General features: G+C 39.1%; 6 protein-coding genes across 13 annotated transcripts; 4 read left to right on the top strand and 2 right to left on the bottom strand.

The window, feature by feature from the left end:
• The first annotated feature begins 12,284 nt into the window (after positions 1 to 12,284).
• mepcea (methylphosphate capping enzyme a) lies at positions 12,285 to 23,362 on the top strand. 4 transcript variants are annotated; one of them, XM_028031752.1, is made up of 5 exons: positions 12,285 to 12,621; positions 14,534 to 16,332; positions 19,832 to 20,050; positions 20,729 to 20,852; positions 20,934 to 23,362. In XM_028031752.1, exons 2-5 carry the CDS (start codon positions 14,575 to 14,577, stop codon positions 20,966 to 20,968), a joined length of 2,136 nt encoding a protein of 711 aa, XP_027887553.1. In that variant the 5' UTR covers positions 12,285 to 12,621; positions 14,534 to 14,574; the 3' UTR covers positions 20,969 to 23,362. The 4 variants fall into 4 exon arrangements, with proteins under 4 accessions (XP_027887553.1, XP_027887555.1, XP_027887556.1 ...); XM_028031754.1 differs by having other exon boundaries at positions 14,526 to 16,332; XM_028031755.1 differs by having other exon boundaries at positions 12,285 to 12,657.
• A 3,520-nt stretch (positions 23,363 to 26,882) lies between these two features.
• Positions 26,883 to 32,033, top strand: spag7 (sperm associated antigen 7). Its single transcript, XM_028032326.1, has 7 exons — positions 26,883 to 27,031; positions 28,876 to 28,943; positions 29,041 to 29,129; positions 29,214 to 29,298; positions 29,400 to 29,489; positions 30,763 to 30,919; positions 31,017 to 32,033. Exons 1-7 carry the CDS (start codon positions 26,902 to 26,904, stop codon positions 31,130 to 31,132), a joined length of 735 nt encoding a protein of 244 aa, XP_027888127.1. The 5' UTR covers positions 26,883 to 26,901; the 3' UTR covers positions 31,133 to 32,033.
• Positions 32,034 to 35,271: 3,238 nt separating this feature from the next.
• On the top strand, positions 35,272 to 43,437 carry chrdl2 (chordin-like 2). Of its 2 annotated transcripts, none has more exons than XM_028031060.1 (11): positions 35,272 to 35,426; positions 35,706 to 35,818; positions 35,905 to 35,998; positions 36,089 to 36,234; positions 37,332 to 37,425; positions 37,772 to 37,845; positions 38,599 to 38,761; positions 38,880 to 39,074; positions 39,176 to 39,349; positions 39,778 to 39,870; positions 40,785 to 43,437. In XM_028031060.1, the coding sequence occupies exons 1-11, from the start codon at positions 35,360 to 35,362 to the stop codon at positions 40,916 to 40,918; spliced, it is 1,347 nt and encodes a 448-aa protein (XP_027886861.1). In that variant the 5' UTR covers positions 35,272 to 35,359; the 3' UTR covers positions 40,919 to 43,437. The 2 variants fall into 2 exon arrangements, with proteins under 2 accessions (XP_027886861.1, XP_027886862.1); XM_028031061.1 differs by having other exon boundaries at positions 35,276 to 35,426; positions 38,880 to 39,068.
• xrra1 (X-ray radiation resistance associated 1) lies at positions 43,163 to 59,866 on the bottom strand. 3 transcript variants are annotated; one of them, XM_028031056.1, is made up of 17 exons: positions 59,713 to 59,866; positions 59,533 to 59,633; positions 58,298 to 58,443; positions 58,150 to 58,221; positions 57,995 to 58,067; positions 57,814 to 57,911; positions 57,124 to 57,272; positions 55,099 to 55,203; positions 54,912 to 55,012; positions 54,030 to 54,151; positions 53,866 to 53,959; positions 53,664 to 53,782; positions 52,760 to 52,858; positions 52,530 to 52,659; positions 52,288 to 52,403; positions 52,057 to 52,162; positions 43,163 to 51,859 (listed from the first exon to the last, which is right to left on the bottom strand). In XM_028031056.1, exons 2-17 carry the CDS (start codon positions 59,552 to 59,554, stop codon positions 51,714 to 51,716), a joined length of 1,698 nt encoding a protein of 565 aa, XP_027886857.1. In that variant the 5' UTR covers positions 59,555 to 59,633; positions 59,713 to 59,866; the 3' UTR covers positions 43,163 to 51,713. The 3 variants fall into 3 exon arrangements, with proteins under 3 accessions (XP_027886857.1, XP_027886859.1, XP_027886858.1); XM_028031058.1 differs by having other exon boundaries at positions 53,688 to 53,782; positions 59,713 to 59,865; XM_028031057.1 differs by having other exon boundaries at positions 59,533 to 59,617; positions 59,713 to 59,848.
• A 240-nt stretch (positions 59,867 to 60,106) lies between these two features.
• Positions 60,107 to 65,583, top strand: LOC114152908 (sialidase-3-like). Its single transcript, XM_028031059.1, has 3 exons — positions 60,107 to 60,372; positions 60,531 to 60,770; positions 61,405 to 65,583. Exons 1-3 carry the CDS (start codon positions 60,262 to 60,264, stop codon positions 62,410 to 62,412), a joined length of 1,359 nt encoding a protein of 452 aa, XP_027886860.1. The 5' UTR covers positions 60,107 to 60,261; the 3' UTR covers positions 62,413 to 65,583.
• Positions 65,584 to 70,557: 4,974 nt separating this feature from the next.
• Positions 70,558 to 98,167, bottom strand: LOC114153449 (voltage-gated potassium channel subunit beta-2). Of its 2 annotated transcripts, none has more exons than XM_028032001.1 (14): positions 97,823 to 98,167; positions 77,171 to 77,214; positions 77,054 to 77,091; positions 76,816 to 76,895; positions 76,582 to 76,626; positions 76,120 to 76,164; positions 75,998 to 76,041; positions 74,945 to 75,031; positions 74,766 to 74,851; positions 74,552 to 74,672; positions 74,357 to 74,451; positions 74,105 to 74,225; positions 73,316 to 73,404; positions 70,558 to 71,795 (listed from the first exon to the last, which is right to left on the bottom strand). In XM_028032001.1, the coding sequence occupies exons 1-14, from the start codon at positions 98,116 to 98,118 to the stop codon at positions 71,706 to 71,708; spliced, it is 1,281 nt and encodes a 426-aa protein (XP_027887802.1). In that variant the 5' UTR covers positions 98,119 to 98,167; the 3' UTR covers positions 70,558 to 71,705. The 2 variants fall into 2 exon arrangements, with proteins under 2 accessions (XP_027887802.1, XP_027887801.1); XM_028032000.1 differs by lacking the exon at positions 97,823 to 98,167 and adding an exon at positions 92,312 to 93,894.
• Positions 98,168 to 114,307: the final 16,140 nt, after the last annotated feature.

The following is a 114,307-nucleotide window of genomic DNA, read 5'->3' as shown; positions in this document are numbered from 1 at the left end:
AGAAATATACAGTATATATATTCCATGTGTACACAATTTTGTCCAGATTTACAGGAATGGATATTTAAATACATCCTCGCTGCAAACCCAAGAAGTATGGAGATGATGGGGGGGAGGGCGGAATATAAAAGAAAAATGTAATACAGACACCTGATAACTGTGCACTTAAACTGACTGAGGCAAAGTGTCACGGCTTATTTTCATTGGCAAAGGAAGAAAAAAAAGGCATGACTTGACCGAAAATATCTGCTATTTATCTTTGCCATCATGACTGCAAGCCTTAGCTAATAAATTAATTTCCACACAAGTGACATTTATTGTCAATAATTAGAAGACTGAGCAAATCTGTTTTTTTGCTAATGGTCCACAAATACCCAAGAGAATAAAAACACCCTTCGAGCCTTCTAGGGTTTATGAAACCCTCTCCCCAAAACAAATAATGGTCATAGTATTTCCTACACAGTTATAAAGTTTTCTTGAAACATTTACGAGAGGCTGCCCTGAATCTAGACCTTCTGTTAACAAGGTAATAACCCACATGCATGTTGAAACACATTATCCCCAAAGAGACAATCCCTTACCTCTTTTCAAGTGAAGCAAATAAATTAAAGTTGACAGTTTTGATGCAAAAATATGACCATTTGTCCCCAGTGAGTCATGGAAATTTCTTTTAAATATGGAAAACTGACTAATATTCAATAGAGCTCTCTTTAAAGCTTGGCCATGTGAGCTCAGATCAGGCACTGACAGAAGAAGCTGGATTTCCAAGCAAGACATCCATGGACTGCTGTCAGTGATCAGATTTATATAATGAATCCTAAATATATCCTTGGAAGCAGAACAAATTGCTGCAGTGACATTTTGTAAGAAGCTGAGTCTGGAATTTACCACTTTGGTGGGCAAAGTTAAGGAAAAAAGGCTCTCAATGACATTTCTACAAAACCTACATCCATGGTGATGAATCCCGGTTAAAGGTATGTTTATTCGTTTTATTCTAACCAGCTCCTAAAACAACTGCTTAGCAATAAATATTACAGTAATTTGCAGTTCAGATGCACAGATTGCAATTTTTTGGCCAATCGCGCATCGCATCCAGCTCAGATTTGATGGCCAATGATTTCACTTTATCTGTCTTCTGTTCCAAGTCTAGTCTACCGTAACGAAATGTGACCATGTTACTAAAAGGAATAATATCTAACAGTAATGAGCACATTATAGTTATTTTGGTTTGATCAGGGATCACAATCTGTCATATTTTATTACTCACTATCCTATTGTGGAAAAATAAATACTACCTTCCGTAAAATCACAAATTAACTGTGATTTAGCACTTTTTTTTTTTTCTTTTTTGGAAAGCTAAGACCAGCTGTGAGTCTGCTGTGCTCATCGTGCAAACACCTCAGTACAACACTCCTAAGTAAGGTTGTAAGTGACATAATTGAAATGCGTTGTGTTAATGGCGGGCTCAATGCAAAATCCTGGAAAGAGCAGGAGCTTCTTAAAGAGCCAGAGGCCAATTTTAAGGCATCAAATTGCAAAGACAAATTTTTTAAGTTATGTTTGATATATACAGCATTTTCATAACAACTGAATTGTTGCTTGATTGTGCTATAAAACAAATGAAGCCTAGGCGCAAATTCAAACTGGAAGACTACTTTATCCCCACTGGGACCCGTTAATTGAAGCGACCTGCCCACAATCGTCGACCTATCAACGCCGGACCAAGCCACGTCACGTCCAATCATCGACCAAGTCCCAGCTGATAAGGACCTTCATTCATGGCGTCCTCCGCTCTCCAGCCGAGCTCAACCCACCACCACCCCTTCTCCTCCATTCGCCTGGTCCTGAGGCCCGCACCCTTCTTCAACCTCCACCACCAGTGCCGGGCCCTGGGGGATGACGTTCCTAACAGCATTGGGAATGCTCATCTGAAGCCTATTGCTAACGCTGTGATAACCGTTATCCCCAGCCGGGGCCCGAGCGCCAAAGACTTTAAATCCTGTTTGTCAATAAACTCTTCTAATTGTCTTCTTATCTCCGTCTGAGTCTCTCCAGATTGAAATAGTATCACCCATTTTCACATGCATAAACACCGTCCCAAATAGATTCTGTAATGGAAAGAGTATTCTAGTATATTCACGTTCATCTCATTTGATAGCACTGGGAATTAAAAGACAATTTCACTTGGAAGACTAACTACTAACCAGTGTTGGAAAATTTGGGTCAGCCCTCAAATTTCTGCCTTACTTAAGAGTTTTCTTTTTGTCATTTTAAGGCATAGAAGGTTGCAGTCCAATTCCATGTTTGCATTTGGTGGTGAATATCTGTTTACCAACCGGGAAGGTCCAGTCAAGACTTAAGTCAACACAAACACTGTTTAGTTAGCAAAATTAATGTTTGCCGTACATTGATGCTTCTGTGCTGCATTGTCCTTAACACCCTGAACAAGACGATCAGTCCAAGAAGAAAACTGTGGTTCTGTAAAAAGAATGTAGGAAACAGGAGATGATGGGTTCTTTGGCATAGAATCAAATAATCACAGCGCTGGTCAATCACCAGTGTATAAAACATATCGAATTATGGTCCAGATGATCACATTATGGCAGAGCTCTCTGCACCTTGGGAGTAGAGGTAAAAGGGAATAGTCAAGCCACACAGGAAATGACGATATATGAGAAGAGGTAAAGTATGTGGAGGTAAATCCCTCAAAACTTTGCTTTTTGCTTCTGGCTTTAATAAAATTTCTCATCATGTACGTAATCTTGTTAAAACAAGTTTGTGTTTTTAGCTAAAGAAAGGAAACTATAGACATAGCATAATGCTTATTTTTTATAAATGAAAGCATGAAAAAGTAGTTAGATAAGGATGTAGATGCAGGTGGAGATTTTTAAACAAAGTTATTCAATAAATGATTTGGTGGTAATAATGTTTACTTGATTGTATTTTTGTGTTTTTGGGCAACGTGGTGGTTTCAGATTGGTACTATTTTGTAAAAACACACAATTTGTAATAATATCATTAATCATAATGCTGAATATACCAATTATGATTTCATTTGTGGTCATTTTTTCCCTCATCAATATTTTCTCCAATATTTCATTTTAGCACCTGGGTCAATATTGCCAGGCAACCAAATTTGACTTAATAAAATTGTATCACAATACACTTTTGAATGTTTTTAAAGGAATATGTCAGGCTTTTCAAAATTAAGAAGGCGTTTTAAACAATTATAATCTCACTTGAAGCTGTTAAACCCCCATTACCTGCAAGCTAAAGCTAACAGCTAGTTAGAGAGGAAAACCACCGTTTTAAAAGAACTCTAATCTACAAAAAATAATCTTTTTTTAAATACAATATTATAAAATTTTATACTAGAGCAGATAAGGTTCACTTGTAGTTTAAGTGGAGATAAGAAATGGTGCACCAAGAATTATCTTCAAACATGAAACATGTACAAGATCTAAAGAGTTTTCTGGTCACAGTTACTCAGAGTTGTTTGTTGGGTCACCATCTAAATTCACAATCTTAAATACTTTTGTTGTAAAATAGCCACCAAATGCAAATGTGGTGGCTATTTGCATTTGGTTTAAATACTCATACTATAATAGCATAGCCAGCTATAATATGTTTTGATTAGAATTGTTAAAGATTAAAAAAGTCTATGGGATGATTAGCCCTTAGCTTCAGCTTCTGGGACCAACTAATCTGGGTTTATATTAAATGAATACACAAGGAGAGTTATCTAATGCAGGCAAGATTTGTCATCTTTGGAAATAAAACTGATGTCAAAAAACTTTTCTTTGAAGCTGTGCAAGCAATACCAATAGATATGAGCAGAGATTTCTTTCCTGTTTGCCCTCCACAGGTTGAATTATGTAAGCTAGATATGGAACAATTTATGGGTCACACATTTATCCAAACGGCTTAATGGGCTTAGATGATTTGTGTGATAAATTGCAAACTAACAATAAGTGAACTGTTGTTTTATTGTAGAATAATGGCCTCAAACTGAACATCTGAAGATCTTATTTGTACGATTTAATCCAAAAAGTGCATTTGTTGAAATCTAAACATTATAATTTTGAACTTGGTCAAAACCTATACTGTGAAAAGATGTCTACTACTTTCTATGACAGGATTCAGCATGGCATGTATTCCAGTCTGTAATATAATCTTTGCAATGTGCTCTTAAAATGGTTGGTAGAAATTTTTATTTGGCATTTGTGTAACAATAAAATCTACATCATCCAAATCCATCTCATACTGAAATCTTGGACTTAAAACAAAACTGGGGTTTGTGCTGATAATGTGGTGTGAAAAGTTGCTGCGTGATAACTGCATGATCCAAAACAATTTCCTTTGTCAGTAGGTGATAACGCTGAGTCTTTACTTCTTCAACATTAGTTTAGAGCAATTCACGTTTCTCATTAGCGCAGCAGTGCGGGCTGGCACATTAGTTATTTAAAACCCTCAGCAAGGACATAAGCTCAGATACTGCCAGGAAGACGCTCAGAGACACATCTCTGAATGTAAAACAGGTGTGGGGAGGCAAAGCAGAGGCCTCTGGGGATTAGAGAGAGGGGGTTTTGTGTGGCTGTGCATTTAGAAAGACAATGTAAGAGTTGGGTGTAACGTGGTGTTACAGACAAAGTATCTACGTGAAAGACCAGTCACTGAGCATAAAGGTGTAAGTGTAACCAAACATGTTTAATAATTCCACCTATGCCATCTGTGGGACATCTGGTTCATTATTATGAAATACAATAGTTTAACTGAAATCTCTGCTCATATGTATTCACAAACCACAGAAGATCCATATTTCCTTCACCTTTCCTGGCCTTTTTGTGTTGCGTAAAGCCCCCCGTGCCTCTGTTTCCGCTACACGCTCGCTAGATATCAAACGAGCCTTGAGTCAATATTAATCAGCGCACGGCAGACCCGAATAGGAGCCCCTATTAGCGCTCAACGGGCAACTAAAAAAAAATAAATAAATGAACACTACCCATGACAACACTGGTTTGGACAAGCCCCACCCACTGACAGCTGGCTCATTGTGTTGTGTGGCTCTGAGGCGGCCTTGTTTCCCTTTGCTTGGACTGTTCAATAACTAATCTCAATGCTGCCAGCAGCATGTAGCTTTGAAAATGAGGAGGGTGGACCCGGTAGAAAGTCATAATCGGCTCATCAGTGGTGTGGCGGTTAACTGGTGGATCAACTTGCCAATCCTTTCATGGCTTTTAAAGAGAGTAAACATGTCAAAAAGAACGTGGGAACAAATTATTTTTTCTAAAATCTAAATGATATTTCCTTATAATGTTAGGAAGGCAAATGCTAACTTTTGTTTGTCTACTAGTGTTTAATTTTTTACTAGTGAACAATGAATATCGGAAGAGAATTTGAACTCCTTTTTGCACTCATGCTTTCTGCAGAACGATTTGGTGTATATAAAATTCTATTTCTTTCAAAGAACAATATTCTGGTATCCTTTTCATTATACATCCACTTGGCACACTTAATTTTGACTCATTTCAAAACATAACTAGCTTTTGTTTCAATTTTATAGAATAAATTCCTATCAAAATGACTTGCGAAAGTTTATCATAACACTACAAGCCTCCATGTATTTTGTTGGTATTTTCTTTGATAAATCAACACAAAGTAGCACATAATTGTGAAGTCATAGGAAAAGTATGGTTTTCAGGAAATGTTTGAAAGGTCTATCTTTGTACATCTACAGAGTGACAATTTTTCCCAGTCAAGTGTCAGTCAGATTGGACTTGCCACTGATTCTCAGTCGGATTCAGTCTGGTAGTTGACAGGGCAATTTTAACACATGGACATGCTTTGCTCCAAACATTGTGTAGATCAGGCTGTGTTTTTAAGTTTCACTGTCTTGCTGGAATCTTTAGCTATAGTTTCAAGTGATATACATGTTAATAATTTTACCCAGAATTATTCAGCATTAATCTCCATCCATCTTCCCATCAACTCTGAATATTCCCCACAGAAGGTACACGAGTATCCGGCACCATAACGTCACCACTATCACTTTGACCCTGGTTTTTACCCTGCATTTTGTGTGCAGGGTTAAAGGTTTGGCCTCATCTAAGCAGAGCTCCTTCTTCCACATTTTGTTAAGTCTTTTGTGTGGGTTGTGGCAAACTGCTAACAAAATGTGAAGACAAAGTTCAATACTTTTCTCAGGCAGTATACAACACTATAATTCTTCTTTTGATTGTTCATGTGCTTGTACAGCTTGATACCCATGTGCCCATGCTCCACTTGCATGTTTACGTTGTGCAGATAATGGCATTGAGAAGTTAGAATCATTTTTCTCCTCGTTTGTTTCTCCATCTGTTCACTGCACAGTATGATTGGATACTGACAAAACTGGAACAAATTCTGCTTTAAGTTCAGCTTAAAAAGGGTCAGCCAAAAGGACATCGCTCACAATCACAATATCCCAGTTAAAGCCCAATTATTTAAAGGAGATTTTCAATAACATGTTGACCTGTCTAGTTGTCCCTCAGCCAACGGTCGCTCACAACGACATCCCACATAAAACGTGAACATCCACCACAAGAATGGATTGGCCTGAAGTTGCTGCGTACAGGGCACGCGAGCTGCCCCCTCCCTGCATCACATGCAGGCTAATGAACAGTAGGCTCGTGTTCTTGATGGAAGAGCCTATTCGGCCACACGAACCATGTGTACTCACCACTTTCTGCTTGGACACACACAAACAATCGGACACGTCTGGAGAGCTTGGGGCCCAAAACCCTAAAGAAGGGCAGATGGTGCCCAGGACTGAGGACCGCACCCACATTAACATGAGAAAAGAGCAAGACAGGCGGGGGGAACAGGTACCCTCACTCCTATTTTTTTTTTTTTTGTTTGCCTTTATAGAGATTAAAAGGGAAAGGGTGGGGGGACTCATTTATCCAGCAGAGTCTGTGGCACTGATCTGGAACCCAATTAGGAGCATGATGTCAACCCAGTAGTGGAGAATAATGGATTTGGAGGTATTGTTTTTGAAGGGCACCTCCCAAAAGGTTTTTTTCCCTACACATTCAAGCTTGTTTTGCATTTCTCACGTTGGTCTGTTAAACCAACATGAGACAAATGTGTCTGTCTTTTTAATTTCAGCACAAGGTTTGTGCAGAAAATATCTGTCCTGTAGAAAGTGTTACCTTGAACAATATACAGTGCTGTGAAAAAGTGTTTGTCTCCTTATAGAGTTCTTGTGTTTTTGCTTGTTCGTCACACTTGAATTTCAGGTCATCAAACTAATTTTAATATTTGATAAAGATAATCTGAGGAAATGCAATCAAAGAGGTTCTATTAACATTATTTTGCTTGTGAAACTCAGCTCAGCTTTTTTTTTTTTTTTTTTTAGAAATGTGGGTTAATCCCAGTTAATTCATGATTTAACAAAGGGGCATGTACTTAAACCAGAGTCAGGTTGGTTTGGATAACCTTTGTATTTGCTCAAGTTTCTTCATCAAAGTGTGTTTGATAATCTGAAACAGAAAAAGTAGAAGAAATATGTAAGTGGGTAAACACAGCAATATCAATTAACAATTTTAGATTTTAATTTTTTTGTTGTTGTTGACTGATAAAAATAGATTCTTCTTTTAAAAAAACAAATATCACTATCCATCCATCCATCCATCCATTGTCTGTTCACCCTTGTCCCTAATGGGGTCGGGAGGGTTGCTGGTGCCCATCTCCAGCTACGTTCCAGGCGGGAGGCGGGGTACGCCCTGGACAGGTCGCCAGTCTGTCGCAGGGCAACACAAAGACATACAGGACAAACAACCATTCACACACACACACACACCTAGGGAGAATTTAGATAGACCAATTAACCTAACAGTCATGTTTTCGGACTGTGGGAGGAAGCCGGAGTACCCGGAGAGAACCCACGCATACACAGGGAGAACATGCAAACTCCATGCAGAAAGACCCCGGCCGGGAATCGAACCCAGGACCTTCTTGCTGCAAGGCAACAGTGCTACCAACTGCGCCACTGTGCAGCCCCAAATATCACTATTGAGGGAAAATGTTTGTGAAGTACTAATTGTTGATTGAAATTAGGACAGCCTACAATAGTCTGTGTGTTTGGTGAAGAGGAAGGAATTCAAAAAGGTTTCAAAACAAATCTAACTAAACTATAGCACTGTTTAACAAATAGTCTACAAGCAGCAGAGAATTTAAACAATATGTCTATAATGTTCTTAAACCAATAAGTCTAAAATATAACCCTTTGGACACCAGAAGATACAAAACCGAACCCTGCTACATGACAATGACCAAAAACATACCAATTAATCCACCAAGGACTAGTTAAGAATTAAGAAACGGAAAGTCCTGGACCAAGTCAAAACCTAGACCTTGGTTTCATTGAGATGCTGTGGGGTGAATTTGAACAAGCCGTCCATGAAAGAAACACTCAAATATCTGACAGCTGAAGATGAGGAGTGGAAAACTTTACTCCAACACAGAGACTGCAAGAAGAGTCTAACTGATGGTATGTCAATGAAAGGACACGATCTACTGGAAAGTACGGTGTTAAGACTTTTTCCTGAATTAGAATATAGATTGTTGTTAATATATTTTGATTAATGGGTTACATTTAAATAAATCACCTACTTTTACAAAATAATAAAAGCATAGAATATACCATGCTTAGGGAGAGTTGCTTTAGACATCAAATATTTTATTTTCTAACTATAAGTTTAAAAGCAATTATCTGTTACGTAATAGTTGTGTTGATGTCTCTCAATTGGACATATTATCTGTAACATAAACTCTCCTGCTGCCACAGCTACAAAATATGGTGCTCACTTAGTGGAACGAGGCCGCTCTGTTGTTCAGCTTCATAAATCATTTGTACGATGCAGGTACCATCAAGTATTTTATGCTTAAGAAGCTCAATTTAGCTATCATTTGCAGAGGTTTATGATTTTGTTTCTGACCTGCAGCAATGCATCACGGCAGAGAAAAAGGTCTTTTTTTTTTTAGAATAAATGGACCTGCAAGAAATATGGAGAGGGAAAATAAAAGTGTCTTGTAGGCAAGTGCAGAGACACGGACATTTTTAAAAGCATATTTGAGCTCCCTCTCGTGGCTGTTGAGGGAATTGCTCCAGCTCCAGCATTTGGAAAACAATCTAGTGCTGCAGCACCACCTTCAGTTTATTATTGATATGGGTGTCCTTAACTGACATTTCAAAAGCACTGCATTTTTTTTTCAAAACAGGAATAAAAACTCAATTTTACTCAGGAGTGGACATATAATAAGATTGAAGTCAACGCCAGATTTATATTTCAAGTCAGAATATGTGGGTCACATTGGCACGATTTATTAAAGCAGATTTGTAAGTTTGAGAACAAGTTGTTATACGCTTTCATTTAGCTAATCAAACAGTGACTGCAAAAAGAGTGTTTTTCAGACGTTGTCATGTTACAACCTGAAATGTTATGCTTTCACCTAATTTTTTATGATTGACAAACAGACATTGCATAATGATGAAGTGGAAGAACAGTGGGTTCTTATGTGGGTTTTAAAATGTTGTGCAAATAAAAATTTGTATTCTGCCAGTCTTTGCAAATCCACTGCAGTTTTGTGTGGAACGTGTTTACTACCCTCACATGTCCACACACTAAATTTGCCTATTCCATTTTTGCAAAATAGCTCAGGCTCAGTAGAGTATTGGAGTAAAGGGGTCTGAATCTATAAACCACACTTCACATATTTTACCTGCAGGAAAATTTGAAAACCGTGTTACATTTTCCCAAAGGTTCCCACATTATGAGCTTTTTTGTGTTGGCTGATCTCAATACAACATGTTGAAATTTGTACATGTAACATGACAAAACATGAACATGTTCAAATACTTTAGCAGCACACTGTATATTCTCATAAAGAAATTTACTATGATATGAAAGAAACAAAAGCCTAATTTACTCAGACAAAAAAAAACAAGGTGTGTTGTTTAAGTCTGATTCTATACTCTTCCCATGTATAAATAATTATGCTTCATTTATTCTCTTCCTTTACACTAGTGAGCATAAAATGTCAAAGACATATTTATTTTATTACATACCATAATGTCAACAAAATTCAGAACTATGGAGGTTAAAACATATATAATTAGATAAAGGCATATTTGCATGCTAATGAGAAATTGCTTAAATCCTGTGCTAAGATATCCCCTTGCCTGCGTTCACACACGTATGAGTTTGAGTGACAGCAAATTCCTAATCCATAAGGTTTAATATGATGTGAGCCCACCCACTGCAGCCATAACAGCCTCAACTCTTCTGAAACTGCTTGCCACAAGGTTTAGGAGTTTGTTCATTTGTGACCATAGAAGGTATTAGATCACTGAATCTAATGATTTGGAGGGGTGAGTGAATACTTTTATTACTGTGCAGTTTTAAGACTTGAAACTATAACATGGCAAAGCACTGCGATAAAAAATAATTCTGTAATGCTCAAATTTTACCTTAAGAAATTTGTACTAAAGAAATTGTGCTATAAGGATTGTGTAAGGTATATTTGCATTATAATATTTTATTAAAGGGAGGGGGCCGAATTGATTTATAGATATTAAATATTAAAAATATTTACATTATAGTCAAGGCAATAACTTTGAGTGCACAGAAAAAAAGAAGTCTGTTTTCATATGATATTTTGGAACTTTTCCAGACATGACTTACATGGGCTAAGAGAAACTAGCGCCGTTTACAGCAGATGGTGGGACTGCTGGCATGTTATGGATTATCAGCAGACTCTTAAAGACTCTTGCTGATTACTTAATGGTTGCTTGATACATCGTCTCTCATGAGCAGTTAACACTAATGAATTTGTTCAATGCCCTTTGATTCTCTTTCTTTATTCAAACTGGCTACACATAAGGACTAAATTAAAGTTAATTAAAAAAACTGTAAATGTTTATATTGAAACTTTGTGAGATACTGAAATCTCAATTTACGGCAGATTAATAGGATTTCATAATAATCTTGTGTTACTCATTAAATTAAAAATATTAACAAAAGTTTATATTCTAACTGAGGAAAAGGTTTGGACACCCTATGCTAATAACTAGGTTATTTTCCTTGAAATGTTGTTTCAAGCTAAACATGTTTTCTATTGTGATAAAAAAAAACACTATTCCAGAAGTTCTTAGCTATGTTCTGCCTGCCAAACTTTAGTCTGACTTTCAACAATTTCCTCTTGCACACAAATAATAGCTAAACCTATTTTATTCTATCTGTTTCTCTCTTTTTCTAGTAGAATTCACTTCCACATCAACAGTGATGTTTGTGGTAAGTCCCATGATGGCATCTTAAGAGATTTTTGGACATTTTTTTAGCATCTTTTGGTCTTCTTTCAGGGTAAACCTACTTGCTTGTGACTTGGGTAATTTAGCAGTTGTTTTGAATGTCCTCTATTTTCCACACAGTGGATTTTTAAATGTTTGTGTCCCATTTAAATCCCTTACTGTTACAACCTTCTTTCTGAAGACCACGGACAGCTCTTTTGATCCTAGTGTTCACTCTCACTTAGGGTCAACGTAAGGTTTAAACATGGCATTCTTCAAAATACTGTGCACTTAGAACAATGTTCTAAGTGCACCTGAGTGTAATTTTAGCCATTTTTAGGTAGAACACATGAGGGAGTGTCATACATTTTAGATTTACTTCTTTATTAATCCATGTTATTTTAATTTGTCCTCATTATTAAAACTGACATAAACTATGTTTGTAGGCATACTGTGGGCCACTAATAACTTAGCAGCTAACCACAAATTTCACTGCTTCACATGCTCTGAATACACCACAAACAAAAGTAATATATATAAAAAGTACTATATAGTAAAAGTACTTTTACTATATAAAAGTAATTTTTGTCAAACGCTTGAATTCAGTCAGAAAATGGCGCTATATCCACTTTAAAGTTCTTATTCAATTAATCTATTGATGGTATTTCCTTACTTTATTTCATCACTAAAACTTTCCTGAAACTGAAATTGCTCTAGGGAGCTTATCTTTATATTTTTAGTCAACAATTAAATAAACACATAAATGTAGTTGTTTTCCTCCTAGCTATAGATGAACAAACATAGTATTCCTCCCATATATATATATATATATATATATATATATATGAAAAGTTTAATTATTGACATTTATAACTTGATAAAGAACAGTAGAAGGAAGCTGACACTAACAGCAACAGTGCTCACCACCTTGCGGGTTCTATAGTGTGACTGGGATCTCCGCCCCAGTCACAGTTGGCTACAGCTCGGAGCCCGGATGCGCCGCCATGCCGACTCTTTCTGCGAATGGAATCATTTATTCACCAACCTGCCTGTTACTGACCGACTAGAGTTAACTGAGAAGCTCCACAAGACCGTCTGAAGAGGCGGTGGAGCCAGTGTTGTGTTCAGACCAGCGCCGTGCGTGTCCGTGTAGCTTCCCACTCTAGTGTTGATACTGAGACAGTTGTGTGGTTAGCTATGCTAACGTTAGCCTGAGCGGAGGGAGTGCGGCGGCGGCGGCGGCGGCGGGGTAGTGACAGTCCGGCCGGAGGCGGGGAGAGCTCAACTGCGAGGTGAGACTGTTATTCTGATGGGGACTACACGCGCGGGTAGGTGGCCATCTGGGAGATAGTATCGCTTTCATAACAGCGAGTCTGGGTTTTAGCAGCGCCCAGGCAACAGCACGTCGAGGTAGGTCCTCCGGTGCTTCTCTATTACCGCTGTTTGACCGGAGCAGAGCCGAACGTTTACTCGACGTTTCGCTGCTGTGGCCCGCGATAGAGAAGCTAGGAGCTAGTAGTGAGCTAACACGACAACTGTCCAACACGGACTCTCAAACTTTCCAGGTCTATAACCCTTCAGCAGGCATGTCACGTCACAAACGTGATTGTGGTACACCCTTACACACTGGCAGCTTGTAAAAATAAGACAATTTATGCAATTGTGGTATTATATTGGGATAGTAAATATTATTTTTATACAGAATCCGCAGTAAATACAAACTCATTGATTATAACAGGGATCAAGCTGACTTGTTATGTACTAATTATAATCCTGCTAAGTTTGGAAAAAGTTACTATATATATATATATATATATATATATATTTGTATCTAGATTTCTTCCAAGTAATTTGTCCAGACATTCTCCTTTTGCATTAATGGTGAAGTGTATAGATCTGATGTTGACCATAAACTTGGCAACTGTGATGGATGACTGCAATTCGAGAAAGCCTGATGTCAGCAAACTTTTTAGAATTAATTTCCTGTATAATTGTATTAGTTATGTTTAAGCTGTAGTAAGTACAACAATAGTCTTCTTCACGAACAGTGGTTCCCAAAGTTTTCACCTCAACAAAGAGGTGAAAATATATATTCTTCAAGTATATTCTTCAAATATACTTGAAGAATATTTAATATATATTGATTTTACAATGATTATTTTTGTTATTTATTTATTGATTTGAGGCCCCCAGTTGCATAGGAACAACCCTAACATAGAAAATAACTGTTTTTGAAAACTTTAGGCCAAAAAATCTACATGGTAATTCCTGGATTTGTAAATTCTTTAAGAAATATTTACAGTATATGTTTGTTTAAAAATCAACATAGAAATCTAAAAGTCTTGAAAACTCTAAAATGTAAAATATAGTATTTGAAGGAAATGTTTTATAAAATAATTTGATAATGTATAATAACACATGTAAATATATTTATCATCTAAAAAAATAAACAGATGTAATTTAACCAAATTCGAGAGACATTGTAAAGCATCACATACTAATATCCTCAAGCGATGAGCTCATTAATTGGTCAAAAATTCTGATCTTTGACCAGTTTTCTTTTTCAGGATTTGTAATTGCCAGTTAATATGGTTACAGTATATAATATGTACATTTTTGAGTTAAAGTGGACATATGCTGTCTTACATAAACTCTTACATCTGTTTTGAAAGATTCAAAAACGACCTTTACTAAGAACATGCTGCATTTTCTTCTCTTCATAAATGAGATTTATGAAGAAAAAAATTCATAAAAATTCAGCCAGGAATAACTTATTCGGTGTATTGCTGTTATACTGTGTTGTGAAAAGGTATTTCTTCTGTTTTTGATTTCTTTAAACAATCAGTGTTTCAGATCATAAAACACATTATATTAGATTAGGATAACTTGAGTAAATACCTCAGGCAGTTTTTAAATGAGGAATTGATTTATTAAAAAGTGTAAAAGTGATTATTGCCAAACGTTATTGTTATTGGAGCATTTGCGATAACTGGTAATATATGTTTTAATTTGTTGTGGAGGATATTTGGCCCACACTTTTTTACAAATTACCTTTAATTCTGCCACATTTAGCCAGATTGAAGTCCAGACTTTTAATAGACTATTCCAAAATTTTGTGCCTTGACCCCAATATAGTAAAGACTTGCAAATTTTCTATGGTTTGCCTGTGCTTTTAATCTAACATATGTTTTCTGTGACTTCCAGTAAAACATCAGTGTCTTTCTAGCTGGGAAAACTAAAAGAAAATGTCTATTGAAGAGCAAAGTGCAAAAGCTGGGAGTCCAAAGGCCAGCTCGGCATCTCCTCTTCAGCTTTCAGACTGTACTGGAGGCTACAGCAGTGTTTCCGTGATGATGGAGGAAGCTGCGGCCACGCCTGACTTTGCAGCCGCTTGTCCCGTCCCTGACACCGCAGCCTCACCAAAACACACGAGCACGGACAGCGCGGGACAGAGAGCGAAAGGAAGCGAGAACAGCATCAACCGCAGGAACAGCTTCCATCACTCTAAACAGCAGCCACAGACGCAGTCGAGGCTAACGAAGCGGCGCTACACAGCGAGTTCGAGCTTCAAATATCCCACGTCAGGGAAGAGGAGACGAAGGGCCAACTCTGAGAGCGACTCCGTCCTGCCAACCAACTTCCTCCTGGGAGGTAACATTTTTGATCCGCTGAACCTCAACAGTCTGCTGGATGAAGAAGTCAACAGGGCACTCAACGCGGAGACGCCAAAATCCTCCCCGCTGCCATCGAAGAGCCGAGACCCAGTCGAGATCCTCATCCCCAGAGACATCACAGATCCGCTCAACTTGAATAGCGGGATAACAGACAGCAGCTTTTTGGCATCTCCCTATAAAAGCGGTGGACGGAAAAGACACCGCAACCGACACCACGGAGGAGGAACCGGAGGGGCGAGCGGGATCTCAACTACGCAGATAAATCCATTGGAAATGGAAAAAAGTGACGTGAAAGCCAACACTTCCACAGAGGCTGCAGGCATGCCAGGTTCGTCCTTTGCACAAGATACCTCCAAAGAGTTGAACAGTTTGTCGAGTGTGGCAGGGGATTCCAACAATCACAGCACTAATAGCTCATCCAGCTGCAAGGATGACGTGACATCTGCACCTGCGGAGGAGGCAACACCCATCTCGTCTGCAGGAACAAATCACCAAGCGAGCAGACGCAAGCGAAGGCGCAACTCTGGCAAAATGGAGCCCCCCGTCACCCACTCGACCCCTGTTTGCCAGGCAACATCTGGAGATAGAAGTTGCGGCACAACAGGGCAAAGAAATTCCTTCCACACGCCCAGGGGGGATGGCCCAGGACTTCGTCAGCACCAGCAGCTCCACAATCAGGTAAAGGAACATCAGAAGAAGTTCCAGTACGGGAACTACAACAAATATTACGGATATCGCAACCCGAACTGTAGTGAAGACCCTCGCATACATGTGCTCCGTCAAGAGTGGTTTAGAGGTAAAGATGTGCTGGACTTGGGGTGCAACTCCGGCCACCTGACCCTCTATATTGCCAAAATGTTCAGACCAGCGCGCATACTGGGTCTCGACATCGACAGCGGTCTCATACATGCAGCTCGTAAGAATATTAGACATTATCTGTCTGAGCTTCAAACCCAAGAAGCCAGGCGTGAGGTGCAGGAGAAGAAGCCTGCCAAACAGCAAGACTGTGAGGTAGGGACGGGGAAGAAGCACGATGAATCTGAGAGCAGGGGTCAAAACGGGGAAGAAGACAAAGGACAGAGCGGTCCTGCGAGCGCTGGAGCTGACAAAGATTCCTGTCACACAGATGAGGCCGTAACCCAGAGGCAGGACGGTAAAACGGAGGAAATGGAGCAAAAACATTGCGATGCGCCCTCTGCTGACTGCTCTGCGAGTTGCTCTTTCCCGGTGTCTCTGCGGATCTCCAGGGGACCCATCGCTGCGCCTCCAATAACAGAAACATGTACCTCTCAGCCCGGACAGTTCCCTGCCAATGTGTCCTTCATCAAGGTAAGACTTTGCTTTTTGGAAATGACTCCCTTATATGGTGACATCCAGTTAGACAAAGGCTGGTAAATCCTAGGGAAAAATAGAGACTTTTAGTAAAAGTGAAATAAATGTTATTGGCAAATTTAAAAAGTTTAATAATGTCTGATCTCTACTTTTGTAAAACTCTGAAGTTCTGTGAAACAGTTTTCACAGAACTGCTTTTCTAACTATAATAACTATAATCTAAATATTTCCTAACCTCTCATCACAGGCTAACATTAAGTAAATTATTTATATCAGGAACAGAGGTGATGTCACTTTGTGAGATCAGCTACTATAATATAATATGGTCATACGGCTGTAAAACAAATACAAAATAATATTTAGTATTATTCAGTTAGCATTAAAAAACAAAACTGCTGTTTCTGTGTGGATTTCACTAGAAAGACTTTGATTTTTAAAAAGCAGCATGTTGCATGACACCTTGACACTTCAAAAGCATAATCTCTTTCCTAGTTAAAGTAAAGCTCTGTATTAACAGAAAACTCACTGTAGAACAAAGTTTAAATTTAAAGTGCCCCTTTGAGCCCTCTGATATTATTTTAAACACGTCACCGATGATAAAAACAGCTAACTTCGAGTCACCAGCTAATAATTCATGCTTCTCTTAAAATTAAATTCTGTTGCGTTTAAGATGTCAGCTGCATCAAAGCTATGTGTTTTTTTTTTCTTTTACTTTGTCGGACATACATAAATATCCCTTCCCAAACATTATTAACACAGTGGATTATATTATATCTCAGCAGATAAAGGAAATATATCAGTTGGTTTTGAGCTTTCTAACAAAGAAGTGTCTTCACCCTGGACCTTATCTGATTTTCTCTATTTGCAGATGTTTGTACTTTTGAGCCCAACAGGAAAGATATTCATAAGTCATTGGGGGCTTACTAACTTGTCCCCTTACTCTTCTCTCTGCAAATTAGCACTAATTAAAAAAAAATAAAAATCAACATTAACCTGGAATACATTAGTTGGAAAACTGGCCACCTCATATTTACTAAATAGTTTTATTATTTGATGTTTTTATAGAATCAACCTTTTTTTTTTTTTTCATTAAAAATAGCAACCGGAATGTTGATGAAGACTGTTGGCTTTTTAAACCAAATTGACTCAGCAGTTTACAACGTTTTATTAATGTCATTAAAATTGTTCCTATCTTTTGCTACAGACATTTGTTTTAAAAAGCTAAGGAGCCGAAACTGAAGTGCTCGTTCTTCCCCTACGATGGAAAATGAAAAGAGAATGTCAGATAAAATCATTTAAGGTGGAAAAGTAATATTAGTCAGCTATTTTTGATGGAGTCATGTAAAATTTAAAAAAGAGGTGAGACTTTGCAGTTGGCTCGACTGAATACCTTATCACTATGATCAAGACAATTAGGAAGTACGTCTTATTTATGTTGGTGCCTTGCACTGACCAACATTCTTCAAAAAGACAAAGCGTAACAAATAAAGCATAATTAGAAACAGAATATTCGAAAGGATCATAATAAAAAGCTTATTTGAATTAGAATGTCTTCAGCTGTTTTTTAAATGAGTTCAGATTTTAAAAACAAAAAAGAAAGTCCACCGCAGTCGGTCCAACAGTTTGGAAGGAGTTTTATATCTCATCCTTGGGATTACGAGTCGACTGCTTACAGGACTTGAGTCCTCGAGTTTCAGGACGTTTTTCTAGTTAAGAGTCTGGCAGAGCTTTGGACCTGCTGCTCACAAGTAACTTTTTATTGTTGATTAGCATAAAAAGTGCAATAAATTAGTCCAGATGGGAGAAAACGAAGGCATTAATAATCATCCAAAGTCTTTTGTTTTGACACCAACCTTCTTAGTTTGGAAACTTCTCAAGTGAAAACCTTTGATCAAGGTGTTTTGAGTGACCTTAAAGAGACTGTTGTTGGTGAAGACACAACACAATCACTCTTCATGAGCTATATGAAGTTGGTCCCTTAAATAACGTGACTTCTGGGCCTAAAGGACAGTGATTGTATAATTGGGAAGTAGATTTTTACTGTATGGCACCTAAAATATTGTGACATACTAGGTCTCGCTTCCACACATTGATTTTTGGAATGACAAATATGCTCAAATTGTCAGCAACAAAATGATCTGTTACCTTCCCAAGACATTTTATGATGGTATTTTCCCCAGGTAATGTTTTCTCAGTATGTTTTTCACCAGTTTACCTCTTCCTACACAAACTGTGTGTAGATCACCAGATCTGATTCAGCCATAAATTCTTGCACCAAAGCGGTGATTTACCCGGGCCGGGGCAGAATCTGTTCATCTGCGCTACACCCAGTTCTTGTTGTGGCAATGAAGACAGAAAAACTGGTGCCAAGTAAGCATTAGAAACCAGCTGGAACCAGTTTGGTGGGGAAAACCCTCTCCATTATGACAAATTGAACAATGGAAGGAAGATCATTTCTATAATTAAAATTAAAAAAGTAATGGAAATTTATATATTTGGGTAGTGACAAATGCGTAGAGTTTGGTAATTGTTGTTTCTTTTTGTCACTAAATTCAAAAGGCTTTGTTTTTGTCCTCAACATGAATTGGTTAGATGGAGACAAAACTGTTTTACTGAATAGAATCAAAAAGCATCCTCCTCCACTTGTGTGTGTGTGTGAGTGTGTGTGTGTGTTACAAATAACAGCAGCAGCAGTCATTTGGTAAGTCTCCGAAGCGCCTGTGACACCCACTCAGTCTACAAAACTAAACGTTTGGCTAAGATAACAGAATGAAAAGTGTCTGTTTCGGAAAATAGACTGTCACTAAAACGTGGCAAAAATGGATCAGTTGCATAAATATAAATAAATCTAACGAACAGAGGAGGAAGAGGCTTTAATGCCAGAGGAACTATATTTTGCACACATAAAAAATGTGGATCAAAACATTAACTGCATCAAATTTTGCTTTTGCGCATATAATTAGGGTTCTTGTAAATGAATATTTTAGTAATCGAGTACTCTATAGATTATTTTTACGATTAATCTCAGTGCTGTAACGTCAAGACAAGACGTTACAGTACTGAGATTAATTTTGTTTTGAAAAAAAAATCTGAGAATTAAGCAGTGATTAAGGCAAATTTGTGTTGTGAATGACAAAAATAAGATTGACTTTGTATTTGCATAATCTTGCAAGTCACATTTCCTTCCCCCCCAAAAAACATCCTGCATCACTGATGTACTTGAGCATTCAGTTAGATTTTTTAGAAAGAAATGAAAAGCTCTGTATGGAAAATCGGTGTTGCTGTTGTCTGCTTTGCAGTAAACACCAAACGAAAAAATAATGCATTGTTATTTCTGCATTTTGTTTAATTTACATGTCAGCTTTCTTGCCTCCAGCCTCCCCATGTCAGCATCTTTTTACAAGCTGTAATCTTTTATGGAACACAGCTTCACAAAAATGTTTTATCCATTTACCAAAACAGTGTTTTTTTTTCTCCCGCCTTTGCTTTCCTTCAGGCTAACTATGTTCTGGAGAACGATAATCTCCTCATGACTCAGAGGGCAGAGTATGACGTGATCTTGTGCCTCAGTGTTACAAAATGGGTTCACCTAAACTGGGGCGACAGCGGTCTGAAGCGGCTCTTCAAGAGAGCCTACAGACACCTCCGCCCTGGAGGCTTGTTCATCCTGGAGCCGCAGCCCTGGGAGTCCTACGTCAGGAGGAAGAAGCTGACAGTAAGAGGATTTTCACTTTTCTTAATTATTTATTTTTTTGTTGTTTTAACAAGCATTCAGTTCCACCCACACTCATTGGAATCCTCTGAAAAAAACAGTTGCTCCTTTATTGTAGTAGCAAAATCTCACATTGTAAAATTAGCCTTTTAATTTGAGTACATTTATTCAACTTGATCATATCCCACTTTTTCTTTTCTACAAAACCACCGGTGGCACAATTGTTAGCATTGCATCATTTAAGGCCATTTTGTTGATAGAGCAGCATTCAGTTTTTTCCTCCAGGATTTGAAGAATAATTAAACAGGCCATCTGTGATGGTGCGTTCACACCAAGCATGTTTCGCGTGTCTGGTTTATATTCAAAGTTTATGTGGAGTCGCGGCATCAGACGTCTCAAGATCGCTCTAGCCGTTGTTTTCCATTGTCGGCCTATTTGTCAGACATGGTGGACGCTTCAAATGCGCCGCAATGGGTCCTCGATGCGCCTCCACATAGACTTTGAATGTAAACCAGACGCGTGAAACTTGTTTGGTGTGAACGCACCATGACAAGCCTGCCAGGCTGTAAAAAGGGCTGCTAAAATGTCCTCAGTCTGGTCTAAAATGAGTAATGAAATGTTTTCTTTATTGTCATTTTAGTTTATATGTAACCATTATTTTCTTCTTCCTTCCCCCATAAGGAAAACATTAACAGGAATTATCGCAGCATCAGACTCAAACCTGATCAGTTTTCTTCTTACCTCACAAATGAAGTGGGCTTCACAAGTTTTGAGCACCTGGGATCTCCTAAGTGTTCAGTAAGAGGTAATAGTTTGCCGAGTTTCCTTCTTGCATAACACATAGCTGTTTTTAAGATCTAGTAATTTATTATTTCTCATGATGCAGGTTTTCAGAGACCAGTCTATGTTTTTCACAAATGACCACCTCTGCCTTGAACAACAGCGAATGTGAGTAGCCGAAAGCCACCGCCTTTCATTCAGGCCAGCCAGCTTCACTGGACTGTGATGCATCATCCTTAGCAGATCGGGTTTGCGCTTGGTGCTGAAGATCAAAGTCTAAAGCAAACGTGCCACAGGGACCAAAAAGTGGAATTCATTGCTCCGTCAACAGGACGCCTCTTATCAAAAAGACGAGTAGCTGTCAGTTTGGAGACCTCAAAAGAAATGCTGAACCGATCTCTCCCTTTGAACTGTCCGAGCGGTAATGATCCCCCAGACTGATGCGTGGCCATAAACTGTGTTTGCTCAGATGTCATCACGTTCATAATGTTCTCTCTTGCCACATCAACTAGACTTAAATCGACGGAGGGTTTCTCAACTAGTTATTATCACTGTTTTAACAAGCCTTAGATGTTTTAGTCTTCAGATGTGGGTTGTGTCTACAGAACTGAGGTGTACCACGAAAACATGGTGGATACTGAACTGACTTCATGCTCAGATGAAGCCTGTTGAAATGCAGGGACTTTTCTTGTTAGTTTTGAAAGAGATGGCGTTGAAACAACAACCTCTCGGCCACGTTTTTACCCCCAAAAAACAACTATACGCACACGTGTTGCTGTTTTCAAACACTTAAAGCTCATCTATTTTCCCTATTGCCACACACTAATGTCTAAGTTGTCTTTGATTTTTTGGAGAATGTGGCAAACTTAAAAGTCCTGTATAGATCAAATATGACAATCGAGAAAGTAAATTTGTTTTCTTTAATTTCTAAATTTCTGCTCCAATAGAGGCTAATTCAGGAAGAGTAGCGATGCACATCCTTAACAGACTCTGTTGATTTTACCACCTTTCATTATCCCTACATAGGTGAATAGGACTCATAAATAGAGATGCACCGATCAGAATTTTGTGGCCAGTTTCCAATTTTCAACTTTTATACGGGTTTAATCTGCGCAATTTCTCTTGAGAACCCAGTAGATATAAGAACAGCTTTGAAAATCGTTCTACTGTTAGCAGTCGTTTGACAAAATGATCAGAGTTCACATCTTTAACCCTTCACTATCTTTTATCAGCGATTAGCACAGATAGCTTTACTTACCCAGCAGTTTCCATATGTATAATCTGAAGAACGTACATCCTTATCTCAAATTTAAGTTTATGAAAAGAGGCCAACACTTCCAAGGAATTGTCGCAAGCTCAAAAGGATGAAATGGCAACTTTGCCTTAATACATTCAGCCTTCCTGTTATCCGCTAAATGTCTCACCATCTCCCCTTTTGTTGCAACCTGAATGGGCTGCAAATAATTCTCAACATGTCAAAGTAAGTCACTTCATTTTAACCATCTCTATTATACACAGTAACAAATTATATACTGAAGAGTGTTGTCAACTTTAGCTGTTAGCATAAGGTAGGCTGTTTCTTGGAGGCAAAAGATCAAATTTTCTTGTGAAAAATGTGATTTTTTTCTCGGTGCATCTCAGTAATATACAATCAATAATCGTAATATTCTGATATTTAAAGAGAGCTGGAGAAGGTTTTAAAGCTGATATAAAATGGGCCTAAAAAGCACAGTTAAAGTTTTGCCTCGGCGCTAATATGCTGGGTAAACAAATCAGCTGTGTGATTATGAAGCATCGACCTCTGTTTTCACTCTCAGCTTTATTGATCATCTCCTTTAACCATCATCACTCTCCTGTAATATCTGTCCAACATTTGAGACTGAACAACTATTTTCATTTGTAGAACATAAAACCTTTTTTCGCAGGAAACATCCCATGGTTTTGTTTTTTTTTAATCCAGTTTTCAATATGATGTTTGATTTGATGTGCTGCCAAAACAATGTCTGATAGATTCATGAATCATGTCAACAATGTTTCGGTCTATGAGCAACACAAAGTCTAAACATTTATAGAGTTGTTGTAATTGTTCACTGAGCACCACTGATTTGTGCATCCAGGACGGAAAAATTTCAGTTTTTCAGCAGCTGCTTGTTGATCTCTTTTGGAATATGTTAGCCAGTGAATGACTGGGATGGATGAAATGTTTCTAATTCAGTAAAAGATCACTGTAAATAAGTCCCCATATTTTTTTTTTCCTGTTAATATTTAGTTCCCAAATACTGCGTTTTAAGTTTTCGGATTTTCCTGTTTTCAGATGTTTGCTGCCAATTCATGTGTGGAGCTGCAGGTCTTTTTGTCCTTAAAGATTTGATGATCCAGCATTGTATGTACAAATTAATCTGGATATTCTTACAATTGTTTTGCTTTGTTCTGCCCTGCAGGGCACGTGTATTGTTCAGTTTAGTGCTCTTTTTTTTGTTTTCTTAATGTCTTTTTTGATTTGTTTGTTTTTGATAAAATGTTTGAAAGGAGCAACGGCATGAGTGCACTCTTATTTTCTTTCAATATTTCGGTTGTGCCTTATTTGCTCTTCTACACATCTGGTACTCATCAGAATAAATGTAATGAATTTTTGGTTTTTAATGAGTTACTAAAAGAGAAAGTTAATTTTTAATTTGAATTAAAATTCAAATTAATACGGGATAATACATCCCACACGGTCAGTACTATTTCTTCAAGTGGAACAGAATTGCTACCAAAGCAATTCCTGTTAAGGAAGTGTTTCTGATTTGCATTCAGTTATGTAAAATAAATTAAAAGTACTATTAAAGTATACTATGGGGAAATACAATGTTTTTTTTGAAAATAGCTACCAAAATAAATTGGTGTATAGGTTTAAGTGACACCTTATGATTTTACATAGAAATATATAACTTACCTCCAGTTGTTATTGAACCTATTTTTTTTATTCTGAAAGTGTCTAACATTTCATTAAAATTGGTTGGAGATTTGGTGAGATGCTATTCACTTAAAATTTTAGTTTAGGTACAAACTCTAAATAATTTTGTAAATACCTGTAGCAGTAAACATGTTGCATTGGAAAAAGTAGGAATTGTTGCTTTTCTGTCATAAATAGAAGCAACTTGGTCACATTTTCAATATATGTGATACGCCGTCGGTACAGTCAACTCATTCTCAAACAAACCAGTTAGGGCACCTGTTATCTCCTGAGTAAGAGTTAAATATATATATATATATATATATATTAAAAAGAGAATAATAGTGAAAATACAAAACCCATCCTCAGAGACATTTGACCTTCCAATTCAACACAGCGCAGACAAAGCAACAATGAATCTGCATCGCAGTCCTGACTGGTGTATTGTAGTGCCGCCGTCTGTTTGCCAGCAGCGTTGTCCAGCCAGACAGACAGACCGAACGGTGAAACAACATAAACACAGATGAGACATAACACTTCATTCACAAAAGCTGCGCTCCATCCCAGCTATTTGGGTCAGTCACTTGACCGTTATTGTCTCCTGTCAGCACGGCAACCAGCGAAAGCATGCCAGACCCAACTCAGACTGCTTTCCACACTGTTATTTCAAAGAAGCCCACCAAAGTGGGGTATAATTCAGACAATGATGGTAAACAAAAACACCAGCATGTTTATTTTAATGCATTTATTGGCAGCAAAGCAAATAAGCTAGACAATTCCAGTCAGGGCAGCGTAAAAGTGTGGTGTACCTATTATTCTACCCACTACAGAAACTCTTATGTTGGATCCAACTTTATTGGATGGTGAAGCAGCAAGTCAGCCATCTCCGCTTAATATTCCAGAGGTTGTCTCCTAGCATCATGCAGGTATCTCTGGACCATCATCAGAGTACTAAGAACGCACGGCACAACACCTGGAACAAAATAAAAAGTCAAAACGTTAGCTCTTATTACACCTTCACATAGTGCTTTCTTCTGAGAGTAATCTTAGCCTTTACCTATATCTTCGAGGACAACCATGGTGTCCAACAATGTACTCTTGGGCATAGCAGAACCGTCTGCAGAGTCCTCTGTACCCACAGGTCCAATACTGCATCTCTGGATCTTCTCCTGATGACAAACATGAAAGAAAAATCATCCCTTCCATTAGAAATGAAATCATCTTTTTTTTTTCTTTTTATTGTCACACACTTTAAATGACTGATATCAGAGCAACACAAACAGGTGAGATTGTCAATATAAATTGCTTTATTTTGGCTTCACAATGTAGCAAAGCAGATTCATCCATTGCTCACCCTCCGCAGTCGCGAACATCAGGAGAAGAACGAGGAGAACCAAGCTCAGTCCCTTCATGGTTGGGCGCCAATTAACGTTCAGACTGCTGCTGACACACTGATGCTGCATTTATACAGCATTTCAAGCACAACGGGGGGAGGAGTCCGTCCTGTCTGTCCAAATCACAACAAGAGCATCTCACTGAAAGATGTCTGGGGCATGGAGGTCATGGCTGTCATGTTACCCAACACACAAAAATCATTGTGCTACGTTTTCAAAGTTCTGAGAACTTATTGAGCAGATTGTTTAGCTTTTGACAATGAAATAAAAAGGGGTTTGTTGTGTCAAATTATACTTACATGTAATACTTTGGTTGAACCGAAGAGTGGAGCACAGCAAAGCAAAAGTTGAATTTCCAGGAGATGTTTGTTTGGCAGTGCAGGTCGGGGCGCTGTCTGTGTTTTCACAGCCTGGCCTTCTGCTCATCCAGGCCTCTCTCCACATCTGAATATGGCTCCAGTTCTCAATTATTGCTGATGCTGTGAAACTACAATCACGCTTCACAAAACATGCCCCAGTGACGCAAGGGAGAATTGTTAACTTAACAATAAAAAGGTATGAACACATACACACACGATTGTAAAGCTTGCCCCCTGTTGCTTACGTAAAGGTGTTTATTTACATGTTTATCCTGTCTTCTGTCGGCCTCAGTAAAAGCCAAGAGATTATCCACACATTACCACATTTAAGACATTATAATCAACTTTTTCTTCATAATTTAAAACAATTGCAGCAACATATTCTCACACTGATTGTTTTCTTAAATCTAAGATTTATTTAATGAATGTTGTCATTTAAAAATGTATATCACTTCTGTCGACTTATCTATAGTGTCTATACCCTAAAATTAGCATTTAACAACTTTGTGTATCTCTTGGGTTTATATCTGACATAACACAATGGCCAAATTCTCTTATGCACTCTTCAAAATGGGAAATATGAGACAACATGATACAAGGCAAATGGCCACAGGAGGATAGCTACACAGCTAAATTTGTGTAAACTTGCACTGATATTTATAAAAATATTTATTTTCTGACAAACACAACACAACTTTACTTATGAAGAGTGGAAAGACATGATTGTTGTCTATACACACTTCTACTATGAATTATTCATTCCCCTTGCAGATTCAACATTCCAACACGCTCGTTCTGACAGGAAGAGGCCGAGCCAGAGCCACACTTAAATCTGATCAAAAGTCTATAATTGAAGTTAAACATTAGGCCAAGATGCTCTCCGACCTCAAAGATTTTGAGCTCGTCACAGAAGACAAACTGTTAAAATACCCATGGAACCACACCAAAAAGCAATTTATATATATTTTTTTTACAATTTATTATCTTTAAATTCCTGTCTTATTTTCTATCCAAAACTGACCTAAGTCTTTGCTTTAAATCTTCAACAACCTGAAAACTAAAAAAAAAAACAAGTGAGATTAACCGCAAAGATATTTTAAAATCTTTTTTTCTTTCTATTATTTGTTGAGTGTCTCGCCATCTTCAGCTTGTCTTGTACAACTTGCGTTCTCGTCACATTAATGTGTTTATTTGTGTGTGTATTTCTTCTATTCTCACACACAATATGGAAAGGAGGAGGGGGGAGGACCACGACCTTAACCCAATAAATATGATGTTCAGCTCGGCTTTCCCTGCAGCACTACAGCCCTTTGGGACGTGGTGGCAGCAGATTGTGTGAATGCAGACTTTCTCTACAGAGAAGAATACTAAGCCCTAACACGCATGCGCACCGTGTTCGGCTGGAGAAGAGGTTTATATCGTTGCAAGATGGCGGACCTCCTTGGTTCAATCTTAAACTCGATGGAGAAACCTCCTACAGTCGGCGACCAAGAAAGCCGACGAAAGGCTCGAGGTACGCAGCACGCTGTTTAGATAAGGACCCACTTCATCTGTGCGTGAAGTGGGGAAATAGCGCCAAAAAGCGGGCGCTAGTGAAGGTCTAAAACTAAAGGGCATGCTAAGGGAGCATTTGTTTTGCTATTAATGGACATTTGAGCTTCCAGTTTCACGTAAGCTGTGTTGACCCGAGCGTGGCACCGTCTCGGTGAGACACGCAGCTTATCATTTGAGAGTCTGTGGACCCAGGCTGCTGCGGCACTGTAAACAAACACCACACTGTTCATGTGGGTCCTTAAAAATAAATGACATCTTCCTCAAATTCATATCCGTTTATCTGCGCTTTAATTATGCCACATTTCCTCCCTGACAAGAGATTATCTATTAATAATTAAACTGCCGTCAATGCTATTAGAAATGGCTAAAGGCACTTTTACAAAGCCCGTGCACTAATGAAAGCCAGAAGCCTGATAAGCTTACAAATAATTTGGGAATAAATGTGTTAAAAGTACAATACAAATCTTGAACGGATACATTAAATAAAATAATTCAAATATTTTATTAAATCCCAGTTTATTTCAATTTGTTATAGAATAAAAACATATATGTTAATCTTTCCATTTTTAGTTAATTATTTTTACTTATCTATATTATTTTATTAATTTCACCTGTGATTATTTAATTATTTATGGGTTTATTTAATCTAATTAACATTATAATTTGAGATATGTTTTAGTAATTCACTAATTATGGATTTATTGGAATTTTTTTTTAAATGATCACATAATTAGTTTAATATTGATTAAAGTTCTAGGACTTAAAGTGCACATAAATATTTATTTTCATATAAAATTTCCTGTTCACTGTGACAGTTGTTGTAAAGAGGGAGAAGTCAACATTTATTTGATCAGGTACAGTGCTGCAAGCCATTCACATGAAAGTATTTTTTTATTTTTTATTTTTAAACGAGACAGTCAAACAGTACATAAATAATAAGGCGTTAACACCAGCAAGGGGATTTCTAACACACATCTTTTCTGGGGGAAGAAAATGATCCTGGATCAGGCCTTTGCTGAATTTATTTTATTTTACTTTGTAGGCTGGACACTTACTGTTGTCCTCCACTTGTTCACTTTTTTCAACGTTGAAGTGCGACTGCGCAGTACGTCGTCAAAGTCTGGAACAAAAACTGACCAGAAAATTTTGATCAATTTGAAACTTTTTTTTTTTTTGCAACTAAAGAGTGGGTTAAACAATAAATCAAGTAGCATCGGTAAACCTGAAGGTGTTTGGTGAACCTAATATAAATGTTCATATAATATAATATAAACATTTTTCTCATGATGTAGCTTTACATGAAAGAATGTACATTGCAAATAAAATATCAGAAACTCTACATTTTGGATTTAAGATTTAAAATTTGTGTCAATTGAAACATATTTTTAAAGATTGAAACAGGGTTTCCCAAAGTGTATTATAAGCCTGGCGGGCCACCAGGCTTTACTTGTGCCCCCACCAGGCTAAGCATTAGTTAAGTCTTTTTTTTAATGTTTGCATTTTTTAAGACTTTATAGTTGGTGTTCAGGTATTAATCTGCCAGTCTTTCAATAACACATAATCAAGTGATATTTTTCAAATTTCCTGTCAACTTTAAACATTTTTTAAATCAAAAACATGACGGGGCGCTGGATGAATGACTGGCACCAACCACAGGGCTTAGCAAGTTTTCTGGGGGAAACCTTGTTGTAAGCTAACTGTCATCTGTGTAAGTGTTGTGGCTTAATTCGTCCCAGTTAGATTACCGAGCAAAAGCTACAAAACTGTCCTCTTTACCTCACAAAAACCTTTTTTTTCTTAAAGAGCAAGCTGCAAGACTAAAGAAGATGGAAGAATTGGAGAAAAGAAAGAAAGCAGAGTTTAGGAAGAAGGTGAGACCTTCAAGTACAATAAATGCTTTTCTAATTCTCCTACGTCCCACATGTGGTCGCCGTTTCACAACGTGATTATTTATCACTTTAAATCTAGATGGAGAAAGAGGTGTCGGATTTCATCCAAGACAGCTCACAACAAAAAAGAAAATACAACCCTATGGGAAAAATTGAAAGGAGTATACTGTAAGAAATCCCTATTTTATTTTTGGCGCAGTCTCGGCCCTTTTCAGTATATTGATAAAAAAACCTCGTTGTGTATTTTTATAGGCATGATGTTGCAGAAGTGGCCGGTCTCACTTCGTTTTCTTTCGGAGAGGATGAGGAGAGTCGCTACGTCATGCTGTTTAAGAAGGTATTAGGTCTTTGCTCTTACCAAATTGTTGGATTTTCGAAACAAATTCTCAGTGTTTAGTTTAGCGGCTGATGGAGGAAACATGTGATTATTGAACTCAGGAGTTCGCTCCGTCGGACGAAGAGCTGGAGGCGTATCGCAAAGGAGAAGAGTGGGATCCGCAGCTGGCAGAACAGCGACGCAGACTAAAAGTAAGTCTGTGGGATTAAAACATAAAATAATGCATCAGATGATGATACCAACACACTTAGAAATCAAATGCTGTATTTTGTTGAAGTGTATTCTTATTCCTCAGACCAATTGGTGGTGAATTATAGCAATGCTTACAAAAAGAAGGTTGACGTTTTACCACAACATGAAATAAAATAACAACAAACTAAGTGAGCTTTTTAGAGACCTGCTGTCAAGACAGATGTAGCTCAAACTCTTTCTTCTGACCTTTATTTGAAATTCTGAGTAAATAAATATTCGGAATTATGTTGTTATAATAAAAGGACAAACAAGGAATATCACTGTTATATCTGATTTTTACAGATGTCTGATACAGACAAAGTATCTGACCTGTACTACAAAAAAAACAAAACAAAAGCTGTGTATTATCTTTGATGACGTTCTCCTTCTGTTCTGTCAAGCGTCATCAAGTTTAATATTATAAATCTGATCTGAGCCGTAAGCATATCTTAGTATGCCCTAGTCTACCTATTACCTATAATTATGTAGTTGTGACCGGAAACCAGATGCTCACCAATATTCTGCACCTGTTTGTTTTATGGTGACGTTTATGCTTTTGATTGAGCTGTTCTGGCATTTTCCGGGTTCATCAGGGTTCTTGTTCAAAACCCTGATGGATCTGTTGTGCAATCTAAATCCAAGTGAGAATCTGTGACAATCCACAGATTGCACAGAAATGATTCTGCACATTTTTACTGAGGCTGCAGTGTCGAGTGCAAATACAAAAACATTTTTAAAACCAATTTGCTGGCCTAACACAAAATGTTCACTAAGGTTTGTATTTTTATAGTGAAAAGGTTAGACATACAGTCTTGGAAAAAATGAAGAGCCCACTGCACTGAACCTTATTGAAAACCTCCTGGTTATTCCATCAAATATTGATTTCTGAACTGAGTTAAAACATTAATATTGTTGTTTCTAAAGGAATATGAACTTGTTTTCTTTGCATTATTTGAGGTCTGAAAGCGCTGCATCTTTTTTGTTATTTTTACCATTTCTCATTTTATGCAAATAAATACAAAATTTTTGCTTGGAATCTCGGAGACGTGTTGTCAGTGGTTCATAGGATAAAACAGCAATGTTCATTTTACTCAAACATTTATCTAAAAACAGTAAAAGCAGAGAAACTGATAATTTTAAGTGGTTTCATTTTTTAAAAGACACTCTGTGTAATACCTTCAATCTTTGTTAAATTTTTTCCCGAATTCATTTCCTGTTTACTTCCCCTCACAGGAGCAGGCTGCGTTAGAAGAAGCAGCATCCACTCAGACAGAAAAGACACAAGCATGTCCCAACTCCAACTACAGAGACAAGTACAGTCACCTGATAGGCACGTCAGCTGCTAAAGATGCAGCTCACACACTGGAGGCTAACAGGAGTTACGGCTGTGGTGAGGATTGTCGCTGCCACACGTAAAACAGGTAAATACTTCAGCTGCGATTCCTTCTCCGTATTCACGCTGCGGTTATTTCTCTCTCTGTCGCCAGTGCCGGTGGCCAACAAAAGGGACACGCGCTCCATAGAGGAAGCCATGAACGAAATCCGAGCGAAGAAGCGGCAGAAGCGCGAAGACGACACGGGGGCACAGAGCAGCAGTTTCTGAGTTCCCGCTGTTGCTGTTGTGTGTTACTTTGTGTGCGCAGTTCGATTCTTCTGTCGATGCAGTTTTCCATACTTTAGGACTTTAAAGTATAGCTTATTGATTGGTCAGGCTTTACGTCTGTATGAACATGACTGTGATCTTGCCCAGTGGACGATATTTAGGTTTGCGGATTATTGGCGACTCTTTAACATCTTCTCGTCACGTTCTGTTAGTCATCGGATGCCACGTGCCATTTTAAACCGTAACAGTATGAGTCAGTTGTTTGGAAAGTGTCTCGTCATTCAGAAAAAAACATGACGATAGATCATTTTTAAATAAAATCTTTTGTTGCTTAATTATAATTTTTGATGCAGCTGCATATTTAAAAAAATGTTAGGAAACGTTTTATTATTTAAAATCACTGCTAATTTTGTACCTTGGCTGTGTTTTAGCAAGTTGCAGCTGCAGATTTCCATCGATAATGTTTAAAAATCCCCAGTGCATGTAGAAACAAACTTTACCTCTTTACCAGCTTCTTGTCAATTAGTTTTTAATTAAGGGTCGATTTTTTCACTTTGAAAGGTTAAACCTTGCTAAATGTGTCCATCACAGGAGTAAGCCAGTTTTAAAACCCACTTTATCTGAATTTTTAAATGTGATTTTTGCTTTGTTTCTACACATTGGCACTGACTTGAGTGTGATAGTTTAAAATTTTTTTTTTCCATTTTAAGTCATGCAACAGGTGTCGTACTACTAAAATGGAGTAAAGATACAAATCTCCTTTTAGCATTAAGATTTATTTAATCATCATCATCAGACTTTGAACCAAGGAGGAATAGCGTGGCGTCATTATGTCTTTTTAAACCTTGTTTTGTTTCCATGTGTGTTAATAAATGCTGCTTACAACTTTGTGTTACCTTTACTTTTGTACACACCTGGCACGCTTCTTATTTTGTTAGCATTTTAATACAACAGCATGCTACATTTAAAACATATTTTATTCTACAATAAAATATATTGTAGAATAAAAGATTGCACTACTGGATCCTAAGTGCACTGTTATAGCACTATATGTTTTATTCATAATCTATCCCTAATGTATTTTTAGAATAATTTAAAGAAACTGAAAGTTATTTTTTATAATGTAGGACTGAATAAATTTTTTTTAAGTTTTCAAAACGTGCATAGTTTTTAACCCTAAAACTGTATGAGGGATAAACTGGCTTTTTATATTCTCAAAGCTTAATACCAAACTGCGGCTCCAGTATGTCCTGACTCTTATGGAGAGTGAAGAGTGTCAAATGACAATAACTTATGTAATCATTAGTGAAGTGTGTCATTAATTCATTAAAACTCTTCACTGTCTGTAGATCTGTCTTTTGATCCGACTGTAAATAAAATAAATGTATTCATAAAAGTACATTTTTCTTTATCTTTGATTGATTTATGCAAATATACGTCAATAGATCTTAATTAAATGTTCAGCTTGGATTTAATGTTAAATGTAAATCATGAACTTTTTTGTCGTTTTGATGTTTCTGAACTAAATAAACTTTATTTGCTGGTCAGAATCCAGAGCTGTGCAGGTCATTACCAACTTCAACTGTGATCTCCACAGAAACAGAGACGCTGACCACCAGTCAGGTCCACTTTTCTGTGGAAAAATCATCCGGTTTCAACCATATTTACTATCTTTTGTGATGGTGGGGCGAGAGGTTGGAGAAGGAGTTGGCAGTTTTGGTTAGACACACTCTAACCCAAAACATTCCACACTTTCACTTCATTTCACTTCGTCCATGCAAAGCCAGCTGGTACTAAGATCATAGTCTCATACATGAGAAAAGTAACGATAGTTTACCACTATCATCACCGATGATCTCCTCCACAACAACGTGGAAGACGAGTTCTCACTCTGTGCAATAATAGCACAGCAAAGGAAAAAGGGAATAGGCGCCCCCTTGTGGTGATACCTACTCATCTCTAGGAACCAAGCAGTATAATGACTGTTACACGTTCAAGTCCCTTACTTCACTGTGAACCGTTTAATTAAAGAAAGTTGCAAAATAAAAACAGAATTTTGCTCCGCTTCTCAATTTTCTCTAATGTGTTTTGAAAAATAAAATCGAGTTAAAATAGCAGTAAAGCTGAACTGATAATGTGCAGTGGTTGCATAAAACAACATGGTGATCAAATTGTGTATTAACGTGCAAGACAACAGCTCAGAGTGGCTACAGCCCCTAAGAACTTTCTGTCAGCTGTTATTCTAAATTATGCCACAGAGTCATGGCAGCACAGTGCTTCCCATAGATGGAGGGGTAAAAAAATCATAGCAGTCTCTCAGTCCACTGAGCAACACAGAATATAAGGAAGTAAAAAGCTTATTTATTCTACTTTTATACCATCATAAGTCACAAAGAGTGTTAAAATGTACATTTTCTGTGTGTAACTAATGTCACATATTTTCTACATTATACTAAAACAATAACTATGGTTGGGATTAATTCTCTTTCATGCTCAGTCTTTAGTGTAAGACAGTTCAGTTCAGCTTAAACACTTGTGGATTTAAATAATCTATTCACTCCTTTCAGAGCCTGAGATTTAAAGCAACACATTAAGAAAAAAACAAGAAAATATTTTAAACCCATTACTTTAGACTAGCAGCAAACTGATATGTAACCGAGGCGTGTTTTCTGATCGCTGGTTCAATGCAGCAATCAGGTCTGGGAAAATTTCCCAGACAAAATGGAAACATTTCTGAACTAAAAGCTCCTGCTCCATCAATTTTCCGTAGGTAAATATGTAAATGTGACCATCAAAAGCCAAATAACAAACTCATGTGGTATTTTAAAACTCAAAATGCACATTTCACTTAACTCTGACCCAGAAGAAGAGCTGTTGAATATAGTCATTTCCGACTATGAGCTCTCATTCCTTTTGTAACATTTTTCTGTTGGATAATAAAAAATAAAATCTGAAGAGCCGCTTTGGAGCCGAAAGAGCCGACTCTTTTTATTGATCCGAGCCGAAAGAGCCGGTTCTCTAAAAAGAGCCAGAATTCCCACGCTGCCGTGAGTCCCTCCCACTCTGACAGGTGACCAGTCCCACAACAACCTGATTCAGAAAACCTCACCTGCACACAGAGACCCCACTTTCAAGAATAAAAAGGGGAAATTGATCTTAGAGTTTTCGATTCCCAGACGACACATCGGCTTAAACATAAACAAATACGTGAAAACTGATTTATACTGACCTACATTATTATGGGGAATTTCTCTGATATACAGTCTGATATCAATTTTTATTTTTTTCTTGTTTGTAGTCGCAGAAATGCAAAGTAGGTGTCTGTGTATATGACATGAACTTTTTACTAAATAAAGGTACAAAAGAAAAGCCTTTTCTCTGCTTTTCCACATGTAGCATTGTTTAATGGTTTCAATAGATTTGAATTGAAATGAACTGAATCCCATTCTCTCCACATTGGAAATGAATCACGCATGCGCAAAGCTGCTTCACGTCAGATTTTCCTACCATTGCATGGATAGAAAGCTATGTACGGAAGAGGATTAGGGCCACTGGAATTTTTTTTTTTTAACTTTAATCTCAGAATTATGACTTTTTTCTCAGAATTCTAAAATTAAAGTTAGAATTATTTATTTTTTTCCAGTGGCCCTAATCCTCTTCCGTAGCTATGTCTATCTGTCTTTGCTAGTGCGCAGGTAGGACGTATCTGATGACTAAGCAGTACGTGACATAGCATCGACGTACGCATGCGCATTACCACAAGGTAGGACAGAATAATGGGTAGCACAGATAGAACACCTGTTCTTTTGGCTCCCAGTGTAACTCTTAGTTTGTCATCACCCGTCTCCTCATATTTTAGCTTAACTTGGCGAATATGAATGCTTTGTATGTTTTGAATGCTCAGAGCCCCAAACATTTGCGTTCAGAGCAACAAAATGGTAAGCAGTTCTTTATGTAAACATTGCTGCTTTCCATATTTGGACGTTGCCTGCACAATCCTGATGTTCACTCCACTGTCATCACAATTTGCCTCCTGAAGAAGGCGCCATAGAATAACCTAGACAAATATCCGATTTTCTTTTCCTTTTTTTTTTGTTCTTCCTCTAAATCTTTGTTTCACACAGTCCTGCAGTTTTTTGTTTTTTTTGTGTGTGTTTTTTTTACGTCTCACTGAAGCGCACATGTATTGCGCACCGAAGACTCGGTCACGCACATGTGGGGGAAAAAATGAAGCCTAAGTTTTTGTTCTTTTTCATCATGTGGTTTCCATCCGCGGAGCTGAAACCTCGGAGAGGTAGGAGCCGATTCTGTTGATGACCTTTTATCTTCTTATCCCGATCAGACGCGCGGAGGCTTTTAAAATGCCAGGAAAGAGACAAAAGTGGGGCTCCGCTCGGATCGTGTCGCAGCTCTGATCTGAGCCACACATATGGCGTTTTGTTAAACCTATTCTGTCATAAAAGTTTAACAATAATAATAATAATAATAAACAGTATTTGTATTAATTGCGAAAAAAATGTGACGAGGTTTCTGTTTTGAGGGAAAATGTCGGTGGTTTATTTGTGACACTCAGGCTCCGGAGTGGTTTGTACTTTTAAAGACAAAACCTACAGACCAGGAGACAGCTGGCACCCCTATCTGGAGCCTTTTGGATACATGTTCTGCATGCGCTGCGTCTGCACAGAGGTACTTTTCCCAAACCAGGGGGATTCAGTCCGTAAAGGACAGTGGGTGGATGAAGGGGCTTTTAAACATGTCACCTCTTCCCTCAGACAGGCCATGTGAAGTGTAACACAATCAAGTGTCCTGCGCTGACGTGTGAGAACCCCGCGACAGAGCCTCAGCGGTGCTGTCCAAGGTGCACAGGTATGCTCCGGGGCGTTGGCACCTCCGGGCGCCAGAGAGAAGCGCAATGACGGTGCGTGTGTGACGTGTCCTCCTCCTCCTCCTCCTCAGATGAGCCCAGGATTCCCGCAGGACTGAGGGCGCCAGTCAAAACCTGCAGCCACAACGGGACTGTCTATCAGCCAGGGGAGACCTTCACCACCCAGGGCCTCTTTTCATCCAGGCAGAGCAATCAGTGCGTCATGTGCACATGCTCAGTAAGTTCCACCCAAGTCTAGGAGAGTCATCAAGATTTTTTATATTTTTAATGTTCTGGTTAAAGGATATACATGTATAAAACAATAAAAAGTAATTACAGAGGAAAACATCCAGCAGCATGTTGGATGTTCAGGTCCCGGCAGGAAACTGGAGCTGAGTGGTTTAGTTGGATGAGGATGTTGCTCTGAATAGTAATAATTAATAATTGTGCACTGGTGATATGGTTTAAAACAATCATTTCTAAACATAATTTCCTTTTTTTTTTGCTCAGTGAACAAATGTATTCAATATAGAAGTTGTACTTTTTCCTCCTAATTTTAAGAATAAGATTTAGCTGCTGCAATAGAAGATTGATTAATTAATTTTTTTACCAGGTGTATCAACAAATAGATACGGCATTGTACAGTAAACCAAAAACTGCAAGTAAATGAGCTGTAAAATCCATTTTTGACATAAGAATTATCATACCGCTGGGATCTCTGCACTGCCATCATTTCTAGGTTATTTATCCTCAGGTGGTTAAAATGTAGAACGCGACATGAAACTGTGCAGAACAACTTTAATATTGCACACTGTTTCTTTTTATATGATCATAATTGTATTTTTTTTCCCTGCCATCTGTGCCCGCCATTGCTAATGCTGCGCTCTACAAGCGGAGGCACATTGTGGAATCGCATTAACAGCATGCAGAAGGTGAAAACATCTCACTGTAGTCGCGCTCGGTTGTGATCACCAGAGGACAAGCAGAGAAATGCAGCCAAAGCTGAACTCGATGTGGCGCTCTTCGCGAGGCCACCTGATGTGAGAAGTTAATGAATCTGAAAATGTGTAACCATAAACTCGGCACCAACAGTTTCAAGTCATATTTTTTTTGTACAACAGAGAAATTGTGTCACATTTCCTCCATCTGTTGGATTTCTCAATTGCAGTTTTGTTTTTGCCATAACCAAATTCAACATAGATCACGTTTCTTTTGTTTTATGCAATATACTTTATATAACTAAATAAAAAAATCAGGTTATGATGATTATTTCAAAGTTGGAAACTTTGGTGATGATTCTGTTTTCCTTTCTTTTCTTTTCGTTTCTCTTCACAGAATGGAAATATCTTCTGTGCTCTGAAAACATGCCAACCTGTCACCTGTTCTTCACCAGCTTCTCTCCCAGATACCTGCTGTTTGGTGTGTAAAGGTAGCCAAACTCCTCCAGTCGGATTAAAAAATTCACATTTCTTTTTGTTTTCATCTTTAAAAACATGTAAGTGTAACATTAAGGAAGGATTATAATTCTGTAACATGTCTGATCTACACTGATTGTAAAAGGCAAGTTCATTGGTATTGAAAAATAAACTGGCATTGAACTAAAGGAGTGCATCATATTAGAAACTAGAGAAAAGCTGCACTATATGGTAAAAATGAATCATGCAACTGCTACAAAGCATACACGGAAAAAAAAAATACTTGGAATGAACCAGCAGGAATAAAAGATATTTCAGTCTGAATGTCGTTTCAAACTTAAATTGCTTTTTCCTTCTCAGACCACAGCAGCAGCAGCGGCGGCGGCGGCGCATCGTCCGCCGAGGATGGAACCCATCAGCTGAACAGAGGCGTCGTATGTATCGTATCTTAGACTTTTTCACATTTTAATCGTCTTACTAACAAATACATCATGTAGGTTAGATAGGCCAACACAAAAGAAATGGATGAATTGTGAAGTGGAAGGAAAGTGAAACATGAGACCCCTGTTGCTTTCATAGAGGAGCTGAGAATCTGTCACACCGACGAGAACTGCACTGGGGTATCAGACTTAAGGCGGCTGAATATATACACATCATATTTTTCATTTATAAAATACATTTTAATGTCACTTTCCTTCTGCTGCACAATTATGCTCTACTTTGTGTTTTTCTATCTCATAAGATGATCTAAAAATACAAAAAGGTAAATAGTTGTAACATGATAACATATAAAAAGCTGGAACTATAAATGGAATGAAAGATGCAATTTAATAAAAAGAGCATTTAGTTCCTGACGAGGATCCTCTGTGTTTTTATCAATTTCTACTCTTTAGATTATTTTTTGAGGTACTGGGTTTGATCCAGAGATTAAAGGCAAAGATTTCCATTTTTCCCCCTTCAGCTTCCACAAACCGTTTGGCCACAGCGACTACCCTTACTGGCAACTTTTCTTCCTTTTAAAGTAGCTGGAAAAGATGTGAGCATTTCAGACGTCGGCAGCCAGCTTTTTATGATTTAGGACATGATGTGACGCTCCCGCAGCTATCAGTCAGAGGGGAGAAAAGCAAGCTGAGCCAACAGCTGAATTAATGACCAACTGTTTTTCATTATGTCTGTATTCACAACAGAGGCATTCAGTCGACCAGTGTTCTGGAGAGCAGAGCAGGGTGAGGTCGGACCGTGCCACCAGGACGAAGGTCTCTGCCAGGGCTCTGAGCCTCAGCAGGCTCAACCTCAGAGGGGCCTCGGAGACCACGGTGAGGATTTTGCTGCAGAGGAAACACCAACAAGGTGAGGCTTTTATGCGCAAACATAAAGATAGTATGTGGCCGTTTGAATTTATTGGCACGTTCCTCACACGTTTACGATTGTTCCCGTATGCGCTTCACATGTTTCCTATTTGCCTCAGTGTGTTTATACAACGGCAAGACGTACTCTCATGGAGACATGTGGCATCCAGTTTTGGGGAAGGTCCTGGAATGCATCGTTTGCACTTGCATCGATGGCCTCCAAGACTGCAAGCGCATCACGTGTCCGAGCCAGTATCCGTGCCAGCATCCAATAAAATTGGCGGGTAAATGCTGCAAGACTTGTCCAGGTAAAAGTACATGTGACTCACAGGCACGACGGGGTGATTACACTGAGAACCATGAAAACATTTTATCCTTTCAACCTCTTTCCCTGTGTTTTTTATTTCCTCTGCAGAGAGAAAAGCTGAAATGAACCAGACAGAGTGCTATCTTGGGTATAAAAACAACCTTTTGGTGTATAAAGTAGAACCAGCCTTGAAAGTTGATTCTCCCAACACGGTTAGAATCATCGCTGCTGAAAGACAAAGCACTGCTGAGATTGAAGTGCAAGCCTGGAACACAGCAGAAGGTATTGTGGGCTAGAAAAAAAAAATACTTTTAAAAAATATGTCTGCGAAAGTCAGAAGATAGGATTGTATTAAACTGTGTTTGTTCAAAGATTTTGTTTTCACTTGACAGAAAAAGTGTAGTAAAGAACTGTCGATACGAATGTTGTGGAAAAACATATTTGCTTCTAAGTTTATTCTCTTGTTACTTTTTGTGATCAAGTTAACTATTTCAGATTAAGCTCATTTTAATGTCAGGGAACCTGAATAAATTCAAAAAGTAGTTTTCAAGTGACGATTTCATCAAAAGGAAGGGGAAATGCATAAAAATCAACTTGAGGGACGAATGAAATGAATAAATAAATGAAATAATAATCGTCATACATTTTGTTTTTGCTGAAGTTTGTTTGACAACCTGAAAAGTTTAAACATGGCAAATGTCCTCGTCTAGGTATTTTACAAATAATGGAGATTGGCGACGTTCAAAGGAAAGACATCACAGATCATCCAGAAAATTACACTCTTCTTACCGCTCTCAATGAAGGTTTGTGTTCTTCTGTTTTTATTCATGTTTTCAAACACATTCATGATGCAATTATGATGGTAAACTATCTGGAAGGTCACTCTCCATCTACTGTCAAAATATTTAATATATAAATGTTCAAGGTTGTTACATTTTAATTATCATTCAATGGCTTGCAGACAACTGTCTAAAGTTATCGCATGCTTTGTCGTGCATGAAAAGAATACAAATCCTAATGCTGTTTTAGTTTGGTTGACATTCAATGTCGTCCACTTCTAGATATAAATGATAAAAACAGTTCACATTTTATTACAGCAGCATATTTTTCACTAATAATTATAGGTTGGAATAAGAATCCAACCTAAAATTTGAGTATGCCCGTCAAGAATATATCAAAGTAATTACTGGTACATTTATCAGTAATTACTGATAATTACTGATTATCAGTAATTACTGTGTGAAGAACTGTACACAAACAGTTCTTCACATCTTCTGTAACACTTCAGATACAAATCATGCGCTTTTCCTGGGTTGCTCCCAAATAACCAGTTAGCATGTAGATGCTGACTAGATGAGAAGAGGAGCCGAAAACCAAAACCAGAAATCCTGACACAGAAAAGCAAAGCGCTTCAGCATTTGATTTTTACAACGAGGTCCAGCTGATCTGGATTAATGAGCAAATCCACCCACAAAAGACTGGAAGAATGGACTCACATCTTTTAAGAATATCCTCTTGTTTGTGTTTTGACAACAACAGAAAGGAAAAGAATCTAGAAACCAATTAGTGGATTATCACGTTATGAGACTATATAAAATCTCTCTGTTTACTTGCTTTATGAGTCCTATAGGTATTTTTGACACATGTTGCTCAGTTTCTGTTTTTCTTATTTAAGTAAATTTAAATGGTTTTTTTTGTTTGTTTGTTTGTTTTTCAGACACGTGGAAAAAATTTAAAGCGTTGGGAGAAAACCTGAGCAGAGCTTCTCAGACCACCATTTGTGGAAACGGCATTCGGGAAATAGTGACGTTCTTGAATCCAAAGCAAACTGAAGGCCTGTGTTCACCATAGCAACCACTCGTGATATCAGTATTCACACTCAATTGTATATCAAAAGACATATGTTATTCATACAAGCTGCACTTGTTTTTTTTATTTTATTTTATTTATGAAAGTGAACTTTCTTACTCTTGAAGTTTTTTATGCATCTTTGCCATTTTTGTTTGGTATCTTCAAACAGTGATGATGTTGACATCCGTCTTGGTTGTTTACGATTCTTGTAATAAATCTAAACATTATTAGACTTGATAAATTAGGCTTAAAGCTAAGAATATGATGACGATAGACATATTGCACTAGCTGTAAACACCTGTTGCTCATTACATTATGACCAACAACAGGTAAAATGGAAAATGCCGCTTTGCAGTTGCACCTGGCAGTGAGTTTATTAATAACACAGGATATTAGAATAGGGATAGCAGGAATGCTAACATTGTGTACTTAACGTTGGATGTGTCGGAAGAGAAAAAACACGTAATTATAAGAATTGAGGCGATTTTGACAGACGACAGATCATGACGGCTGGACAATCGGGTCGTAACATGTCCACAGTGGCAGCTCTGGTGTGATGACTGGTCCCAGATATTGGTGTTAGGGCCGTTAGCACCACCAGTAGGGGGCTACACATTTTCTGGCCTCAATTCTCCCAAGACCAGGACCACTGGCAATACTCGGGCCACTAAAAGATAACTTGATTAGCGTGTCATCAAATCTAGAGGACCGTAAAGTGCTACAGACTACCTTCAGTCATTCATCCATTCACATGCTGATGGCGGCAAGCTACTGGGTAGTAGCCACATCTACCCTGGGGCATAGCGACAGAGGCCAGGCTACTGGACCCTCTAACCACCATCAGCAGGCCAGGCAGCCATTGTGTTCAAGGACATAATGACAGAATTAAACCAGCAACCCACCAATTGAGGGATGATCTACCATCCGTTGCCACTATCCTCCCTTTTACTTTCACCCTTTCATGTTCATTACTGTCCACAACATCTCTGTTTTCTCTTTCCGTCAGTGGTATTTCTCAGATTTCTCATTTTGGATTGCAAAGTTTTCTTCTTCTGCATCTTTTCTTCTTACTCCACCATCATAATCTCTGGCTGGTTAGCCATCTCCTGTCTCAGACTTATTATTCTCAGCTACTCTTGTTGGTGTTTCCCATTTTGACAGCAAAACCTTCAGCCCAGACTTAGCACTTAGTGCACAAGTGTTCTTGTGCACTATTTCAGCCTCTTGGTAATGACATCCCATGTTTACTTTTCTGGTCAGAAGTCTGTTATGTCGTTGACCGTTTCAGTCTCTTCACAGCCAAACTCTCTGTTCCTGTCTAGTGCGGTAGAACCTGATTTTTATTACTCCTCTGCTGCCATGAGTTTTGCCTTTGTGTTTTCCTTCAGCCATTGGTAGCACTTTGTAGGTAAAAATCATCATGATTCCACTTGGAGCTACTCTTGCATATTGAGATTTTCTTGCCAGAGACATTTAGCAGTTCCTCTTTTGGGGCCATATTTAAGGATCTTTGATGTGTCATCCTGCCTGATGCTCATTAGTCGCTCCTTTAGCTTAGCATACACTCTCAGGACTAAAGGTAAAACCCTGCTAGCGCAATGAAAGAAGGTTCCCTGTCTAACTTTATATCCATTCTGGAGCTTGAGCAATTTAATCGGAGGAGTGTTATTCTGTTCACATTACCAGTACGCTGGTAGAAACCAGCTCCTTGTTCTATGTGTTGCTTCATTCAGAGGTTCTGGACCCTCAGCTAATGAGAAGTGATTGCTTGCTGGACGTCCATGCTTTTTGCATTTACTCGGATTATCTGATATTGGGATCCATTTGGGTGATCTGAAACTTTTAGACAAAAGTAAAGCCAGAAGGAATCTGTAAAGAGGGAAATCACATTTTGCCCTTATCAGACGCCATCAATTAGGATTCCCTTTGAAAGATTTCTGGATATGCCTCTGGTTTAGAGGAGTAATGAATCACTTATGTTGTACCTGACTTGTGCAAGTTGTAGCCTGTTACATTATTTTTGTAGCAATAACATTTTGAGAGGAATTTTGCTTCAGCAAACAATTTGAACAATTTTTTTGATGTGTATTTTTGCATTTAACTTTAAAGAAGGCACAATTTGTTCTGCATGTGAACAAGGTTGTTATTCATCACTTGTAAATATTAGCCAAGGTTTTGTCACATTATTTATAGTATACCGGTTTCTGGCTGTGCGTATTTGTGTGTTGAATGTTTTATTTTTTATTTTTTCATGAAGTAGCTTTTATGTGTAGCTTTCAAAAAGTACAAAACTGTGTGAAGGGTTGTAAGAGAACCCTCCCTCTGATGTTAAAACCGCTTTTATGTAGCAGAAAGATTTGGGTTATTTTTAAACCCTGCCGGCTTTCACACGTCTTCAGTAATTATATTGTTTGCTGTGGGGCGATATATCTGAACGTACTTTGTACTTCACGCAGCTATTTCGAACTATACAGTGTTGCCTAATATTTTACACCATTAAAAACCAGCGTTTGACTGCTCATGGCTGTTTCTTGTATGTTCCCCTTGGAAGTATGTGCTTCAAACAAGATGTGCCCTCCTGCTCAGAGCTGTGTTTAACAAAGAGTCGCTGATTCATCACAGACCTGCACACTGCCTGCTGCAGCACAAAGGATCCAGCAGCACTATCGCCTCAAGGTTTCTATTAAGCAAAGCTCTTTAGATCTGTATAAGCCGTGTTCTTGGTAGAGATGGAATATTTTTGGTGGCATCGAGTTGAAACATTCAAGAGAGGCACAGTTGCTAGATCATTGGCATGAGTGTTATATTAACTTTGCCTTATTACTCATTTATTTGAACAGTTCTTTTGCCCAGGGTGAAGCCATTATACAGAAAATGGCTTCAGTGATTTTCAAACCAAAAGATTTAAATTTATCGTGATTGTTTTTTTGTTGTTTTTTTTCTAAACCAAACAGGGATTTTGAACTAAAACAACACACATACTTGTGGGCAGGTCTCTGAGAAGCTAGCAACACAAAGTCTTCAGAAATGAAAACCACACAGAAGTTAAAACATCAGATGAAATTTTAAGCCGAGAAAAGATCGGAGCCGACAAAACAAGCTGGCGGGAGATTGTCAAAGCAAGATAACCTTGAATAAAACAGTCACAGCATTTACACACACAGACAAAATGAAATAACTTTCCTCCATTGTTATTTTGGTTTGAAAGCATACATCAAAACAGAACCACAAAGCCATGGTAAATAATTCCTTGAGTTATCGCAATAAAGTGAGCAAGAATGGATAATTTACATTATGAACCATTAAAAAATTATTTTTACATTAAAACTTTGGCTGAAGAAAAGACAAATATGCATAAGGAATTGCATTACTGAGTCAACAAAAATGTCTATGAAAAGAAAATGCGCATTTATTAAAGAAGATCGTATCTTTAAACCAGTCATGTAAAAGCGCTCCCATCCTGTAATGTTTGCAAACAAATACAAATGTGGACTAATAAATGGAATAAGATGTCAATAAAAAAAAAAAACATTCAGAGGATTATTAGAGAGTTTAAAATATTCCCCACGAAACTAAGGTCATGATTTCATTTAGATCCGTCTTTGCTGGCTTGTTTGAAAAGTCTTCCTTTGGTGTAAAGTTTTGTTTTGCACCACAGAAGCCTTTATCGCCTTTATTTCGGGGGTTAATAACTGTTCTGTCGTATCTGCCCCCTCAAGGGGTATCAGTTTTGATTCAACATAAACCAACCGAAGCGATTCTTTTTTGATCATGTCGATGTCCTAACCTTTAAATACCATTCCTGTGAAGTGAACTGTTGGCACCAGAGGCGGATCTCTGCTCGGCCGCTCTGTGTGCCGTCTTTCTGCAGCCCCTGCTTGATCAACAGGTGTCAGTTTATAACTGCGGTTCCCATGACTCAGTCACCATGCAACTGCAGATCCAGTCGACTGAGCGGGCTCTTCAGAAAAACCTTGCTTCCCTTCTGTGTGAACTTTCGACATGCTCTCCCCGTCTCTCCCTCCCTCCACTCGCCCTCCTCCCTTCTAGACAATGACCCACTGTGTTTATTTCACACTTTGCATCAGACAGTTCTGTCCAGCTCTCACCGAAGGCATGGACCAATATTTTGAAAATGACGCACTTCCCCTCCACGGCTTCATTATGTTCACAAAAAAAAAGAGCTTTCATATTATCTTGTGCTTGCTCTCTGACCCAGCTGATTGCAGCCATTTCTCCTCCTCGCTGCCCAGAGAGAAGAAGAAATGGCCGAAAACTGTGAGAACAAAACAAAACAACTTACAACTTACGCTGAGAGTACTAAACTCTTAGCTTTTGTGAAAAGATCAGCATTTCTGAAGTGAGGTTCCTCATGAGCAGTCAAATACTATCTTTGCATCGACATTTTGCATAAATTCAGCCGATGCTGGAGGCTGAAGATGATTGCAAGACAAGATAACTTTACATCCAGTCTCTTAAAACAACTCCAGTTTCATCTCCTCAGTAAGGTAAATTATTATAAGTTGCTAGAAATCACAGAATAATGTCATAACCTAAGTTGCATCAGTAGCTGTCTCCTGATTGTAGTAGGCGCTATATGGGAGATGATTAATCTAGTTGGAGTGACAATAGGTGAGTCAAAAATTGTCTAAATATTTTTGGAACTGCAAGTGAAATTTCTTTATTGTGCGTTTAGTTTTTTAGTTCAGTCATCATGAGTCTGGTTGGATTTTTAATGGTCCACTTAGGACTCAGCAAAACAAATCAAAATGAATCATGACAACTTAATTGAACCTAACCCGAGACTATAAAAATGACCTGATTTATTTTAGAAGACTGATTTATTTTGGACAAAGATATTTCTTTTCTCTGTACTTTCTTCATTTCTCTGTTAAACACTTTTCTATGCCAGTACTTTTATACGTTAACTATGTGAAAAGGAATGATCTCACATGTCTTGCTGCTGTTTTAGCTTCAGCCTCTGAAACCAAATATTGTGAATTCATTGCAAAAGAAGACACCAAGAGAGCGATCTACCGCAGGTAAAAAAAAAAAGTTCAAACCTTTAAAACTTTTTACCCAAACTCACTTCTAAACTTCTGAACAATTCCCTTAATAAAAATCCATTTATTTAGTTTTTAATCAGACCAGCTTGACTCGGTTTGCATGGATGGAGGCATCAGACAGGTTGTGGTCAGTAGGCAAGTTTTGTAATATTCCAAGGTTTCACAAAGTTATGGTCACAAAACTATGAAAATGTTATATCATACTGTTTAAATAAAGTTTAAATAAATATACAGGGGGTGACTGTATAGAGCAGGGGTGTCAAACTCCAGTCCTGCTGTATAGAGATTAAAGTGATGCTCTGTACATGTGTTTCCGCAAACTGTTGCTCCACTTTACAAAAGAAGACAGATGTGGGTCTTTGTAAATACACAAATACTCATGATGTGGAACATAAAGTAATGCCACCCACCACTTTTATTTTGGCAATAATACTCTGAAAGTAAAGTTGACAGTCTAAGCAGCATGTCTGTTAAGCAGCAGCTGTCAGCTTGTCTTTCTTATCCATCTAATTTCACTTATGTAAAAACCTCACTCCTTTAAGTGTCAATTTCCAGCGCATCCTTTCCCATCAAGGTAAATAATGTGCAAATTTGTTTTGTTATCTGTCGTTTTTGCAGAAAATCCCTCCAGTTGGCATTCCGTGAATGTTTGAATAAGTCCTGTGGGCCAATTCAGCTATGCATGCTTAGTCTTGGCTCGGGCAAATAAAACAGCCGGGGGCAGTCAGTGGGTATAAATCACACACTCCGTGTATGAGTTCCTCACCCTGTTCACCCAGATCCAGAGAGAAAAAGCAGAAAATGTTCGACTCGAGGCGACACATTTCTGCTTGTATTGTAAAAGTCATACTTTTGTTTTTGCATGCGAAGTCGAAGGCGAGACAATCAGAGGGCGTCACGCAGAGCGAGGAAAAGATCACGTTCCTTACTCCTCTACCTCTCCTTGTTTTTGCAGCAATCAAAATCTTGCAAACAAATTTCAGCTCAAGTTGTTCCTTGCCAGTATTTGAGAGGCACTGAAGCACTTAAATCAAGCGGGCAGTCTTTTGATTCCAAGAGGGCCAAATTGTGTTAAGTTAATTGAGTCTGATAGATGTGTTTGCTTTCATGGCTGATAAAGGTGCTCAGCAGAACCCCTGAGTTTATACTTCATCAAAATACTTCCGAAATCTATCGAGCAGATTGTTTCCCCCCTCAGTTCTTATCCACTCGCTAATTGAGCTGGCTCTGATCATTTTTAGCTGACTGTTGGAGTCTTTCCAGGAAATCGTGCACAATAGCAGGGCACATATTTAAGACATTTCAGCCTTCCTCTCCTCACACAGGATGAGAGGCTGAATTGCGATGAACAGCTTCACAGTTCTGGCCTACGTTTCATAAAAGGCCCCATTCAGAGAGTCCGAAGCCTTTCCAGCATCGACACGATAAGTGTGTTACAGTTCAATTGTCTCTCAAAAGACATAATGAGTAGGTCCAGCCTGTGGTGAACTCATTTGGCACTTTTAGTAATGAGGAGTGTTGATGAGGTATTTGAGCCTTTTCTCCCCGGAGCCAAATTTGATGTCTGAGCCTCTGCTGGGTTCTTCTGAAAGCTACTGGCTCTCAATCTGAGACTCAGACCCAAACATTTTTTCAATCTTGATTGCTGCGGCAACTGCAGTTAAACTGTCCCATGTTCACACACGTGTAACACGGATTTAAAAAAAATGAAAATACATTTAAAGATGTGCCTTCCTGAAGCACAGACCACCGTTGCTTTTCTAAACCTTGTTCCTGTTGTTTTTTGCTCTTGGATGGAGTTTCCAGTTCCCCTGCCAGATTTTTTTATATCACAAAGAAGCACGGGTAAAAATGTGTTTCCAGTTATTAACTTGTCTCATCATATCTTCGTGCTAAAAGAAAGAGGGGAAGAGAAAGTTCAGCAGAGGTCTGTTTGTTTTGATGTAGCATCCACTGCAGTCTGACTGAGCTTGACCTGGTTTGCACAAAAAATAATATATATATATATAAATCGTCTCTTCATACTGAGACTTTAAAACCCAAAGGACTGGCAGTTGTAATTAGTGGTGGTTTTCCAATCAGTAGCTGCCAAGGGCGGCTTATAAAAAATGAAGAGATGCATGAACCCCAGATGAAAAACTGTATCAGTCAGTTGTTTCCAAACTTGAATTTTTATCGGTTTAGTGGCTGCAGTCAGAGGACTGTTGGTATCCCTGTTTGTTGTTCTCATTTCCTTATTTTAATTGGTTATTTGGAAGGATTGGATCAGCCAAGATTCCCTTAATGCAAAATAAAATAAAATAAATCTCCAAAGCACCATAATTTGCAAATAAAATAAAAACTTTGAAAAATAACTTGCCTTCCACTTCACTCTTCAGCCTTTCAGTTGGTATCTCATTTAAAATCTCTCCAATTCTACATTAAAAAGGTTTTTTCTTATAGCACATCTAAAATCAACAAAGTTGACCAAAGTGATTTAGAGCGTAGATAAATTCAACCAGCAACATGTATCATGCAAGATAAAAATAATTTTAAAAAGTGTAATATGACAATGTGTAAACAAGTAAAGTTAAACAAAAAGCCAAGTTAAAAAAGTGAGTTTTAAAGAGGGACATAAAAAACTTTATGGACTTCACCACAAAACCATCATCCCCTGTGTGGTTTAATTTAAACGATGGCTCCATTAGGTGGCCTGGTTTTCAAATACAATGACTTCAGTTTTGTTTTATTCACTTTAGAGACTTTAGTGGAACAGAAACACCCCCCGTTGTTTCTGGCATGGCAACAAAATAAAAACCTTGTAACTTATAAGCTGAAAATGTTCCAAGATGTATGAATAGCTTCATGTGACATGCATGCAGTCAGAAACAGTTTAGTTTTGTAAATAAATTTCGAGATGAGGCCTAATGGAAAGCTGCAGTGCAGGGCGAAGAGTTTTAAAAGCATCATAAAGTCGTCGGCCTTTGTTCCGCTTTTAAAGATTCACTGTTCAAAGCTTTCTCTTTTCTCAACCAAAAAGCGGTATTTTAATCTTCAGATTTTTGTTCATATAGGCAACGCAGGAACATTAATGGAAAAATCCCTCAAGGTGGCAAACAAACCAGTCGCAAACTGAAACAATGTGCATTTTCCTTTATTACATCACGACACTAAATCCCATCCATCCGAGAGTTCGCTGCATGATGGGAATATAATGTCACTGTGGCAATTAAGTAGCTTAAATTTCATTTGCAAAAATACACAAATAAGGTAATAGATTCAACTTCAGGAGTGAAATATGTGAAATTTCATCTTATGCTTCTTATAAAAAAACCCCCACATACTTCCAAACATTTCCAAAGGGTCAATTTTGTTCAGCATGATTGGAGTTTCATATGTTCTCATCTGGTACTTTTAATGGGTTTAGTCTTCTAGCTGAAAGTGCTGCAGTGAAAACGATAACTAATGCTTAGGATTATTTGGAGGATCATCTTGTGCTTTGAAATGATCCTCTTAGCATAGACACATTCTTTTATAATTCATTCTTATTAGATTCTCAAAGATAATTTTTCTCAGGTTTTCTGCCTTAAACCCACCTTTAAAAAAAAAAAAGGAAAATGGAAATGTGTCTGTTTTGGACTGAACACAATAGACATCAACTGGTTCATCTTACCGTGTTTGCAGGAAGTTTAAAAACCACCTGATGTGGGTCATAATGAGCAAATAAAGGAGGTTTTGTGTCTTGGCACGTCATTTTAATGTGCACAAGTGGGTCAATTTAATTCCTGGAAGGTTGCTGGAGTGTTTTGTATGTTTGAGGCGAGGAGCGCGCTCGCAAAATAAAACCATTTGTAGAACCGATCACTGGCCAGAACTGAGGAGCTCATAAACGTGTACAACAAACTCTTGCACAAGAGAACTGCAGAGTGTAAGACGCAGCTTTCACACAAGAATTAAAGCGGTACATTCTTCATTATTATCACTTTTAGAGCAACAGCTTGTTTGTCTTGTAGATTGTGTTATGAGCTGGACTCACTGTGTGGGGGGATAAATGCATCTTGTTTGTGAACATTTTCTCAAATGGCTTTTTCTTGAGTGGTTTTAGAATCAAAATGTTGAAATAAATGAGCAAACGCACATATTTTTTTAAAAATGGGATCTCCTGTGGACAGGAGTGCCGGGTGTCTGCGGCTTGGTGATGCTGGGAGTTTTGTTCACTCTCCTCATTCACAGTAAATTGACCAATAAATGAGCTCAAGCCGCAGGAGAGCGATTATGCCCCTCTCCCTGCCTATTAATCAACCTTCTTAGGTTAAAACATGTCATCAAAGTCCAAATAAATCTTCTTTTTATTCCCAGAATCAGAGGCACAAACGCTGCTGACTGAGAGGTTTTCATCAGCTTTCATTTTTTAGTTTGACTCATCCTCAATAAACAGTTTACAGCTGAGAATTTGAAACATTTGTCCTTATTATGTCCCTCTTTTATTTCAGGACAATAGTAACTTTAAATAAATCATTTTATATATATATTTACTAACCTGTTAGACTTTGTGCTTCAGTTAGTTTTTTAGTTTTGAGTAAAAACATAATTCAAGCTTTTGGTCGCATGAATTTCATTGACAACTTATGAGACTTTTCCAAATTGAGATTGATGCACCTGATTGGTGGATGGACACTTTGTGTTTACAGCTCATTTATTATTCATTACAAACAGGAGGAGATAAATATTTATACATTCAATATAAATATGAATGTAAACATGCAAAACTCCCCACTTGAAATATCCTGACGCTTAAAGCTGATTCATCCCGCTGAGGCTGGATGTGCATTCCACATCTGCAAGCTGCTCAGAAGACAAATAATGGAAATCATATGAGCCGTGAAATCAAACAAGCGAACGAACGGCGCGAGCAGAACACGACTGGAAATTTAAGATAGCTGCAATCAGTGGCTGCTGTAATACGATGCATGAGGTTTTGGTTTTTGTAGTCGCAAGGCGTCTTTGTTAATTTTCCAGAACCCAAAGTGGGATTGTTTCGGTAATGTGGATCATAAATCATACTGAGCTGCGCAGAGGTCTGTTCAAAGTCTCGAGCACTTCCAGTTCCAAAGTGCTTGTGCTCCGTCCTGATAACACGGGTTGTAAATAATTAGGTTAGAGGATAATATACAACCAACAAGACATTTTAATCATAACAGATACCAGATTAGAATCAACTTGAATGAGTCCGCAGACCTCGAAGGAAGGCCTTTTCCGTTTACCATGATTCGTTTCCTTGAGGCAGAAAAATACATCAAAGCTTACAAATGTTGCTCACACTGCAAGTAATAAAAAGTAACTCTCGCCAAAATAAGTTCTGCTTGATGCCTATAATGCATATTTAGAAGACTAACTGCGATCACAGATGTGGCGCAGGCAGCTGCCCCGAACCGTCAGAAAAAGACAGCTTAAGATAAATACATTTTCTGCAGATGAAGTCACAACTGCAGGCACATTTTCTCTACAGCTCAACCTGAACTGTCTGGATGCCATCTATGGTTTTCTCTTCCATATCGTTCTCAGGGTCTCTGTTAACTGAGCAGAATCTACTTGTTGTTAAATGAAGCATAAGTAAAAGCTCAACATGTCTTGTTGTCTGTGATGTGGGATTGATTTCACTGCACTCCACTCACAGTAACAGCATCAGGGTCCAGATCTGGTCAAAACTAATAATAATAAAAAAAGCTCCTGCATAAGAAAAGCGTGTATTAATGTGGATGTTCACACTGAAATCTGGCTTCTTGTTCCATTGTGTTGTCATGGACCATCCTGTGTGTTTTCTTCAACTCCCTCAGCAGAAACAGAGCTTCCCTGTGGTCCTTACTGTTTGCTGCTCTGTTGTGAATAACACTGCCTGCCCAGAAAAGACACAATGATAATAATGTGAGATCGAATTGGGTAAGTTATTTCTGCCACTGTATGCCAAAAATTTTTTTTTACACTTCTTCCAGTAAGGCAGAAAGTACGTCTTATTGGCAAGAGGCGGTTGTGTGAATGTTAAACGGCAACGGACGCTAAAATATGTCGAGAACTCAGAAGACACTTGCATACCTAAGGAAACAACTTTTGCTGCTCTATTGTCTTTCATTTCCTTGAGTAACTCCTCAACCCTTTGGATCGGCTGCTTTATTGGTCTCAGAGGTGGCAGCTCCTCTATCTGCTCCCAGAACAAACAGAAGAAGGGAACAGCACATTGGTTTTTTTTTTTTTTTTTTTTTTTACAGCCTGGAAGCATTGATGTGCATGTGAAAAGCTTAAAAGAAAAGAAAAGGAAAATCAAACCCTCTTTTTCATTTCGCTGTATGGCGTCTGGATGCTATCAAGTCTGGGTTTGGAGTCTCTGTAGATGTTCAGATTCCTTAGTGTTTGATCCAGCATCTGAACAGCTGTTTGAATTCCTGTTGAGAGGAAAAGAGCAAAAGGCACATAGCGATTCCCTCCGGGATGGATGTATGGTCAGAGTTTTGTTTTCTCAGGATATTACACAGCTGCAGAGAGAGAGAACCATATCTATCGCTGCGCACCGATGCAGGGAAATGGTTTTACATCCATTATCATGTCGTAGCGTACGGGTCGTCCCGGACAGGCTCTGTTTTGTGCAGATGCGTTCTGATTCGATGAAGAAGCCAGCTGAAGCTCAGCTTCATCTTCTGTCTGTGAACATAGCAGGAAAACGTGTGAAGGGGGAGTCATCTGACATAACCCACTGGGAGCTTAAGAATTTGAAATCTTAAAACAGTAAATATGCACAAACCTGAGTAATGAAGAAGCGTTTTGCGTTTTCCCGACTTTTGCCTTTACTCTTGTCCTCGGGTCGTATTGTTCTCAGATCACTTTTTGTTCTTTTCTTGTCCTGAAAGAGACTCACACACGTTGAATCCGACTTAAATGGCATCTTTGACGGCTTCAGTGGGGGGGGAAAAAAAAATCAATCAATCATTATGCATCTACTGCTCATAGTCCGTAAACTCAAACATGTCTCAGCCATTAACCACAGCATGGCTTACTCAGTTTTAATATGATCGTTCAGCAAATATTGTGAAGTGGAGGGAAATTGAAACATGATTTTAAAACATCTTGAGAAATAAGGACAAAGACACAAAGTACCAGCAACAGCTGAATTCAGGTTTACAGGATTGTTGAGTACAAAACATAACTGATGGGAAGATGAGTGGATTTAATTTAGGCAATGGAAGAAGTTAGAGAAACGTTAGAGGCTGCAAAAAACTTCAGTTTGGGCCAAAGTTTTAATGCCAAGCAGGACAACAAACCCTGGAAGAAAAACTGTTGCAAAACTCGAGATGAGAAGAACGGACAAAGGTTCTGGCTATAGATATATAAAGTTGGGAGAGACGGTGTTATTTCAGCAACAGTTGTCTGTGAAGTACAAACTTAAGTGGGCTGCACACAAATACATGCCGCACTTTTCAGATGTTTATTTGAACTTCATTTTCAATAAAATGCATTGAAATGCTGGGTTGTAACATGATAAAAGTAAAAAAACCCCCCAAAACTTAAAGTGATATGTAAACCTCAGCAATTCTTCTCATGTTTGAATTTTGGAGTTTGCGTGTAGAGAAATAAAATCTCTCATTTGGTCACTCTGTCTTCATGAGTCCAAATATTCAACGTTCCTGTCAATGCAGAACACACCCCACCTTCCATGCTGGATAGACACACACCTTCAGGGGAGGTTGTAGAAAATCTTCATCCTTCTCTCTCTTTATCTTTATTCCAAGCTTGTCTTGAAGGAAATAAGTCAGTAAAGCCGTTTCTCCTGGGTTCAGACAAAAACACGAAAATGAATTTGAGCAATCCAGCAACCGCCTTCGACAACTATCTGGCACAATGCAGAAATACCTCTCCTCTGTGTGGTTAGAGGATTGCAGTGGATATGTAATTCACAGAGCTTTGGGAAAAGAGCAGCAGGAACCACAGCTTCCTCTGAGGCGATCTGACGGCAGAACGCTGATGAGACGTGACCGACGACCACAGACGGTTTGAAACACAGACGCGTCGCTCACCTGGTTGTCGGCCAGATTGAGGCACTGGAGCTCAGGCAGTAACACACTGGAACACCTGTCCTCCCTGAGCACGTGAAGGATCTCCATAATCTCAATGTGGTGGTCGATTTTAGACTCGATGTCTAAAAAGGGAGACATCGTGAGATATTCCTGGTTTATTTATTTTAATGATACAGCGCCATCCACACTTGTGTTTTGTTGTTTGTGTGTGATTGACTGATGATGTGCCCAACGTGAGCTCCACTGCTATTTCAAAACAGCTCGAGACATGTTGCAATACCTATAAAATAACTTTTGGGCATTTTTGTCATTTGTTTGTTACATAGTTAAGTTATGGATTGAGTAACCCATAACTTAACTACACTCTGGCTGTGGTTGCCAGAATTTTACCGCATAAATGTGGTAAACTTCTGGCAACCACAGCTGCCGGTATTTTACCGTAAATTAGAGACTTTTTTTTTATTTATTCATTTTTTTACAGTGTAATGATGCAAAACTCTCTGGTTTCCTGGGGTAAGCAACACAAAGGTCCTTCCCTAATAAGCACTCTCCAAAATGTGAAAGACAAGAGAACTTGCCATTGATCTTCACAGGTGAGGAAGTGTCTACTACAAATTAGCTACAACGTAAAAACAAACAAACAAACAAAAAACTAGATGAAGGATTGTGTTTATCTTCCTCACAGTCATAGAGTTTTGCATCATTACACTGTAAAAAAATGAATAAATAAAAAAAAAGTCTCTAATTTACGGTAAAATACCGGCAGCTGTGGTTGCCAGAATTTTACCACATTTATGCGGTAAAATGATGATGATGATGATGATAATAATGGAGGTAAAAGTCAATCTCCTAATCTCACGGATTGAGAACTGCACTGTTTACCTTCCTCTTCGCCTTCCCTCAAAGCGGGTTTTGAACTCTCCATCACTTCCTTACAAGGTATTTCTGTGATATGGTTGCCCTCTAGGTTTAGGTGCTTCAGCCTGTGCACAATGTACACCAACATTAGTAGATGATAAGAGGAGTTTGCATTAGGTATAAAATAACAAACACTGAACCGCATAAAGACCTCTTCAGGTTCCTGAGGTTGTAGAAGACGCTAGAGGTCAGGCTGTTGTAGTTAAGCATCAGGACTTCAAGAGCCTCAAACTGTTTGGCTCCCTCTTCAGACAGCCTGCAAGCACAAAAACAAAAAAAGACAATGTTTACAATTTGTTTCAATTATAAGATTTATTTATGCCCACACTAACAATAAACAGTAAATTTAAATAATGTAGGCAAGAAGGTTGGTAATTCCAGCTCTGAGAAGTTTTAAAGTGTATCAGAGTAGATCAGGCATGTCCAAAGTCCGGCCCGGGGGCCAATCACGGCCCGCGGTCAGATTTCATACGGCCCGCAGCTTTGGTCTTATAATGTATTATTTATGGCCCGCCTGCACTGTGAAACAGAATAAATAAATCATAAAACTTGAAACTGTAATTCCTCCTTTCACCAAATGGTGGCAGCACCACTTTAATACTATCAGTCTGCCTCCATGCAGCGAACCGCTCTCCACTCATTTCTGCCATGGCCACTGCAAAGAAAACGAGGAAAGTTTACAGTGAGGGCCGCCGCCTTCAAGAGAGATGGGAATTACAATACTTCTTTTCTGAAAATCAAGGCAATTGTGCTTGTCTAATTTGTGAGACGGTTGCCTTGTTTAAGGATTTCAACGTAAAAGGACACTACCAGACTAAACATGCTAACACATACAACAAGCTAACAGGAAGTGACCGTGCTGAAAAAGTGAAGCAGCTCCAAGCTGCACTGGCATCACAACAGCGATTCTTCACGAGGGCCTGTGAGTCAAAAGAAAATACCACCAAAGCAGCTACGAAGTTAATGTTAATAGCTAAACATGGCAAACCTTTTACTGAAGATACATTTATCAAAACTGTGTTATGAAAATGGTGGAGAACATTTTGCCCTGAGAAGAAGCAAGAATTTGAGAAAAATGTTTGCCTGGCAGTAACAGTGTAGCACTGAGAGTTGAGGACATGAAACTGAGTGTTTTGAACGGCAACGTCTGTCACTATCAGCAGTGAAGAGCCAAAAGAACATTTATGCACTTGGATTTATGGCACTTATTTTTATTAAACTCTTGAGTAAGATTTGGTTATGAACCTGTAGATATAGTAAATGACGAGCAAAATTCACTTGTTTTAAGATTTAATAATAACAGACAACTTTGCATTACTTATAACTCCTGTTTAAAATGTTCTTGAGGCAAAGATATTTTTAAACTCATGTAAATTTAAGGTATTTCATACAGTTTGTTCAATGTTATCTGACTCTCCAGATATGAAAGAAAGGCAGAATTTGGGTTTTTAGAGTTGTTCTCATTTGCCTGAGTGGCTTATATTTGTTTTTTTTTGTCATTTGAAAAATAAAGATAATTGTGACAATGAAAATTGTGTATTTGCATGAAACTTTTGTAGTTAAAAAATGTCCAGGGCGTGCCGTGGTGGCGTAGGGCGACCCGTATTTGGAGGCCTTGAGTCCTCGACGCGGCCGTCGCAGGTTCGATTCCCGGACCCGATGACATTTGCCGCATGTCTTCCCCCCTCTCCTTCCCTGTTTCCTGTCAGCCTGCTGTCACATAAGGGACACTAGAGCCCACAAAAGACCCCCTGGAGGGGTAAAAAAAAAAAAATCAAAAAATGTCCGAACAAACTATTGGCCCCCGGGCATCTTCACTTGATCAAATCTGGCCCTCTTTGCAAAAAGTTTGGACACCCCTGGAGTAGATGGTTTGAAATAGAAATAGAAATTTGGTGCACTTGCACGCCACCTTTTGGTCGGATTTAAAACTACTTCAGAGTTTGTGGCCAATATACTCGTATGTTCAGTGTGTGGGGTTGAACTGGCAAGAAATATACTGCTGGAGTGGATTTATGTTTAGATTTATGGCATAAAAGGATGTCAGTGTTGACAGAATAACATGCTGCAGAGCAGTCAGCAAAAAACAGCACATTCATCACGTGTTCAGCCAATCAAGTTTAAACAGAAACATTTAAATATTATAAATAGCCTATTTTGTCTCTGATGTTCTTACATGTCAGACTGGTCGCTGTGTGAGGGACCAAAGTTGGGAGGAAGACAGCTGAGCTGATTTCCGGTCAGATGAAGAGTTTTGAGACGTGGAAACTGACCGAAGTTTAGTAAAACCTCTGCTTGTAAGTTGTTGAAGGACAAATTTAAGACCTGTGAGAATTAAAGCACATTGCATTAGGAATATTCACATCCTAAAACCTTCTCAGTTTGTCTCTTTAAAACCACAATCTTCGATCTATGTCGTTTTTTTTTTTTTTTAGTATTTCCTTACCAGCTTTGTCTGTGTAGACACTGAATTGTGTCAAAAAAAAATAGCTCAAACTCTGAGCTATTTTCAGACGAGAATCTGAAAAGCATTTTTTACTTATCAAGATCCTCAATTAAATTTAGTTTTGGACTTTGACTAGGTCTGTTGAAAAAAGGCACCTGCACAGGATGATGCTGTCATTTTTCACTTTATTCAGGGTTGTGTGTAGTCGATTTTTCACCACACGTAGCATTTTGCATATAGGTAAAAAAAAAATTGCCATTATGCACAAATTCATGTGCATCTATCACCCATAACCCTATTACAATAAATTGGAGCTTGTGGTTGTATAATACAAAACATGAAGAAGTTGAAATGACTTGAATACTTTTACAATCAATGGTTATTTTTCACATCCCTAGATTGTATTTAAAGCGATCTTACCTCTAAATGAGGGAAGTCAGCAACATCAAAATCCATGTTTTTGATTCTATTCATAGTCAGATCGAGTTCTCTCAAAGACGTGAAGCTGCTGAATGATCCTGCAGAGGACGACCGGGTTTTAGGCGGCGAATAGAAAAGGAAGAAAATCTACCTGAAGACGAATCAGTGTGAAATGAATCACCTAAAGAGAGGAAGTTATCACTTGCATCAATGCAGGTTACATTTACGAAGGCCTTCAGCTCTTCTGGCTCGACCTGCGTGAGTTCAGGAGATTATTTAGTCATCGTCACTAACAGAAGATCAAATGCAAAGTGTAAAAAAAAAAAAAAATCTTACAGAAGTCAGATTTCGCTCTGTGATGTCGACGGAGTAGAGGTGGGACGGCTTATCTACACAGTGTAACTGGAGCTGGACATGCAGATAAATAACTAACTACGGTCAGTACAGCGATTTTAAATTACAGTGACATGCTGCTGTTTCTCACCAATAAGCGTCCATCTAATGTGGTCTGAGCTGGAGCCCCACCGTCCTTGTTTACGCCTTTCGTAGGAGTCGTTTTCGTCCATTTCTGCACGCTCTTGTCCTTCTGCTGCTTTGGTTTTCTGTGTGTGATAACCCTAAAACCAGCCTCTGCAAGTTGGAGAAAAAAAAAAAGAACTTAGATGCAGACATTTTTTTTATTTTCAAAAATTTCAATAAACACAGTAAAATTAGCTTTTTTATAATGAGACCCGATAACATACAGTACTTGAGTAACTCTGAACACCCTCTTATTCTTCCAAACATCAAAATATTTTTGTTGACCCTTTAGAAATGACTGAGAAACATTTTCTTATCCAGGCTGGTGGATGTTTTACTGACAGAAGTCCTACACTGCTAGAAATAATAAAATAGTTGTTTATATTAGTTGACAGAGATAACCTGAGTAAATACAAAAAGCAGCTAATCATTATAATGGCTACCATCTGCTTTTTGTGAAAATTGGTAACAAGTGTTTTAATTTTGCTGAGGAGGATGTTTGGTCCAAGAGATTGTTTAAAATGAGCCACACTTGATCTTGACTTTGACTAAGCCAAACCAAAGCTTTCACTTTGGGTTCTGTTAACCATTAAGTGGTCAATTTCCTGCTGTACGTCACATCATCGTTCTGCTACATAGTCCCTTCAACACATAATTGTGCTTAAGTTTAAGGTCATTTCAATCAAATAGGCAACTTGTTCAGGCCGTGCCATTAGTATTTTCTCAAAGTTCTTAGGGATCAACATCAAGATGTTTTTTGGAAATATGTGACAGGCTTTTGTGTGGTTTGTATTGGTGGTTTTTGTCTTGAAACTCTCCCATATATACAATTTCCCCCAGTCTCTTTCTTATTGTTGAATCACAACCATTCAACAATTGCATATTGTTCTGGGTTCTTTATTTTAACCTTCTGGACGGGTCACTGTTACACCCTTGCTAAAACCTCAGACATGACTTTGTAACCTTTTCCTCACTGAAAGATGTCAGATTTTGTCTTTAGATAATGTGTTGTTTTTTAAGATCTTTTAAGCCTAATGAATGCTTTCCTTCTTGCTCCAAGGAAACACCCAACTGCACCACTGTGCAATCACACAACATTGCTATTTTCTCATTTGCTTATTTGACAGAATGTGTGACGCACACTCCGGTCGTCATAGCAGTTTTTAAAATAAATGAAAAAAAAAATCTCCTTGTTTTCACCTTTCCTATTAATCTTCTTCATCTTTTTCTGTACGTTCTTGTTCTTCTGTTGCTCTGGTCTTCTGTGATCCTGTCCTTGTTTTTCCTGTTTTCTTAGCAAACTGCAGAGTCATGTAACCATAAAATCACAAACATTGTGTTGCTTTCGAGCAGTTAATCAATATGCCTTAATTACCTTACCTTCTTTCCTTCCTTTTTGTGGTCTCTTAGCTGTAGAAAATGTATTAGGTAAAGTCTTCCCGTTTTCCTGTCGTCAAACAACTTTTTACGCCTGTTTTTTAAGGATACCAGATGTTTCGGTACAGCTTATGCTGAGTAGTGTAGCGCTCTGTATCCTAGCAACAGACTGAAAAGGGAGAGTGTGTCCTCTCATCCAGCAGGTGGCGGTAGCAAAAGAGGTTTACATGCGGAAGAAGGACTCGTCAAAGAGTAGCTGAATCTTTAAGATATTACCCTGCCACATCAATGTGACGGAAAGCGAGTATATACGGCAATATTTGATAAGTAAATATGAAATTTATTTCCTCGTTGCTGTTTTTTTCCCCCAACCAGGTGGCTTCAATTGTTGTTGTCATTGTTAGCAACAATTAAACGTCGCCTCCACTGCGTTAATGAGACAAACACAAACCGAAAATCTCACGCGTCCATTTAAACTCGACGTCACGTTCGGAGCAATCCCGGAAGTGAGTGTGAATGTACTTCTCGCTTCGTTAACGTCTTCGTTTCTGCATGAACCTCCAGCATCACTGTCGCGAACATAGGAGGTTCCTGGTTTCGCAGCCAAATGGACTCTGTAACGCCGAGCCGAGGTTAGAGGCAGGTCAAGAGCGACAGGTGAAGGTAAGGGCTCAGTTGTCTGCTCGGTGTTTACGCGCTGCGGCGTCTCTGTGCGTGAGGAGGAAGCACTGGAGTGTGAACTCTGAGCTTCTGTCAAAGGTTGTTGCTGCAAGATTCTAAAAGACTGGTGTGTGTTCGTGTGTGTAATACTTCTGTTGCAGGAACTCTCATCCGCCATGGGGAACAAATCATCCAAAAGTGTGAGCGTCGAGGAGCCCCCTAAAACAACTTTGTTTGAGAGGGAATCAGGCGGGATCACATACAGGATTCCAGCTCTGCTCTACCTGAGGCACTGTCACACATTCCTCGCCTTTGCAGAGAAAAGAACCACCTTTCATGACCACGACGCCAAACGTCTGGTTATGAGAAGAGGATTGCTCCAAGAGGATGGATCTGTTCAGGTTGTTGCACCTTTGTATTCATACGCAACACGTCTTGTCTCTCAATTTTCGTTGCAAAAACAAACTTTAAATGATTCAGTGTGATAGACCGACAGGAAAATTATAAAAAGGTTTTCAAGTTATGTAGCTCAGACTCAGTCTGATTGTTTGGAGAAAAGAAACGTTCAAATCTTGCTAGAAAATCTCAGCTAGAATGAGGTGTGGACTTTGACTAGGTCATTCTAACATGTCAATAAGATTTGACCAAGATTATCCCAGTGTAGTGTGAGTCTGCAGATGAGTCTTTTGCCTCATCTTGGCATGATTTATCCTATTTATTTAGGTCATCTTATCTTCCCATCAACTCTGTATAGTTCTGCTGTTTCTCTGCTAAAGGAAAGCATCTCTAAAGCACAATGCTGGTACCATCTTTTGCCACTGTGGGGACGATGTGTCTAAGCCAACGTTCGGTGTTGGATTTCTGCCACAAAATACTAGTTTGCATGTCGATTGTAGATAGTTAAGTTTTGGTCATTTCTGAGCACTTTCTTCCACATGTGTCATAAATGACTTCTGGCAACCTGGACTTGTAATTTTGGTTTCTTTCATAAGCATAAAGCTGCTAATAAAAAATTTGTTTTTTCTTCTTTTTCAGTGGTCGTCCAGTCAGGAGATTTCGACTGCATTTCTACCAAACCACCGCACAATGAATCCCTGCCCTGTGTATGAGAAAAACAGCAAGACGCTCTTCCTGTTTTTCATCTGCATATGGGGAAACACCACAGAAATAAAGCAGATTGTCACAGGTAAGAACAAGGCCCGTCTTTGCTGTGTGAGCAGCAGCGACGACGGGCAAACCTGGAGCCAGGCGATGGACCTTACAGAGAGTGTGATCGGGGAAGCCATACACAAATGGGCCACTTTTGCGGTCGGGCCTGGCCACGGTGTTCAGTTGGAGAACGGCAGGTTGATCATTCCTGCGTACGCCTACTACATCCCGTACAGATGCTGTTCCTATCCACTTCCTTGTACGGTGTATCCACGTGCGCTGTCAATATACAGTGAGGACTTTGGACAGACGTGGCATATCGGGAAGATGCTTCAAAAGAAGTCATGTGAATGTGAAATGGCGGAGATCATCGACCACGAGGGAAGGAGCCACCTTTACTGCAACGCCCGGCACACAGGGGGCCACAGATGTGAAGCCCTGAGCGAAAACAGCGGCGTCTACTTCGATAAGCCCCACATGGCCAGGGAGCTTGTCGAGCAACCCTCGGGTTGCCAGGGCAGCGTCATCGGCTTCCCCGCGCCCGAATTTGTTCCCAACGACGACGCCGAGAGCAAGGCCTGCGGCACGTCGCTCCTCTCACCAGACACTCAAACCTGGCTCCTGTACATGCACCCGACCAACAAGTCCAATCGGCGGGACATGGGCGTGTACTTGAACCGATCCCCCTTGCACTCGTCCGGGTGGGACCGGCCCAGGATCATCCACAGGGGGCCGAGCGGTTACTCGGACCTGGCCTACAATGTGGACAAGGACCAGTTCTCCTGTCTGATGGAGTGCGGGAAGGAAAGCGAACTGGAGCAAATTGCCTTCATGACCTTTTCCCTCAATGATGTCATGCAGACAGGTGATAAGAAAGAGAAGAAGATGGTCTGAATTTGGGCCGTTATTGACAGAGATCTCCTTATATTATCCCACCACTAGAAGAAATCCAATCAAAACACCCCATGACGTGCTGTGCTGTAACATTCATCTGTGTTTACTACTGTTTTACATTCTGCAGATAGTGAATGCATGAGTCATGTGTTTTCTGGTCTCCTTGAGTGAAGTAAGTCTTATTATAATTATGCAAGAGCACAGGGTTATTTTTAATAGGTTATGTGGTTCATTTACGCATGCTGTGTTTGAAGTGTCATTTTTAAAGCTGGTATTGTGTGTGGCATGTTTGATGAGCACTTCAAAGCCGTTGCAGCATCTTATTGAAGTGTCACTTTTTCTTCTCAGCAAAGTTAGCCTACCTCTTTATTTTCTAATGAAGATCATAGGGGGCCTTGCAAACTAGTCCGCAGATTTCCCTCCATACAGTCCTCTCCTTTACATTTAGTATACTCTAATTCACATATGCCTTCTGCTGTATTGTTTTATATGGAAGCTGTGCAGCAGCATTGTCCTGTGAAGGTCACAGGGAGGGTCATAAAGCTGTCAATAAAATAGGAGAGGGGAGGTAAACATGAGAGAGACCAAACATGCTGAACCACATATGTGAGTTGTTTGTTTTTTTTTAAATTATTTTATTTATTTTATTTTTTATTGAAGCAGCTCATTCAGCTGAACTCTTAGAATCAGTCTTATTATTGATTATCACTTGGAGATTGAAGTACGCCTTCGTACGATTGTTTATAATGAAGCTGTAAAGAGCATATATAATCTTTTTTCACCATTTTTACTTTCCAATTATGTCCCGGCTTTTAGCCCATGAGATATAATTTTTATGTTCTTTACGGAAATATTTAAAAAAAAAAAAGAAGAAAAAAAACCTCCCCAGGGAAGACACTGATCACTTGGCAGAGAACACACCTGAAAGTTATTGATTAACGAAATGGCTCCCAGATTGTATTTCAGCATATAAAGGAAAGATGTATATCCCAGAAAATCTGGGAGAGCTAGGAAACCTAATAAACCAGCACGCTAAGTATGGATTTAAGCGCTCTGTGTTGAGCCCAGTATGTTTTCAATACTCCACAGTAGTGAATAATCGCTAGAGTTAGCAGTTGCTCTGACCCTAAAGACATGTGGCAGAGGGAGGGAAAGTTAAGCTACTGATAGACACTCAGTCTGACGCTGCCGTGAGACGCATGTTCATTTAGTTCAGACACAGAGGAAAAAAAGCACTGAAAATGCAGGATGACAGTTTACAGAGAGCTGTTTTTCTCTATATCAGTAGAGGTTTTGCTCTCAGAGGACAAGTAAATAGTAAAATGCACTTTTTTTTATCTGATAAACTTTATGCTCACAAACAACTGCAGTCACCATGAGTTTTTTAATGGTTTTTTTGTGTGCATGAACAAACAGATGACACGTCATCATCCATCTGTTGTACTCATTTTCTGTTTTTAAGACATGCAACTACAGTGCTGTTAAATTTTATAGCTTTTAAATTTTTGCATCTGCTTTATAACAATACCATGCGATAATTATTTTTCCCATAAAGTATGATATCTGCCCTTTAAGCATTTGAAATTATGTCATGAAGTTTTACATGGAGCTGGTGAAGAACTGCTGAAATGCAATTTTCAGGTGTTGCACTTCTACTGAAAGGAAAGAATTTACAATTATTTACCTGATAAGAAAGAAATGGATGGATTCTTTGTCTTTGTACGTCAAAATGATGAAGTGTATTTTATAGTTTCAGCTGCACTGCACAGGAATAATAGACTGTTTACATGTGAGTTAAAGACTGTCATGGTCAAAAATGGCTCACAGTTGCACTTACGATGGGTTAGTAGAAACTGTGAGTGGTTAGAAAATGTTACTACTACAGTTTGACCTGAAATCAGATATTTAAAGCTTTCTCAATATTTATTAGTGCGCCTCATAAAAAATGCGCAAGAAGTCTTGAAAGTTAATTCTAGCTGTACATGTAGGATGGTTTATTTATTCAAAATCACATCAGATATATTGGGATGGTGTGAAAGTAAAGGACAACGGAGAATAATTTCCCACAACATAAATTACGACAGGATTGATGCAGTTGAACATTCTGCATACTTTTTTTACAGGCCCAAAATGTAACTTGACTAGAGGAATTGGGAGAATCTACCAACCAGAACGGGATCGGTGATGAATTTTACTCATATTTTTATTAGCGCAGGCGTCATATTGGTAATCTAGCGATTGTTAAAAGAAGAGATTGGATAAACTTCAGAGGCCCTCAGTACTGTGATTACCAAATGTAATTATAATTATGGGTCATTTTTATTCTGGAAAATTATTCACAGCAACAATTCAGTTAAACCTGGGTGAAATCCCAACAACTGGATTTTCTTTCATTAGAATAAATCTTAAAAAATAATTTTATTTGCCAGCTTATTGTGATTATTACTGTGATTCAGGCTAAAATGTAATTCCAACCATTATTTTAAAGTTATAGTTGTTGTTCTCGATGACGAACTGCCTTCTACTCGGATTATGTATGGTCATGACTGACAGGGGAAAAACTTCTATGTCTCTAAATTTGACATAGAAGAATTAAGTGCTGCTTATTTATGACGTTGCCAAAAATAAAAAAATCTCAAACGCACCATTTTTAATTTTTTGCCAAAAATGTAAACACTGCTTATACTTGCATCTGTGGTGATTGCCAAAAAGGCTCTACATTTATTATTTGAAACCAAACACATTAATGTTTCTAATATGCTAATTTCAGCTGATCACATTAGATAAAAATAAATTCATTGAGCTTTAATATTTATTTCTAAAGGAGTACTTTATTAATTCCTTGCACATTAAACATGATTTTGTGAACAGGCCTTTTTTTTCCCAGGCTGAATATGTAAATATGTGCGGGACTGTGATTCAATAAGCTCGGTTCTCTGCAGTAAAAACTCGTAACAGCAGACGGAGACTCACTGTTCGTAGAAGCCACTCAGAATTTGCACAAAACAAAATACTGCACCAACCTTAACATCTCATTTGCCTATTGTTGTGAGGAAAAATGCCTCGAGGTCGTTTCGTTGTGTTTCTGTTGGCTGTTGTGAAAAGTGATTAAAAACCTGCATGGAATGTGTATTTTAGTAGAAAATAAAATTAACTTGTGAGCAATTGGTTCATATTGTGTCCATTGTTTTTTTTTTTTTGCTGTTTTGCTGACGATAGAAATTCATTTGAAAACCAGCGAGATGTCACAGCTGCTGATTATCATGAAGCATCAGACTCTATACTTTATTTATCTTCTTTATTTTTTAGTAAAAAATAAATACATTTTAAAGACGTGTTTTGGTGAATGAGCAGGTAAAGCTGCTCAGAACTATTATCTCTAAATAATAGAGATTTACACAAATGACTTTACAGCGGTTCAGTATTGATGGATTCACCTACTTATGGATGTTTTTTGTGGGATATAATAAATTATTCACAAAAAATCCACCCATTCCCCAATTATTTCCATAAGACATATCTAAAATATTTATAACAACATTCAGTTTGGGAAGCTTAATATGATCAATTTGAGTAAAATGAACATTGTTCTTTTATTCTATGAACTACTGACAAAATGTCTCTGAAATTCCAGGCAAAAATTTAGCTTTTATTTGCAGAAAATGAGAAATGGTGAAAATAAGGAAAAAGGTGCGGTGCTTTCAGACCTCAAATAATGCAAAGAAAACAAGTTCATAATCATTTATAAACAACAATACTAATGTTTTAACTCAGGAAGAGTTCAGAAATCAATACTTGGTGGAATAACCAGGAGGTTTTCAAAGGGGTCTCTTCATTTTCTCCAGAGCTGTAAACCTTAAATCTGTGGTGAACTTTTACATTTATTCTGTAGAAATGAGTGTAATGAACTTATTGAACTTGGAAACAATTGCAATTCTGACATGAACAACATGCAGGTCCATTGTTCTAACATCAGATATAGGGTATATATAGTTTTTTATAGATGTAGTTTTTGGTTCAAGGCGGGGTTTCACTCCCTCAGCTGTGAGCAGAGGCTGAGACGGTGCTGCAGACTCGTCGTGAATCCGTCTGGGGAACCGAATGGGGCTCAGCAGATGTGCAGGCTTTGGGGACACATTAAGGAAAAACACATTAGAGAAGAGACTAAATGTAGAGATTCATTTTAAGATAAATTACCTCGAAGCTTTCTGTGCTCACACTAAGAAAAGAAAAACACATTAGGATGTGTTTACATCCTAATGGGAGGTAGTGGCTTTGTAATGATGAATCCTTTATGAAGCTCAAGGCATATTTTTGACGTCACTTAAACATTTTTCCACTTCATTGCCCATATAAAGTGAGATCTTCTCTCATTTTACTTGTAAGAAATGACATCCTCACCTTCATTTCAGATTTCATTTTCAAAAAGCAAAGGAGAACAGTGGTCTGTAATTCTGGACAGCAGGGTTTTTTTTTTCTTTTTTTATCACAAATTGGGTAAATTCTCAAGTACTCTCTCAGCTTGGTTTATCTTGCTCTAAAAAAAATCCAGCTGTAAGGAAATTGCAGAACATGTCTGTGACCTTAGGTTGACAGCAGCAGCTACAAAATGCTCTGGATTTCATTACCCTGTCTGATCGCAAAAATAATCCCTTACCTGGCAGAGAGACAACACCTAAGGATAGTACGAAGAGTGGTTTATTAGATGTGGGAGCTTGTAGATTTCAGATGTGCTCATCAGTCGACTGCCTGCTTCTTCGCACTCTCTCTCTGTTTGTGTGTGTGTGTTTTTTTTTCTCCTCACATTTTCCAAACTCATTCCTCATGCAAAGGATGAATCATGTAGCAAAACCTGTTTGTCTACGATGCTGTTAGGCGGTGAGGGAGTCATTATTCTCTCAGCGCATATGCTTCATCTGCTGCTCCGATGGCACTGGGGATCCCAGTCACGGTGAGGCTTGTAAGTGTCGGCGTCACAGATGTTTTCTGTTTGCCGTAAGCGCGTGCGGCGTCCCAGCACAGACGGCGCTGGACACACCGCCGTGGTTCTGCATGGTCCTTTTCAGGGTTCCTGTGGCTCACCTGAGGAAAAGGCTTTTGGCGATTTGAATCATGTAGTGGGTAGAAGAGGATAAGCACTGACTTAAATTAAGATTTTCTTAAAGACTTGACCTGAATTATTCGAAAGTACTGTCTATTTTTAAACACTCGGAATCGTCCAAACCTTCTTCCAAGTTAGCTAAAGTCTGTAACTTACGGAAACAAAAATGTAATATGATGTTCAGAATCTGTATTTAAACGTAAGCCATTTTAAGATTTTATTGATAGTTTTGAAAGAGTATTAATAGACCTTGAGCTTTTTCCACATGTGTCAAGTTACATATTGTTTATGTGATAAACCAATAGAAAAATAGTGCATGATTTTAAAATGTAAGAAAATGATGCATAGTTTAAAAATTAATAAAAGTGATATGCATTTATGTTCTACCTCCTTTACTTTGATACTTCTAAATAAAATTCAGCACAACTAATTCAGACCCCGCCTCTCGCCCGGAACGTTAGCTGGAGATAGGCACCAGCAAGGGTGTTAGAAAATGGATGGATGGATGGAGAACTAATTCATTTCAGAACTCAGCTACTTAATAATTAGCATGTAATATTTGGACTTTAAAGCAGGGATAAAAACTAATAAAGTCTCCCTCTTCTGAAAACTCACGTTGTTTTCAGTCCAACACCTGAAAACGAAACAAGTTTTCAGGCTCAACTGCTTGGTTGGGAGAATGTGTTTCTCTTTAACTTTCTTTATATACGAGCACAACTTGCATTTTCTTATCACATAAAACCTTAAAACGTAGAGTTTGTAGTCTTAACGCCACAAATGATGAAAAACTTGAACACTTGTGAAAGGAACTGTATATTTCTTATTTAACGAACTTTTGTAATTAAAATATTATGACATATTTGTACCATATTTGGGCAAACAATCCCGGCCTTCTGAATAAAAGATGACCATTGTTCCCTCTGACTCCAGCTGCCCAGATGCAATATTTATGTTTTCACTAGTATACAGAAACACAACAAAGGTTCTAACTCTGAAATGTGTTGGTGTAAATGCTTTCAGGATTTCACTAAAACATTCACAACATAAAAGTAAGCTGGTTGTGTTAATTTAAGTAGAAAGAGTATGTTTTCTGCGTTTTATGCTTGAAATGAAACAAAGTTCAGTTGTCAGTGAACTCCAGTGTGTTTTGGATGGCAGCAATAATTCTGTAGGTCCAGTAAGTACATGTTATCATATTCAGTTAATATTTTCTACAAAGGTTTTTCTTTGTTTTTTTTTTAAGATAGAGCCAGCACACACATGTTTCTCAGACAACATAATTTTGGTAAAATCATAGATTTACTAAACTGACCTTTCTGTGGGTCATGCTGAAGGAAATTATTTAAATTTACATTTAAAAAAAACCTTTTACTGGTTGCTAATTATTGTGTTCTGTACTTTTCAAATGTCCTGAACACTTTCTCCCACTTGTTCATCGTTGCATAATAGACGGTCTGTTGAAGATAGCTACGTTTTTTTCCACCTTTTTTTCCTCAATCCTATCACAGTTAGTTTTTGGATTTGGGTTTTTGTGACATATTTTTTATTTTATGTTGGACAATAAAGCTGTTTTTAATGAATATTAGAAATAAAAATGTACAATAAAACTAATTGATGACATTTCTCTTTCAAGAAATAAACTTAATGGGGTCAAAAAGAAACAGTATGGTAATACTTTATGAAAAAGAGGCACGAATGTCACATGTTCCAAGTATTTCAGCTGCTTACTGTTTCATCTGAAACATTACGCAGAGTCATGGGATTATTTCAGTCAGTTCTGCAGCTCCAGCTGAAACCAAACTCTCGGTTCGGCAAGAAATGGAGAAAACACATTTGGCTTCAGAGGAATGCACTGTGCGCTGAATGTTATCAGTCTGGCTCAGTTAGAAGAAGCAGAAACCTGCAGGTGTTTGTTTTGCTTGATATCATGCAAATAATAATAAAAAAAAGCTTTAAAAGAATCTGAAATATTTTAGTGGTTAGGCCTCAGTCCACAGATTGCTGATGTATAATAAACAAGCTAAAGTTTATGACTAAATGTTTTACTGAAGTACCAAGTGATTCAGTAGTAGAGCAAGGGCAGCTTTTCTCTGTGTGATTCCCGGGTCTGGGTCGATACCATTCTTCCTGTCCAGCTTCTCAGTCACAAAAACCTAAAAACACCAGATTTCTCTTCTAATCCCTCATCTTGCTTTATGTTTTTAGGTTTTAACATAAAAAAAAAACCACGTCGGTTTTTGCGAGAATACACCTATTGGCCTAATCAGGATATTAATATTTTTGTTTCATTGTTGTTCTTCCTTTTCACTTCCTGTTAAACCTGTTGAAACAGTAGACACACTTTCAGTACTTTGCACATCCCCCAAACACGCTAATAGAGATTCAACTTTGCGAAACCTGCAGAGATCATCTGTAGATTTTCTTCAGGTTTTAGCCATGAAAGCTGAAGATGACCATGGAAGAACGCTGATCCTTTTCTATGGTCAGATGTTTTAGATCATTATCCAGCTGTAAGGCCCAATAGGAACCCACTAGATTTTTATTTTAAATAGTATGTGTTTTAGACTTTAAAATGTTCCCTGGGCCTTTAGAAGAGAAACATGCTGACATGTAAAGAGCGTCTGATGGTAGTCATGAAGACTTTGTGCTGTAAAAACAATAATTTTGTAATTTCTCATTTGTTTCCTCAATTCAAAGAAAAAAAAAAAAGGATCAAATTAGATCGTATTTAGAAAAGAAAAAAGCATTTTGTGAGCCAGAACAGCTGCTTGTATTTAATTTAATGTTGCTCTGTTCTTTTTGGAAGATTACTAAAGGAGCAAATCTTTACGTCATTTGGAAATAAAGTCAACACAAAGAAGAAGAGCAAAGAAAATATGTGTGTGTGCGTGTGTGTGTGAAAGAGTCAAAGGGATACAGAAGGCATACTCTCAAGAAATTTGAGCAGAGAAGATATATTTTAAATTTCAAGAAAAAAAAAAGAAAAAATACATTTGCTAATTCTTACCCCAGGGCTGTTTGTGTCATATTAAATAATTTTTCCCCCTACAGTTGGAAAAGTACAGTTTTACCACAGTGTGTCCAGAGCTGTCACCTTCCTGCTCTTCAGCTACCTTAAACCTTTTATTTTAGTACAGTCTTTACAGTATTGACACTTTTTGTCTGTACTTTCCTGTACAGTTCCAGACAATACAAAGGGTATAGGTCAAAGGTCAGATGGACACGGCCGTGTCCCAGGATTGCTGGGACTCTGTAAAGCGAGGCCTCAGCAGCAGGGTGCTGGATCACACTGCAGGACTACTCGAGTAATAAAAGAAAAAACGAAACAAAACATTGGCTTACAAGGGCACTGCAAATCTACATAAGCCATAAAAGCCATGCCACATTTACGCCCGATTGGGGCTGATCCTCTCTTAAAGGGACATGCGCACAGTTTACAAACAGAGGAGGCAAAAAGACTTCTGGGAAAGCAGCAGGGTTGGGAAAGTCTTCATAAACTGCACCCACTAATAACATCTGTTTGCATGTTTTTAAGTGACTTTTGCTAATGAAAATAAATGGTTAATTTTGTACTGCTTGATGATTTTTAAAAATTTTTTTTCTTAAACTAGACTGTATGATGATTTATTTATTTATTTTTATTTCCCAAGCAACCCAATGTTCCCAACCCTGCAAAGCAGTGAGCGTTGCAGACCAGTCACATGCACATGATGGGAAATGTTCAGCTAGACACATGGGTGCTAACCTCTGTCTCTCTGCGAGGGGGAGCAGACCCGCACGTCCAGCAAAAGCACCGTTTAACCAGAAATGTTGCATTCAAGCAAAAAGGTGGGATTTCTTTTCTACTTTGGCGCCATGTCCTGTGCTTTGACTGCAGCTGAAAGTTGCAACGGTTTCTCAGTTCCTGTGGGCCGCAGAAGCTAGTCACTTTGCGTCTATGAAGTCTGCGAACAATTGACAGTGAGCAACATATGATCCTTTTTGTTCTTTTTACAGCTGAGAGAAATTTTCTTTTTTTTTTTTGTTGTTGTTGTACATAATACAATTTGTTGCGCAAAAATGGGTATGCGCGCAGACTGGAAGCATAATGTTGCGGAGAACATGCAATTTGAGTATACAGCAGAGCAAAAAGCGAAGATTCCCACGGTTTTCCTGTCATGAAACGTCATCTGTCACTGTTTGTTTTGCATCTTCAAGCACGCGTCTCTTTCTTCGAGTGTGGTTTGTTTCCCAGCAGGGCGTCGATCTCAGTAACGGTCTGCGATGTCATTTGGGATAAAATCTGGGGGGCGAAAAGAAACAGGGCAGTTTGTCAATTGTCTCTTTGAATAGCACTCTGTAATACTTTTGGTTTAAACAACTGTGTCTATATGACTTCAACTTTTTCAAATATTAACAATATTTTTTCTTTAAAAAGTGATGTTAGCTTATTAAATGGTTTCCAGCTAAATACATAAAAAAAAGCATATCAGTCTCATTAAATAAAACAATTAGTTTCATCAGCCTCAAACACTAATTTGTCACTAAATTATTAAACTATTGGTAATCACAATAAACGGATATTTCACTAGCGAGAAATAAATTAACAAATATGTAATCAAAAAAAAGAGTTAGAGGATTTTTGGTTGGGAATGAACGTTCAGCTTTTCTTGATACAAATTCTCTCTCTCTGAGGTAAACTCATGGTTTATGCGCATAATTTGCATCCTTCAATCGCCCTTTTCTGTCTTGGAACCGGCTCGCGCTTCTTGCTCCAGGTTCCTTCGGGTCTCGGCCTCGATAATCACCGATGGCTCAGACAGCCGCGGTATACCCGAGGAGGTTACCCTGAGGCTGGAAGGCTGTTTGCTGCGTTGTGATAAATGCGAGAAAGAAAACTTCCTCGAAAAAATTTGGGAGAATGAAAACGGCACCACCAAATTTTGAACTAGTTCAGATTTGTTCTTTGACTTGACTGAGCTCTTCCTCATCACTCTCCATTGCACTCGGACTCCCATCTCCAGAAAGGTGTAAGGAAAAATAAGCAATCATATATATTTAAAAAAAAAAACCATTTGTTAATTTCTCCAGAGTATAGAGAATTCATAACATGCCCGGTAAGAGCACCGCTCTCCGGACCGGCAGGTTCCTTCAGAGCCTGAGATTTCACTCTTAGAGGAGAACATGTGAAAAGTATTCACATGTGATTTTAACATTTCATCAAAGCCCCTCCACTGCATTTTGGAGAATCTCCAGAACAGGAATTAAAACTTATTAAGTTCAATACACAGTATCATTTGTCACAGTTGCTTTTCTCGAATCATTTTCGACATTAGCAAAAACGTAAGCGTATTTTTCAAAACAATTCATACAACCAGCAAAGCACCATGGATTACCTACAAACTGAATTGTTTTTTGAGTTGATGTTGTTTTTGTTTAGATTTTTTTTCTTTCTGTTGCCTTTCATTTTATTGATCTGTGTATTTCCTTCAATTGTATATAATTGTTTTGTTTTTAATGAAATGAATATCAAACTAAAACAACAATTTTCTCTATCAGTGAGTATATCAGAGCCTCAGACTGACAAGTCATTGTTTAATTTTGTACAGATAAGACAGTCAAATTGATTAATTATGTAATTATGTTGTAATTATATAGAGAGATATATAGTTTTCCTGCTCTGCCCAAGTCTTTTGCAGCCTCTAAAAGCTTTTCCTGGATAAACAAAAATAATGTGACAAAATGTAGAGGAATTCAAGAGGTATCAGTACGTTTGTGAGACTCAGCAGGAATAATGCAGAGAAAAAAGGAGCAACGTTTTACCTGGAGAGCTCCGAGGTTCTCTAGTAGCTGGTCAGTGTTAGAAACACCCAGAAGCACAGAGCTGACACCCTCACTTCGCAAACACCAGGCTGCAGAAGATAAACACAAAACCATGAGCTGCTGGCTTACTCTGAAGCACCTTCAGTGTGCAGGATCTGAATGCCAAATTTGTTCATTCTAGACGGAAAAACTGGCCACAGAATGGGAAAAAGCTAATCGATGTTTGCATTTGGTTTGGGGACGATGCATCTAGTGGCACAGCTGAAAACATGCTAATGCAACACTGGAACATACGGAGTACATCAGATGAGATGTCCTGGTGAGGAACCTCACAGTAAGCAGCTACCAAAGGTAAAAACAGTTAATGAAAGTGTACTTTAAATTAAAGATGCAGTACAAATCTTTGCAAGACAGTTTCTGAAGATCAATGGGGGAATAAAAAATATCTAAAAATATCCAGAAATGTTTTCATTTAAGATTGTAGGATTATGCAAAAAAAAAAACTTATCCAAAGGTTTCACAAATTAAAATAAGAAATGGTGAGTATTGTAGTTTAACAGCAGCTTATTATGATCATACTAACAACTTTTATTGCATCAGCGAGAGGAAATAGCCCCAATGAACAACTACTTACTTAAACCTGACCATGTCTAACCTGAAGAAAAGTTATTTGGCACCTGATATAAAATCTACCAGATTTCAGACACGACTTTCTTCTCACACATCACTGACATGAAAGTGGACATGTTTTATGTTGTCGTCATAAAATCAGACCCTTTGTCATGGTACCTATGGCCAACTGTGCGGCGGTGCAGCCCAGTCTGTCTGCCAGTAGATGGAGCTCCTTGATTTTCGCCAGCTGCCTTCTGCCTTCCTCGCTGTTCACCCGCTCCTTCAGCCACTGGTATCCCTTCAGCAGAGGCAACATAGAGGAAAATCTGTGACTTCTGCAATAGCATTACTGCTGAGGTAGAGAAACCTAGCCGGGCTTATTCTGAGCGAGAGAATTCCCTGACGAGAGCCGCTTAAATCAGAACTGACCTTCATCGCTGCTCTGGAGCACTCGGGCACGCCGTCGCTGTACTTCCCTGTGATTAATCCACAAGCAAGTGGAGACCAGGTCATCGCCCCCACACCTGAGAGAAAAACAGAGAGGGAGAGAGAACAATGAAACCAAACAAATCCTTAATTAAACTCATCCGAGTGGCCAAAGTTCCAGGAACGTGAACGCCTCACCGATCTTGTGGTAGAGTTCAGGAAGCTGCACCTCAACTTTGTCCCTCTGGAAATAGTGATACTCTGCCTGCTCGCACACAGGTGGGATCAGGTTGAACTGTCGCGCAACGGAGTACGCTTCCTGGAGACCGAAACAGAGCCAGAATGAGCAGAGAGGAGAGCTGGGGGCTGAAAACAATGAGTTTGTGTCGACTGCGGTTTTCTGAGTACGCACCATGATCTCCATTGCGCTCCAGCGGGAGGTTCCCCAGTACATGGCCATGCCCTGGTTTATTACGAATGTCATGGCCCGAACAATCTCTGGAAAATCACAGTGTGAAGCAGGTTATTAAAGAACACATCTCTTGAAGTTAGGTTTTATTGACAAATACGTTAGATACGTCTAAAACGGACCTTCCATCGGACTGTTCACGTCATTTCTGTTGGCAAAAACTAAGTCCACATAATCGAGTTGGAGCCTTGATAAGGATCCTCGTAAACCTGAGAGAAACAGCGGTCAGGCTTTTAGACTGATAGACTCAATTAGGCACAAATGTGTTTAAAGAGAAAACTTTCATTTGCTGCTGATAAGCACATAAGAGCAAAGCACACAGGTTAATAGTTAGCAGCTGTAATGTTCACACATCTCACAGATCTTTGGTAATACTGTTAACAATTGAAGAAGAAAAAGGGGGAAGTTTTTTGAAGAAAAGCTCTGGGGTGAACATTAATCTCATCATTCAAAACATTTTGAATAACATACAAGTTGCTACATTTTAAAGAGGATACAGTCTCCCAGGTTTCGGAGAAGACGTTTTACTTTGACTAGAATTAGTGAAAAACTAAACAAAAAAAATTCAAGAGATGAAATTGTTGTTGAAATGTTGAAGCTTTTTTAATTCAACTAAGAAATTTAGCTAGACGTGTCGCAAACGATGACAAAACAATGAAGAAGGAGAATCTAATATGGAAACTGCTTTTGTGAACATTTGATGAAAAACGGCCTTTTGAAAATTAATTGCCATCACCCCAATTTTTAGACTCTTTGTTGGAATAAAGCCATGATTCAGGATAACCTAACCTAAAACATTAAGATTATGTCCAGTCAGAAGAAACATGTTGATTGAATTTAGAAATTAATTAGAGCCCTGTCCTTATTCTTATACAGATTAATAAAGTCATATGTACATTTTAATTGTTCGATTTAAACAAAATTGAGCTCCTTCCTACTGGAGGAAAGAAATTAATTTCCTTTTGTTTGTTTAGATTATGTCTGTTTGCATCTCATAATTTACCTGTTAGTTGCTTTTTAGGCTCTCTGACATTTTAATACGCTGACATACTGTGCTTTATATTTCTCCTCTGCTATTCTGTATGTTCTAATTTAAGCATAACAAAGACTGAGAAGAGACTCAAACATTATTGTAGGTTAAGATACTTGAATGTTAAGAGCAGAATGTGTCTTACCTTCAATAATGTGCTTTCGGGAGAGTCCTCGCTCTGTTTCTGCTCTGTGCAGTGGTGAAAACAGACAATAAGGTTATATGGAAAGTACTGAAGAAACAATAAATCCTTAGTGTTGGACTTACTGGCCTCCCCAGTAGATTTTTGTTGTGATGACAAAACTTGAGCGCCTAAAAAAGGACACACCTGTGAGTTTACACCTATAGAGCCTAAAAAAAGTACATTTTAATTTGGCTTGTTTCTTCTCTTCAGGTGGAATAAAAAGTTTTTAAATTCAAAAAGGAATATGCCCTCTGTTCACTATGTTGCAGTGAAACTTGGGTGAGTCAGCAACAAGGTTCTGATCTGGGAGTTTATTCACATATTATATGATGTTTATTTAATGGTTTTATAGTTTGCATTAGGTCAAAGCTCTATAGTTTTCTAAAGTGCATAGATTTCCCTTGAGATTAGGTTTAAAAGCAATGTGATGCATTTAGAGGAGGGATTATCAGCAAATGTTTAACGTAAAATAACAACAACAAAAGCAACATTTGTAAGCAATTTTACATCCATGTGAGTCAGACAGAAAAAATGGTTAACATCACCTCCACCCTTTCTTTTTGATAATGTTCCCTAGGGTGATTTCCGCTCTGTGGAGAAACGAATCAGAGATTAGTCTTTTTTTTAAAAAATCCTGAGCTTGCATGAAACCCTTTGGAAATTCAACATATTATTTGTACATAGATGAACACTTTTCTTGGTTTGTTTATCACAAAAAAGAATGATAAATGTATCGATTGCTGAAAAGATGGAAGAAAAGATAATTATAGGAGTCTGACCTTCCAGAGGCGTAGACCTCTGCCGTGTCAAACAGGTTGACTCCATTTTCAAAAGCGAGGGTCATCAGGTTCTCCGCCATCTGAGGGAACGCAAGTAGTTAGGAAACTTTGGAGACAACCTAAACATTCGCGGCAGCACGTGAAAGTTATACAAGTAGACATGAAATCCCTACAGAAATTTGTTAGTTCTACAGAAACCAGTGGGAGAGGGAACAGAAAACAGCAGAGCTGCTCTCACCTCATCAGAGATCTGAGATCCAAATGTCACCCAGGTGCCTGAATAGCAAGAGACGGCTTGTTGGTGTGGAGGATTTTAAAGAGAGATTAATTTTTCAGTGCCTTCCAACCAACTTACCTAACCCGAGGCAGGATACACGAAGGCCCGACTTCCCCAGGTTCCTGTGAAACAAAACACCCCACAGTGACAAACCATTTAATGAGTGGACATTTAGTTCTTTGATCATTTGTTTGTCTTAAAGCTAAACTTAATATATCGGATGAACAACATGACAACACCCAAAAGCAAGAAAAAAAAGAACATATAATGAAAATCTATAAAGGCAGGTGCAGAAAATTGAACTTTATTTTTAAAAATGATCATCAAAAAGTGAGACTGCCTGTTTAAAACCTGCATTTGAGCATTCAGGTATGGTAAATTGATGCCAAAAAGCTGTAATCTTAGAGAAGCAAATGTTGTTGCCAATCAATCTGGCAAGGTTTCTACATCCACTTCCAAAAAAATGTTTGTATCCAGCAGTGAGAAACATTATTCACACCTGGAAACTATTCAAGACAGCTGGAAACTATTCAAGACAACTATCTGAAGCACAAAAACAAATCCACAGAAGAGCTGAGAAAGGAAGAAATCAAGGTTTTTTTGGATTCACTCAGTCAGAGTCCAAGCATTAATCACATGTTGCATCTGACCTAAGCAAAGTAAAACCCACGTCTCACTGTGGTATCTTCCCTTCACAAAGAACAATTATCACTGACTGATGAACTTCACTAGATGAAAGAGAGAGAAAAGGAGAGAAAAACACTTAAAACAATTAAAAAATGTGACAACGGTATAATTTTCTTTAAAGGGGTGGTATAATGTATTTTAGAGCACAATCAAGAAGTTATCAGTTTCCGCCAGTGTATCATAAGCCTGGCGGGTCACCAAGCTTTACTTGTGCCACCACCAGACTAATCATTGATTATTTATTTAAGTTTTTTTTAAATGTTAGCAATTTTTAAGACTTTATAGTTGGTGTTCAGGTATTAATCTTCCAATAACACATAATTATCAAGTGACATTTCCAAATTTCCCATCAATTTTAAACACTTTTTAACTCAGAAACATGACTTGACGCTGGATGAATGACTGCCCTGGAGACCAACCCCCGGGCTTAGCAAGTTTTCTGGGAAACCTTGAACTATGTTACCTTCGCTTGTTATAAAAATACTACTACTTTTTATTACTTAAATTTGAATTTGCAATTTAACTCTTAATTGGGCCTCTGTCTCTTTAAGAAGCTCCTGCTCTTTCCAACACTCCTTTCAGCTTGTCATCACAACAGCGGTCCTCCATTAAGGCTTTGGCGTCGTTCTGAGGAGCGTTGCACTGAGAAGTTATTCTTTATCATCGGCTGATGAGCTTAGCAGATGCGTAGCTTCACCAGGTGTTTGCTAACTGCTGCTGCTGCTAGTCTGGTGGAGCACAGGGCAGAGCTCAGTGACAGCAAGCGTTTCTGCATCCTGAGCGGTTGCCATGGGACACAAAAGGATCAAAGTTATGTTTTTGATGAGGGAGTAACATCATAACATCACTTAAACCTCAAAAAAGTTGATTTTACATAATACTGCATGTTTTGCATGCATGTTCTAGGCACGAACTCTTCCTCTGCAGCTAAAGTGAAAGTTTCTCCTGCCTCAGGTTAAATTTGATACTTCTGCCTAATTATTTTTGAATAGGCGACCTTTATTCGTTATATGTGAACAGTTGTGTGGGTCACTAAAACCACTTTGGGGGAGCTGGAGATCAGCTCCCGCTAAAAGCTTCTCTGGTCTTTACTATAAATGACCCAAAATGCCCCATAAGCTATAGAGGAGTACATTACCCAGCTTACCACCTCTGGTTATCCAGACAGCAGTGTTGAAGGCTTGGCAGGAAGAGGCAGAGAGCTGCATCTAAAACAGCGGCCTGTGCAGCTGAAGCTGACGTGGGCTTCATGCTTGCTCTCCTCCTGTTCCTCCTCCTTTAAACTCGCTCTCCCCCATCCCAATTAGCCGAGGAGCCAGCTGGAGGGACAGCAGAACTGCGGTGGTGAAACTCATCGCTGCTCGTCTTTTCATCTCCTCCCCTCCGCTGCCTGTCTGCCTGCGTCCGCGCACAAACGGCCAAATGCAGACAGACAGACTGTCAAAGCATTTAGACACAGCCAAACGAGTCCCGCTTTTATTGTCCTGGTCTATTTTTAAATGCTGGACGTGGAACTATTTTTAGCCATCCCCCCCACTGCATATCTAAGCGTTTGCGTGTGCAGCATTTGTCGGTGTATGTGCTCTGCGTGTGTGGGTGTCAGATGCAAAGTGTTTACGCCATTGCATTAAGCCACGTCAAAATACCGCGCAGGTGAAAGGTTGGGGATGACTGATGAAGGGAAATGTGTTTGTGGGCCTCGTGCGTCGCGAAATCCTTGTATGGTGATCTGGCTCTGGTTCATCAGGCAACAACAGCTCTGCTTCTTTCACACTGAGGGAGTTCATGTAAACAAGTGGCTTTTCTTTCAAACCAGATGTCAGATCAGTTATTTATTAATGTTTTCATTTGTTTTAAATGAGTTTTTCTGTCTTCATTCCTTCCTTTTCTCACATAACAGTATGATGCGAGGTCGGTGTCGTTCTTTGCATGTGTCTGGCCGCATGGTGAGCCCAGTAAAATAAAGTACTCTCCCTGCCTGCATGGATTTTAAGCTAAACATTCAGTTCTTCCTGATGGAAATCAGCGGACTCGTTCGCTACAAAGAGTTTATTTACGGAGGACGCGTCAGCGTCACGCCAGTCAGAATGAACGTCATGTTACTTTGAGGTTTATAATTATACATTTGAAGTGTTCTTTTTTTGCAACAGAGAACAAGTTTAGTTGTAGTGACAATATCCATCCATAAGCACCGTTCTTTCTGGATATTTGATCGCTCTTCTTATTACAAATGCTGGTAAACATCTTCAAACGGTTGATTTTCTTGCACAGAGCCACCTTTAAGTCATTAGCATCAATATTTACTTCAAATCTCTGTTGAGTTTGGAGTCAAACCCCGAGTGTTAGCAAGGTTTATCTATTCCATAACCAGTTTACATGTGTGTTTCGGACCATCATCCTTTACAAACATCCTGGGTCCAAGTCTCAACCGTCTAGCCCAGAGGTCTTCGACTCCAGTCCTCCAGGGCTGGTGTCCTGCAACTTTTAGATCTGTCTGTCCTTCAACACACCTGAGTTAAATAATGAGGCCATTATCAGGACTTTGCTTGTAGATAAACGTGAGGAACAGTTTGGTGTTCCAGCAGGAGAAAGGTCCCAAATATCCATCAAAATTGGTTTTTGGGATAAACAAAGCAGGCTGAAAAAAACAATCTGGGATGGCCCAATCCCTGTTGTAAATTTGGGGGGTATGCTTCTGATGTTTGGGTTTATATAAAAGAATAAAACATCCAATAAAAATAAATCCTATCACTGATGATGAGAAGAATCAGATATGCTGTCAGAAGCCCATTTATAACAACACTGCAACATTTAGAAAGTTGAACCAAACATAGAGTTTTAACACTTTTTCAGTTAGAGAAACTGGAGTAAATTGTTTCTTCTTTCCAAAATTAATTTGCAGTGAAATCATTTCACTGTTGGGGGGGCACAAAAGCTGCTCAAATGCATAATTAAAAGCCCACATTATTATTCTTGTAGCTAAATTTCTAAGCTGAATGTGCATGTAGTCGTTCTGAGAGAAGCTTTCAGGGAAACTGGAAGGTGTGTTCCATTTTCGAAGCCTGTTGTTTAGCCCAGGGCTGTCTTCCACAGGCGAAGCATAACAACACCAGCCTTTTTCCATACTTTCCTCTTCAAACCTCTCCACAATGACAAACACAAAGGTTATTATGTGCGACAAGCACAAAAACAAAACATGAGTCAGCATTAGGAGAATGTCAAGCATCCAAGAGAGCCGTTACACAACTGCAAGTCTCTCTTTTGTCTGTAAGCTTACATCCAATACGCCCGTTAAGGATGGGAGTGCATGATGCGAGTGTGTGGCATGTTTTGCCGAGCGTTGCGAGTTATTGCATTGTTGCCGGGAGCAGAATGCAATGGCATGCAGAACTGGGCGAACTGTCTTGATTGCCGTGTCCCATAAAATCTTATTTTGTTTGTTTGTTTGTTTCTGGGCAGCGGAGGACGTCATTGTTCCTGTTTGTGACAGCTAACCCCTCCACCGCCATCCCCCCTACACACACACACGCACACACACACAAAACCACCGTCCTCTTCCTCCTCCTCCTCCCACTCTTAACTCCACAGCTCTCTGCAGTGCTGCAGTCTGCTAAATTACTATCAGAGAGTCTGGAGAGACACATGCTCACTCCTTTCCTCTCGCCACCTCCGTCATGCCTCTTCCACTGTATCACCAGCGCACACATTCGCACACACGTCAGCAGACTGCTCAGCCCATATTTTGAAAAAAGAAAAATGAAAACCACACCAAAAAAAAAACAAAAAAACAAACAAAATCCTTAATGTGCAGGCTGACAGTTGTGAACGTTCACGCTCATTGGGAATTGCGCTGGAATGCAAGGACAGATCTACATGTGGACACGCATGAATGCACTCGTGAGCAGGGCACACAGATGCTTCTCTGTGGCCTCTGAAATGTGGCTTCCTGCATTCTCCTCCTGTTTTTGTTCATTCATTTCTGCTTTCCTGCTGCCACAAATCACAATCTCCAAATAAGATGATTACAAAGACCTGGATCTTCCATGCATAAATTGTTAATGAGGGAAAAGGAAAGGGAAGAGACACAGGGGGAAAAGTAGACACACACACACACACACACACACACACAGGTGCGTTGTCATGGTGTAGTCAGCATTTTAACCTGTGCTGACATTTACACTTAGTTCTCACCCCAGACAGAAGGAAGGTGCTGGATACAGATGGTTAGGTGCAGATGATGGAGATTTTTTTTCCCCCCCTTGCAGTTGTCATAAAATGCCACACACATGCTGAGCAGGCTTTTCTCCAGAGGGAAGCACATCTAGATATTAATAACAACCATGTGTGTGTGTAGGGGCGTGTGTGTTGGTGCTTATATGAGCATTTTCTGAACACTAGCTGTGGGAAGATGGTGGAGAGTCTGTTGTCTTTTAATAACACTGTGTTCCAAGCTCTAAAGGGTCAGTTCGCCCAAAATTAGATTTTTTTCTCACATCCTAAATGTTATTATTATTATTTATTTTTTTTTTTTTGCCACCTGTTCATGGGTTTCAAACTTATTAGCTCCACTCAGAGATGGGAGGAGGGGAGACATCGCCACGGTTCTGTTGATTCTGAATTTGGACTTCTCCACATTTTGTCACATTTCAGCCGCAAAACTTCACTTTATTTATTCAGGGGATTTTATGTGAAGATACTTTAGATTGGTAGAAAATCAGAACTATCCAAAAAAATGTGACATGCATTTGCAGTCAGGCCCTTTTTAAACCAGTTCTCAGATATAACATACAACACAGTATCTTGGAATCTGAGTGTAATTTAATCACAGGATAAAAAACATCTCAGATCCTGCATTGGCTGCGTTGAAAATGTCAGCCACTGGTTTTCAAGTCGTGTTGTGCTTAGGGTATTTCAGTTTCCCAAGCTGCATTTTCTTTGGAAAATTTCAGATAATGTCTTCAGAAAAGTCAAGAAATATGTGAATTTCTTTCAAATAATTTGGACTCACATTCAACAGAAAAATACAAAAATTGGTGGGCAGGTTAACAGAGAAATTAGATACTTGTTAGTGGGATTAAAAAACTCGACACTGGGTTTTAGGTTCTCGACCCTAAAGCTACACCCAGCGCATTTAAATTGGAAACGTAGATATCATATTATGCACATGTGCTATAATGGCTTAGTTAAAGTTTGGTTTTAAATCAAAATCCTTGCATTTCAGAATTATGCACCATTATGTGTTGGTCCAATACATCCATCTATCTACCCACCCATACAATATAATTAATAACACAATTCCTAAAAAGTAATATTCCTTTTTGACACAATGCAGCATCAAAAATAAACAGAAAAAGCCAGTTCTTCAGTTCTTTAGCAGATTCTGTGGCGACTTATTTTATTGGCTGGACTAGACTGTTAAATTCTGACACAAGGGTTTTGTTTAAAACTCAAACTATTTATAAACTGTTTGGCTGAACACTTGTTTTTTTTGTTTTGCGTGTAATGTGAAGATATTTTATTCTGAGATGTGCAAAAGACAGTTTTACAAGTGGGTCTGTACTATTTATAAAATACACATGCTGAGAGTGAAGCAAGTGGGAAAAAGGCCAAAAATCGCTCACTTTCCCTCGCATGCAGGCATCGACACACAATCTCAGCTGCCCTCCTCCGATTCTACAGTAACCATAACATTTTCTCGGTCGTCGTGACTCCTTTCAGCTCAGAATACATTTATTAAAGCTGCCTGGCATTGGGAGATATTTTTATGGTAATAGACCTTTAAAAAAAAAAAAAGCATGTTAATAAATGCATGTGTGGCTCCGTCTCTGGCTGAAGATGGGGAGGGAACATTAAGTCAATTTCAGAGTCGCATCCACAAGTTCAAGAGTTAATAAAATTGATTGTGTGAAAAGGTCACCACCCTGAGCTGCTGTTTGATTTCTGGCAGACAGAGGAAGATGAATACATTGATGTGTCATTTTCCCCAGACGGCTACCTCATAAATGACAACTCAATGAATTAAAAATGATGAAAAATAGCCAGTGGAGTAGAGTTTATCCTTCACTTCTGTTGTTTACTTAAGCCTCAGTGATTTAAACTGTTCTGCTGCTTTGGATTCGTTTTATTTTAAACTCTGTGTTTATTTTGAGGAGTCTAAAGTCAGGTTGAATTCAGACATTGCTTAAGTTTCTCAAGAGGAAAATGTTTCCTCAAGCTGCCATGCAAGGTGTTTCCTTATGTGGTCCTCAGACGACAATTGTTCATTAACTATTTTTGTGTTTTGATGATGTAAAGCACTTTGAACTGCCTTCTGGCTGAAATGTGTTATAAAATACATTTTATTGATTAGGAATGTACAATGTAAGCGCAAAGATTAAAAAAAATCAGGATATCAAGATAATCTGTTAATGTCAATAGCCTTTTTTATCTTTGGGGGGAAAAAAAAGATGTAGGGCTGTTGTAAAAGAATATTTTAGTAACCGAATACTCTATAGACTATTTTTACGATTAATCGAGTAATCAGAATACTCTCTCTCTTTCTCTCTCTCCTGTTCTTATCCGCTCACCTGCCTAAATACACCAGCAGCGCTCTTCCCACCATTCGCTGTCGGACCCCAAACATTGCGCCAAGCAATTTAAGAATGCTTATTGGTCCCCATAAATCGATGAAAACCCGAAAACATTACGCTGCTAGCACTTACAACAACGTACAGGCGGGGAGTGAGAGCGCTGCCCAACACGAATAACGACTCGGCCGGAACACGGTGCGCTAACGAAGCTTCGAGGCAGATAGATTTTTCTAGAGAAATTTTAATAATCGAGGTACTCGAATCAGTCGAGGAATCGTTTCAGCCCTAAAAAGATGATCGAGTCCTGTTAGCTACCCTGTTTCGTTGGACTAACTTCAGAGAGAACTTTCTCTCGTCACAATCCATCGGTCTCTGGGGAAAAGGTTGTTCTTCCTCTCTTTCAGTTGTGAGATGTTTGAGGAATTGAAGTACCAACATCCTCTGATGGTTTCCTAGGTTCAGGACATCCCATTTCTTAATTCTCAATCAGCTGCTTGTGGATTTACTGGTATGTTTGGAGTTCCTGACATGCTTTTTGCATACAGTCTCTACACCTCTGTAATTTGAACATGTCAAACTGTCTTCTAAATAAATGATGGACGCGTCATAAAGTGGAATAACTCAGGGGCATCACGTGGAGCAGTGATTAGGACAGGCGCCAAACCCCGAGTTCGACTCCTGTCCTTATCCTCACTTCTCTCTGTCCACTTCCTGTCTGATTACCGTTTAAAAAAGGCCACAAATGCAAACCGCCATACAGTTGCTGTTAGCCCGCGTCTTAAAATAAGTGAATGCTATGAATATAAGTCTTGAACAGGGAAATAGTTCTTAGGTTGGTGCTTGTTGGGTGGCACTTGGTTCTAAAAATATTATTTGGGACAAAAAGGTTAAATGCTACTAGCAATATGCAGCCACAGAGAAGAGCAACAGGCTAAATGTTAGCTACAAATGATGCTCTTTGAAATTAATATATTCAATAGCTAACTGTTTTAGCATAGGTTGTACAGTAACATTACAAGTAGATTTAATGAAATATAAACCATAGGAAGTACAAACAAATGATGAATCACTGGTGTTTGCTACATTTTAAATATTTGGCAGCCATATTGGATTCTGAGGTAAGAATAATGACTTTCTAACTTGGAGTTATGACTTCAGGAGTCCTTCCTGTTTATTTTTCCAACCTTGAACGAGAAAAATTTCACTTGTGAGTCCAAGTGAAATACAGTTTTTAAACCACATCCTTCAGCTTAAGAAGCAAATATGAACTTTTTAAAATGTCTTTATAAAACAGACAGCAGTCATCTACAACATGTTCAAGGTTAAGCTGATAAATAAAATGTTAAAACTTAATTTCTAAATCCCTGTCTGAGCCCATCCGAACGGAGGAAAACATCCATGTCTGACTTTGACAAAACCGCTAATTCAGTGGAAGTGATGAGTATTTTCTGGCTCTGATTATGATGGTGGCGGTCCAGAGCAGCCCTGCTGACGACCATCAGCAGTTAATTATTGACAAATCCATCCCTCGTCAAACAACGCTGACCCAGAGGTCGCCTCACATTTTGAGGGGATTAAGTTATCTGCTTTCATGTACTTCTTCAAGTACACAAGCATGCTGAACGTCTTAAAGTACAGGCAATCAAAGCACTGTTCGGGTAAATGATTTAAAATGAGAAATTTCAGGATTGGGATTAGGATTTAACTGCAGGTGACAAAAATAAGTGGGCAGAAAAGGAAAAAAGAAAACGTCTCATAAGTCGGGTCCTTTTTTGACCACGTGCCAGGCTGAAATGAAGCAAGTTAAGATACAGTGGGGGCTTCGCCTGAGACATGCTAGCCCTCATGGTGAGTCACTAATCTGTTCATCCAACTGGAAACTCGGCTACAAAAACCCAGAGACTGGAAGAGAGAGGAGAGCTGAAGGTCAGAGCTCCAGCAGCTGCACTCTGTGATCTGTAAGCCACACGAAGTATTTGTTTCCCTCTGATTATTAATCACTGGAACAATACAAGGCCAGATTGCTTAATTACAATTTAATTTATAATGATGATGATGACGACTCTACTATATGAAATGAATCTGGGTTTTTTTGGGGGGGGAGGTTACGAGTGCTTGGGATTTATTAGGTTACCATCAGGGCTTGTAAGTAAATGAGTATTGCTTGAACTGTGTTATAATCACTTAAAAAAAACACTTTTACTTATAGTATGTTGCTACTCCGGTGACATATTATAACTAATACTAACAGTTCACATGTACTTTATGCAATGCAAGCGGCATTTCAGTGGACATTTCTGTCCTCATTTTAGTAGGATTGTGGCAAAAAGGAAGGAAGAACAATTTTTTTAAAACTATTTTGTAGAAAATTGATCAAATTTTACTTTAGTGATGATCTACTGCCAGATGAAACTGAATATATAAAGGTGAAACAGATGAGATATTGTAACCTTTGTAAAATATAACCCCATCATTCTATCCTAATGCAGTGAACACAAACTTCTATTGTTTTCAACATTTAACTTTTCAAATAAAAATGTGGTGTGTATATGTATTCAACCCTAAATAAAAAATGACTTCAGAAATTACCTAAATTCAGAAGTCTATACATTTCACCTGTGTATAATTTAATCTCAGAACCTGCGGCTTCTCTGCACAGACTTCAGAGGTTTGTAAGACTCCATTACCGTCATGAAACCCAAGTAATAAAGTTACAGCCTAATTAGTTGTGCATTCCCAAAGACACTGGAGACATATAATCGAAGGTGCTTTAGTCAGATGGGACAATAATTAAACTTTTTCACCTACATCCAATATGCTTTGTGGTAGGAAAGTGACATTGCACTTCACCGATCTCATTGTGACACACAGTGGTGGTAGAATCATGCTGTGGAGATGATTCTCCTCAGATTTGATAGACAAATATAAATATGAGAAATATCTGGAAGAAACTTGGCAGAGGTTTTAAAAGACTTTGTAGCAAAACTTGAAGCTGGATGTGTTTATGAGTGAAGCTAGTAGAAGTATATTACTTCCTTAAAGTCATGTTTTTATGAACAGAGCCTCTCATTTTGACCCAAAAGACTTGCAGCTGTGATGACACCAAAACTTGGGTGAATGACCCTACGCAGCGACATTTTAAAGTACTCTTTAGTGTTTGTTTGGTCTAATCATTAAATGTTCAAATAAAAATCGCTGAGGTCGTAACCTGATAAAATGTGAGAAGTCCCAGGGTTATGAACACTTTTTCTAAGGAACTGAAGGTTAAAATGTCAGAACAGGTTACATTGTGATAGACCACTTGGAGGCAGATTATTCAAAAATACTAAAATATTCATTTGAGAAACTGTGAGCACATTTTGCTGCACGGAAGGCAAAGACCTCACACTTCGACGCAGCGGTCGGATGTCTGTCTATCTTTAATCTTTTCTGATGTTCTGAAGTTCTTTCAAACATTATTTACGCTTGAATTATGTTCGACTTTCATTTGTTCTTTGCGTGTTACAATGTTGAATGCTTCGCTACTCACATAAACTCTGTGTTTTTCTCCCGCCTTAATGTAAAGGCATGCAGATGACTGCTGCTGCGACGACAATTTGCCCGGCAGCCATTAACTCACCAACATCTGTTAGGAACCTCGGCACAACAGGCTATTCTGCATATCGGCAATTTACAGACAGGAAAAAGATGTTCAAACAGGCATTACTAGCAGGAGTGAGCAACAAATGTTTTTCCAAAAAAAATGTAAATTAAAGGTTTTGCAAAAATGCTGGAAAGAGTTGATAGATATCTTTAAATCTAGAGATTAAAGCCGACGCCAATATCAAAACCAACTCCAATCTATATACCATAGACGTTAAGAGTTTGTAGTATCTTATTGATCTTTAAAAAGCTGTCATGGAAATGTAAATAATCTCCAAAAAGCCCTTAAAAAATACACAAACCTTTGTGGTTACAATCTGGCAAAATGTGAAAAGGCTTAAGAGTTATGAATATGTCTTCAATCCACTGCTGTAGGTGAAAAAATAAGGTTTGCATAGCCCACGTTTCCCTGGGAGGAATCTGACTCAAGAACATCACAGGAAGACTTGAACACACTCACAGAGAGAAACACCAGAACGCTGCATTTCACAGTAAGAAAGCTGGAGTCAAGGGCTGCAGGGATTCATGGGAGTTACGGCAGGCAGCAGGGCCCGTCGTCTGTCACCTGCCGGTGAGTGACGAGTAGCGAGTTTAATCAGATGTAGGAAGTGGCTTAGAAAACATGTAGTCAAACAGGGTGAGTGGAGGCAAAGATGTGAGCCATCTGGAAATTGGGATTAGATCAAAATTCACTACCAACTGTTCACTTCTGCTCTCGTTTGGCTTCAATCGGCGTCACGCCAGGCTGCCCTCCCAGATCGGCTCAGAAACAAACTAACAGTCTCATCTGAGCAGTGCGCGGACATGTTTGCGCGCTCTTCGTCGAGGAGATTTTAATATCCACCTCATCTGGAATACAGCCTGATGATGCTGGAGCTAAGACCGGGCTCAGTAGCAAGGTGGGCTGATAAGAACGACAGCCACGCTCACTGATTAGAGAGAATAAAAGAGGAAAAAAAAAAAACCCTAAAGGAGTGCCTGGGGAGTTGCCAATGGCAACCCTCGCTGTCCATATGCTGTATAGACTTATTGTGCCGCTGCGCTCCCTATTAGTGACACTCCTTTGAAGAAAGCAGAATAATCTGACGACATCAGAAAGTGCGAGTGCAGTTCTAAAAAGGACGAGCCACTGAAGGAGATATCCCAGTTTTGTTTTGAGCCTCATTCCCTTTTAAGGCATCCAATTAAATGAACCAAATTGCCTGAAGAGAATGGCAGGAATTCAATCAACCTGATTACTAGAAAAACAGGTCATTAAAACTCTCCGAGTTACTGACTGTTCCAGTCAAACTGAACGAAACGCATGAACTGGGTTCTGAATCACTCTGCATGCTTGATTTTTTTTTTTTTTTTTTTTGGATGCACGTCCGTACGAATGGGTCTTACACCCCTTTAAGAACCCGCTGCGCATCAAAGCTGCATGAGCTGCTGTTCTTATCACGGCGAAGGCTCAAATCCGTCAAACGGAACCGAATCAGACACGAACAAGGCCTTCCGTGCTGTTTATCTCGTCAAAAAATGTCGTTCCTCCTTCATGACTCAGAGCTGGATTTTGCAACTAAGGTTTTCCGTGCAGACGGCGCTCAGTTGAAGTGCTGCTTTATGAGAAAGGAATGCTGTCAAAGCTGAGTGACCCGGAGAGATGCTGCAAAAAGCTGTTACTGCTGTAAGGATTTGTATTAATCTGCAGCGAGAGGCCAGGGCGAGATCTGCATTAAGTCAAGGGGGCTGTTTGCTGTGGATTATGCTTTTTACGTCCATCAGCGTAAGCATTTCTAGGTTTTCATGTCATATTTTAACGTTAGAGAAAGTGCCTCACTCTGAGAGCTGCTTCTCATCCAGCTAATGGAGATATGTAGGTGGCGCTTGCAGGTAATCAGAGGCAAATTGGTTACATTTCACCTCAGGCTCACCTGAGCAAAAAGACGGATCGGAATGGAGACAAAAAGGCTTGAGCTTATCACCTGTAAGCATGATTTGGTTGGAACTAAAAAATGTCTTAAATTAAAAATAATTTGATTTTTAGACTTTTAAATATCTTAAATATGCTCTGACCTTTTTGTGTTGTCTTGTACTGGGATTTAAACTATTAATCCAATTGGTTTTGGAGTTTGTTTTGTTTTGGGGAGAAATACTTTGGCAGCATTCTTTCACTGTGTGAGTTGTCCTTCTAGTAAAGGTATTTGGACATTACTATGTCGCTTACTAAACTAGGAAACAGTAAATGGTCACACAGAGAGCAATTTAAAATCAGGAATTCAGCACCAAGACAAAATGAAAAACATCTCCTCCTCCTACCAAAACTGACTTTTTGTAGTTTACTTTAGGAAATCAAATCAAATTTGTCTTTATTCAAGCAGTTTTTTCATGGGAAATTTGTATTTTTGTTTAGGTTTGGTTCCAAAACAGGGAGTTAGCTAAAAAACTGCATCTATTTTGTAACTTATTTTATACTAAGTTTGAAAGTTTGAAGCTAAGTAATGTGGATGTGAGATGACTGGGGTCACATGTAAGAGGAAGAAAAAAAATCTACCTTACAAAAAAAGTCATATTTGACTTGGTTTAGATATTAAATGTGCTACATATCACCTATTAGTAAGTAAATTATTATGTTCACTAATTTTCTTGGGGCGGAGCTTTATCTAAAAACAAAGTTAGTGTTAGTGGATGTGAACTGTGTAAAGTTTCAGAGTTTGCTACTGCAAAGCATTTACTGACTGCCAGATTTATCAGTCCATGATTTTCACTAAGTCTTTAGAGTCAGAAAACACACAGGAACAGACAATTTTCAGTGCTGTTGCACAAACCATACCCACTTGCAAAATAGCCAACTCAGTCAGTTTGGAAGTGGAGGACAAGGACTATTTAAACAACATTTATGATTGGTTTGTAGCACTTTTGCTTCGCAGCCAAAAGGTCCCACAATCCAAAAACACGAGTGTTGAGTTATTTGGTGTCTCTAGATTGTTTTGTGATTATGTGCTTGGATGGATGTTTGTCCTGTGTGTCTCTTTGTTGCCTGGTGATTGACTAGTAACCTTTCCAGGGTGTCCCTCACTTCACAACCTTGAGCTTGGTGTCTAAAAGCTTTTTTTTGGTTTTTACAAAATATCCACATATTTTGATAGAAAAAAGGCAAAGTAACCAAAACGGTTGGCTTACAGAGAGATACAGAATCAACCAACATAACTAAAGTAAAATAGACGTAGTTTGGCTGAGAAAAAACTGGAAACCCTTCCAGTCATTTCTTGTGAAGGTGTCAATAGTTATCAGTCAGATATGAACATCAGTCAAAGCAGGGCCTCTCCACCAAAGACAGTTTTCCAACACTACCGTCGGGAAGCAAAGGGTCTGATGCTCACAATTCTTTTACTGAAAAAGGTATACATAATATACTGTGTATATATATATATATATATATATATATATATATATATACAGTACAGACCAAAAGTTTGGACACACCTTTTAATTCAATGAGTTTCCTTTATTTTCATGACTATTGACATTGTAGATTCACACTGAAGGCATCAAAACTATGAATAACACATGTGGAAATATGCACTAAACAAAAAAGTGTAAAACAACTGAAAATACCCCTTATATTCTAGTTTCTTCAAAGTAGCAACCTTTTGCTGTGATTACTGCTTTGCACACACTCTGCATTTTCTTGATGAGCTTCAAGAGGTAGTCACCTGAAATGGTTTTCACTTCATAGGTGAGCCCTGTCAGGTTAATAAGTGGGATTTCTTGCCTTATAAATAGTCATGAAGATAAAGAAAACCCATTGAATTAGAAAGGTGTGTCCAAACTTTTGGTCTGTACTGTATATGTGCTGCTTTAGCAGACTGGGTTTGGTCAGGAGAGTTGATGTGTAAGGTGGCAGGAAAGTACTGCTGGATGGACTCACAGATGGTATTCATGGTTTCCCCTTGTATTAGTAAATGTTCTGGATTCGTATGGCACTTTATCAAGGCCAGAGGACTTGAAAGCACTTTAGACTACATTCAGTCATTCACCAATTCACACACTGATGGTGGTGAGCTACTGGATAGTAGCCACAGCTACCATCTGACAGAGGTGGACAGAGTGGGAATTGAACCAGCAACCCGCTGATTTAAAGATGAACTCTTACCACCATTGCCATCATCGTAGCAATCAACAACTACCCACAGGAGGAAGATAGAAGGAGATATTCTGAGTGGTGGTAATTATAGTTCTTTAAGAAAAATTGGAAGTACTGTCCCTAATCGCTCCCTCTGTGTTCAGACCCAGCCTCCAGCCGTGAAGACTCAGTTCTGCTCCTGTGGCCCATACTCACCTGTACTTCATGTTGGTGTGCCGCCCGATGGCCTCCTTCATGTGGGCATGGCCCTGTGGAGTCTGCCGGGACCCGGGGCCATCCCTGTTCTTCACCGAACCTTGGGAGACGTGGTTACCGTTACCCCCCTGTCCACCACCACCTCCTCCCCCTCCTCCGCTGCTACCTCCTCCCGATCCACTACCGCCACCTCCTCCTCCACCACCACCGCCACCTCCTCCACCGACTCCTCCACTGCTTCCTCCTGGAGGTGGGGCGGTGCGAAGGCCACAGAGCCGGTCCTCACTGCGGCTCTTCAGGTTGTGCTCAGTGCATGCGAAGGAGACCTGCATCCTGACCTCTGCTCTGTGCTGCGCCGACAGTCAGAGACGTGGGGAGCCTTTTTTCTGTTATTGTTGTTGGAGGAGCGTGAGGAGCGGAGTAAAATGGCCAGTAATGTCTACAAACCACTGGTTCTGTTGTGGCAGTGCAGAGATGCTCATGCAAAGGGCTCAGACAGGGCAGGTCAGAGATTTTGGCAGAGAGCTGGTGCGAGCAGGCAAGAGTCCAGCCTCTAACATGACACACGCCGAGTTACCGTCTGCTCTGTCTCCTTTCTGTTGATGCAGAGCTGGCAAAGGTGGACTCTGAGAGTTTTCACACGCACAAGATGCATCGGGGCTGCCCTCCAACAACCATCAGGAGGGGGTTGTAATCTCTCAGCGGTCCTCAGACGAATGTGGGGATGTGGCGGTTCCTAGGAAGCCCCTGCGCTGTGCTGTGATGGATGCCCTTCCCCACATTCATGCACCGGCTCCTTCGGCTTGTGTTGGGTGATACAGCACTTGCCAGCTTGCTGTTTTTCTCTTCAGCTAAGGCTACTTGAGTCTGTCTTGAGCTGAGGAGCTGCCGCAGCAGGAGAGACACAATCACAGCCACTGGCATCCTCACTCCAAGCGTCAAAAAAGGGCATCTTTTTATTGTTGTCACTGTAATTAACGCAGAGCTGGGGGTACAAACAAAAAAAAAAATTGACTTTAGTGGCTCCAATTTACATCGCGAAGGAGGAGAGTCCCGTACAGGATTCACACATTCAAAGCCCGCCGATGCAGCATCATCCTCATCATCATCATCGCTTCACGCAGCACCAAATTGATGCAAGGAAAGAAAATAGGCAGCGAAATTCAGCGGCGTTACCTTTAGCGCATCAAGTTGCTCATATACCGGCAGCGGCTGCAGTGGGGGGTTCCTGCGTGGCGGCAGAATCTCACGGTGCACGGATAAGAAAAAAATGCCGGCATACTGGCCTCCCCCCCCCACACACACACACAAACACACCTCCTCCAAAATAAAAAAAAACAGCTGCAGCAGGCGGTTTTTTAAGGCGTCGATCCCGCCTGTCGACTCTCCTTCAGTTTTCTTCTGTCAGTCCCAGAATCAGCCCCTTTTCTTCCCGTTTGCAGAAGCGCCAAAATGTTCACGACACAGAAGCAGTGTGATGGTTTGGTGGGTAACTCTGTGCGTTGCTCTCTCTCAGTCTCTGTCTCTCCTCCCGGGTGGACTCTCTACATTTTTCATCACAATCTGTGTTGCTACTGCTGTGACAACACTTCTTTCTTCACATCTTGGAGCCAAATTAATGGTTCCCAACCGTGTGCCCCCCCACCACTACAAAATCTGTCACATTCACTCCCAAAGGACCTGACATGACATTAGTTATTCTGTTTTTTACCCCCTTTTTTTTGCTCTCATCTTGGTTTTTCCACACGTGGCTCCCTGTTTTAAATTTTTCTGCCACACCCAGGCTCTAAAGCAAAACAGCAGGAACAAATTTTGGATTCAAATAAATAATCTTGTCATAGTAGAAAAATCTCACGCCTATTAAATGTAAGAAAAACCGAGCCCTTGTTTTGATTAGTCAAGTAAAAATGTATCAATTAAAATGTGTTTTTAACAAGTTTTTTTTCTGTCTGAGGTTTCAATTCATTTCATAACTACTGGCACTCCTACATATTTTGTGCGACCCAATTTTTTCTATAACATTTTCAAGGCTTGCAGTAAACTTGTCTATAGATAGAAGATGTCCAACATGAGGTCCGCAGGCCATTTGTGGTACATGGAATGATTTTGTGGAGACAGCTACTGCAGTACGAAGCTTACATACATTTTCCTCTAGGAAGTTATCCTACTGCAGTAGAAGCCAACTTTTTAAAGGCTTTACACGTCTTTATTTGAAGTGCACTGTCTAAGCTTTACATATCACTTTGTGTTACTGTATGTATCATCAAATTAATCTCAAACCGATGGGTTATTAGCTGCCCAGGGAGTGGAAGTAGTCCCTCTGAGTCTGTGTTTAAAACCTTGGCTGCTAAGTCCTTGGGGAAAAATGTCAGTCCTGGATTCATTAGTTCCTACATGTGGTGAATTCTTGTTTTAAATCCGTTTGTAGCCCCAGAGCAGATTGTGAGGCACTGAGCAGTCAGCTGGATGTAGGACTCTGATCGACTCATTTGGGGACATGTAGAAGCTGGGATGGGCAGGTTTCCAGGTGTACAGACCTCATACTATGATGGTTTTAGAAAAAGTAAACGGTTCAGCGATTGTTGTGTCTGTTAAAAGGTCAAATAATCACCTGGAACCTTCATCATCACATTGACCATGTCTTTGTTTCTTCTTTCAATCACTTCATACAGCAATAACAACGGCTCCATTTTCAACAGGGCTGTTTTCAGGAGGATATCGTAATAAATTATGATTAATTTACAACATTTCACCCAAAAGTGCTCAATAAATAAAGTTTGATTGATTGTTCGTTTAAATATTGGGATTTCCTTCTGCCCTTTCGGTCAATTTTAAGGTTGTGGATCTGCATTTGAGAGAAAATATATTTGACATGCGCTAATAGTCTGTGAAAAAACATTGTATACATGGATATGCATTATCCATATGCAGAAAAATGCATGGCTCACAGCAGGGGTGTCAACTTCTTTTTCATTTAGAGCCACAACAAAATCGTGAAGAGTCAGTTGTGGCAAAATGTACAAATAAAACTGCCTAAACTGTTAAAATAATGCATATATTTCACAAAATAGAAATAGTATAGCTTTCTATATATTCAATGAGTACTTCAATTATTTATTAATTGCTGTAACTTGGCAATATACAAGCCAAAAGTGATTTGATTTGATTTGACAGATGAAATAATATTTAACCACACAACTGCTGTCTCGAAGTTCTATTTTTGTTTTTATAGGACCACATAAACAGCTGTGGTGGACCAGATTTGGCCCACGGGCCTTGAGTTTGACACATGCGGTTGAAGGTTTAGTAATGTGGACAAGTGTGTATTATTAATGCATGTGTCCAGGCTGTCTCAGCATCAGTGCTCATTACAAAGGTGTTTCTTTTTTTTAACTGTTATTCTCCAGGAACTTCAAAGTCTCAATGAGAGATGAAAGGCCGACCTGAAAGGTGAGGCTGTTTCTCATTCGCAGGTGGCTACAACCTGAACCAATCAAATTCCCCAGCTCTGTTTTTCCTTTAAGGGTTGATAGCCTCTGTTTAAAAATAGAAATTGTATGATGTGTGAGACAAATTTCCTGTACAGCTTTTCTGATCTGCCTCAAGAATAAATTGCACCTTTTAAGCCTCTCTAGTAGTTTAATTGATCATTAACTGATCCATATAGTCATAAAGGACAGTAAATAATGCTTTATGTTCATAAAAATGTCCAACTTTCAAAGATGAAATGATGCATTAGGACTTGTTACTGTTGGTTTAAAATGTAGGTTTCTTGAATTGACTCTTTCTTACCAGAGAGGATAATAACCAGCATCTGTCTTGTTTTTCTTTAAAAAGGACTCACCTTTCTGTCAAGTTATAATTCAGCACAGAAATAAAAAGAATCTTTCATACTATTTGATGCCTCATCCATCCTGAATAAACCGAGAGTAAACGGAAAACAAATATGAAAAATGTAAGGGATGACTGCTTGTATTAAAGACCTAAAATTAATTGTTCGCCTGTGTGTTGTCGTCAACCATGGCCAACACTGCCACCTAGAGGTGACATGACAGGTTTCCAAAGTGTTTCAGCTATATCGTGACACGAGTTATATTATTAAATCTAAAACTCAAAGGATGGGAACCTTGGAGGCTGCTTCCTCAGATATTTAAACTTCCTCAGCTGACTCCTTTCAGAGGAGCAGCAGGTTTGCTCTGAGCTCCCTGAGGATGATGAAGCTCTGCATCGTCTCTAAGGCTGAATCCTGCAGAGGAAGCTCATTACAGCTGCTTGTATCCAGCGACTTGTTCCTTTGGTCATATTACGTATTACAATTGTCATGATGCAATCAAAGACCTCATTTTACTTTATTGGGATTGAGTGCATCATTCTGAAACAGAAGGAAACAGATTTATGCAACTTAAAAAGTGTAGTCGGATTTGTGTTCAGTCCTCCTTTATGCTGAAATCCTGAAATGAAATCTTGTGCAACCAATTACCTTTGCCCAATTCAAAGCATAGTAGAGGCAGCATCATGCTATGGGGAGGCTTTTGTTCAGCTGGGGAACAGGGAAGCTGGTCAGAGGTAGTAGGAGGATGGAGGTAAATACTGAGAAAGACTTGAGACCTGGAGGTGGAGGTACGCCTTCCTCCAGAGATCATTAGTTAGAATGGCCCGGTCAAAGTACAGGCTTAAATTTACTTGGAAAGTTGCAGCAACATCAATGCTAACAGCTGCTGTCCATCTGAGTTAGAATAACAGAATAGAATAGAAACAGACCTGATTGTCCCGCAGAGGAGAAATTCAGGTGTAACAACAGCAACAGATTTAAAATTCTTAAAGTATTAAAAACGATATATAAAAAAAATAATATTAACAATAACAGTAATATCCAGTACAAGGCTATAGTGTAGAATATTGTAGAGTTATGAGCAATTCAGTCTCTAGATGTGCAAAATTGTTAGCGACATGCCTCAAAAGACTTGTAGATGTAATTGCACTGACTTGACAAAATGGGGAAACATTTTACAGGATGTGGATACTTTTGCAAGGCAATGTAAGCAAAACACACCAGTGAGGTGACATACGCCCTGCTGCTGTGGATCTGTATCTTCTAATCTTGTTTTTCATTCCAGGGTGACACAGAACTGCAGGCTTTCACATCCCATTTAATCTGAGCACTTTAAACAGAAAGAGCCACGTAACGAACTAATCCCTGCCTGGTGCTGTCCAACGCGCACGCATCATTAACAATGAACTTCTGCACCGATGATATTGACCCAATGAGGCCGTCGTTGGAGGTCAAATTAGACATTGACTCATGCACGAGCCCCATTAGCGATCCACAGCAGCCAGAATCTTCTGTGGTTTCAGCCACATTTACTCAGTGGCCTCTCTGCTCTTAAACAACATCAAACATTTCTTTCTAGGTCACCAGTAAAGAGAGAGAGAGAAAGAAAAAAAATCTGCAAATATAGTTGTTTTTTTCACTCATTGCAACATTAATGTCTCAGTGCTTGTGCCTCTCACCTGTATGGCATAGCCGAGCGCTCAGCCTCACACTCAGCCAGGGACAGGCCACACTCCCTGAGGAACAGCTCCAGTCGCCGTCGCTCCACCAGCCGGTGGGCTGCCTCCAGGATCTGGGACGCCAAGGCCTCCGACTCGCTCTTCTGCGCTGGGGTCTTGCTGCTCTTGGTTCCAGTCTTGGCAACGATGCTCGTTGAAGAAGCGGACGCCTTGGGCTTCTTGCTGATGCCATAGAGGTCCTCCACGGAGTATTTCCCCCCTTTGCCTCCTCCGCTGGCACCGCGGCTGGCAAACATCGTTAATCCGGATCCGGATCCGGGCTACCTGAGTCGAACTGATTAAAACTGCTCTTCCGCCTCTGCTCTGCTCACTTTTTTACCTGCTTCCATCTACCTCTGAGTTTGAAAAGAAAACAACAAGGCAGTGCTATTTTTGAGAGACTCTTGGAGATCTGAAACGTCCGGCCCGAGGAAGTCTGGCATCAAAATTGCTAAAAAAACGAGATCTTAAAGCTCTTGGAATATATCAAAACGCAATGATTCTCCTTTGTGGAGTTTATATAAAAAATAAACCAAAGCCAGTCCTGAAGTGTCAGGCAGCAGCAAACAGTCACAAAGAATGACTCCTGCTGATTTGAGGAGCTTTTCTGAGTAAAATGAAGGGGAATGTAATCAGGATCTTTCTCTCTTTATCTCTCAAAGGAGGGACATTGAAGGGATTTGTGAGCTTATATTTGTTCAGATTAAGAGCGCCTGGGTGTATCTGTATTTCTGTGGCTACTGTAAAATCAGATGGAGGCTGGGAGGGCCCGGCTCTCTGACCTTTGCTGCAGATATGAAATGCTGAGATTTTATCCCCCCTCTCTCTCTCTCTCTTTTTTTTTTTTGCATACACTATCACTTAATCTGCCAGTGTCATCACAGCCAACGCTTCATGCTGCCAGCAGAGCCAGTGAGCGTGGCATCCTCTCAAATGCCGGGTTATGGGACTGGAGGCCAGTGGAAACCCGCGTGAAACCCAAACCTCACACAGACTTTAAATGAGTGCAGAATGTGAGACGCTTTCGCTGCTAGAGGGCAGAAAGGAATTTCAGATTTCAAAGCGTCCTGTTGGGAGGAAAGGATCTGGCTGAGCAAAATTAAAGAGAATAAAAATAATGACAAACAACAGACAGGAAGAGGGAGGCATATGGTAACGCGTCACTTTTTCCACATCACTTTGATTGCCTTCGGTGAACTTTAGATTCAGTCAAAACAGGCCTTCTTCAAAAGAGGGGAGCTGGTTTTAAAAACTAAAAGACATTTTTCATGTTATTACTGTCCCATATATTTATATGAAATGTGAAAAGTTGGAGAGAACATTTTATAAAGGTAGATATTCTCAATTTGTTTAGAAATCCTTATACCTTCAAGGTGATCCACAATGAACCATAAACATTCATACTGACTATTAATGTGTGAAACTATGACATATTTGAAATGGTGCGCAAATTTATATATTTCAAAGGGGAAACGGTTGCAATCCTCAAAAAAAAAAACTGTTGACCCGGATAAAACTAACAGGAGTCTCTGTCATCTACAAGAGCTGGTTTAGAGAGAGAAGTAGAATCCATTTATCTTGAGTTGTTTAACGTTTGCCCCAGATTGGTTGATCTGTCCTTCCTGATGACTCCTCCTCTGGATGCATGTCCTTCAGAGGAAGCGTAGCTCAGATTCAGACATCACTTCAGAATCCATCAAGAACAACTCTAACAGAGTCAGAAATGACAAACCACACCTTCGAGATAGAAGATGTGATAAATCTTTTTGGTTTTGCATTGTGTGCTAAGCAACATTTTTCTATTTTGTAAAATTACAGCATGATGTTCTGTTTGTTTAGTGTGAGATTTGATAGACTTCAGAAAGATTATAAGAACAAAAATGTTATAAACCTTAAAAAAAATCTAGCATGGGGCGTCATGGCGTAGTGGGTGGAGGCGATGCGGAGGCCATCGTCATCGTCACAGTTATCCCGAGTTCGATTCCCAACCTCGGTACCCTTGCCGCATATTTCCCCACTTCCTTTCTACTTACTGTCAGAATAAATGGGAAAAAGCCATCAGTGGCAGCCAAAATCAGATTATTATTATTTTTAAAAAAGATAATAAAGTGGCTTATTTGTGCTACACAATTAAACAAACAAGGCATATCAAAATTGATGTTACATGTCACAATTTAAATGTCTTTTGAATAATTATAATAGCAGTTCTAGTCCTGCTTACGACCTATGTTAGGTAAGGCGGACGGCTAATATGGATAATATAGTGTTTCATTCATAATTTGTTTTTCCACCATAGAAAAACAACAAGTCATGCATAGTAAAATATTATGCTATTGCAACTAAAAGTCAAAATAAATGTATATCTCATGTCTAAACTTTTCATTGCCTTTCTTCTACCTCATAGCATTACAAAACATAATTTTTGTTCAATTCTCAAAACACCAAGCTGCCATTATCTCCCATTCTACACAGATATCAATCACAAACCATTAAGCAACAATCAAGACTTCATGGACGAATAAAAGTGCATCAATGCACTGATGTTGGGCTCGTTAACAGTCTGATCGTCCAATCATTTCTCTGATTAAACGTCTCTGCTCCTTCATGTCCAACCCATCAGGCTCTGCACTTCGGAGCTGCAGTCATACATTTTTTCCTCTGCTGCAGTGGCTTTTAGAGGCAGAGATCATCTGGGATTAAGCTGCTATAATCACTCTTTCAATTGACCACAGTCCCACAGGCAGCTGGCGGAGGTCAGTCCTGATCTTCCCACTGTAAATTACCGCGCGCGCTACGTTGCCAGGCTCAGGGTGAACACGTAGAGGTCTCTGTCAGCTCTGAGTGGTGGATTATTTTAATGAGAGGGGAGAAGATGGTAAAGAATATGTACATTTGGATTTCTGTGGGCAGTCCCGGTGTCCGCATTGTGTAACTGTTGGATATCTGGCCTGTTTTTAGTCATTTGTTGTGTAACAGCACAAAGATAGACACAGTTAAGTCTAGCAGCATAGTAACTCATAGGTGGAGAACACAGTCCTGTACATACTGCACAGTGATGAGTGGGTGGTGTTCTTCACTGGTTGGTAGGGAAGTGTGTGTTCGCTGCAGATGCAAAGATTCCCTCCCTCTTTTAATCACAAACATGCCATCGCTCACTTGGTTTTTATTGCCACCAACCAAACAGTTAGCTCTCGTCTCTTCAATTATGGAACGTCACTGATAGATCGAGTCAATCCAAAATACACCAGTTAATCTGTCTTTTTCACTTACCAGTAGAGTCTTTGAGTTCAAGTTAGAAAATTAGCATAAACACGATTCCATTTAGAATAAAAAACTTCCTTTGTTGTCTGCAAAGATGTCACTTAAACAAGGTGAAAAATAAAGGAATAACCTTACAAACATGGCAAAATGTTATCTACAAATACCATTAGTAAGGTAAAAGTAATACATTTATGTACATGTTACACAAACAGCACAAATAAAATATAGGCAATGCAAATATAGCATAGATCAAATTATTTGCAAATATGTACCAACCCATACCTGTGGAGTGTGATGGCAGTGGGAAAATAAGAGTTCTTGAAGTTAGTTATCCTGCATTTTCCTCTGAAATGCACATATTTAGTGACATCTGTGGACTTTTATCGTGATTTTCCCGACCACAACTAATGAGCCCCTTACTTCAAACTGTGTTCAGAACTGAAGCCTTTTGGATGAGAGTCTCCAAGAAACAAGAGAACAAGCCCAGTTTTCCTCTTCTTCAGTAATGCTTCCTTTGCCTTGCATGTGTTTTAGCGACACAAGTCATCAGCATAATCTTGCTAAATCTTCTCAAATGAAAAATATTTTGTAGTCTAACACTCCAGTACCATGGAAGTAATTAGTACCGCTACAATTTGATTCCTTACAGATATTAAAAATGGTGTGACTTTAAGTATTATCGTACCAACTCAATAAAATCAGAGGTGAAAACATTGCAGGAGTCTGACACAGTTTGAAAAAGTTTGGATTTTGATCATCAGCCATTCTTGGATAAGTATGAAAAAAATAAGAAGGATGAGAGATGATAGACTTTATTCCAGGGTCAGACTTATATGGGGCAATGTGGGGAAAAATACCTTCATAAAGCTATTGTTGAGATATTGACCTTTTGACCGCTGGTAATGCAGTCAGGGGCACATTGTTCTTAGATTTCAGCAGTGATTTATAAAAACCTGCCCATCTGTCGGCCTCAGAATAAACAGCAGATCCATGTAATAAGGTTGAGAGTTCGATTCAGCAGAGCAGCCCTTTCATCTCAACCTCCTGCACACATGCTGAGTATTAAATGGCGTTACAGCGAACCTCATCGCCACAGCAGGCTTTGGTAGTGTTTGGGAAAAAAAGAAAAAATGTTCAGCTTGAACTTTTCTAAAAAAAAAGAAAAAAAACCCCAAAAAACAAAGAAAAGTTTGTTCAAGAGATCATAAAAAAAATCCAGAAATAAAACAAGCAAAAAACAGCAAACTTGCTCAAAATGAAATTAGATGGTTGCATCTATTTCAAACTTCACCATCCAAAGATAATGGAATATTTGTAGAGAAAAACATTGAGTTCTGCTTCATTGAGCCACAGCTCAAAGATGGACCTGTGGAAAAACAAAACGGCTCAGCCTAAGTTTGACAAATCAAAAATGTAATTTCCTGTGTCTTGTGCAGTGAAGGACAGAGGGGCCATCTGGCTCGTTACCCATAAACCCTCAGCACCTCTGACAGAGGGGGTATTAGTGCAAATGACACGAGCGCCTCCGCACATCTGTGAAGGCTGCATTACTGCTGCATTTTTGTTTTGTTTTCGCAGGGAAGGAGTCGATTTTCACTGTTTAGTGCCACACCGATATGCACATATCATTTTTACATGCAGCTCTGTGAAAAGCAGTGAAGCCTCTCAAATTTTCTACATTTGGTCACATTGCAAAATCATAATTCGATGTATTTCATTGGGATTTAATGTGACAAAACAACTCAAAGTACATAATCGTGCAGTGGCTACAAAAGGAGACATAGCGTTCACTTAAAAATAAAAAATCTTTTTTTAACAAAAAAGCAAAAATCTCTAAATATAATTATTTGTAACTATTTTCTCTCAGAGCTCAGCTAGGTTCTACAACAACATCCCAAGTTCTTAGTAATTCTGTTCAATCTATAATTTATTAAAAGAGTATGGCACTAATAATAATTCTTATTTTGCTGCGTCCATGTTTTCTCCTACACGACATATTGCTCGTTTTTTAAGATTTAGATGCAGTGACGCTGTTCCAACTTTTTCAGGTGTTTATTTATTTCACTGTCGGTGCCACAGTCTGACCACAAGGAGGAGCCAAGAAAAAAGAACAAGTGGGGGGGGGGGAAATAAGATCCAAAGTTAGCATGCGGTGTGAAATCCAAGCATTAAACACAAATTCCTGCTTGGAATTGAAAAATACACATAGAAATTAAAATGTTAAACGCGTCAGCCTGAAATTGTGGAACAAACCAGCTTCGCGTCGTTCATGTCGGCAGAATGGACGGATAGATATCTGCAATGTGTTTGACCTGTTTACAGATGAGAGCTGCGCACCGCCGGTGTCTCGCTGTCTGTCCGCCCAGACTGTGGCGCAGGGCTGCACACGGTAGTTTTTGGAGAGCTCAGTGTGAACAGGCTGTGCTGGAGAAACACACTCAGCCACCAAAACGAGCTGATTTTTGTGGGCGTGAATCAAGCTGGTTGCTGCAGAGAGAGATTTTCTGATTGCTATTCGGGCCGATATTGGATCACAAAACGGTATCAATTCTAGGAACTGCTGATTTTTTTTTTTCTTTTCAGTCTCGGTAGCGACAAAAATATGAGAAGATGTGCTTAATGCGTTCTGCTTCCCCCTCAACTTTACCATACCTAAAGGCTGCTGTCAAAATACACGAGTGTTTTCTGACGGACGGGGCACTTTCTGACCGCTAGAGGGAGCTCTTAACCCAGTGGAGTGAGTTTTGTGCCTCTGCGGGTTTGTGTTTGTGTAAATTTTTCTGTTCAGGGTGTAAAATACACGAACTTTACTGTGTCTGCTGGTCAGTGTTGTTCTATCCAGGTACACAGTCACATATTATGGTGCATATTCAACATTATATTTATTTATATCTCTGATCACGGAGCTGCATTCACCGACTCACACACTTTGTGCTGTTTTTAAGCTTGTTGTATTGTGTCCAGATGCTGTTAAATCATAACCATATGCTCCCTTCCTCAAATTTCCAAGTGGGCAACAATCACTTAAACATGACACACACACACACACGCCCACAAACACAGGCACACGCATTCAGAAACAAGCCTTCATGCCCTGCAGATTTCCAGAATGTGAGCGTTTTGAAACATGCTTGTTCGCAGGGTCAGCTCTAAACGTGAGCGGTCATGTTTTTACAGTATAAACAAGAGCTCTGATGGACTGTCGCTCCAAAAACTGGCTGAAACGTCGTGTGCAGGGCCACATGAGGGGAAAAAATAAAGAAGGTGGAGATGGTGATGGAGGGGGTAGATGCTCTTTAATCTCTTGCCCTGCTGTGTGGGGAGATGCATTTATCCAACTTTTCATTTAAGTGCAAAATATGTCCTCTGCACAGTGGGGCCCACATGTGGAGAGTGTTTATTTGGATTTTAGGCCTGTAAACTTCTATGAAAACAGCACATTAGTGCGACCGGTTGCCAGAACTGTAATTACCATGTAAAGAAAAGCAGAGGCATCCAGTCAAGGTAAATAACGACGACCACAATACAAATATCAAGCACTGTAATCATGGAAAACACAGCGAAGAGGCAGGGGGAAAAAAATGATGGATTTTATTGCAATACAACGGGGGAAAAAACACGCCTTTGATGTTGTTTAGCAGTTTCTCTAAATTTCTGAAAGTTCAAGAAACTTGAGATCAAACCCTGGTGGTCAGCATGAAAGAGGCTGCTTCCCTAACGACGAGGTGGCTTTTGGTGGACACGCATTTCCATCCCACCCCCCAACCCTGACAGTAAAGATTTATTCTGGTGCAGCTCGGCAGTGTGGAGGAGTTGAGTTAAAAGGTGAGGCCTTCTGTAAGAGGTTGAGCACAACACTGGAGGAATAAACCCATCCATCTCAGCTTGCCTCGACAAGTTCACACAGGCGATCAATCACACTGATCAGAAACATCTCAGACATGAGACGCTTGCCACTTCTGATCATGGCCTTTGTGTGAACCTTCCTCCCCTTCACACACAAATCCTTCTTCCCCGCACGATGCCTCACCGCCTCCCTCTTTTAGAGCAATCTGATAGTTTCTCCCTACTTTTAATTCCCTGCCAGCGTAGCGGCCTTTGATGCATGCGGATAAAGTTTCAGAATATGGGGTAATTCACATGGAAAGGATATAAAGAGGGAAGATTACTCTTCTTTCATTTCTCGACGCGAGGCTGGGAGCACGGCTTTGCAGAGGGGAAAACAAAAGAGTGCCACAGGCAAGATGGATGGCTGCTGAAAGCTAAGACAGAACAAGAACCTGTCGGCACCTTCAGACGGGCCATTTGCACGTCCTGAAGGTGTTAATGTCCACATTCAGATTCTCAGGTTCTCACTGTGACATATCCATCAAACATCTGATCCTTTCAGAGAAGTCTGACGATGGAAATGTATAATGCCTGGCAGAAGAATTATATAAAAAAAAAACTTTTATCACATTGCAACCAAAACAATGTCAGTATAATTTGTTTACAGTAAATACAGTAAATAATAGGTGCTTTTCAAAAGTATTTACAAATCAAATATGAAGAGTCGTTTCTGCCGAACTCCCCTTTCTCTGATACCCCCTCAAAATTCAGTGCATTTAATAGAAGCAGATAAGTTTTTTGGGTTTTTTTGCCAAACGCATAATTGGAGAAGTATCTTGAGACCAAATAAAATCATGTTTTTCATCCAGCAGAGCCAAGGAAACTAGTCAAAATTGATGGAAATATGAATGGCCCTAAGTACGGGACAATCCTGGAAGACAAACTGTGAAAGACTACAGGTAGAGTTTCACCTTCTAACTTTACTGCATTTCAGGTATTTTATGGTAAAGAACGAGCCAAAAATAAATAAATAAATAAAGTGGTGAGTAGATTTTGAAATCTAGATTTGAGAAAAGACCTGCAGCTGTAACTGAAGTGAAAGGCGGCTCTACTGATACATGCCACACTTTTCAGATTTTCATCAAACAGCTACGTTTCATTTTCTGTCCATTTCACATTTATGATGAAATGCCACGATGTTACTGTTATAATGCAATAAAATGGGAAATTGTGCAAATGGCAAATCACGGCTAACATGCATATAATTGTTGGTTTTTAGTTTTGTTTACCAATAAACTATTTTACTTTTGCAATAATTAGGAAAAATGGAGAGAATGGGTTGCTGTGAATAGTAAATAAAGTGGAAACGAACACACAAAGCATCAACGCCCTGAATCACGCAGAGACTCGGCTAAAACAATGTTACCCTGACGGCATATTAACATGAGACAGTTAACATAAAGTCATGTTTACCACTTTATTTTCCCCCGTTTTCAGGAACTCGGGGGAAAAACCTCATGTATCATCATAACGGAAATAGTTTTCTGTTTTGTGTTACGTGAAATTCCACCTCATTAACAACACGGGGGGTTCGCTTTCAGGTGACGTTGCTGCTAAAAAAATGAGGCAAGGGTGACAGGTCTGGACTGCATATCAGGCCAGTTCATCCTGAATGTATCCTTCAGTATTAATGGAGGCTCCATATAGATGTGGAAATTACCCACACCACTAATGCAACCATAAATCAGCTTCAAAACGAGGTCAGCTCCGTAGAGGACGGAGGCCTTCCTGGATCCTTTTGTGGTTCTGAGCTTTAACTTTTTATTTTTGGACAAACTGTGTTCACTCAGACTGATCTACATAATGTATGTGCTCCCGAGTCCTTGCAAAGGTTTTTTCTTATATATGAAGATGTACCTGGTTTTAATGCAAAGCAGTCCTCTGCCCCATGTCTAAGGCATATATTGAATTTCATAATTTTCTAGTTCACAGGAAAAAGTAAGGAAAGCTTCTTGCTTCTTATATTTGAGTAACTTTAATCTTTACAGCATGTTTTTTTTTTAATCTATAGTAACACCAGGTATGGCATAGAGTCAGCCTTTGATGAACAACGATAAGTGGGATTATAACACATTAAACCGAGTCATTAAATCCAAATCTGCTGCTTTAAAATCAAACAGACGATGCCCTGCAGCTGCTGATCATTAAATGCTTTAGATGAGCAAACCATTATCAAAGGTAACCACCCTTAACAGGAGTGGCATTGTCTTGTTTGTTGCTTCGTTGCCGTGATTCTAGAAAAACTGCAACCACCAAAAGCACTAATGGGCTATTTCCAAAGAAGCAGAACAAGAAACAAACAACAAAAACTATTTCCAAAACCTTGCAGACGTCAATGAGCGTGATTACTGTTGAAGTTAAGTTAACACAACTAAAAAGGACTCAATTTCCACTTAGAAATCTGTGTAAGCTGAGCAAATACTTTTGGAATAAAGTCATTTGGATGGAGTAGACTAAATTTGAAACATCTTAGAAAAGTTTGTAATAGCAACACAGCTTCGCTAAAAACCCAAACACAGCAGCTAAGAGTCAGTTTGGCAGTCTGCCTGCACACGTCCCCATTTACCCACTGCTTATACATTTGTTTCTCTTATCTCGTACTATGTACTTACAGTACATATTTTAATGAAATATGGGGTAAAATGTCTTATAATAATCATCGTTTTAAATGAATTAATAAGTTGTCTACTTTCTCTTAAACATTTCACATTAAACCTTTTTCATTTGATTGTGGTTCTGATCCCAGTTTGAGCGACAGATTATCACCATTCATCAAACTAAAATAACCATGGAGAACCTCTGGCTGGTAGAAATAAATTATAAGATCCATGCAACCACATTTTCTTACAGTAGAAGATGAGTAGATGATAACTGAACAGCTTACATGTTTGAAATGTTCCCAAGATGACTGCTTGCAGTTTGGTACAGAAAGTTTTTTTTCTTATAGATCGTTTCTCTATATATTATTGAAAAGTGAGGAATGAAACAAGTGATACTATAGAGGCTTAAAATAGTAAAATAACCAGCAACTTAACAGAAAATACATCTGATGCCCAACATTTATATCCTGCATAAAAAGACACACAACCTCTTTTTTTTCTCTCTCAAGTTGAAATTAAATCAGATTTTTTTATGTTTTAGGTCAATTAGGCTTACCAAGATCATTTCTACCTGCTACATGCCAGAGTGATAAGAAAGACCATTTTTGTTCTTTAAATTCAGCAGTCCAAAGAAAAACTTGATGTCTGCTTTGCAAAGAGCACCAGATGCTCCTGAAGCTAAACACTCCCACATCATGCTGCTGCCATCTCTGTGCATCACAGCTTACAGTTTGACTGTAAGCTGCTTCAAAAGCTTCTTCCATACTCCTCTAAATGTAACAACGGCCAATAGTTTAACCAACCTGGAAGACTTTTTAATAAAAGAACAATTTCCTGGCTTGTCATGTGGCTGTTTGAGTTATGGCTTCTTCCTCTCAAAGTGGCATTTCAGTCCCAAGTTGTACGAGTTCATCTTTGAGAAGCAGATTCTGTCTTCCCACTATATAGATGTTACAATGACTGGAAGTTCCCATGATGAAATTAAACCAAAGGATGAACCAGAAGACACACATTTTCTTGACATCTTGATTTCTTTTGCTTTTTCAGAAATGCCACATAAGGAAGTAATGTTTTTTAAGGGCTTCCCTAAAATACTTCCACAGGTGGGACTCCAATACATTCAGATGTTTTGAAGCTTACAAAGCCATGACATCATCAGCCAAGCTTTCCTAAATTGTATAAAGGTGCCGTATTCACGGTTTATTCAAACTTCTGACATTCCTCTCTCAGCACAAAGACTTCACTCCGGCTATAAAGCGCTCTGGTTGGTGACGTGAGCTCGCTCTGCAGCCTATCTCGCAGCCATTTTGAGTGGACCAGAAACTCCTCTGTGTAAAGAAGTATTCTCAAGTCAAATGTGAGGCCATGTGTGTAAAAGCTGAAATCACCGAAACAGAACGGGGTCAAAGTGTAGCTCTGGCCCCAGTCTATGTCCATACCTCCTACCAGTTTGTGGTGGGAAGGCAAAAAAAACCAAACAGGACACGAGTAACGTCGAAAAAGAAGAGTGGGCCAAAATTCCCCCACAATCATGTGGTCATTTCATAGCATCATGTGGCGAGCTCGGTCTTTTCACACAGCCTTGCTGCACTTTATTTTAGTCTTTTTTTTTTTTTTTTTAAAGACAACATATTGTCACATGTTGCTCTTCCGCTGAAGTTGTATTTACTGGCAAGGATCAAAAAGTTTTTATTGTGGGAATTAGCTACGAAACTTTTTTCTTTATGGCTCTCATATATAAGACACCATTTAAAACTTTTTAATTAACTGAGCTTCAATAGACAGATAGAGAGGGTGACAGACTGGAGTATTTGAATACAGCAGTGTTAGGCGCTTGGACAGCAGGGCTTTGTTGACGCTGATTAAGTGGACTGGGTCCATGATGAAAAACTCCAGACTATTTCCACATTTAAGTGTATTGCAGCCTGAAAGGAAGATTAAAGTCCTAACACTTCTATTTGACCAGGTGGGTCAGCTGTGAAACAATTCATATTTACAACTTTGGCCTGGCACAACCTCCTGCAAAGTCAACATTCTTGCGGCGGGAGCAGCTAGGAGTGCAACTTTCTCAGCGATGGGATTTAATATGAAACAGAGCGGGAGCGCTCTGCTGAGCAGTGTGCCTTCCATCTTTCAGCACAATCACGCTGCGTACACAAGTGAAAAATAATCTTAGCGAGGCTGTTTGGTGGATTTGCTCGGAAATACCGGGCCGTTCTGATGAAACTGTCTGTGAGTCATCTCTGGGAGAAAAATCTGGAGGAGTCAAAGCGACGCAGGAATCTAAAAACTAAATTTTCGTCTTCAGGCTTGCTGCAGCTGGGAGAATCAAAGCAATCCTGGCAATCATATAAAAAGAGAGAGACTGGTGGAAGACGAAATTAATCAGAGGTTGGAAGTGACGGCAAGCATTTCGTCAGAAATGCCTTTTTTTTTTGGCCAAAGTGGAGACGGGGGTTTGCTTGAAACTAATTTAGATGACAAACTGTTTGACCAAAGAGGAAAGTCAAAGTTCCTGAATGTTTGGGCTTAACTGTGAAGAATGGGAAGTAGTGATTTCTACGGGGATACAAAATGAACAAAAATGCTAAAAATTCAGGTCAGCTGGTTAAAATACTCATAATGTTAAAGAAGTAAAACGCTAACAGAGGAGATCTTTAAATACTCATGCAGAGCCTTACAAAAGTATTAATACACCTTGAAAATTTCCCTATTTTGTCTATATATCTACTTGTCATGTTATGTATCAGACCAACACAAAGTAGTGCATAACTGAAGTGGAAGGAAGAATCAATGATTGATATCTTCTAGTGCCTCTCTTTGTGTAGAGACATGGGAGTGGCTGTGTCATGCTGTGGGAATCCCTTTTCTTCAGCTGGGACAGAGTTAAAATTGGATGGAGCCGTGTACAAAATAACATCCAACCAAGAACCTGCACAGGTCATCTAGCAAATACGCAGAGTACACCAGTGTTTAATTTAATCTCGGAAATTTGAACACTGGTGAACAAATAGCATCGTGAAAACCAAGATAGAGACACAGAAAGAAACGTTTCCGAAACTTTCAAGAAGAAAGCTGTGGAAAAGCCTGAAGCAGAGACCTTCAGCAGTACCTACAAAGTACTAAATCAGGATGCTAAAAACATAAGCAGGCATGCCCTTTCAGATATTTATTTCTAAAACATTTTGAAGACAAAGCATCTTTCTGCCATCGCATATCCCCCGAGCAAAAATCCCAGTAAATCACATTGAAGTTTATCACTGTTCATAATAAAATGTGGAAAGTTGCAGAGGTATTAACAATCCTGCAATGCAATGTGTTTGCTCCCCTGCTGCTTACTGCTGCAGACAGTGAAACCATTTCAACTCATCTTCCTTCCATCCACCCCACCGTCTCGCCCTCGTGTACCTGTCCCTCCGGTTTACCCCCACCTATCTCAGCCATCTCTCTCACACACAACCTCTCCACACTTGAATGCGCGCAGGAATGTGAGGGGAATGACACAATCCACCAAAAAAAAAAACCCTGAAAAAAAACAGAGAGAGAAAACGGGGGTGGAGGGAGGCTGGGGAGGTTGCTGGCCTGGTCTGCTCTCTGCCTAAAAGCAGCCCTAATGAATGGCCATTCAGATGTGCACACAAAGCCGATGCTAGGTTTGTACTATACTGAGGTCAAGGGTCACTCAAAGCACTGACAGAAGTAGAAACTACAGATGAATGCAAGTCTGTCTTTACAAAAAATAAAAAAAAAGAGGGCGAGAGAGAATTATGCACACCAAAGCTCTTTGCAGTAAAAAAAAAAAAAGTGCTTCCAGGAACAGTTACTCATCATTATTTCTCCATTCCTATGCAGGTCAAATGTTTACAGGGGCACATGAGGGCAACAGAACCGGAGGAATGAGTCAGCAACACAAAAATAATCAAGGGATAATAATCAATGAAGCCCAACATTTTTAGCAGGCCTGTCAGCTTAGCCTGGGTATGGTAGCTTTAAAGATAAAAAAGGGGGAGAAGGGAAACAAAGTGTGTGTGAGAGACAGTTTAAGCTTATTCTGCGCTATAAGCTGCTCTCAGCCCAAGGCGCAAGAGAAGAAAAGAACATCTCTCCATGATTAAAAGGGCTGAGGACCAAGGAAGGGAAACAGAGGAGAGGACAAGCTTCAGGGCCTCAGGGGTAAAGGTTCGCTGCACAAACAGACGAAATGCTGCAAGAAAGTTAAGCCGGGACATGCAGAGGGAGGGAGAGTCAAACGCAAGACCTCTCCGTCTCTTGTTTCTCGTTATTAAAAATGGGAACGACAGGATAGACGAAAGACAGGTCTGTTACATGAGCCAGAGAGAAAACAAAAAAGAAGAAAAAAGTTAGATTTTTTTTTTCTCCGGTGATCTCAGCTTTATTTAACTGAAGAGAGAGAGAGAGAGAGAGAGAGAGAAAAAAATCCCAAAGAGGAACAATTTATTTCTCTTACATCCACTGGCTGTGGAAATAAAAGCACACTGGAGAGTACCGCCGCCCAGACACACTCAGAAAGATGGAGCTCTTTGCTGTGTGCTGATTTTCCTCTGAATTCAGGTCAGAGGTATCATGGGTCACTGGAACAAAGAGCAGCCTGTTATCAGACCGGAGACAGGTAAAATCACGGATTTTCAGTTCAGGTCCACAGGGATCCCTGTGACGTTCACACAATGTCATCCGTGCTCATGTATGCAGTTTTAACACTTCGCTAGCTGTGGGAATGACTTCAGAGGCAACTGAAATGAACAATAAGTTTTACAAATACTGAAATCTGACACTGCCTTCCTATGTTCAGTGGTAAAATTATATTTTCTTATCCAGACTTTATTGTCTGCAGAAATATTTTAAGTATCACTGCTTGTAACAGTGATACAAAAGAGAAAAGGTTCAGCTTTTAGAAACCTTTTTTGAAGTAGAACTAAGGTTTATTTTTGCATAGGCCCATTTTTTATGAGGTTCTTGTTTATATTTTGTTTTGGAATGTTTTATAAGATAAATTGAACTTTCAGCTTAATAAAACCCATAAATTAGATGCATCAGAAATGACCATACTGTACAGCTGCACAATATATTGCAACATCTCTAAAACCCAAGATATCAATATTGCAAAGAATTGCTCGAACCGCCATAGCCTAAGCGTTAGATAATGATATTAGTGCCATGCATTAAGGCTCTGTTTGCCAGTGATATATGTGGAATATTTCTTGTTTACTGCAGTAAAAAATGTTCCTGGAGGTCATTAAGATGTTCTGGTAAAATCACTAAGAAACTACAACTAAACAGGCAGAAGACGAATGAAGTCAGGTTGAACTTTTCCCGTAAATCCATGTGGATGAGATAAAAAATATTAAAGTATGTTTTTCCTCCATCTGCTGATCAGACACCAGGATTGGTACCATTTTAGACCCCAAATACTTGCGTATTACAAAAAAAAAATGCAAAGGAGTAAAATGGCAAAGGGGTAAAAAACTGTCGGTTTTATAAGCCAACATAAAATTAGCTTAGATATAAGATTTGATCATTTTTTATGACCACTTGCTTTCATTTTTTCTGAATATAATTAACTGCAATTACAACTAAACTCATATGGCATGATTTAAGTAAATTGGTGCGAAATGGGTTGTTTACAGGAATGAAATGAAAATAGTAAAGGAAAAAATGGAAATAGATAGGTCTTGATACAAAAAGGGAGAACAAAATGACCTGTAACTAGAAGATAAATGCCAGAAACTATATAATCAAGCTAAAATGTGTATAAATTTTGAGCATTACATGGTTAAATTACATGTTACCCTTCGGAGCAATGAAATGTGAGCTTTAATGAAATGGACAAATGTTTCTAAAATACCTACAAAATTCTTGAAAATCTGTCAAATATTTAAACCTCATGTTCTTAGCTGGTTCTTTCCAAATACACCATCAAGAATTGGATATTTAAAGCATTTCCGACTAAGATAAAGTTAAACCAAGCTGTCCTCCGTCCTGTTTTTTTTTTTTTTGTTGTTGTTGCAAACCCTATTCCCCCCAAACAATTGGTGAGGTCTTCTCTTTACACAGGGTAAATTATTCACGACTTAAATGTCAAAAGGGTCAGCAAAACCCTTCAAGAGCCGCAGCTAAAGGAAGCAGGGTGGGGTTGGGGGATTAAATGGAGCTGTTAGCATTCCTCCTAATAACATTGTTCAAATTCCACACGGAAACCTGCAAGCTAAGTAAAAGAGATAGGAAAATAAAATAAGGGCATTGCTTAAAATGAACAAATGCTGGTTAGCAATATTTACGCAGTCTTTGGGAAAACCAAAGGAAGGAAGGGAAAAAAAAGAACAAAACCAAAGACAAAGAACCAAGGGAACTCTTGACATGAAGAAGGAAACAAGGTACGAGGAAGGAGTGAAGAAGGAAGAACGCAAGGAAAAATAAATAATAAACAAAGGGACACCAAGAAGTTAGGGAGGAAGGAAAATGAGGGGAAAAAAATTAAAATCTAATTTCATACTTTTCTAGACTGCACAGAAACGTAAATCACTACGTGGTTTAAAGATTAAAAATATTTTACCAGCACCGAGGACAGAAATAACACTATACTAAAACGTGAAGTGAAATTAATTTCTAAATAAAGCGACACAGTTGTAACGATGCCTAAAGCTAACAAGTCAAGAGTCGCGGTAAGAAAGCCGCCATC

The sequence above is a fragment of the Xiphophorus couchianus genome, chromosome 11, assembly GCF_001444195.1.
Source record: "Xiphophorus couchianus chromosome 11, X_couchianus-1.0, whole genome shotgun sequence".
Lineage (NCBI taxonomy): Eukaryota > Metazoa > Chordata > Actinopteri > Cyprinodontiformes > Poeciliidae > Xiphophorus > Xiphophorus couchianus.
The sequence above is the reverse complement of the archived record's forward strand: the minus strand, read 5'-3'. Positions and strand labels throughout refer to the sequence as shown.

Coding starts and splice junctions, on each gene's coding strand:
- mepcea (XM_028031752.1), top strand. CDS start 14,575: ATGTCTATTGAAGAGCAAAGTGCAAAAGCTGGGAGTCCAAAGGCCAGC. Junction 16,333..19,831: donor CCAATGTGTCCTTCATCAAG/GTAAGACTTTGC, acceptor GCTTTCCTTCAG/GCTAACTATGTTCTGGAGAA. Junction 20,853..20,933: donor TCCTAAGTGTTCAGTAAGAG/GTAATAGTTTGC, acceptor CTCATGATGCAG/GTTTTCAGAGACCAGTCTAT.
- spag7 (XM_028032326.1), top strand. CDS start 26,902: ATGCGCACCGTGTTCGGCTGGAGAAGAGGTTTATATCGTTGCAAGATG. Junction 27,032..28,875: donor AAGCCGACGAAAGGCTCGAG/GTACGCAGCACG, acceptor TTTTTCTTAAAG/AGCAAGCTGCAAGACTAAAG. Junction 29,490..30,762: donor AACAGCGACGCAGACTAAAA/GTAAGTCTGTGG, acceptor TTCCCCTCACAG/GAGCAGGCTGCGTTAGAAGA.
- chrdl2 (XM_028031060.1), top strand. CDS start 35,360: ATGAAGCCTAAGTTTTTGTTCTTTTTCATCATGTGGTTTCCATCCGCG. Junction 35,999..36,088: donor GTGCTGTCCAAGGTGCACAG/GTATGCTCCGGG, acceptor CCTCCTCCTCAG/ATGAGCCCAGGATTCCCGCA. Junction 39,350..39,777: donor AGCCTGGAACACAGCAGAAG/GTATTGTGGGCT, acceptor GTCCTCGTCTAG/GTATTTTACAAATAATGGAG.
- xrra1 (XM_028031056.1), bottom strand. CDS start 59,554: ATGAAGAAGATTAATAGGAAAG. Junction 55,204..57,123: donor CACAGCGACCAGTCTGACAT/GTAAGAACATCA, acceptor TTGTGCTTGCAG/GCTGTCTGAAGAGGGAGCCA. Junction 53,960..54,029: donor TCAATCTGGCCGACAACCAG/GTGAGCGACGCG, acceptor TTCTGCCGTCAG/ATCGCCTCAGAGGAAGCTGT.
- LOC114152908 (XM_028031059.1), top strand. CDS start 60,262: ATGAACCTCCAGCATCACTGTCGCGAACATAGGAGGTTCCTGGTTTCG. Junction 60,373..60,530: donor GTCAAGAGCGACAGGTGAAG/GTAAGGGCTCAG, acceptor CTTCTGTTGCAG/GAACTCTCATCCGCCATGGG. Junction 60,771..61,404: donor AAGAGGATGGATCTGTTCAG/GTTGTTGCACCT, acceptor CTTCTTTTTCAG/TGGTCGTCCAGTCAGGAGAT.
- LOC114153449 (XM_028032000.1), bottom strand. CDS start 92,643: ATGCAGGTCTCCTTCGCATGCACTGAGCACAACCTGAAGAGCCGCAGT. Junction 74,673..74,765: donor GGAGCGCAATGGAGATCATG/GTGCGTACTCAG, acceptor TTCGGTCTCCAG/GAAGCGTACTCCGTTGCGCG. Junction 74,226..74,356: donor GCTCCAGAGCAGCGATGAAG/GTCAGTTCTGAT, acceptor CCTCTGCTGAAG/GGATACCAGTGGCTGAAGGA.